The sequence below is a fragment of the Tiliqua scincoides genome, chromosome 2 (genome assembly GCF_035046505.1).
Source record: "Tiliqua scincoides isolate rTilSci1 chromosome 2, rTilSci1.hap2, whole genome shotgun sequence".
NCBI classification, from domain to species: Eukaryota; Metazoa; Chordata; class Lepidosauria; order Squamata; family Scincidae; genus Tiliqua; species Tiliqua scincoides.
The window spans coordinates 70,916,020-71,046,071 of record NC_089822.1 but is presented as its reverse complement, the minus strand read 5'-3'; the positions used below and the strand labels follow the sequence as shown (position 1 = coordinate 71,046,071).

The window sequence follows — 130,052 nt, the reverse complement described above, 5'->3', positions numbered from 1 at the left end:
AGGCGGTATATAAATACCTGTATTATTATTATTATCCTCAAAATTACCTTGCACTCTACATAGCAGCAATTTGACAATAGACAGAGACAGAAGCCTAATTACAAATTTTATCTACAGTGCATTCACAGGGCTATTCTGCTGAAACCTGTTTGACCATTGGATTACCTAGATACAGTCTTCTGCCCGACCAATTTCATTTTCATTCATAGTCACCGTTATCCCTTCCCCCCATGTGTGCACATGGTACCCTGGCACACAGTGCAGTTTTCAGCGGGTGATATACTATGCACCTGTGAAAACCATCTGCCTTGCAAAATGTGAATTACCATATAGAGGCAGCCTTTACATAACGCCCACATTTTAGGAAACAAGAACGGTTTTCTTGTAGAAGTCTAGTAGAGAATGAGCACTAGACTGGAAGTCCTAATGAAGAAACATCAATGCAGATGGAAAAGTCACCCATTAAAATCAAAGCACATGTCAAATTCACATCAAGCAGTTAAAACAAAATAAAGTACTGTATGCAAAAAAAAAAAAAAAAATCATGAAATTGGCTTAGATCCCAAAATGAACTGTAACCTTTACAGAAGACAACTCACAGGTAGTGCACATCTCCTTGCTGATGCGAGATCTCAGGCAAGAGCAGCATGGTTAAAATTTTTGCTTCATCCAGTCTCTAAAGGTCCTAGGGGGTCCATCTTTCCTATGTGTCACAGTCTATAAGACATGTATAAACTCTGGCCCGTGAGAGCCTCTAATCAAGCCCTCGAACTTGCTGCAGTGCCACCCCCCACCTCTGAATGCCTGTCTGCACATACAAGCTGCTGTCAAATCATCTGAGCAGCAAGAAGAGTGCGAAAGTTTTGTTTGCTGCTGCTGACCAATGTCAATTATCTCCCTTTAACTATGCTGGCATGGAGCACCTAGGTAGGCCTCGCAAATGTGCCTTACAGCACGTTTGCGACAGTGCGCACCAGCAACAAGCCCAGGATTGGACTCTAAGAATTTGTGCTCTATAAATACTTAAATTATCCTTTTCCAACACATAACAGTGAGTCGTACAACTACTACCCTTTGCTAAATACATAAGTAAATTATAGTAGTAATCGACAAAAGTGGCAGCTGCATTTTCACTGTAAATAACTTAGTAACAGGTGTTTTGTCATTATAATATTACTTGTTTATATCTACAGATTTGTTTGGAAACAAATATAATGAAATCCTATTCTAGTTAGAAGGATCAAGATCATTTTTCTCAATGCATAATTTAAGACCACGAGCGTAATTAGTATTTACAAAACAGGTCCCAAAATGTAGTTCACTAATTTTCAAGAACTATTTCAATGTATTTACTCTCACAGTTCAAGCTATAAGAAGCAGAAGGAAAATGTTAGCGCCTTCCTCCTTCCAAATCCATCCTCAAAGCTTTCTGTTGGTGAATCCCCAATGTAGTAGTAGCAGCAGTAGCAGCAGGACTTTTATTGTCTGTTAACCATATGAAAGCCAAGATGGTATAGCGCAATGATTCCCAAAGTCATGGGTCATGATGTAGTATTGAGAGCCAAACCTGGGCCATTCCTCCTTAAGGGAAGTGGGTCAGGAATGAGACCCTGACAGCGCTAGGAGGCTGCAGATCGCCCCCACGTATGTGGGGATGTCCCTGGGTTCCCACAGCGCCACGATCACTACGGCGCTGTCAGGGCAAACCCCATAGCTCCCACCCCACCCCTGCAACAACTTAAAGCAGTCTCAATGTCCAAGTAGGACTTTGGGAACCGCTGATGTAGTGGTTGGATATTGAACTTAGACCTCGAAGATCCAGGTTCAAATCCCTGCACAGCCATGAAGCTTACCAAGGTGACCTTTGGCCAATCAGTATCTCTCAGCCTCATTCACCTACCTAACAGGGTTCTCAGGAAAACAAAAGGAGGGAAGGAACCATGTACCCCAACCTGAGCTCCTTGGAGGAAGGGTGGCATGAAAAATAAAATAAAAATATGTCATAGCAAAAAGGAAACTGTAAAATTCCCAAAGTTAAAAATACAAATTAAATATATCAATATTGGGGTTATAACCAAAGTTTTCATTCAGTTCACAGGAGAAAAAACTTTGGATACAACCCATTCATTGCAATGCATGTCTAAGGCAACTGCACTGATTTGTTGCATGCATCTCTCCCTACTCTTGATTTCCTTAAACCTCTCCTCCCTTTTTTCTCTTCCCAGTTTCAAATTTTAGATTATGAGCTCATTGGGAAGAGATTTGCAGTTTTTCACTTAGCTGTAAAACATACTGTTGGTGCTGTAACAGTCTGAACTAATTATATTTTGTTTCTTGGCCTTGGGGCACTTGGGGCCCAATCCTATCCAACCTTCCAGCACTGGCACAGCCACAATGCAGCCCCCTGAGGCAGTGGCGTACCTGGGGGTCTCGGGGTAACCCCCAGTCTTCTGTCCCCCACCCCTTTTCCACCCCCCCACCCGTGACCCGGAAGTAATTGCAGTGACGTCATTGTCACCGCAATGACTTCCGTGCAGCTACCTCCTCCGTTCCCCCTTTGGAAAAAAGGGGGAACGAAGGAGGCAGCTAAGGCCCAACAGAAAGGACATATTTTTTCTGATCTCCCTTTCTCTCTACAGTTACCTGCATCCTCTGAATATCTGTGCGGGAACAAATTTTCAGGGGACAGGACTCCAGTGTGAAGGGGAAATGGATGTTATTCCCCCTTCCCCCATGTACGAACAGGGCTTATTCTGCTGGTAGAAGATCATCTTAGGATACAATCCACTATACAACTTTACTTCTGTTTTACAGCCTACCACTGCACTGAAGCAAAATTGTAACGCTTATGAGCCAAGGTCCCAGTAGCTTCCGGTACCCTTGAAATACAATAATGTCCTCCCTCCTAGGATGTCACTGATACAACACAGCTATGAGCAGAGCCTTAAAAGCACAAAAAAATGTGATAAATTACTTCTGGGATGTACTATTTCAGGCTGCAGATACAAAAACATTCAGATACGTTATCTAGTATATTTTTAAAAGAATATTTTTAAGGGGAAAAAATGGGGGAAATCTCCTTGACATGAAAAACTAGTTCTTCAAAGAGGAGGGTTTGAGATGGTGTGCTAACTTCCCCAAACATGACACTTTTTTAAACAACACGATTAACGTCAGTAGGCATTCAACCCTCCCCCCCAAAGTGGTACACACTAAACACATTAGAGCAGGGGTGCCCAAACCCCGGCCCTGGGGCCACTTGTGGCCCTCAAGGACTCCCAATCTGGCCCTCAGGGAGCCCCCAGTCTCCAATGAGCCTCTGGCCCTTCAGAGACTTGCTGGAGCCCGCACTGGCCTTATGTAACTGCTCGCAGTGTGACAGCCAAGTATTAGACCTCTTGCATGAGCTGCGGGACGAGGGCTCCCTCCACTACTTGCTGTTTCATATCTGTGATGCAGCAGCAGCAAAGGAAAGGCTGACCTTGCTTTGTGCAAGGCCTTTTATAGGCCTTGAGCTGTTGTACGACCATTCATTTATATAAGTTCCATCTCCAATATATTCATTTATGTAAATTTATTCAAATTTGAAATGTAAATTAATTCTCCCCCCCCCCCCGGCCCCTGACACAGTGTCAGAGAGATGATGTGGCCCTCCTGCCAAAAAGTTTGGGCACCCCTGCACTAGAGGTATGTTCCACATGCTTTCTCTGTATATTTGAACTGGCTATTATACCACTCTTTTAGAAGAAGAAGGAAATAGAAGAGAAGTGGGGTCCACTCCAGGTACACCGAGCAATGCAAACATGTGGTGTTCAAAAATAAGGAGTGTAAAGAGGGAGGAAGTATCCTAGGCATATTTCCTGGGAAATGCCCACCTTGAGCAATAGGATCTGGCTTAGCATCAATTGCACAACATATTGATTTCACTACTGAAGTGAAGGATTGAAGAAAGGACTATAAATTACTTTGAAACCACAGGTGCCTTGGCAAAACATTGCAAAAATGCATAATTTTTCAAATCCCAAAATGCACCACTGCAATCAGCAAAATGAAACCACCACCAACCACTAATTACACAGGCCTATAAAGCTGAGGGTCAGAAAAGTTTTTCCCAAACTTTATGGTGGTTTGATATGAATTTGGGGTGCCGATTCAAAAAATGGCATCTGTTTTGCCCTATCACATCTAGTTTTGGAGATATAGTATAGCCTCATTAGTGAATGGTTCAAGCAGCTTCCTCATGAGGAAACCATGGTGTAGGCTTCCTCATGAGGAAGCTGCTTGAACCATTCACTAAAGAGGCTATGCCCTGTCTCCAAAACCAAATGTGGCACCCCAAATATACCCAGGAATTGGTGTAATGTTTAAGGAAGCAAAATGTGTATTGGACTGTGTTATTCAGATGATCAAAAGATTAGTAGTAACTGATATGAAGTCATAATCATAACGACGTGATGATCATTGTAAAATTCAATTTCTCAAACAAGAGAAAAGTTATCTGTGTCAATGTTATTTTCTTAGTTAACTGCTTTCTATGGATACATTAAACCTTTTTCTGAAATATATTCTCATGTGTATAACTGTCTCATTTGTAATGTAAATAAAATCTCCTCTGTGGGCAGTGGAACATAAAAATAAAACTCTTGTTATCCATCCTATTCAGTTGTATTGAAGGGGCTCCTTGTCCAGAAGTTTAATATATCAAAATATAAATATCTTCTGCACAGGGTAATTCAACAATTCTGAAATACAAAAAGCACATTTAAAAAAAAACTGGCAAATACAACATTGGTGCAGGAAACAGGCTTAGTGGGGGAAACATTCCAATTCTTCCTCCAAATCTAATCACAGAACTCTTTTTGGCATCAAAGGGACAATGGGAAAACATTTATGACAATTGTTCTCAAACTTTTCAGGAGTAAACTCCCGAGGTAAGTCTTCGCAGGGGAGGGGGGGAGGGCAGTGATGAGATCCCCAGGATCACGTTGCTGAGAGAGGTGAAGTGGTACTCAGTGGTACTGAAACCGGTGAGTCGTGACCGACCAGCTCATGTAAAACTTCCCCTGCCCCTTTAAGGGGTGGGGGAAGGGGAGAGGCAGTGACCCAATACCCAGGAACGTGTCATTAAGGGGGGGCAAAGGGGGTGTTTGTACTTACTGAGGGCTGTTGCAAGCTGCAGGAGGTGTGGAAAGCCCCACGCAGCCCTCCATGAGGCTTCCCAAGACTTAGAATGCTAGAAAAAAATGCTATCGGAAACCACTTCCTGGAAGTGGAAGCCTTGAGGAGCCCTGCAGAGAGCAGTGCAGGGCTTCCCGCACCTCCTACAGCTTGCAGCAGCCCTTAGTAAGTACAAACACCCCCATCGCCCACCCTTAGTGACACGATCCTGGAGATCATGTCACTGCCTCTCCCTTTCCCCCGCCCCTTAAAGGGGCAGGGGAAGCTTTACATGAGCTGGTGGGTCACAACTCACCGGTTTGAGTACCACTGATTTATGTTATTCCCGTGACGCAATATGAAATAAACAATCTGGACTAAAGTAATGTTGAAGTAACAAAAATCCAAAGTATACCACTAATACTGCAGTGGACTAGTGCACTAGTCCATTAGTGCAGTGCACTAATACTGCAGAAGAGTATATCTCTTCATAAATGACCGCGAGACAGGGTTGAGCAGTGAGGTGGCAAAGTTTGCAGACAACACCAAACTTTTCCAAGTGGTGAAGACCAGAAGTGATTGTGAGGAGCTCCAGAAGGATCTCTCCAGACTGGCAGAATGGGCAGCAAAATGGCAGATGTGCTTCAATGTCAGTAAGTGTAAGGTCATGCACATTGGGGCAAAAAATCAAAACATTACATATAGGCTGATGGGTTCTGAGCTGTCTGTCATCAGGAGAGAGATCTTGGGGTGGTCGTGGACAGGTCAATGAAAGTGTCGACTCAATGTGCGGCGGCAGTAAAGAAGACCAATTCTATGCTTGGGATAATTAGAAAAGGTATTGAGAACAAAACGGCTAATATTATAATGCCGTTGTACAAATCGATGGTAAGGCCACACCTGGAGTTTTGTGTCCAGTTCTAGTCACCACATCTCAAAAAAGACATAGTGGAAATGGAAAAGGTGCAAAAGAGAGCGACTAAGATGATTACTGAGCTGGGGCACCTTCTTTATGAGGAAAGGCTACGGCATTTGGGCCTCTTCAGCCTAGAAAAGAGACGCCTGAGGGGGAACATGATTGAGACATACAAAATTATGCATGAGAAGGATAAAGTGGATAGAGAGATGCTCTTTACACTCTCACATAACACCAGAACCAGGGGACATTCACTAAAATTGAGTGTTCTGAGAGTTAGAACAGACAAAAGAAAACATTTCTTTACTCCGCGTGTGGTTGGTCTGTGGAACTCCTTGCCACAGGATGTGGTGATGGCGTTTGGCCTGGACGCCTTTAGAAGGGGATTGGACAAGTTTCTGGAGGAAAAATCCATTATGGGTTACAAGCCATGATGCATATGTGCAACCTCCTGATTTTAGAAATGGGCTATGTCAGAATGCCAGATGCAAGGGAAGGCACCAGAATGAGGTCTCTTGTTATCTGGTGTGCTCCTTGGGGCATTTGGTGGGCCGCTGTGAGATACAGGAAGCTGGACTAGATGGGCCTATGGCCTGATCCAGTGGGGCTGTTCTTATGTTCTTAATGTGCATTTTTAATATGTGGCAGCAGCAGAATATACGGAATAAAATAATAAAATAATAAAAGCTTCTTCAAATATGTTAGAAGCAGGAAACCCGCCAGAGAAGCGGTTGGCCCTCTGGATGGTGAGGGAGGGAAAGGGGAGATAAAAGGAGACTTAGAGATGGCAGAGAAATTAAATGAGTTCTTTGCATCTGTCTTCACGGCAGAAGACCTCGGGCAGATACCGCTGCCCGAACGGCCCCTCCTGACCGAGGAGTTAAGTCAGATAGAGGTTAAAAGAGAAGATGTTTCAGACCTCATTGATAAATTAAAGATCAATAAGTCACCGGGCCCTGATGGCATACACCCAAGGGTTATTAAGGAATTGAAGAATGAAGTTGCAGATCTCTTGGCTAAGGTATGCAACTTGTCCCTCAAAACGGCCACAGTGCCAGAAGATTGGAGGATAGCAAATGTCACGCCTATTTTTAAAAAGGGAAAGAGGGGGGACCCGGGAAACTATAGGCCGGTCAGCCTAACATCCATACCGGGTAAGATGGTGGAATGCCTCATCAAAAATAGGATCTCAAAACACATAGACAAACAGGCCTTGCTGAGGGAGAGTCAGCATGGCTTCTGTAAGGGTAAGTCTTGCCTCACGAACCTTATAGAATTCTTTGAAAAGGTCAACAGGCATGTGGATGCGGGAGAACCCGTGGACATTATATATCTGGACTTTCAGAAGGCGTTTGACACGGTCCCTCACCAAAGGCTACTGAAAAAACTCCACAGTCAGGGAATTAGAGGACAGGTCCTCTCGTGGATTGAGAACTGGTTGGAGGCCAGGAAGCAGAGAGTGGGTGTCAATGGGCAATTTTCACAATGGAGAGAGGTGAAAAGCGGTGTGCCCCAAGGATCTGTCCTGGGACCGGTGCTTTTCAACCTCTTCATAAATGACCTGGAGACAGGGTTGAGCAGTGAAGTGGCTAAGTTTGCAGACGACACCAAACTTTTCCGAGTGGTAAAGACCAGAAGTGATTGTGAGGAGCTCCAGAAGGATCTCTCCAGACTGGCAGAATGGGCAGCAAAATGGCAGATGCGCTTCAATGTCAGTAAGTGTAAAGTCATGCACATTGGGGCAAAAAATCAAAACTTTAGATATAGGCTGATGGGTTCTGAGCTGTCTGTGACAGATCAGGAGAGAGATCTTGGGGTGGTGGTGGACAGGTCGATGAAAGTGTCAACCCAATGTGCGGTGGCAGTGAAGAAGGCCAATTCTATGCTTGGGATCATTAGGAAGGGTATTGAGAACAAAACGGCTAGTATTATAATGCCGTTGTACAAATCGATGGTAAGGCCACACCTGGAGTATTGTGTCCAGTTCTGGTCGCCGCATCTCAAAAAAGACATAGTGGAAATGGAAAAGGTGCAAAAAAGAGCGACTAAGATGATTACGGGGCTGGGGCACCTTCCTTATGAGGAAAGGCTACGGCGTTTGGGCCTCTTCAGCCTAGAAAAGAGACGCTTGAGGGGGGACATGATTGAGACATACAAAATTATGCAGGGGATGGACAGAGTGGATAGGGAGATGCTCTTTACACTCTCACATAATACCAGAACCAGGGGACATCCACTAAAATTGAGTGTTGGGCGGGTTAGGACAGACAAAAGAAAATATTTCTTTACTCAGCGCGTGGTCGGTCTGTGGAACTCCTTGCCACAGGATGTGGTGCTGGCGTCTAGCCTAGACGCCTTTAAAAGGGGATTGGACGAGTTTCTGGAGGAAAAATCCATTATGGGGTACAAGCCATGATGTGTATGCGCAACCTCCTGATTTTAGGAATGGGTTAAGTCAGAATGCCAGATGTAGGGGAGAGCACCAGGATGAGGTCTCTTGTTATCTGGTGTGCTCCCTGGGGCATTTGGTGGGCCGCTGTGAGATACAGGAAGCTGGACTAGATGGGCCTATGGCCTGATCCAGTGGGGCTGTTCTTATGTTCTTATGTTCTTATGGAATGATTCTAACCCGTCTGCAACATAATTTAAAGTCCAAGTGAATCAGAGCCAACTGTGTAGAAAAAGTAGGGATTTTTGCATATTTAGCGACACAGTAAAATATTAGTTCATAAAATTAAAGAACACAGCATGACAAGCATTGAGCATTCCCTTCTAGAGCCATGAAATGTAGGGGACAATTGAGTGTCAGTTGTAAGGTGGAATGGGAAGGTCTTAGACTGTCTGGGACAGGGCTTTTCATTAGAAACAAAACAAATGTTCAATTACTCCATAGGAATTTACTCACCTTCCATGGTTGTTTTCCACTGAAAAGGCACACAAACATTCACAGAATGGAGCTGTTTGACTATGGAAAATTTCAGTCAAACCTCACTCCGGTCCATGTCAAACATGGCACTCCTTGTGAAAATATTGAGGTCTACTTCAGAGCACACATGTAACACATTAACATGTGAATTTCCTATCAAACATTAATGTAACCACATGGAAAAGACTGAAAACACAAGCCAAGGGGGGGGGGAAGGAACTCTGTCACCTGTGTGAGAACACAAAACAAGGGTGAAAATGTCAGTGTGGAATTCCAAGCAGGCAACCATAAAAGCCATGTGAAAACAACAAAACCATCTGATTAAAGTAACACATGTCCTGGATCTTATACTATCCTGGAAGGGGGTATTGGGGTTGTGAGGGAAGGGGATACGTGTCATCCCAGCTTTAACTCTCTTCCTGGCCTATCCAAGATACCATATAATTTTAAGGAGTTTGGCCCCTTTCAAAGCCCTGAAAGGAGCTTTGTTTACCTCAGAAGTACTATAAGGCAATTGCACTAGACCAGGGGTGTCCAAACTTTTTGCAGGAGGGCCACATCATCTCTCTGACTCTGTCTGGGGCCAGCAAAAAAATAATAATTCATTTACATTTCAAATTTGAATAAATTTACATAAATGAATATATTAGAGATGGAACTCATACGAATGAATGAAGGTCTTGCAATAGGTCAAGGCCTATAAAAGGCCTTGCGCAAAGCAAGGCCGGCCTTTCCTCTGCTGCCGCTGCTGCATCACAGAGGTGAAAGAGTAAGCAGTGGAGGAAGCCTTCATCCCACAGCTCACGCAAGAGGTCGAACAGTCGCCCTCACGCTGAGAGCAGTTGCATCAGGCCAGCACGGGCTCCAGCAAATCTCCAGAGGGCCAGAAGCTCATTGGAGACTGGGGACTCTCCATGGGTTGAATTGGGAGACCCTGAGGGCCGTGTGGCCCCCGGGCTGGGGTTTGAGCATCCCTGCACTAGACTATTAGACTGCTGAAGTTCAAGGCTACAGACGGAGGAAGTTACTGATGTAGCCCAAGTTCATCTATATTGCGCTGTTGTGTGAGAAGGAGCTCCCAATTGATTACCAACCCCTGCAACCATGTTCCTTCACAGGTCCCTAGCTTGTCAGTTTTTATGAGCAAAACACACACTCTCATTTACCACTAATTAACAACTTCATGCTTCATATTAAAAGCACAAAATATCTTGAAATATTCCTGATGTAGCAGTATCTTATCAGATTGCAATCGCAGCTCAGTCGCTACCAAGGGGCTTGTTTTTTACCTGAGGGACAGAGTTGACCTCTTGCAGGCTCCTGGAGGCTTGCAGCCCCATTCAATGTCCTCCCTGGCTGTGTAAACAGCCCTTATCTCCAATCAGCAGTTATTTCTGGTTTTTGTGGAAAAACCAGAAGTAACTACTGATCAGAGATAAGGGCTGTTTGCAAGCCAGGGAGGACACTGTAGGGGGCTTCGAGTCACAGGAGCCTGCAAGAGGCCAGCTCTGCTCCGCAGGTAAAAAAACAAGCCCCTCCCCACCCATGCAAACATTTACCAAGTTCCCAACTTCCCTGTAGGGGTTTCTGAACCACTGGTATTTCCTGGGAGCAAGCCCTATGGAACACAATGGGGCTTACTTCTGAGTAGGTATACCTAGGTTGACATACACAGATACTGCCTTCCCTTTCCTCCAGTGGAAAGAAGATCCAAGTGCTGCTGGCCTCCCCCCCCCCCCATTCTAAGTAGACAGGTCAAAAACTGCTTGACCTGCTGTCTCTCCTGCTCACCACAAGCAAAAGGAAGAGGTGGCTGCCCTTTAAAGCCAAAAACAAGAAGAGAAGAAGCTGCGGCAAGGAAAGGCTCCTCAGAAGGACAATCTAGGACTCACCCACCAAACTAATAGATGTTGAGGTCCACATGATTTGTCCCTATATGTTTAAAAAGTCACACAGAAGGCTGCAAACTCAAGAATTAGGAGGCAGACAAGAGGGAAGGACTTAGATATTCTGTTGCATAGAGCCCATGGGATGAGGGACCCACCCTGCTTCCTAACACACACTTATTCCATAGAAAATTACCACGAGTTTCTTAAGAACATAAGAACAGCCCCACTGGATCAGGCCATAGGCCCATCTACGTAGTCCAGCTTCCTGTATCTCACAGTGGCCCCACCAAATGCCCCAGGGAGCACACCTGATAACAAGAGACCTGCATCCTGGTGCCCTCCCTTGCATCTGACATAGCCCATTTCTAAAATCAGGAGGTTGCACATACACATCATGGCTTGTAACCCATAATGGAGTTTTCCTCCAGAAACTTGTCCAATCCCCTTTTAAAGGCATCCAGGCCAGATGCCGTCACCACATCCTGTGGCAAGGAGTTCCACAGACACCACACGCCAAGTAAAGAAATATTTTCTTTTGTCTGTCCTAACTCTCCGAACACTCAATTTTAGTGGTTGTCCCCTGGTTCTGGTGTTATATGAGAGTGTAAAGAGCATCTCTCTATCCACTTTATCCTTCTCATGCATAATTTTGTATGTCTCATATATGTTCATGTTTTGTGTGGGCATCATTCCCTATACACTGGCCTCCCGGGTCACAGATGTCCAAGGTGGTTGCATCAGCACTTTTGTGCAAGTGCAGGGGTACTCTGGTGGTGCTTTTGCACAGGTGCAATCATGCTTGGCTAGAAAGAACGAAGACTTAAGTACATTTCAACTTAATTATAGCCCCCTGGAACCTAACCTGTACAGTGGTCCCTCCTTATCTGTGGGCGTGCTTCTGCAGATTTGAGCATCCATGGATGCCAAGCACACACTTCAGAGGGCCTCCCACACACAATCAGAAGCCACTTGTTGTTTCACCCTGCAACTTCTCATTGTGTCCAGGTGTTCTGAGGAGGCATTAGGTGGAAAGCCAGGGTGGTGTAGTGGTTTGGGAGGTGGACATAGACCTGGATGATCCAGGTTCAAATCCCCCCTCAGCCACAAAGCTTCCTGGGTGACCTTGGGCCAGTCACTTTCTCTCAGCCTCACCTATCTCACAGGGTTGTTATGAGGACAAGAAGAAGGAGAGTAGCTGTATAAACCGCCCTGAGCTCTTTGGAGAAAGGGCAGAATAAAAATGTGAAAAATAAATAAAAATTAGTCTAATGCAGTGTTTCTCAACCAGTGGTACAGGAAACACTGGTACTTGAGGCAGCGTCTGGTGGTACTCACAAGAACCCCAGACACCCACTGCCCAGCAGTGAGACCAGCAATGCGACACAACAAATAGTGATAGAAGGCTCAGCTTGGCAGCAGAGCTCCAGTGTGCGCTTTTTGCATGCTCAGAAAACCCTCCTTTCTGACCTGAGCCTATTGCTATTGTTTGTAGTGTCACATCCGGCCTCCCAACCTGGAAGTAACTCATGATGACATCATCTCCAGTTACTTCTGGTATTACTTCCAATAGGCAGACCACGCGGAGTGGTATGGCAGGGCACAAACATTGAGAAAAGCTTGTCTAATTGTATGGTGTACTGAGCAGACATGTGTATGAGCTGAGAGAGAAGAGGAAACTAGGCTCTGTCACAGATACCACACTGGATTGACTCCAAAGTCAAGACAGTAAGCTTCTCCACGGAATAATAAAAAATGTAGTATTGCTTTTAACAATTTTCTCTCCTCATCACCTTGACAGAACACTAGCAGCTCAACAATAAAAATAGATGTGTTTTTAAACAGTGTGAACAGCGAAAAAGCATGAATTAACAGTTAACACATGAAGTGGTGGATTGAATACTCTGCATGTAATTGACTTTAGAGCTTTCTTTGAATTATTCTACTGCATATACAAATGGCCAAAGTGGCAGTGGCACTGCCAGTGGCAGTAATGATAGGGAAATAAATAATAGTCTGGATTCATTCTCTTTTGCAGAAAGGGAAAAATATGGAAAAAGCTCTGCTGAGAATCACTGCGCTCCTCCTACACGTTACAAAACTACAGAAAAAGGGAGAATTCCAGATATCCTAAGGACTCTCCACTACAAAAGTACTGTGAATTCCAGTTCTGAAATTTGAGCACTCTCCACTATCTTTCTTGCATCTGCTCAGGGGGAACACTACTTAAAGTTGATACAGATAACTGGCTGGTATCTGGCTTAAATGGGGGGAGCCCTGTTTCAATCCAGAGCAGCAGCACTTCCTTGACCTTATGGCTTTCAGCCAGCTTGTCTAGTGTCCGAATGTGACAGTTCATTCTTTTCATCATAGTTCCAGCAGAGGCTTTGAGCTTCCATGTTACTGCCTTGTTTTCGGCACAGTGTTTCATTCCCTTTTTGGACGGGGGAGGGTTTGCAGTTTCCTTTCACTTTTTGCAGTTCATCCCCCCTCCCTTTTCCTGTTTTGTCTTCAGTCTGGTTGATCTCCCCTCTTGGTTGTCTTGTCACACTGGTATCTGGTACATTGTTTTCTGCCTCTTCATAAAGGCAATTTTTTGTTCATTAATTTAAAATATTAGATTGGTTAAGCTTGCCTATTTTAATTGTAGGGTTGTAAGGGTTTCCCAATAAGTATTTAAATTGGTTTAAAGTACATGAATAGGCACCAAGAATAATTATCCGGTTTATGTTTCTTTAATGTTCAGCAACATAACGATCTATTAAAAAGACCAATTTGTCAGTGAAAAGGCAAATATTTCAAAAAACTATATAATTTTAATTACAGGTGTGTCACTTAGTGATGTTCCAATCAATGACCGACCACATATATGATGGCTGTCACCTTCCCCTCTCTAATCCCCAAGCATCTTGCAAAGTCTCCTGTGGTGGTTGTCCTTTTTCTCCTCCTGATCACTGAAGAGGAACTCCCACTTGCCTGAAGTGTACTGCTGAGCATGATCCTTCAAGCTCCAAGATATGAGGCGTGTGTGACCCCTTGATGTTGTTCTGTGCTGCTTCTGAGGAAGAAACTGACAGACTTGCAATGCTGCTCCCTTCGCTTAACAACAGATTTGTTTAGCAATGAGGATCACAGAATGCATCCCCTTTGTTAAGTGATGAACACCTGTCATTAATCAATTAATTCCTCCCTTTCACTCTCAAAATTATCCTGGTTCAGACTATAAATTATATGGTTACACGCATGCCCCCATATCCTCAGGGGATCCATTCCAGGGACTCCCCCATAGATATGGGGTACCCTGTCTGCACACTCCCCTGCAGCCCCTGCACACCCATTAACATTATTTAAATGCTTACCTGAACAAAAATGTTCTTTACAGGGTTGTTATAAGAATACAAGCATCATGCAGACTGCCTGCTGGCAGCCTGAACACTTGAAAAGACGAAGTTAACAGGAAACAGAATTTAACTGAAGACTTGAGATACTCTTTTCAAGCATTCAGGCTTGTCGTTAAACAATTTCCTTTTAATCCACCATTAAATAATCATTTAAAAAGTTATTCTCTGGAATTTTTACAAGACATTCCAAAGCAGACCACAAATAAAAATGTCTACCATGAAAAACACAAATATGTCTTTACGTCTTAAACAGTTCCTGTAAACAGTGGTTTTAAAATTATCTCAAAGTACCTGTAATTTTGCTAGCAGAACCTGATGATGCACACCCAAACTGGTATAAGAGTGATAATTTATGTCAATGTTTCATCAACAACTTTAGCACAGAAAAACTTTTCCTCTCATCTACATCTATCAAAAACCCACAATAATTAGAACTGGGCATAATAAAGGACTGTAGACAAAAATATATGTCTCTAAAATATTTGAAAAAGGAACTAAATTTCTAAGTTACCCGAAAGGCTTTTCAACTATGTTAAGACTTAGCAATTAAGAACAATATGTTGGACAAAGACCAAGTGCTGGCAGCAACACGCAAGCCGTCTGGAAAACTTATAAGATTTGTTGTATATAAACCCCATGTGTAACTGCAATCATACTGATGTTTTTCAATTGCATACAGTCACTAGCCTTATTTTCTAGATTACAGTCTGAGCTCCATGGAATGCCACTGGCTGCCCTTGGATGTGGTGGGGGCTTCCTTTTCCTGGTCCCAGCCTGCATAAGGCATGGGATTAAGCTGGGCACCTGACTGCTGCCTGAGCAAGCCAAGGGTGGGGCCAGAGATGCGCAGCTTGCATGTGGCCTCCATCCCTCTGCATTCCAAGACTGGAGCAGCTCATGATCCAGCCCACCCACCCATCACAATAGTCTGGGATTAGCTGGTTGCCATTAGGGGATGTGGAAGCATTCTTCGCTTCTGATTGGCATTTGGAGTGAATACTACTGCAGACTATATATGGTGTTTAGCCAGGACAGCCAAGACTGGCAGGTACAGTGCGGGACAGGGAGTAGGAGTAAGGATTCAGCATCTATTCTGCGGTAACGGAGAGTCAGATGGAGAACCAGAATTGGTCTCAAGAGGATGTCTGGCTTGGGGATGCAAGCTGGTGATCAGTTGAGCTTGAATCATGATATCTGTCTCAAAAGCTCGGGGTAGGCAGAATGATTCAGCTGCCTTGACCCCTTTTTCAGGGCTGACATTGAAAGCTGGGGTAGCTGAGAAGCAACCTCAGGTTAGAGTCAGGGTGTTTTGCCTAAGGGGAAAGAGACAGTTGCATCTGTAGCCTCCAGACTAAGTGCCTGCACTTAAAAGGGGGGGGGGAGAGTTTGTGTAGATAGGACCTGCTGCAGTTCTGAATTAATCAACTGTTACAGATCAATTGTTATAGATCAATAAACATGGTCCATTTCACTCCAAATCACATGGTCTCGTGCCTTTTGCAGAGGATCCCCGGACAATGAAACAGCTATATTTTTAGCAAAAAAAAAAAAAAAATTTCTGGCAACTACTTTAAAGGCTGATCAGTGCTCATTCTTATATTGTATGATTGTTAGGTCACCAAATACTCATAAAGATATTTTATTTTAAAAAAGTTTACTTATATATTATCCCATCAATCAGGACTATGAAGAACACATCTTCAGTCAGAATACAATCAGGCCTCAATGATCTTCCTTTTCATTATGGCAGTGTTTCTCAAACTGTGGGTCGGGACTGTGGGGACTCTCACAGGACTGTGGGGCTGTTCTTATGTTCTTATGTTCACTAAGTGTGTCACGAGTCAATTTCAGGAGGGTCCGCATTCATTTCAATATTTTATTTTTTATATATTAGACTTTTATATATTAGACTTATATATTAGACTATATTATATATAATCTATATATTAGATTTTTTATATATTAGACTTATCCCCTGGGGGCTGGGGATAAGAATAGGCCCTCAGTTTGGCTGTACTTGTCGTAAGAGGTGACTAAACAGCCACTGGGTAGATGGGACTCAGCCCATCAGCCTGGGACTCAGCCTGGGAAGGAAGCTCATCTGACAGAAGGAAAACTCTGATCCCAAACCTCCACTGCCTTGTGGCTACATCCAGTTATGGAAAAGGCTTCAGGAGTCAACCTCAAGGCAAAATCCGGAGCCGGAGTCCCTGAGGCATTTCATGGCTGAACACAGTCGTGTTCTGGCAACTCCTGCGACGCCGCTGGAACCAACCATACTGACCTCTGCCTTTCCATTGGACCATTTCAGCAACGTGGAGAGGGAGGATTTGCTGCATGGGTAACAGCCTATCCTCCATACCTACTTTACCCAGGCTTCGCGCACTGGAGAGGACACTCTGTTCCAGAACCACCATTCAGAGCGTGACACCATAGTCTTCCGAGACTGAAGGATGCCAACAAGGATTAGACTTGATGCTACCATAGTATGAGAATGCATTTCGGGAAATAATACAGACCAGTAATTTTAACAAGCTACTATGTCTATTTTTTTAACAATTATAGTCAATGGAACTTACTTCTGGGTAAGTGTGGGTAGGATTGAAGCCTAGGATTGTCAAAAATTTTCCTGCTTGATGATGTCACTTCCGGTCATGACATCACTTCCGGTGGGTCCTGACAGATACTTATTCTAAAAAGTGCATCCCGGTTTTAAATGTGTGAGAACCACTGCATTGTTTTCAGATATATAAATGTTCTCTGCTATGCAGTTCGTATAGAGGACAGCTTCATTCCTCTAAGAACACATCCAGGCATCTTCAGTCTCTCTTTCTACATAGTGCCTTTCACAGGCCAGTCATTGGCAGGCTTCACAAAACCCAGTTTGCCAATATCTTTGTCTAATTACTACAGAGCAAATTGGTGCTATTGCCTCCTGAACTGTACATAAAGTGCTTAGGAAAAATGGCTACATGGAAGGGATTTTTAAAATGTATTTCTAAGTTTGAAATCACTTTTAATATTTAGAATTTCAACTACATGTTTCTCATTTTCAAAATAGGCTGATTTAAAAGCATATCAGAAGGTAAGGCTGAGTGGGAACAGTCTCCACTCAGTGGAACAGCTGGGAGAGAAGGCTTTTGGCATCTCAAGTCAAGGGCAGGGCAGGGCAAGGAGAAGGACTGGAACCCCTGTGGGCTAGCTGCTGGACTCCAACTGCCTTTTCTCCTCCTCCTCCTCCTCCCCACGTTTTCAGGTACATCAGCCTCTGGCATGCCAGAGGTGCGAGCCTTTGGTGCGAGCCAAAGGGCAAAAGCCAAAGGGCTCTTTGCTCGTGGCTCTTCACCCATGGATCAAGACAGTGGATCAGCAGACTGTATGACCCTTTGCTGTGGCCCTTGTTGCTGAGTGGCTCATCATCTTGGATCCCTGATCACCAGCTCTATACCCTCCCCTTTTATGCAGTGCCTTGCTTGTTTATATTTCACTTGTTAGCTGCCTTGAGTGTTCTTTTCTAGAGTGGAAAGGTGGGATATAAACTCTACAAATAAATAAATAAATAGTACAAAACACACTATGCTAAAAATCTATTAATATTGAACATATACATGAACAAGTACCAAGAAGAGTTATTAAAATGACTGCTTATCAGGGCCCATCAACTGACAAATTGGTGTAGGTCCTCCATATCAACAGGATAACCTAATGAGTCCACTTTCATATTATATCCTTTAACTACCTAACCTCTGCAGTTTGTTCAAACAAGTCATGAATATCTATGAATTGACTAATCAAATATAAGAACATTTACTTTTCTCATGGAAAAAACATTAGTTGATCAAGTAACTTCCAGCCCTTGCTTCTACAATGTTCTGGGCAATTCTGCAAAGTAAAAAGAAAAATGGTTGGCAACCTTCAGTCTTGAAAGACTATGGTATAAGCCTACAGCACCCAGTGTTCCCAAGCGGTCTCCCATCCAAGTACTAACCAGGCCTGACCCTGCTTAGCTTCCAAGATCAGACAAGATCAGGAATGAAAATACCTTGTTCCAAAATCTTGGATACGTGCTGAAAAAGTGAAAGACAAAAAACAAAATTTTTTGGTTTGGCCCTCATTACTTGCAGAGGTTCCATTCCCGGAACCCCCACAGATACCGAAATTCACAGATGCAGATTTGGGCCACCTAGATCCTCCAAACATGACTGGAACAGGTTCTGACATGTCCTGAGTCCTTCTGCGGCCCTCAGAAGCCTTGCAAATGCTACCCGGAGGCTTTTAAAGTGAAAAGCAAAAGCCTCCCAGATATGACCTGAATAAAGCTCCAGTCACGTCTGGGAGGTCTTCAGTAGGGTCCAGCTGTGAATTCGGAACCCACTGATGATGACATCTGTGAGTTCCAAATCTGCAGATATGGAGGGCCCACTGTACGTGCTTTGACATAAAACTGCAACCGATGTGGAGTTTTGTTCAATTAACATCAAATTACCATCTTAACACAAGTCATGAACAAGAGATTATTAAATTACCGTATTTTTCGCTCCATAAGACGCACCTGACCATAAGACGCACCTAGTTTTTAGAGGAGAAAAACAAGGAAAAAAATATTCTGAACCAAATAGTGTAATAAAATATTTAATAAACTATAACAGAATAACATTTGAACCATGTAAAGTGAACAGCAGTCAACAGTGGCATTAAGAACCATTATCACTGTCATTAACAAATGGAGAGACTTAAAGGTTTGAGCACTCTAGTTTTCTGGAAACACCAAGAACTCATCATCGCTAGAGTCAGAATTTATGAAGCTCACAAAAGTAGGTGCATACAAATAGGGGATCACATTATCTTTCTACTACAATGATGTTCTGCCAAATTCCAATCCACTGGGCCTTGTGCCCGCTTAAGGCTGATCAGTCCCCCTTGTGCAATTCACCAGTGCAGCAAGCAAAAATGAGTCCAGTTCCAGTCCACAGATGCCAAGTAAATCAGTCCCATCATTCAGAGTTACCAAATCAGAGTCCAGAGCCAATAAGCCAAATTACAGTCCAAGGTCAGGTTCCAGGTAGGTCAGTTAAATCCATCAGGGTATCCAAGTCCAGTCACAATCCACAGTCAGATTCCAAATTCAATAAACCCAGTCAGTCTCCTCCCCTACCTCCAACCTGCACTTCTTCAAAACCCACAAACCCTTTCTGCCTCTGGTACTCCTTATATCCCTGAGGGCCCTATTGCCTTCCAGTGGCTGCAGCTGTGCAGCAACTCTCTGCTGGATGCCCAGGCCTTACCCTTAAAGGGGCCACTGCTGACACCACATCTACCTCCTCACCAGATCTTCCTGGATTCCAATATAAGGGGGGGGGGGAGCAGATCTCTATACAGACCAGTGCAAAAACAGGGGAAAGGTGTGGGGGAGGTAAGATCTTTGTATAGGCATCACAGCAAGACCAGTGCAAAACCCCTTGCACACAGAACCAACAGATGGAAGGGGGGGTGCAGATCTCCATACATGCCAGTGCAAAAGCAGGGGAAAAGCGTGGGGCAGGTAAGATCTCTGTATAGGCATCACAGCAAGACCATTGCAAAACCCCTTGCACACAGAACCAACAGATGGAAGTTGGGGGGGTGCAGATCTCCATACATACCAGTGCAAAAGCAGGGGAAAAGTGTGGGGCAGGTAAGATCTCTGTATAGGCATCACAGCAAGACCATTGCAAAACCCTTTGCACACAGAACCAACACATGGAAGTGGGGGGGGGGCGCAGATCTCCATACATGGCAGTGCAAAAGCAGGGGAAAAGTGTGGGGCAGGTAAGATCTCTGTATAGGCATCACAGCAAGACCAGTGCAGAACCCCTTGCACACAGAACCAACAGATGGAAGTGGGGGGGGGGGTGCAGATCTCCATACATACCAGTGCAAAAGCAGGGGAAAAGCGTGGGGCAGGTAAGATCTCTGTATAGGCATCACAGCAAGACCATTGCAAAACCCTTTGCACACAGAACCAACAGATGGAAGTGGGGGAGGCGCAGATCTCCATACATAGCAGTGCAAAAGCAGGGGAAAAGTGTGGGGCAGGTAAGATCTCTGTATAGGCATCACAGCAAGACCATTGCAAAACCCTTTGCACACAGAACCAACACATGGAAGTGGGGGGGGGGGGTGCAGATCTCCATACATACCAGTGCAAAAGCAGGGGGAAAGTGTGGGGCAGGTAAGATCTCTGTATAGGCATCACAGCAAGACCATTGCAAAACCCTTTGCACACAGAACCAACAGATGGAAGTGGGGGAGGCGCAGATCTCCATACATACCAGTGCAAAAGCAGGGGAAAAGTGTGGGGCAGGTAAGATCTCTGTATAGGCATCACAGCAAGACCATTGCAAAACCCTTTGCACACAGAACCAACACATGGAAGTGGGGGGGGGGTGCAGATCTCCATACATACCAGTGCAAAAGCAGGGGAAAAGTGTGGGGCAGGTAAGATCTCTGTATAGGCATCACAGCAAGACCATTGCAAAACCCTTTGCACACAGAACCAACAGATGGAAGTGGGGGAGGCGCAGATCTCCATACATAGCAGTGCAAAAGCAGGGGAAAAGTGTGGGGCAGGTAAGATCTCTGTATAGGCATCACAGCAAGACCAGTGCAGAACCCCTTGCACACAGAACCAACAGATGGAAGTGGGGGGGGGGTGCAGATCTCCATACATACCAGTGCAAAAGCAGGGGAAAAGCGTGGGGCAGGTAAGATCTCTGTATAGGCATCACAGCAAGACCATTGCAAAACCCTCTGCACACAGAACCAACAGATGGAAGTGGGGGGGGGGTGCAGATCTCCATACATACCAGTGCAAAAGCAGGGGAAAGGTAAGTCAGCCCCAGTAGAGCCAATGGGGCTCACTCCCAGGGATGAGTGGACGGGAGAAAAGCCTGCCAGCGCCTCCTCTCCCAGGGAGGAGCCTGTCTCAATCCCTGGGCTCCCTGGACTCACTCCCTAGGCTCGCTCCCTGGGCTCACAAGCCTGCCAGGGGCTCTCTCCTAGGGATGCGTGGACAGGAGAGAAGCCGGCGATTGACTCATTTCGCCTGGAGATGGACTGGTAGCTCGAGGATCGACATAATGAGCACCCCTGCCTGCCATCCCACCCACGCTTTCCTGGGAGTGAGCCCCAGTGACTCTAAGACTTACTTCTGAGTAGACACGCGGGCTTGCTCAGCAAGACTGCCACCCCACCCACGCTTTCCTGGGAAGCGGAGCCGAGCAGAGCGGGCAGGGGGCGGGGCCAGGGGCGGAGTTTTTTTTTTTTTCAGTATTCGCTCCATAAGACGCACACACTTTTTCCCCCACTTTTTGGGGGGGAAAAAGTGCGTCTTATAGAGCGAAAAATACGGTAGTAACATCTATTATTTTTAAAAACAGTTGTTTTTTAAAAGTTGCATGTAGTTAGAATGTACCTTCCTAGGTTTATTTAATTACAATTTAAGTTGTCTTACTTGGTATAACAAGTTCTCTTATACATTACAGTTTAGAAAATATCTGAAGTAGAAATGGAAAATTCAGTTTAACAGCTCAATCCTATATAAATCCCCACATGGCAATGCAGCGCTTGATTAGGACTATGCTGTACATCTATGATTTCATCTTTATTTAAAAACTGACTGTCGCAAAAGGTGACACACCAAAGCATGTGGGCTGACTCAAGTCGAATGACCATCAGACCAGGTAAGATCACACAGAGGGTGGACGGTTCAGCAATGGGGGCAGGGAGCAGGGTGGATCCGGACTGGGAAAGGGCAGATTTGGCAGCAGCAGCAGCATTCACTGAATCCAACCTTCCTATCCAGATGCAATCCACCTTCACAGGTCCACACGGACTTGCAATATCACTGGTCCAGATCCGAGTAGAACCAATGGGCCAGTAGGGGCTTACATTGGGGCAAGGGAACAAATGTCCCCTTGTCCGCAGGAGCCTCCATAGGCCAAAACTCACCCGTGGGATGCAGCAGGTATCACACTGGCGCCACTGCATTGCTACACACAGAGTTAAGGTGGATTGAGCTGCCTGATTAGTTTTCTCTAGGTGTAGATAACCTCTGGGCCATTGAACAATTTGACCTAAATCCTTTTTGATGTGCACTGACAGCTAATTTGAACATTAAGACCAAAAAAAAACTGCACTATTTCAAAATGTTGGTGGGAGACTGCATATTTGAATAATCTCCCAAATGAAAATCTTCATGAATATAAGACATTGAAATATCACGGAGAAGGCTGAGTTAAACAACTTCTCCCACACACTAGGTCTTCACATGGAGGTGTTTTTGACTGGGAAAGGGGAACATGTGATTGGTGGGTTGCATTTCTGAAGTGGCACTGTACCAGGAAGTCTGTATCACATAATTTTTCTAAAACTTTAAATCAGCTGTAGGTCATTGTTCCCCAATTCTCACATCTGTAGTCACTCACAGACAGGAAAAATGTACTTGTGGCAGTCTTTACTACAACAAATAATGCCCTCTCCTTTTACCAGTTTCCAGTTCAGTGATTCTGGATGTCATTGCTTAAAAGCACAGTCTCAGCTGCTATAGCTTCTGTGATGCTTTGACCACTGGCCTATTCATTACTCTAGAAATGCTAATGCACTGAATGTTTGTGGGGCATATCCCAGAGAGTGCCTAAAGAAGGCAATTAGTGAAAATATAAACAGACATAAACCACACAAGTCAGAAGAAGAAAAAGAATATTTAACAGAGGGAGTGATGTTGATGCAAAGTGTATGGAGCTCTTTTTCAAAGTGCACCAGCAGCTAACTATTTTCTTAGGCAACAAATCACAGTGCTTCGAATTTGTTTTCTTGGAAGGAATTAAAAAAATACATCAACAAGGAATGGCTGCAGTGGACTATGTTTACAATGCATCTCAACAATAATCTAAGTATTGCTTTTACTTCTGTTTGACAGTTTGGAATCTGTAAAAAAATTTTCAGTATAAGATACTAAATCTGCTAGTTATTTTGGTTGCTATACCTTTCTAACTTTTCTGCAAAACCACATATCATTACATCTTTATACCTTCCCTTCTTCATGTTATTTTCCTAGTTATTCTATGAAAAGGCCACGCCACGCCACACCACACCACACCACACCACATCTCTCTCTCTCTCTCTCTCACACACACACACACATACACACACAAACTGCAATTAGTATTTATTGTTTGCATATCACTTTCTAAATGTGCAGAGTGTTCCCCATCATCAGAGAATGAGTTTACCAGGAGGGACAGGAAATCAGCCCACCCACATCCCTGCAAGTGGAGAAGCAGGTGAGGGAAGGCTGTTGAGAAGGAGAAAGAGGCAGGAAGGGACAGGGCTAGCCAGGAGCCCCAGGGAATTTAAACATGTAAGCAAGCCTGATGAGGAAAACACTCTCCAGCTGGAGGGCAACCAAGCTGCTGAGTTTTGGGAGATTCAAAAGGCCAGCCCAGTGACAGAAGGAGTAACCTGTGGTAGAGGATAAACACCTCCTCTAGGGCAGTTTCTGAGACCCTGAAGGAAGGACCCAAGAAGAGCTGAGCAGAGGAGGACCAAGGACAGACTAACCAGTGGGGAACCCAGGAGGGCCCATGTGAACCTTGACTTACTTCAGGCACCAGATAGCAAGACGGACACACACATATATTATCTTCTTGTTATGCTTACAACAACCCTGAAAGGCAAATTATTATCCCCATATCACCACTAGGAAGTTGGCCGAGAGGGAATGTCTTGCCTAAGGACATCTAGTGAGTACATGGCAAAGTCTGGATTCAAACCAACTTTCAGCTCAGCCGCTTACCACACCAGCACTCTGTGTAGGAAGCATCGCTCAACGGCAGGTACCATTTATAGGGGCACCACCAAGAAAGAGTTTTATGTATGTTACAGTCCACTATTAGCCTGTCTTCGCAAATACAAACCTAAACACCTATTCAGGACCAGTAACTCCAGTTTCCTTGACAACCAAGTCAGATCAACCTCCATCAACATTAAGTGGCTGCGAGAGCTATCGTCAGAGCACATCCGAAAATTCTAACCCTGTTCCTCTCCATCCAAACATGTCACACTGGCGCTTTGATTTAACAAGATTCTAATGTTGCTAGTTCAACAAGCAGGCCCGTCTTTATAAGCACAGGTCCTTTTCAAGAAAGAGTTCCAGTCGCCACACGACAATGCCTTGGGGGCTGAGACAGGGAGAGAGATTTATAGACTTTTTACATTCACTGAGGGAAACTAGTGCAGTTCAGTGCAACTAACCCCATGAGAATGCTGTGTCAATGGCATCTTATTGTTGGTTCCCATCTTCCATATCAACTGTCATTAGAAACGCATTGTTTTATTTTGTTAATACATATACAGATTGTCATTGCTGGGTTCCATAGTTCATTACTTTCAAAATACTTTCATTTTTAAAACAATAAAGCAGCTAACATTGGGTCATCACCAAAAGAAAGGCAATGAGGAACTGCACAATGAAGAAAAATGGTGTTCCCAACAGCAACAGCTACAGATGGGAAAGGCTAGTTCATGTTATCCAGCTAGGAGTCAGTATCCTACAAGTAATTTCTTCAATGCTCTATAGACTCTATTATATGATTTCTTCTTTTTTAATTCTATAAGAAGATATTAGCTTTCTCCTATACCTGATGTCAGCTTTAGGAAAAGAGAAATAGCCATGTGGGAAAAAGAGACATGAGCTATTTATGTCTCATTAAATATTCAATTTTTTCCAAAAATTGTTCTGAATTATTACAGTGTTCTACATGCCTATAAAGGTTTCCCACTATAAACAAACAAAAATCCCAACAACAACAACAAAAACTTACATCATCTATTTTAAGAACAGAGAACATCATACAAGAAAAGCAGAGGACAGAACTACAGTATAACCTTCACTTGCAATGTCATCACTGATATCATGAACCAGACCACTGAGAATCATTTTCAGGATTACAAGCAGCAGAAGCTATAAAATACACTGAGATCAAGATTACTGGAAGGCTACATTATATCTTCAGGAGAAAATGCAATGATAGTTATGAAGCTATTAACTGATGCTGCCTCGTACTGAGTCAACCCACTCATTCCCTGTCCTAGCCCAAGGCTGTATGGAAGCAGGTCTCCAAGGTACGAGGCATCGGTTTTCCCAGCCCTGATACCCAAAGTCCTTCAACTGGAGATGTCAAGGACGAAGCTGGATACCTATATTATTATTATTATTATTAACAGTATTTTCAACAAAAAAAAGTTCACAAAGCGGTTTACCGGAAAAAAATCAAATAACTAATTGGCTCCCAATCCCAAAAGTGTTCACAATCTAAAAAGATGCAGAACACCAACAAACAGACATTAAAGAAGACCTTGTGCTGGGATGAAAAGGGACAGTCCCCAGGGACAAATCAAAGCATATGCTCTACCTTAAAGTATGATTCTCCTCCTTTATGGACAAGGAGGTCAGACACCTACATAGTGCTTGGAGCATGGCATAAGCTATAACAGCCATTTTCAACTACTGTGCCATGGCACATTGGTGTGCTACAAATGGGCCACAGGTGTGCCACAGGAATTTGGGGGAAGGTCATTTATTAGTAGGGCCAATGGGGATGTTAGGCCCCCACTGGCAGCATGGTGTGCCTTGGCAATTATCAAGAACCTGATGGTGTGCCTTGACAATTTTAGTGCCTTGTCAGGGTGCAGTGACATGAAAAAGGTTGAAAATCACTGAGTATAGAGTCACCACAGAGATCTCCAAGATTCTATCCCAAGAATTACCAATCCACCATCCTTTCCCATAAACTTCTGGGGGTATATCCAATAAATCTCTACTGTTTCCATTTAAGGTGCTGGACAAATTATAAGTAAATTTCATTACCTCCTTCAAAAAGAACGAACACAGCTACACCAACTCTTTTCTTCAGGATTTAGCCTCACATTTTAATTCTATTTCAGAAGACACCATGACAGCAACTGTTACCCTGCACATGCCCGATCTCATCTGATCTTGGAAGCTAAGCAGGGTCAGGCCTGGTTAGTACTTGGATGGGAGACCGCCTGGGAATACCGGGTGCTGTAGGCTTATATACCATAGTCTTTCGAGTCTGAAGGTTGCCAACCATTCAATGAAGTGTATGTTGAAATACTGGCAACAAGCAGCAAGCAAGCCGGCAAAATAATTGGTGGCTTAAATACATTGTCTGTGAAATATCTAAAATTACTTGTAGGGAAGCAACTGCTTTGGTGGTTCTTTCTCAGCACTCTAGTGGTAGTGGGTTTCCTTTGGTCGAAACCCACCATCCCTACCACTAGTTGAGCAAGAACCACCTAAGCTGTTGCTTCCCTACGTATAATTTTAGACAGTTCACACGAAATGCATTTAAGAGAAACAGACCAAATTTTGAGCCATCAAAGGGTTTTCCCAGTCAGGATGGGTAATCATCAATCTTTATAAAGGCACAAATCAAAACTGTTGGAACCACTTCAATAACCAGCAAAACACACTTACCTGGAACTAAGTCACACTGAATTATCTTAGTTTTGACTAGATATGCATGACTGCACTTTAGAAACACTATCAAAATGTCCAGACACAGACTTCTGCATATTTATCATGTAAATGTGACAATTACAAAGATAGCTATTTGCATTACATTTTAGATCAATCTTAGCGAATAGATTATTAAAACAAGTTCTCCTCTCTAAAAGAAATGTGTTTTTTTGTCTTGTCTAAAATACAACAGACTGTATTTGTTGGCAGTAAGATAAACTAAATTATCCAATGATATGTTCTTCTCCATCTTTAATTTTCATCCCAAATTAATTGGCCCCCTCCCATTAGTAAAATAGAGTTGACCAAAACCAGCTGTTGGCTTAGTTTGGAAAAATCTCTCAAATGCCCTAATTAATTTCCTTTCAAGTTGTGCCATGATATCCAGTGGTCATAGACTAGTTTAGCCAATAAGAATGTGTATGTTTTCTACTGAAATTTTATCCAATTAGTTATCAGATATTTTATTGATCAGGACTGTATCTAAATTCAAGGCTCTCAAATAACTCAACAGATATGTATCCAAATGAAAATACTTGGTTTTACTAAAACAAGATAATGATCTTCAGTATATGGACAGATGTTTTCTTTATTGTAGAATTTTGTATGAGTAGCACTGTTGAATTGTTGAAAGATTTCTATTTTGAAGTCAGTGTACACTTTTGCATGGCCCACCAGCAACACACGGCACTGAATGGAATACTGCTCTCTGGTAGCAAGGCAACCAAAGAAAAATGCCTTTGTACTGCTTTGAGCAGCTGGCTTATTATGCGGATCGATAAACTGAAACAAACCAAAAAAAATCAATCATTTGTTTTCAATCAGTACTAATATAGGGTGCATTCACATAAAATCCATACTACACTACTTTTAGATGCCAATGAGCAGACTAGTTTCATAAACCTCTTGGAAATTATGAATTCTTCAGCTGCTGTAACAGAATAAAAGTAAAAACACCCTCTGCAACAGTATGAGAGATTTTACTTGCATTCCTAATACCAAAGATGATTTGCTCCAGGATAGTACCTGAGTGCACAATGTATTTTTAATCCCTAGAACAGCATTTCTAAATGTTTTTCCCCACCATAACACTTCGTGTGGCCCATCTATTGGAAGTACCACTGGAAGTAACGGGAGATGGTTTCACTACCAGCTACTTCCGTATTGGGAGGCCAGGTACAACATGGCAAACACCAGTAAGAGGCTGAGGGGAGAAAGGAGGGCATTTTTAAGCCCACGAAAACTGCACGTTGGAGTTCTGCTCACCAAGCTGAGCCTCCTATCACTGCTTGTCGTGTTGTATTGTTGGTCTTGCTGCCAGGTGGCAGTGGTCGGGGGGGGGGTCCCACGAGTACCACTAAACACCAAGTACCAGTGGTATGAGTACCACTGGTTGAGAAACAGTGCCCTAGAACATTCACATGTCAACATTCCTTCCTTTTTAACAGATGGGCAACTGAAACTGATGGAGACCTTGCCCAAAGAAGCCCACAGTGGGTTCACAGGCTCTCTCTATCTAGGATTATCCTGTCACCCCAAAGTTCTTCTTAACCTTATCAGGATATTTTATCTGGTTCCAAAGGAAAACAGGTCAGCAGCTAAAGACAACCATAATGAATCATTCAAGATTAGATAGTATTAGTTATCTGCACAGACTTTGTTGAAGACCCCATCATTGAGAAGTTTGTGGCTCCTACTGTCAACAGTACAAACTGCAGTGTGCCCAATGATGGACAGGCAGATCAAAGTAAAATAAATTATTCAATGGCATTTGTGCTCTCAAAGTGTGAAGAAAGCTTCATTAAGGAAATGTGGAGAATCACTAAAGAGGTACAACATTTCCCTGCCCGTACCTGTGGTCCAATGTTTGCAATTGTCTTAATTGTGCCTGGAAGCAGATTCCTGAATTTGTGTGCCCTCCATTTCTTTTAAATTAGTGTTTGCCTCCCTATTTGTATATTAATTGTGTTCATATGCAGTGAAAAAATTCCCTACGGAACGTTTCCTTGAATCCTTCCAGTACAGCAAATGCCCATCCTAATCTGACAAAGGTTCGATATGACAAAGCTTATGAGTCCCTATTTTAAAGAGGTCAGAACAGATTGAAGTATGAAGAGGTTGATGCTCCCTGGCAGCCTTCAGAGGCACTAAAAGAGGAATTCTTGAGCTCTATTGTGCAGCTCGCCCAATCAAGTCATGAGACAGTCTCAGTGTCCTGGCAAAGTTCTGTCAATTAACTAGCTTTATAACCCACAAATGGGATCTAACTTAACACTGAGAATCAGAATAGGACAACACACATTCTGTTTGTCTCTAGCTTTCAGTCAGGCACAACATGTGGTTTTCAGATATCCTGAGTAAGGCTCAATCAACCTAGACCAGGAGTGTCCAAAGTTTTTGGCAGGAGGGCCACATAGTCTCTCTGACACTGTGTCAGGGGGCCGGGGAGGGGGAGAATTAATTTACATTTGAATAAATTTACATAAGTTTACATAAATGAATATATTAAAGATGAACTTATATGATTGAGTGAAGGTCTTGAAATAGCTCAAGGCCTATACAAGGCCTTGCACAAAGCAAGGCTGGCTTTTCCTTTGCTGCCGCTACTGCATCACACACATGAAACAGCAAGCACTGGAGGGAGCCCTCATCCCACAGCTCATGCGAGAGGTCAAACAGTTGCCCTCATGCTGAGAGCAGTTGCGTCGGGCCAGTGTGGGCTCCAATAAATCTCCGGAGGGCCAGAGGCTCATTGGAGACTGGGGGCTCCCTGAGGGCCGCACTGAGAGGCCGCAAGTGGCCTCAGGGCCGGGGTTTGGGCACCTCTGACCTAGACCAATTAAAATAGGGTACTGGATAAGTAAGAAGAACTTACGCATGCAGTATTACACAGGTAATCTTTTCTTTAAACTAGATTACATGCCCAGTATTAGCAGACTGGGAACCTGTAGCCTAGGTAGGCAGAGTGCTGGCACTAAACACATAGGTTAAGAGAGTGGTTTATGCAAAGCTCAACAACATCACACAGGCAACCTCCTCTTGTTCAGTAGTTATCACCGTTAAACTGGGCCAGTCACAATCAAATGTTACCATGAGCAAAAAACAAGACACTGCATATTTTCTCCCTCATTCAGTGATGTCAAATTTGATGGTAAACAAATAACTAAAAGAACATAGCACTGAATATCAAAATAAGAGAATTGCCCACACCTTTCCATCTAAATCAGCCATTTTCAACCACTGTGCTATGGCTGGTGTGCCAATTGGTGTGCCATGAATGGGCCACAGGTGTGCCACAGGAATTTGGGGGAATGTCATTTATTAGTAGGGCCAATGGGCGGGGGTGAGCTCCCTACTGGCAGCATGGTGTGCCTTGTCAACTGTCAAAAACCTCATGGTATGTCTTGACAATTTTAGTGCCTTGTCAGTGTGCCATGAGATGAAAAAAATTGAAAATCACTGGTCTGAATGAAGAAAGGAGTGTAGGGAACCACACCAGAACAAAGACAGCAGAAGCAAAATGGTATACAGTACCCCACAGAGAATGGCATGTTGGGATACTGAAGCCATCCCATGAGTCACTATTGATGAGTACTTTGAAATAAGACAAGCATTGGAGAAAGAAACGACACCTTAAACAGAGTTAAATTAGTTGAAGCAGAAGATTTTGTAGAGAAGCTGCTGAATCCTCTGGTCAGGTCTAAATTTATCTTCCAAATCTATCTTTTCACCTATGGGTAGAAAAGATGCAGTCTCCTATCATCTCTATCTCTTTTCTCCCCAAAGGCAGGGGGAGGGGATAAAAGCAATAGCTCAGGAAGGTTGTTTTTAGACTGTAAAATGAAGGGAAAGGGTAATGTACCCTCGCTCCATATGGCCTTCCTCTGCCCCAATTCACAGATTTTATTACGTATGGCCCATAATGGAGGTGGACTTGTGGTAGAAGGGAAGAATGAGGGCTGATTATATCTAAAACAGTGCTTCCCAAACTCCTGCAAGGGAGTTGGGAGCACTGTAAGTATGTGCAGGGGAGGGGCTATGGCAACAACAAAATCCCCATGATTGTGCCGATGCCAGGGAAGAGGGTTTTTTTTTAACCTTCTGACACCTCTACAGGGTCTCCAAGCTCTGTAATAGTAAAAAAATTGGCTGAAAGCCACTTCCAGTTTTTGATCAAGAATAGGAAGTGGCTTTCAATCCAGTTTTTTTTTTTCTATTACAGAGGCTTGGGGAGCCCTGTAGAGGCATCTGAAGGGTTCCCACACACACACACACCCTGATGCTGGCAGGCACTAAGGTAAGGTGAAATCCCCCCCACCTGGCAGCAGTATGATCCTGGGGATCGCGTTGCTGCCTTTCCCCCTTCCCACCCCTTAGGGGACCAAAGCTAAGTGCTTCCCAGGTTGGTGGGTTGTGACCCCCCAGTTTGGGAACCAGTGATCTAAAATATTGCAGCAGTACACTGTTGTAATTTTCAACATTATAAAATAAATTTAAATGGAAAAATAAAATCACTACAAATAAGAGCAAGCTTGTGTAGAATATTGAGAGTAAGCAAGGGCAATTTTTCTCCAATATTCTCAACTCTAGACATGCCAGCTTTCAGTCAACTCCCAATAGTTTAGTCAATGACCCCTATGCATCCTTCTTTTCTTGAAGGTCACAGGCAACAACTCTTGTTTTTGAGTCTTCTTTAAAAAAAGATACCAACCAAACGTCAGACGGGCAGCTAACGTGACTTACAAAAAAAAGACTTAAATTTACTCTGCAAAGATTTTTTCAGGTGGTAATCATTCCAAGAGGTTAAAATGTTGAGTGGTAGCCTTTTCCAGTTAGCCACTACAATTTGAGAACTGTGTTTTAACGTTTGTCACAGACTGTAGTGAATTTTATTATTTTTACCGACATTTCCATAATTGTGAACCACTAAAGAATTGCAGTATATAAGTTTAGAAATACATGAATCAGGCATACAATATAATTGCTGCTTTAGAACTATCACAGTCTGTTCATAAAAATAAAGAATTTAACCATGAATGATGGTTAGTGATGACCATCATTCTTAGTGATGACCAACCAAGCTAAGGATACAACCCATAGATGAAAAGGGGCTTACAGCACAATCATGTTTACTCAAAAGTAAGTCTCATTGTTCAATTGAGCTTATTCCCAGTTTATAACTGTGTTTAGGATTGCAGCCTAAGCTTGGGCCCAGAGAATGGAGTAAGAAGAAGTGATGGTGAAGCTAAGCTGTAATGGGCATGATCTGTAACCTTGGTGAGAGACTTGTATAGAACAGGATATCAATGATAATTTTTTTTAAAGCATGACAGAAGATTTTAATGTTAATAAGGGCAACATAAATCCAGATTTTAAATGCACCCACTTAGCTGTCCAATAGATTATTTCAGTGGATCTTATTTCAACTAAGTATATTTGGATCACAACTAATAACATTAGTTCCCCCCATCCCCAAACAGGAATATTCATTTTGAGTTAAACCACTACAAGGATAGAAGAAAAAAATGTCTGCATGTATAATATGAAAAGAAAAATCTACTTTACACAGATTTCTCTTCTGAGCCTACTTTCCCTGGCAGTCTTTCAATTTATATCCAACAGGCCAAACTATGAATATATTTACTAGCCTACTAAAATCTTAGGCTTTTAGATCTGGAAGAAGACAAAACAATGGTCAAAAGACATAAATCAAGCCAAATGCATTAGTGCAAAACAAAATGTAACTGCAAGCTAGAACAGCTACAAAAAAAAAAAAAAAGAGGGACCATGCTTCCATTAATTATAGGAGTCATATGTAGTACAGTACTATTACTTAGCAAATCAGTTCGTATCCGAACCTTAGGTCCCCTGTTAATTCAGATTACGGTAAACTATCTTCAGCCATTTGTATAGCAAAAAAAACTATATAACTATAAATACTACAGTTTTATAGTATTAGTGACTATTTTAAATCACCTTGTATTTCAACTTTATTATCTCTTGTCATAATTTATATTGTCACAAATACCATGTAAAATAGGTTAGTTAGGTCAAGAGAGATTAATTCATAGCAAAATGAGCTCCTTTGGGATTTGAAGTGGGGCTCCCCCCAACAAACCCAACTCTCTCTATGGGTACCCAGTTCTTTTTTGGCTGGATTTGTGAACCTTTTATAGCTTATTGGTGAAAAACAAGAATGAAGCAAGTGGCGCTTTTCCTTCACAGCATCACAAACCAAAAAGAACTTCACCTGCTGACTTTCTACTTCTTTCAGCTATTAAAGGTACAGCCAGAAGGAGAAATCAGACCCCTACATATTACATGTATAAGCAGAAATGCACTAGAAATAAATGAAAGACTGAATAAATGTGATATACACATACATATTACAGAAATAAAATAATGCTGTAGATATGCTCTCTACTACATTCATTTTCTGAACATCACTCGCTGGTTGCTCTGCTTTAGAACACGCTAACATCATGCCTTCCTGAAGAGAAATGCCCTGAAATAATTGTTGTTGTTGTTGTTGTTGTTGTTAGAATAAAAGCATGAACACATATCTCAAGTACTAAAAAGCAATCAAATATTGCATGTTGCAGATTCAATTGTACTTTCTTCCACATGCAGCCCTATCTTATGCATGTAAGTTACATGTCTTGCCTAGAGCGCCTTCAAAAATAGGTATGCCTATGACTGTAGGTTGAACATGTTTAAGGAGGTGCAAAGATGTCATGAAAACCTGTCCCATTCCCTCCAAGGAACTAAAAAATGCCACCAGGTACATCCTTGGTATCTGAAGTTACTGAAATGTCTTTCAGATTCAAGACAGAGGTGAAATGATTTCTATTTTTTGCTCTTGTTACAGCATAAATTAAATAATACACAAAGGCATAAAAAATTTATCAACCTCTAATGAGCATGACAATGTGTTGAGTATGTGCTTCTGGAGGTATGACAGACACAGGCTGCAAATATAGGAAAAAGACTTCTCATTTTGTCAGCAGTGCAGCAAAATGTGACTCAGATATTGCCCAGATTGTGTTACAGTCTCTGAAATACATAAACAAAGAACATCTAAATATGTCACTAACAGATATCTGCATCTATACTTTGAATCAGACCTCTAAGTCAGAAATAAGCAGCATGCCCCCATAAATTGAAATTTATGTCACGTCTGGTCTGCCCCATAATTCTTGAACCTAATATGCAGAGGGCAGGACAGGGGGAAGGAAGGTAAGCCTTTTGTTAATTCTTTACAATATAAGCTGTGGTTTTTTTTTTAAGATGATGAGCTTTATAAGAATTCTAGAAATCTTAAGTTTTCGCCCATCAAGGAGAACTGAATGCATTCTTCTCAACAGACTTTCAAGGAAGATAAGAAGGTATTGAATCCGTCTCCCATCCCAGTTACAGCCCAAGTTGCTGATTTCCCCCTTCTGCACCACAACAAAATAAACGATCAAAGCTGATTATCCTGTTGTAGCCACTATTATAGGAAATGGATTTTTTAAAAGACAACACTGGAGTAAGATTTAATTTGCTGCGCTCGGCTGAATATAGCTATAGCTTTAAGGAAACCAGGCAGGCCAAGGCACTTGTATTTCCTGAAACTGGTGTCTGCCAACAGCAGCAGGTCCTCTGTCCCCAGCTCAGCAACAGCAGAAAGAAGTGACAGAAATCCTAGGATGGCTAGCAGCAAGGCAAGGGTGGTCGTTCCCTGGAGACCCGGGGCAAGGAAGGAACTGGTAGCATCCCCTTTTAGGAGGGGATTGCTCTCAGCCCCCCTACCCATTTGCCATGTGTATGTCCCCTGTTGCCATTTGCCACTCCCCACCTCCCTCGTCCATAACCTGAAACCCAAGCAAAACAAGCATCACTTGCTCCAGCTGCATCCCACCTAATGGGTTTCATAGCAATAATCCTTCCCGATCAACACACATGTCATTAACTGCAGGCGTCCCTATCTCCATGCAGCAAGACCTGGAGAGCATCACTTAGGAGATGCCCGTCCTCGCAGCTGAGATGTGTCCCTCCATCCACCTCTGGCTTCTCAAGCGCTGTGCATGTACCCTCCAAATCCACATCCCTCCCCACCGGTGGTGCAGATGCCATGAAACACACTTGCCCCCGATCAAGCGTTCATCGCAAGTCTGTGGCGGCTGCCACTCCATCACCCCACTCACCCACCCACCCACCCACCGCAGCATCTCCTGGAGTGAGCGAGGGGAGATCCTGGGGGGTGCATCGGCAGAAGGATGCTCAGCAGCAGAGCAGACCCCGCTCCCGACGTCCGGGTCCTCGCACAGGTTGGATGCCATGCATCACCCAGCACCCAGGCCCTTCTGCGCACCTACAGGCAACCCTGGGGCTGCTCGCCCCTCCCTCCACCACCAGCCAGCCTCAACTGCCACCAGATCTGCGCCCTGCGGGATTATTTTTCCCCTCCGCCCCAGAGAGCGAGCAGCAGCCTGGCTCCTACCTTGGTGCTCGCAGCCTGTGCCCCAGCCCCACTCGCTGCACGCAGCGGCAGGGCTGACACGGATGCGGATGGCAGCGGCTGCGAGGCGGTGGGCAGGCAGCCTGGGAAGGCGCTTCTGGCACTAGCCCGGCCTCCCGCTCCACCATCTTCCTCCTCCTCTCTCCATCCTCCCGGCTCGGCTCGGCTCTGCAGGCACCCGCGGCGGCGCTTCTTCCTGCCTCCGCCTCCCGCTCCTCCCTCGACCCACCTCCGCGTGACTTCACTGGGGCGGCCTGGTGGCTTTCCGCAGCCGGGCGAGAGTGAGGCGCAGGGGACCCAGGGCGGCCGGCTGGCTCGGGGTGCTGCTGCTGCTAGGCTCCTGCGCAGGCCAAGCCTGCACCCTCTTCCAGCTTTGCACACAGCCCCAAAGCTGGCCAGCAGACTCTCACTTTTCTGCCTGCATCTTCCTTTTGCTCCCAGTGCCAGCTCTCAGTCTCATAAAGGCAAATGATTCAGAAAGGTGCATCGCCTTAGAGCCCAGGTTCCCAACCTTTAGGAGGCCGCGGACCACTGAGGCAAGAATTGGAAGCATCGCCTGGACCACATGCAACCCTCTGCACACAAAAAACACCGTGGAGAAGCGCTTGGTGTGACACTGCAAGTGCCCACTGCAGCTGCGGGCGGTCCATTCTCCGCCCTCTCTGATGGTCCATGGGGAGGCATCTTGCCAAGCAAGCACTTCCTCACAGTCTACCAGAAAGGGCAGAGAATGGACCGCCCACAGCTGCAGCTCTGCCCTCTTTGGCTCTCAATGGGGGAGCGTTCACTTGGCAAGACACTGGAAGAGCCAGCTGCAGGTGTCTGTTCTCTGCCCTCTCTGGTGGTCCATAGGGGAGCATTCCTTCAGTGAGATGCTGGAAGTGATAGAGGGGAATTACCTTTTTTTCTGAGACCTCGCGGACCATTTCTCAGGGTCACACGGATCACCTGTGGTCCACGAACCACAGGTTGGGAACCACTGCCTTAGAGTTTGCCATTTTTCTTCTGAGAAAGCAGCTGCTTGATGGGCAGGTTCACTTGTTGACTGTCTGCCAGCAGTTTACTTGTTTTGAAAAGATGCGCTTTTCCTCTAAGTTAAGGCATAAAATAAGAACATAAGAGCCCCCCGGATCAGGCCAAAGACCAGGAAAAAGTGCCGAAGAGAGTGACCAAAATGATTACTGGGCTGGGGCACCTCCCTTATAAGGGAAGGTTATAGAGTTTGGGGCTCTTCAGTCTAGAAAAAAAGGCGCCTGAGGGGGGACATCGCAGGTTACAAGCCATGATGGGTATGTGCAACCTCCTGATTTTAGATATAGGCTACCTCAGAATGCCAGATGCAAGGGAGGACACCAGGATGCACGTCTCTTGTTGTCTTGTGTGCTCTCTGAGGCATCTGATGGACCACTGTGGGCGCAATCCTAACCCCTTATGCCAGTGTTTTCCAGCACTGGCATAGCAGTGCCAATGGAACATGTGCTGCATCCTGCAGTTGGGTGGCACTCATGGAGGCCTCCTCAAAGTAAGGGAGTGTTTGTTCCCTTACCTCAGAGCTGCATTGTCCTTGTGTCAGTGCGGGAAAGCACTGACATAAGGTGTTAGGACTGTGCCCTGTGAGATACAGGAAGCTGGACTAAATAGGTCTTTGCCCTGATCCAGTGGGGCTCTTCTGATGTTCTTATGCCCATCTAATGCAGCTTGAGGGAGTACTCAAGACAACATTATACCTGAATCCTGTTGCCACTCCCTTGCACCTGGCATTCTGAGGTAGAGATCTGAGATTCATGATCAAGAAATCTCTTGCAAGCAAAATACTGAAAATTCCCCTACTTTCACAAGTGCTGTAATTTATACAAGTTTTAGATTGTGTGCCTCTTTTACCATAAAGTGACCCACACGTAGGCAGTGCTGTATCAGTGGTTCCCAACCTGCAGACCAATGAAGCAAACATTGGAATCGTCATGGATCACATGCAATCCCCCACCCTCCTGCACACAAAAAATACAATTAAATTTGTAATAATTAGAAAATATTTATTAGAGATTTGTTAGATTAATTATAGGGAAGATTTGTGGGTTGCTGCTTTTGGTGTCGGCTTTGGCTGCAGGTGTCCATTCTCCACCCTCTCTGGTGGTTTGTGGGGAAGCATCTCCCAAGCAAACCATCCTTCCCAGACTACCACAGAGGGCTGAGAATGGACTGCCAACCACCATACCCAATACTTCAGTGCCAGCTGCAGGCGGTTCATTCTCCACCCTCTATGGTGGTCTGTGGGAGAGCAGTGACCCTGGAAGTAATTGAAAGCTATTCAATCAAGTAGGAATATTATTTTAATCTAATTTTCATGACAACCCCTGCTAATTGGGTAAGAGGCACTTTTTCAAGTGGGTGCTCCTCTTTTTAGCAGGGGGAGAGTAACTGGTCCACCTCACCCCAGCACTGTCTGTTCTAGTGGCTTCTGCTGGTATTCATTTGCATCTTTTTAGATTGTGAGCCCTTTTGGGACAGGGAGCCATTTAGTTATTTGTTTTTTTCTCTGTAAACCGCTTTGTGAACTTTTAGTTGAAAAGCGGTATATAAATACTGTTGATTGATTGATTGATTGATTGATTGACAACAATCAAATTCTCTTCTTGAACATAGTACAATATATTCATTCATTACGCAGGCCTACACGCATTTTGATGTCTTAAAAGTTAGACGTAATTTTGGGTTTATTTGGGGTGCTGAATCCAAAAATGGATACCCCCAAAACTAGAGCAAAACCAAATGCCATTTTTGGATTTAGCACCCCAAAACTATCCTAAATTGAACAGTAAATTTAAATACCCTTGGCAACTAAAAAAAAGTGTGTTTTGGGGGGGTAGGCATGTGTTATCTACGTTAAGAGGCTTTTACAATATTTACGCTGCTATCTTATGCACATCTACTTAGAAGTAAGTCCCATTGTGTTCAGTGGGACTTACTCCCAGGAAAGTGTGTATAGATGCAGTGCTAGATGTTCTCTGAAGGAGATAGAAGTAAAGCATTGCTTCATGTCTTCACTGATAAATACAACTCTCCACAAGTACTTGCACTTGAACAATTAACCCAGGCTTTCAGTTTATTACAAAGCACTGCAACATAACACTTTAAAAACCTTTTGAATATGTCAGTGGTTTTGTTCCAGCAGCTATACAGAGGGAACTGAGTGGTTCTGGTCTGAAGTCTATAACTAGTTATATATATTCAGATCTTGGAACAGTGCCAGAAAAGGACTGCTACTCCAAAGAGACAAAAAAAATGACATAGTTTTTTTAAGGTCAGCAGGCTCAAAGGACTGCCAGAGATAGAAATGAATGCTTATACCATCTGAAAGCTTGGAATTCCAGCTTTCAAATGTCATCAAGCATTAATCTCTAGTTCCTAGTGGTTTGTGAAATATTTACTGTGTAGGAATCTGGTTGAAATAGTGCCTAGTGATATCCCATTCATTATTTCAGAACCAACAAAACATTTCATGTGCCCAGATTTAAGCAAGCTAAAAAAATTTTTTTTGAAGAAACCCTCATGATATAAGCCAAAATTGTGCCTTATTTTGAGGGGTTTGGAAATGGTGTTTACCTTACTCTGAAGTAAGCCCATTGTGTTGAGTAAGATTTAGGCTGTAATTCTATCTTACTGGAAACAAACACCTCTACTTACAGTATAAATTGCTTGATGGTGTACTAAATTCAATAAGAGCATTTGACTGTGGTCATATGAAAGTTAGATTAAAATCGTATTTTCTCATCACAGCTGCAAATGACAGTAATGTATGCCAAAACATATCCAAGCAAATAAGGGCAAGATTCACACCTGTTGATTGTAAAATCAAAATTTGAGCTGAAATTTTCATAAGAACAGGATTTTCCTCATCATAAACTTTATTAAATACATTTTCTGTTTCCAAAAAACAAGAAAAGCGTTTATTGCTAAAAAGAAAATATACAACAAAAACATACTCCAAAATATTAAAAAACAACAAATATAAAAATTATTGTATCACAAGAAAAGTACTTTTTAAATTAAAGTATTATCAAACAATGTCTGAAAATAAGGTTTGGTCCCTTAGGGAACAAAGAAAGGAAGAGAAGCATTGCACTAACTGCATCAGTTTAGAAATATACACATTAATGTTTTAGAGATAAATGTACTCACTGGGCATGGGGGGGAGGCAGAGCTTCTAGGTAAGATATAAAAGAGAAACAGGTTGTCAGTATATTGGTGTTCCAGAATTAGGGTTCTAGCCTGCCTAACTGGTTGAGTTAGCCTGTCATTATCATGAATTCCCAAATTCTCTCCATCTATTGATTTTTGGTGGTTTTCTTTTTTCACAGTAATATACACCTGGGTCTGCGGTTTTCAAACTCTCTGGGAGTTTGAAACCCGCAGTAAGTCTTTGCGGGGGTGGGGGAAGGCAGCAGGGGCAGGGGGAAGGCAGCAATGTGATCCCCAGGATCGCATCGCTCAGGGGGCTGCAGGGACTGGGATGCACTCACCAGTCCCTGCAGCAGCCGTCCCTGTGTGCAGGGAGCCCTGCGCGAGCGCCTGTAGGGCGCCCCAGGTCAGTGAAAGGGAGAGTGGAGCAGAGCGCGATTGCCCCACTCTCCCTTTCCCTGACCTGGGGTGCCCTGCAGGCGCTTGCTCAGGGCTCCCCACACACAGGGACGGCTGCTGCAGGGACTGGAGGGTGCACCCCAGTCCCTGCAGCCCTGTCAGAAGGGAAAGCGGAGCGATCATGCTCCGCTTCCGGTTTTGCAGAGCGGGGCACGATTGCTCCACTTTCACTTTTCCTGACCTGGGGAGCCCTGCCAAAGATTGCATAGGGCTCCCTGCACCCCCGGGAGGCTGCAGGAGGCTTGGGCAAGTGCACCCAAGCCCCTGCAGCCCCTGAGCGGTGCGATCCTGCGGATTGCGTCGCTGCCTTCCTCCTGTCTCCTGGCTGCCCCCGCCCCTTAAGGGGGCAGAGGACAGGACCCACAGGCTGGGGCATCGCGACGCCCCAGTTTGAATAACATTGATCTAGGTATATAAATAAGTATGGGATGCAGTGGTGCGGCTGAGCTGCCAAGCCTGTTGACTGCAAGATTGGCATTTCGAATCCGCACCACGAGGTGAGCTCCCTTTGTTTGTCCCAGTTCATTCCAACCTAGCAGTTCCAAAGCATGTAAAAATGCAAGTAGATAAATAGGTATCACCTTGGTGGGAAGGTAACAGGGTACTGTGCGCTTAGGCATCTAATCATGCCGGCCACATGGCCACGGAAATGGTCTATGGAAAAATGCCGGCTCTTCGGCTTAAAAACAGAGATGAGGACCGCCCCTGGAGTTGGACATGACTAGGCTTACTGCCGGGGGGGAACTTTATCTTTTTTATATAAATAAGTGCGTTCCACTACTCAGAGCGCAATCCTAAGTCAGAGATTCACCAGCGCAGCGATTCCTGAGCTTGCAGAAGGTGTCACAAACATGCACCTTGCAACATCTAGAGAGTAAGCAGCTCCGGTAAAGCAGTTTGCACCACCCTGCCAACACTGCATCCACAGGTCCAACTACTGGCAGAGGGAAGGTTTGCATCAGGTGGTAGAGGGGCATAGGGAGGGTGGTAAGGAAGCAGGGAAGAGGCATCTGGGGGCAGGGTAGGGTGGAATAGGGGACAAATCAGGCCCTGGAAGGGAGCAGGATTGGAGAAGCAGGCCTCTATCATATTCTAATACTCTCCCAGACCAGCTGGCATTACACCGGGCTGCTTGGACTTCCATCACCTAAATAGCTAGTGGAGATCCGAGTAGCCCCATGCAGCAGGCTGGGGCATTTTTGGGGGTAAGGGGAAAAATATCCCCTTACCCCGAGGAGACCGCTAACCTGCCCCAAAACTGCATTGGATGCCCAGAGGCCATATGGCCCTGCTGCACCAGCACAACTTAGGACTGGGCTGCCCTCTGAAAATAGCAGCATAATTTTTAGGAAAAAGATATGGAAGCATTGAATTGAGATAAACACTGGATCTTGTATGCAATGTTTCCTGACAGAAACAAACCATGAGGTTCAAAATTTCTGAACAGTAAGAACTTTCCAAAGATGGAGAATAGAGACTGAGCTGAAAACTGTTTTAAACACTCTGAAATTTCTTGAAATCTGAATAATAAAAAAATTCTGCAGAATTACTACCATGAGGCAAATTAAGTTCCTCCTTTGAATCTTCCTGACTGAATTCCAGATGTTCTCCTGACTCTACAAGCATCTAAATTCAGCTTGACTAGAAAGTACAGAAATTTGAGACTATGATTCCTGTGATAATAATATAGATCTCACTGTGCCATATGATTTCTGGATGAAAAGCCAAAGAGAATCTCTATACTTTTTATCAGTGTTGGGTAAATCCAACGTGGCTTGACTAGAATTGAGTTTCCGAGTCACAACGCCCCTGCAACTCGACTTGAAAAAGAGTCATAACGGGAGCACTTTCTGAGTCTCTGAGTCACCTTTTAGTGACTCTAATGGACTCGAGTTAGTCCCCCCCCTTTAAAAAGCTCACTGAAGAAAAAATGGGGCTGCTGCCAGGCTCTGTGTGTGTGTGTGTGTGTGTGTGTGTGTGTGTGTGAGAGAGAGAGAGAGAGAGAGAGAGAGAGAGAGAGAGAGAGAGTTCTCTTTGTGTAAGAAAGCCAGGAGAGAAGGATCAAGAGAAGGTCACGAGCAGCAGCTGCGAGGCTTTCCAGGACAACCTGATCCTTTTCAGCCCTACTCAGAAGTAGTCCCATTGCAGCTGGTCATTGAATGAGGCTTCCTCTGTCCAAGTAACAACAGAGCCAAGAAGCCAAGTGTTTGGAAAGCAGAATCGGGCAAAAGAGTTTTCTCCCACCTCCCTGGGCTTCTGCATTCAATTGTAGGGCAAGAAGCCCCTTGGGCTCCTCCTCTCTCTCAGCCAATAAAAATATCAGAATGTCCATAGTTTGACCAATCATTGGTTCCTTCTTCCGATCAGAGATGGGGAAAAAGAGCTCACTCCCGCCTCTCCCCCTGCCTGATTCATTAAGCTTTTTCTGCCTGACTCGAGTCTTTTTCAGAGTCTTCCACGCATGTGACTCATGACTCACCAAGTCACCGAAAAATGTGCATTTTCACGACTTGAGTCTGAGTCACCTGACTCATGTTCCCAAAACTGCTTTTTATCTTAGGGTGCTTCCAGACAGAGCTTTTGTAGCGCCAAGCAATTGTTGCTTCCCTGCTAGTGGTCACATGCAGAATTACAGCATTCCTTCCACACAGCAGTACATATAGCTGCTTAGATAGAACTTAAGCCAGACTCACGCTTGTTACAACAGCATAGCACTTAGTAGAGCTGGCAGGAAGACTAGATGCTTCCTGCCAGTGCCAGAGCAAGGAGTGGTGCCTGCCAGAGTGGGTACTGTGCTGAGCAGCGCAGGGGCAGGGGAAGGTGAGGAGGCAGGGTAACATGGTGGTGGAGGGTGGTGATGGGGCAGGCGTGGGTGAATTGAACCTGGGAGGAAGGCGGGATTGGCGCATGCCATATTCTATCCCCTTTTCCAGGCCTGACCAGGAAACATGGATCAAATAAGATATGTGCCAGCTATGTAGTTGGTGCAGGACCAAGTTGACCCATAGCAGCAGCTGGGGCTTTCCCTGGGGCAAGGGGAAGAATCTCCCCTTACCTTGAGGAGACATTCCACCTGCTAAACGTCCCTGCAGGATGCAGTGTAGCCTGTAGGCGCTGCTGCATTGGCACCAGACTTACAAATCTAGGTAGGATTGGGTTGTACACTATGTAAACCACCTTGTGAACTACTTTTTGTTGAAAAATGATATATATTCTTAAAAACAACTATGTAAACAAAACAGATCTCAGACCATCTGTATGCCCTGCTGTTATTTGCAAAAGAAAGTTTTACTTTCTTGGCAACAGTTAAATCATTGGATGATGAATAAGGTAACAATATAAGGTAACTGTTTTGCAGCTTTGGCAAGACAAAGTTGAAATCCGTCAGTTATTAATGCTGGAAATTATGCCTGAGACCACATTGGGGAAAAAAGCAAACACTGCATGCCTGTGAGGTTCATTCAGGAAGGTGCCTTATTTATGTATTTTTCACAAACCCTGCCATAGGCCTAGCCTCAATTTATTAATCCTTTTTAAAGCCATTAGTTGCTGTCATGTCTTGTGAGTCCTATAAGTTAAGCCATTTCTGCCCAACTTTGCATATATTCAAAAGGGACCAAATGTGTTCCCCCATGGACCAGGCAGAAAGTTACTGTATGTATTGTGTGAAGAAATGCATCCTTTTGGCTGTCTTGATTTTGTTTCCAATCAACCTAACCAAGGGCCCAATTCTATCCAATTTTCCAGCATCAATTCAGCCTCAGTGCAGCTCTGAGGTAAGGGAACAAACATTCCCATTTTAAGGAGGACTCTGTGACTGCCCCAGCACCACAGAATGCAGTGTGCAACCCATTGATATGGCTGCATCAGCAATGGAAAGTTAGCTAAAATTGGGCCCCAAGTCACTCTAACTTCAGAGAATCCAAGAAGAAAAACATCTATGTCTTGAATGCCTTCCACAGCATTCTTTGTTTTGTAAATCCTTTTAATGTCTCACCTTGTTCTTTATATTCAAGGAGCTTTATAAGGATTGATAATACAGCATTCTTGTCTATCTCCTAGTTTCCATTATTTCAGCGTTAAAAAAAACTGACAATGTTAAAGGTATCTCCATAACCATGAGGTCTGAAGGTTTATTTTATAATAAAAATAAAAGCAGACATTCTGTGGACAAAAAGATGCCTCAGAGGCTGAACCTTGTCTAGTGCTTTGCATCCCTTTTTGCCTACCTCCCCCCCATGTACATGAAGAAAACAGGAAGGGGGGGAGGTTATATGGTTAGCTTCAGTATTGTTTCACATTGCCTTCCAATCACTAGGAAATTATTTCTAACCTCAGCTACCATGAGTGTGATGAACAAGCTCCAGTATAACTTCAACTTTAGGTCAGTGCTACAGCAGATGAATGAGTGTGGCCAGCATGTTTTAATTTCTGTATTCATTCAAGTCAAGCACTGCTAAATTGAAACGGCTGCAAGTATAGGAATCGCGGGAAGTGAGCTGAAACCAAGAAATCTGTCAGGGCTTACCAGTCACTCCCAAGAAAACTGAGGAATAAAGAGGAAGATGTTCTATAAATGCTGATCCCACACAGAAGGAATGCACTTTCTTTTTGACAACAGCTAACCCACCTTCCCCTCCTCTTAAGAAGTACCGCGTGAAGATTTAACATAACCTCGGTATGGATAGTGTTTTCTTTTGGTAGTTGTTCAAATTTAAAATTTCTGTCAAATAATATTTTTAATAAAGTGTTTCCAATTAAAAATCTTCAGCCTTCTGAAATAGGACAAGAAAGTAGTCTCATTAAACAAAATTATAACATTAAAAATGGCCTATTCTGTTGATGTAAACAGAACACATCCATTTGCTCCTTTGCTCAAAATACGAGTCTGCCAAGGATGATCATAATAATTTTTAAAAAACGCTATCAGATCTTCATTCATGGCACATCACAACTAGTTTGTCCATTTTTTAAGAATTTAATGAGATATGCATGCAGGCCTATACTACAAATGTCTTTTGGTTCTAGAAAAAAGGGTGCGTGTGACTATTTTATATTGGCAATACTTACTATGAGTTATAAAAAGGAAAATGATGATTCACAACTGAATTACACAAACAATTTTAGATAGATACTGCTTTTTGCAATTTAATCTTGAGTAGGTTTTGGGACCTCTCTGCCACTTGTCCCACTCCCACATTTGAAACAAAGCCCCTCGCATATTGCTATAATAGGCTGATAAAAAATTAGTCACAAGTAACCTATGCAGCATTGTTTCAGATCAGATAAGTTTTTTCCTCAGGAGCAACTGTATATATTCCGAAGGTTTTGAGACAAAGGGAAAAAAGTAGACAGGTAAAATATGCCAAGGATAAGAAACTACACTAGAGGAGACAAGTAGGATTGGTTCTACATTTATTGAAGTGCCAATCAAAGACCTGATATATTTTTCATTTGCTGTTTTGACATAATGTAATTGCGGTATTTTCTGAATTGCATCCAGCATAACACTTGCATGAACAGAAGCACATGCTATGAATGCAAGCTTCTCTGAGAAGGAGCATTCCTCTTGCAACAAAGCTCCTTGTAAGTGCAGAGGCTTTGCCTGATTGGAAAGCTCCTTCTGTTCTCGAAAGGAACTTGCATTCACTGAGTGTTTCTCCATTCATGCAAGTCTTAATCTGGATGCTAACCTTTTATTTTTTTTGTGCGTCATCTTGAGAAATTTATTTGAAAGATGGTATGTAAATATCCTAAATGAACAAAGAGCAAGGTTAATTTCATTATTGACAGACAAGGCAAGACACCTTCGTCAATTAGGAAGTGAAACGGTTGCTGCCAAAATGGCTCTAATTCCCTTTTTATAAACTTCCTCTAAAACCCCCTTGCTATCTTGCCATCTACTTAATATCTTACCAATCACCTTGGCTGTACTTCAGTATTATCTGGCAGATTTCTAACGGCTGAGTAGCATACAAAATAGAAATGGACTGGACCCAACAGTAATCATTATTCCCAGAAGAGTGCTGGAAACAGCCCATAAGCCCTGTATGACAGCTGTCAGTCAGAAACATATGGAGCTTTTAACACTGAAGCCTCCTGGCGTTATAGCTTCACCACTCTCTTTAGTGACAGTTGTCATTCAGCAGATTAAAGTGAATGGATGTATGGACATACAAGGATGTCCTATAATCTAACACACATGCAAAGAGAGATTGTGCAGAACTCCAATATTATTTATCTTAGTATCTTTGGGGGATCTTTTCCCAGGACACCCATGAATTCCAAAATCCAAGGATAATCAGATCTGCAGATCACTCCACCTGTTATCCTCTGAACGTGACCAAGGCTGTGCTCCAGAAAGATTCGGAGGCCCTTCTGAGGGCAGGGGAGGCCATGCGTGGGCTCCCCAACTCTCAGGTGGCTTTCTGAGGCTTCCGGAATGCTGAAAATCAATACTTCCAGTTTTCAGCCTTGCAGATTCCTCAGACCTCCCAAGGTCTCCCTACAAAGGACCTCCAAGCACAACTGGTCAGGGTCAAAGGACAGCAGGTGGAGAGATCCGTGGGTTTGGGACCCATGGTGAGGTAAAATCACAGGTCCCAAATTCACGGATAGAGGCCCCACCTGTATTTCTGATGTACTGGTACAAACCAATTCCCATTGCATTACATACATTATATATAGGCAGAAGTTACTACAGTTTTTTTCCTAATATGCAGGTTTTGAATTAGTTGTTTAGATTATCTGGACTTTTAATGTTATCAGTTGTGTTAATATTTAGAGATAAAAAAGCATTTGAAGTCCCAACGGCTAGGACAGTGGAATCCCAACAATCTTATAAAGAAAAAAAAACTAAAATTCAGGCTATAGTAAAAATGAAAATTTCAGATTTTAGGATAAGTTTTATTTAAAAACTGCCAACATTTAGCAAAAAAAAAAGTACACTATTTTTCATTTTACACAGAAATACAATAATTTTTCACTGTGCTTAGTATATTCTATCACTATAACATTATTTAAAAACACACACACGCACACACCCTGCTACCCCACAGTGTATTGATAAATAGTGGAAAATTCACTATGCTAATTATTTTCACTCACCCTCACTAAAGTTTTACCTGTTAAGATTGGAAGACATTTGTATAGGGATGGATAGAATTCTAGCACCAGTCTGTAATATAGTTTCATACTACCAGAATACAGTTACAAAAATGTATAATTAACATGCAGTACAAAATATCTGAGAGGGGAAAAAATCAAGGTATAATTTGTGGGCAGAACTGGAAACTCTGGCAGTTTTTGTCCACTTCTGACTCGAAGGCCAGACATGTCCACATTTTAAGTAGGCGGAAGTTTCCGCTGCTCTCCAGACCAAAGCAGCATTTCATAAAAGCAGAAGCCCTGTTACCAGCTTTAACATTATCAAGCTAATGAACTAATGAAGCCGAGGAAAAGTGAGAATGAGCAGAAGAGGCCTTTGCATGGATAGGCAGTTTACAGTACAATTTATAGTCCTTTATGTAGCTACATTAAAACCCAATTCAAAGTAGCACTATCAACTGGTGAGAGACAATACAAAAGAACAATGCTTTTAGTTCATGATTTGGATTTGGAAAAAGGCAAAACCAAAGCAATTCAACACCTGTGGAAAGAGATCACTATAACGGCAGACTGTCTGTGTATTTTGCTGTGACTCTTTGGGACCATTGGAGGGTTTGTGTTAAGCCAAACTGGAGATTATGCCATGTCCTGCTCCATAGCTGCCTAACCTTTCCACTGCATTCAATTTAATTCTGCTGTGAAAGGCAGTATTATTGCAGGGATGTCAAACTCATTTCATACAGCGGGCTGAATAGCATTCATGATGCCTGCTGAGGGCCGAAGGTGATGTCATTAGGCAGGAAGTGATGTCATTAAACAGATCAAAAGCAGAAATGACTTTGTTCTCGTGTAGGAACGCATTAGCTGCAGAAGATAAAATACACAAATATTGATCATATATCAAAATATGGGAAAGCCCAATTATCATGTGTGCCACCCTTTCAGCAGTGACTCCTCTACACTGCTCAGCAGGGCCAGATAAAAAGCTACTGCATCCAGCCCCTAGGCCTTATGTTTGACACCATTGTTCTATTGCATTTTTGGCATCAAAAATGATCCTTCTGTAAAGTACGTAGTTTGAAAAAACCCGATCCCCATTTTTTCACCCAGCAAATAATGACCAAAGCTCCTAAGATTGGAGTCCAAGGTTAAGGAATAGAATGCATTGAACTCGCCTTTTGTAAACATACCCAGCATTCCTAACCTCCCATCACAATTTTCTTAACCAGTCTTCCAGGAAACAGCTACATTTTCAAAGACCAGGTGCACACACTAAGAAGGTATTTAAATAGGTTCCTCAGTGTACATGAAAGCCAATGGGTATCCAAAATTGTGGGTCAATTTTGAAAATTTTGAGTAGTGCAATTAAAAAAAATAAAAATTATGTAGCTCAGCACATTACTCAGGCCAACACACATTTTGCTTCCTTAAACGTTACACCAATTCCTGGGTATATTTGGGGTGCCGATTCCAAAAATGGCATCCGTTTTGCCCTATCACATCTAGTTTTGGAGATATAGCATAGCTTCTTTAGTGAATGGTTCAAGCAACTTCCTCATGTGGAAGCCTACACCATGGCTTCCTCATGAGGAAGCCGCTTGAACCATTCACTAATGAGGCTGTACTATATCTCCAAAACTAGATGCGATAGGGCAAAACGGATGCCATTTTTGGAATCGGCACTCCAAATTCAGATAAAACCACCATAAAGTTTGGGAAAAACTTTTCTGACCCTCGGTTTTGTAGGCATGTGTTATTTGCAGGGGTTATGGGTAAACAGATTGAAAAGGGAGCCACCGCCCATCTCTCCTTGCACTTTCTACATGGCCTCAACTGCATTGTGGACATGGTGGCCAGCTGACTGAGATTTGTTTGTTAAGAACAGAAACGACCATTCTGCATGCTGAGCCAAACTTTCTAATGTGGTTCAACTGCTGGACGGCAACATTTGCAAACTGTACTCTGGGCCAAAAACCTTTTCAGTATTTCAGTGGTCCAAACACTGAAAATTGGGTGCAGTTCCTGGCAGGAAAAAAGTGGTCAAGTATGCACAGTCACATTACTTGAGCCCAACTCCAAAAAATAATTACAAGTCTTTCTCAAATGCTTTCTTTTGCTTGTTCTTCTGGATGGAAGTTTACACTGATTTAGAAATTCTGTTCAGTCTCAAAATAGCCTCCTGGGATACTTTACATTGAGACACAACAATTTGCCCAGATCACGCAGTGAATTCATCAGGGATTTGGAACTTTGGATATGGAAAACCAAATTTCATATCAGAGGTCTAGCCCAGGGGCGTCAAACATAAGGCCCACAGGCCAGATGCTGCGCCCGGAAGCAATTTATTCAGCCCCCGTATAATTGGGCTCTCCCATATCTTGAAAATATGAACAAGATTTGCACATTTTCTCTTCTGTCATTTGCAGCTAATGAGTTTCTGTGTGAAAAGGAAGTGCTTATTTCTGGCCATTGTCTGTTTAATTATGTAACTTTCTGCTTAATGATGTCACTTCTGGCTCTCAGAAGGTGCCATGAATGCTATTCGGCCCACTATATGAAACGGGTTTGACAGCCCTAGTCTAGCCAGTAGCTGCACTTCCTCATCTTCCACTGATAGAATTTTTCATTTTACAACCACAGTTGAATAGATGGTCTACACACAATCTGCTGACCCCTGCTAACTGGGAAGAGGCACCTTTTGAAATGGTGTCCTCTTATATTCAGCAGGGGGAGAACAACTGTCTTTCTTTGGCCCAGCATGGTATTTTTTCCAGTGGCTGTTTCTGAAGCCTTTTCCATATTTTTTAAAAGATTGTGAGCCCTTTTGGGACAGGGAACCACTGATTGATTGATTTTATGTAAATTGCTTTATGTACTACTCTGTTTGAAAAGAGTTACGTAAGTATTCTTAATAATAATAATAATAATCTACAACAGGGCAGGTGCAAACTATTCATCTGTATTCATTAAATTTGTTCTTTTTCCTATCCTGCAATATTAGGACAACCTACGCTATTTAAGAAATAATTACAGAAGATGTACAAAATAGAATGCACCTTACCTGCTGAGGACAATTATTGTGGCAGAGAATTCCAAACATCTCCTATACATTTGCCAAACAGCCTGTTAGAATAAAATAACTATCACTCACCAATTGCATATAGTGGACTTCAAAGAGAAGATTTGAGCCATGGTCACCTGTACTAATGCAACTATGGGCCCAATCCAGACCTATATGTGCCGGCTCACTGCCAGGATGCACTGTCGCAAACATACCATAAGGCACATTTGTGAGCCCTTACCATGGGCCCAGTGCTTACCATGGGCCCAGCTTCTTCATATTAATGCACTATGGGTAATTTAGTTCCCATTTGCTACCACACATAGCAAAAAAAAAAAATGTAAAGCTGCAAATTCCTTGCTTGCATCCTCTGAATTGTGGAGCAACAACAATTTATCTGTTTGGACTTGGCTGGTTTTGATATTGTATGTACTATTTTATTGTATAATGAATGAGAGAACCACAAGAGAATATTTGGCTATTATTGCTCAGTGTATGAGAAATGTATTATTTAGATGGAAGTGACAGAATGTGTTTACTCACTAATACTAAAGTTGACAAGAGCTTATTTTATTCTAACCCCAGCATCTCTTGATAGAGGAGCAGCTCTTGCACTGAAATTAATGGAGGCTGTGCTGCAGCAGTGGATGGGTGGATTACACCCACTGGATTACTAAGCAAATTGGCACATGTAACCAACAAATAATTTGCTTGGAAATGTATGGTGTACGACAGGAACCAGGGGCTTTTTCAATGAAAACACGAAACACACAGGTTGGAATGTAAATAATTTTCCTGCAATGAGCCGGAAGTTGGACATGGTCTGCAAGATCCCCTCCACCTCTAAGATGCTGGAAAATATTTGTGTCATTGAGAAATGAAAGTAAATATTTAATCTTCTGGAGTTTCATGCTGCATGTTCTTCCATCTAATTTACATTACTACACAGTGAAAATAGCTATGCTTTTTTCAGAGCACATATCCATTCATGTGTTTATCACCAAATGTTTGTAGGACATGGCCACAGATACGTATATCCGTAATTTTTCCAAGTGCTGCTAGTGCACATCTTCGGCTCACGTCACTATTTTCATAATAGCCCATTTTAAATATGTCTTGTCTCATTATGACAGTATTTGACCACTGGTTCTCTTGACTATGGGCATGATTCTGTCAAACTCCAGCATATGTGAAGTTCTATTGTCAAACAGCTAGCTAAGCAAATGCTAAAATTAATAGGACAATCTGCAATTCTATGCACACTTACTTTTGAATAAACATGCATAGGTATGTGCTTTACAGTGCTTAACTCTGGCTAGCTTGTACCACATGTTAATAAGCATGTTTTAGCTATTATTGGTTGTATTATACACAGAAAAAATGCTATCTGCCCTAGGAGGTAAGCATACTATTTTAACCCATAAAAATGCATCTGTATGTGATCTTGCTGCCTGGCGTCATGTTGCAGTTTAGGTATTTTAATAGGCTAACTACAGCAGCAGAAGAACTCGTTACTTGGTGTTCTTATACAGGACATGATCCCAAGTCCCTCTCTGAGGAACACTCAGGCATGCAAAGAGGTAAATTTTTAGGCAATGGGCCCACAACTGCCTAAGAGACAGCTACTTTGAGATAAGATACAAAACGATAGTGTATGTAGAACAATAGCAAAAGGCAGATTTTTAAAAGCTGATAACCAGTTACAGTATTAGTTAGATGGCTAAACTGTTAGGAGACCATAGTTAGGCATTTAACATTTAATTATTTATACATCAACATTGACTATGTAAGGGTAAAAGAGTACTCTAACTCACTAGATATTTTATGCCCTGAGTAAAGTAGCATTACAAACTATAAGTCATAATGAAGAATCAGACATCCCCCCTCCAACATGTATATTGAAAACAAATTGACACATCTCCATTTCCTTCATTTGACAACACAGTAAGCACTTTGCAGAAATGGAAGAATGCAGTCTAGGCAATTCATAGCTTTCAGACTTTAAAAATGACTGGAAGAACTTGTTTCTTTCAGACTTTTTCTACACTCCTCTTGAAATGAAATCCGATTGGCTGACTACAATTTATTTAGACCAGTGGTTCTCAAACTTTAAGGTAGCTTTACTCTCTCAGTAAGTCTTTGTGGGGAAGGGGCAAGGACAGGGATCCCCAGGATTGTGTCCCTAAGGGGGGCAAAGGAGGGTACTTTTCACTTAATTGAGTCCCAGTGCGGGCTGCTAGAGGCTGCAGGAGGTGCAGGGAACGTAGCAGAGGCCTCCGCAGGGCTCCCCAAGGCTTGGAATCTTGAAATGGGGTGATTGCAATGCACCTCCTGCAAACAGGAAGTGCTTTGTGATTGCTCCATTTCAAGATTCCAAGCCTCTGGGAGCCCTGCAGAGGGCTGCGCTGGGCTCCCCATACCTCCTGCAGCCCACGCTGGGGCTCAAGTAAGTGAAAGTTCCCCTCTTCACCTCCCCCTTAGGGACATGATGCTGGGGATCACTTCCCTTCCTCTCTTCTTCCCCCGCCTCTTAAAGGGATGGGGGAAGCGTTACATGAACTGGTGGTTCATGACCACTGATTTAGACTATTAAATCAATGCAGTTTTTGATTTTTCAGAAACCAAGCCTGAGGTTCTAGATAAGCAGGTTCAACTGAAAGCAAGTATGGCCCTGAGCTTCAGGATAAGTGATATATACATCTTTTAAAGAAAATAAAGATATGGTCTTATTAGTTTTGGGGAGGTAGTCAACAGTTATTTGAAAAGACCACTTCCCCCCACTGTCACTCTATATTCTTCACAAAGAGATTAAGAACATCACACATCAGATGCAATGAAAGACACAAAATGTCCAATAACGCACAGCGGCTTGGTCTTCCACCTACAACTATATTTAAAATGCGTTTCAGCAGCGTATTCCTTCTCCTTTTATTTCATATCATATCAAAAGTGTCATAATTTCTACAGGAGTCCTGTCAATAGAAGAGAATGAATCTTAAGGTGCTTTTCAAAGTCACAGCTATCTTTCACTCAGTTGATCTGGAGATGTCTCAAGCAAATCTAAGCTGACAGTCTAATTTTCAGCAACACGGAAGAAGATACTGAAAAACCACAGGTTCACTTCTGTGTTCTGCAAGAAGCATTATGCTGTAGTTTGAAATGGGAATAACAACCCTTTTGTTCAAAAACATGTTCATTTTCTATGGAAACCACAAAGCACATTCAAAAAAGTGCTTGCTCGATTTGGCTTTATAGGTAAACACCAAGCTGCCCTCCAATACTAATTGACAACATTATTTACTTCAAACCATTACAAATTGCATTATTTCAGGAAGGGTAGACCAAGGAGAAGTCAATCCTATTATACAGTTCATATTCAAATTATCTAACACCATGAGCATGTGAGAAACTCTCTTCAAGTGCTCCATTAAGTCTCCATGGTTTCAGAATGCCTGGAGCATAACAGCAGACTGCCCCCACTGCGTTCCTTAGCCCCGGCACCCACCACTCTCCCTATGGATACTGTTTCTCTCCACAGGCAAACGCTATCCCTGGTGAGACTTTCTACTCGTGATTATGAGCACCGGCAATTCAGCATTTGCAATCACAAGAGAAACTCCTGGAGAACAGCATCTGCTTGGCAGATAAACAGTGTCCACGGGGAGAATTAAGGGTGGAGCTAGGGGGTGCAGCAGCAGGACTTTCTGGCACACTTCTGGGTGTTCTGGAGCTGTGGAGAGTCTCCACAGTTTCAGAACATTTGAATGGGCTAGAGAGAGAAGAGCAAAGACTGAAACAGATTTCAAGTGTAAGGGCAAGACTACAGCATATGACAGTTTTCTTCTTTTATACAAGTTGGCAATGTAAAGGAAACTAAATAATTACGTGTTGATTATTCAAGTGCTGAATACAGGTGTCCCCCCTCCTATCCGCTTATCCAGTATTTGTAGTTTCAATTTTCTGGGTTCAAAATCCCCCCCCCCATTGCACAAACCATTTATCTGCTTGTGACTGCAGCCTTCCTGTGGCTGTTCCTGGGTCTCACTGGCTCTTTGCTAACTGCAAAATGGAAGCAGGAAACACTCGTCGGAAGCAAAGCAGAGAGCCGAAAACAATACAATGCTAAACTCTTTGAACTGTATGTTAAGCTTCACATTCTTTTCAGCCCTCTGCCTCACTTCCTGACTTCCTGCTTCCATTTTGCAGTCACCCAGGAACAGCCACAGAAAGGCTACAATCACAAGTAGATAAGTGATTTGCACAATGGGAGAAATTTTTGAACCGCTTTTGGTAGGTTCCCTTTCATTCATGGTTTCTGTGTCCATGAAGGTGGTTGGACAACATATCGTCAGCTGATATTGGGGGGGACAACAACTGTATTTAACTTTTCCACTTTAACCCATTTCTGCCCAGTCCACAGGTGTACACATTTGATCCCTGTTGCGTATATGCAACTTTAGGCAGAAATGGCTTAAAACAAAATTGTAGTTAAAAAATGTAAAGTGTAAGCACTCCACCAAATTCTGTAACAAGTTGAGGAAAATAGATTAACAAGCGTTACAAACCAACCATACAAATAAATGGCGTCCAATGCTGTTGGCTGCATTTACGCGTACCACATGGGAATTCGTATTGCCACAGTTCAGTACACATCCGTGTTAAATTTCCACATTAATTACACCACCACACTACATTGCTCATAATGTTAAGATGTGCTACTCTGGTCCTTTTGCTGTTTACTTCCTAGATATGAAAAAAAGAAAAAATATATAGTCCCCCATAATGAAGTTCATTCAAAGGGTGAACAAAGCTTCTAAAGTTATGTTTCTTTCCACCAAGACAAAAAACACACAGATTTAACACACATAATCAAAACATAGTTCAACAGGATATTTGCCCTAATGCAAATATTACTATGGCAGGGGAAATGTCAGTGCTGTCTATTTTGTTAAAACGAATGTAAAAGACTAGTGCAGATTCAGCCATTTTGCAACTGAGTGTGCTGCAATAGCCATCTTGTACACACTTCCTATTTTATCCCAGTAAATACGCTATATGAGATGAAGAGTCAATTGCTGAGTCAGCACTATCCATTGTGCACATGACTGCAGATAATACAATACATTATTTAACTGTTTGCTTATGTTGATCTCATTGTTTTAATACTCTTAAACAGGCTTCTGATTCTGTTTTTCTGTATTTGTGACATCTGCAAATACATGCAATTCATGTCCAGCAGAAAGGTGCTACAATAAGACCTGAATAAATGTATAGAATAAAATAGTACTGTTCATATACTAATGCAGCAAAGAGGAGACACAATATTTCCTGAATCCTTTAACACCTAATGATCTGTGATGTCATTTTCTCTATCAACTCAAAGAACAGGAAGAATGAGCAAGTGCTTGGTGCTGAATGGATGAAGTCAAGTGTTTCCCCAGTAGTGCCCTGGTTCAATTATTAAGTTTGAGAATCTTGACCCATGACATGCTAAATGCTCAATCCAGCAATACTTAGTCCTGCAGAACTACACCAGGTGACTTTTAATGTATGGTAATCACCAGTGCCCCAAGGCACAGCTAAATAAATTTGACTGCTACTTACATAACCTTTTCCCAGTCTAGGACCCAGACAATAAAGAACCCAGACAAATAATAAGTAAACACTCATGCTTGTGAGAGTTCTCAGTTAGAAGATGCCACTGATTTTCATACCTGAAAATATATTTCTAAGGAATGGTCTCACAGAGCTTCTACTCAACGGGGGAAAAAAAAACCCTTAAATGTGTTTGTGCAACTATGTGACTTTTAAACTTTTTAGGATGCATCTTATTTGCTATGAAACTTTGTCCACCACCCCAACCAACCTTCCAGAACAGAGGTCAGAGCAATGCAGCTCCACAGTAAGGGAACAAACATTCCCTGGCCTTGAAGAGGCCTCAATGACTGCCACGCAACTGCAACATGCAGCACATGCCCCATTAGCACAGCTGTGTCAGTGCGGGAAAGTAGGTTAGGATTTGAGCCTTTGTCTAGTTTTCTTTTTGCTTGGACTAGTGTACTGTATTTCCTTTTAGGTCCCAACACTGCAGGAACTGAGCTGTTTAAAAAGTGGCTCTTATTTGCTCTTTAGTTTTCATTGGAACTGTTAAAACAATGACTAGAATATTTTTATGAAACTTGAAAGGATATTCTTCCCCAGTCATCCTGGCTAGGACTCTCTTAAGAATCTCCCATACATTTTGCAAGCTGCTACCAATGTTTGAAGCTGGAAGCCTTGGAAAGTTGCACATTTCAAAAACTGGTCTCCATGTCAATGCACCGAATTCCTACTGCTAGCGCTGCAAGGTACAAATGCATATTTGATGGCAGAGTTTGACCTTCTGTCTATGATAATGGAAGGGCTGCCAAATTTAATAAGCGAAGTTATCTTTATTTATATATAGCTCCAGGGAATCCAGCTGAGATTTCAGCTTTTTAAAAAAATCAAACAGAAAGCAAAACTAGATTTCAAGTCACGTTTCACTATTATCTTTGAAAGCTCTCATCAAATCAATCAAAAGAGAATTATCTGCCCATCATGAGCAACTTTCTTTAGTGCTTTCCCAATAAAGAAGTCTTCCCTTATCCATTTATAACTTGAGGAACAGTAAAACTGAAAGGGACTAATTCAAAAGTGAAATGGAGTACAATACACTATGTACTGGTATTGCTCATCCTCTATTAATTGAAATTGACTTTCACGGAAGCACCAAAATATCCCATTGACATGAATGGATGCACCAGTCTCACTGCTTAGTGATTTGTGCACTAAGTGATTAAGTCATCATAAAAATAAAATGTAATTATGTAAGAGGACTACATCGCCCATGTCACTTGTATATTTCTAGTAATATTATACTGTGCATTAAAAGTCCAAACATGAAAAACGTCCTTTCTGCAAATTAGAGCAGTTACAAAAAGGAATCTGTTTAGGGAACTCTAGACGTGGGCACTAAGAAATGAATACTGATCTATTCCTAGGTGGCCTTATTGCATGTTACTCTCTTCCAATCAACATCAGACTCAGGAGAGAGCAAGAGACATCTTAAATATCACACGAATCCTTTGGCAAATTAATTAGTTCCAATACTTGTGTACTTGTTAAACCGACTGTGGTACTACACCTTTTATTCACTGGAGTCAGCCTTAAGATGCTATCCACATTTCTACTATCTACTGGATTTCTACTATCCAGGTTACTTTCTTGTCTACAAAAGCAACAGTACATTCCAGAAGAGGAGCTGGGGGCAGCATTAAGTACGGCACACTCCACAATGCGCCATGCAAGCTGCCCTTCCTCTTAGTGTCAGAGCCATTCAGGGCAGTAATTGTATTTTGGCGTTGCTTCCCTGAATGGCTCTGACTCAGAGGGGGAGGGGCTGCTTACACAGCTTGTTCTGGAGTGTGCCATACTTACAACACTGCCTCTCCAGCTCCATTTCTGGTGCACCTTCTTCCTTGTACAAGAAAATGAAACATAAACATTGCGATTCGACATGTTTCACCAATACCTGGACCTTCAGTTATTAGACTGGGTGAGAAACCATAGTAAAACTATCATTTTGGTTGCCCATCTTTAAAGTGGTACATGATTTCCAAACAAAATTTATTTTTGTGACATTTAAGAGCATGTGCAAACACAGACATAAGCCTCACAGTCTTCATAGTGATGACTGCAATCCTATCCTCTTCATTCCATCCAAGGGCTCCCTAAACTCATGGGATTTCCAACTAAGCCATGGTTTGATTGACTAACTTCCAACTAAGCCATGATTAACTTTAGCATGTACTACAGTGCCAGGGGTGAATCTCCACTGAGCACATAAAGCTGTCAGTATGACTGAGCAAAGGGGAATTTTTTTAAAGTGGGGCTCTTCTAATATTTAGCAGGTAGACAAGCAAGTGTCCTTATTCACTCAACTATAGCATTTCTTCCAGAGGCTGTTTGCTAGTGTTCCCTCTGCACCTTTTAAGATTATGAGCTCTTTTGGGACAAGGGACCATTCATCTATTAATTAAGCTCTGCAAACCAATCAGTAAACTGCTTTGCTGAAAAGTGGTATATAAATATTCTTAACAACAACATGTGAGCCTATACTTGAGCTCTGTTTGTGTTTTTGGACAACAGAAGCAGCTTCAGACTGCATGTGTGCGTGTGCGTGCGTGTGTGGCATGCGCAAGTGGGTTGGACTCATGTATTTTGCATAGTATTACTACAATGGTTTAGAAATCTAAAATGTAGGTCAGTGCTAAAGAAATACCAGTACAAATCAATCATGCTTCACCTGCTGTTAAGTAAAGCAATAAGGAATAAAAGCCTGATTACAAGAAAATTAAATTGTCTCTCCACCCAGTCTGCATTTTATGGATTCATAAATGGGGAATGGCGAAAAGGAGGAAGCTGTGCAGAACAGTTCTCCTCAATGAGAGAATCAACACATCTGCAAGGCAAAGTCATAATTTTTGCTGCTATTAAAACACAAAAAAGGTCAGCCATCATCTTCATTATTTTCATTTTAAATATCTGTAGTGGTTTATCTGTGGCAAGTCATATTCACGAAGCTTCACATAATTCTGCAGTGTTCACAATACATTTTGAAAGATACATAATTAACACTGGCTTAAGTGAAAATAAATTAAAAAATGACATGTGATGAAGAACTTTACATAACCTTATAGCTGGGTTATGTGTTTGAGAAAGAGATAAGATGGTTCAATTTTTTCACAACTCTTCTGTAATTTCATATTAACGATACTCAGTTAGAACTGGCACTACAATGGAAGGATAAGTCATAGTACAGCAAGGTCCTCAGAGTAATTCAAACGTGAACTGGAAACAGGTCAACTGCAGCCTGAACTTTTACAGAAGAGCAGTGGTGCGATGAAAGTAATGCAATGATACAATGGAAGTCTCTTAATCAAAACAAACCTGGTGAAAAACCAGTCTGCACCGATATTCAAGATGATTTTCTATTGTCTTCAATGGCCAACGCCTTTGATTAGGTGCATTTGTAATGGAAGGGAGATTTAAAAGTAGGTTCATTTTCAACCAGTAGGTCATCTGTTTTCCTGGTATTCATTTTGTGAGTTGCTTTAAAACTTCTACTGATCTTAATTTGTGGGAAAAGATACATTTGTTTAAGTTTATGCTAGAATTAAAAAGTTAGGAGGGCAGGTATGATATGCAGTCACCCTACACAAAAACATTAATGCAGAAAAATCTTTTGGTGATCAACATCAGGTACCACTAAAGATTAAACTAAAGCCATCACTGGCAGAGGAAATTCAGCACTGATGACAACAACAAAGGGTGAAAAGTGCCAGATGCCATAGGAGCACCTGTGCTTGGAAAGGGAATATTGCACTCAACAAAGGACCCTGCAGTTTTTTTAAATTTCCTCTTTCACTGACCTAGAAAAGAAACCAGCCATTTTCTATATGCACCAGCAAACCTTGCCTGATCTACATTTCTGCACGTTGATAAAACCTGATCGATGAATCTACACTCCACTTCCAGGCTGACAGAGTCCTGAGTGGGAGCACGTTTCAGGCGTTTTGTTTCTTGAGTGTAGCCTTGTCTGCTGGATTCAATCAAGCCATCAATATCCATGGCCTGGGTCACATGACCAAATGCAATGCCAGGGTGAGAGTTAATCAAAGTCCCATCGCTGTTGTCTGCTGCTGTTGAAGAGGTGGTTGGAGGTGAAAGTTTGTTCTTTAAGTGGTGCTGAAGGTAGAATATGTACCGTCTTCAAAGAGAAGAAAATCAAACTTTTAGCACTTCTATTAGTACGAACATAATTGATTATAAAAAAATTCCATAGCCTCTTCCCTCCCCCAACATAGATTACTTCACATTTTATTAAGCGCTTTTTTTGAAAGGTTGACTTCCGGCTTGGCAAATTTGGCATGGAATCTAAAAACAAAATACATAAGAGCAAGTAGTTCTCACTCATTCTGCATGGGGACCCACTTTTTGGAACAAGAATCTGCCAGGACCCACCGGAAGTGGTCATGACTGGAAGTGAAATCATTAAGCAGGGAAATTTTTAACAATCCTACTCACTCTGACCCAGAAGTAAGTCCCATTTACTATCATTGTTAAAAGAATATACATAGTAGCTTGTTCAAAGTACAGGTCTGCAACATTTCCCCAAATGCAGTCACATACCATGGTAGTATCAAGTCTAATATATTAAAAATAAAATGTTGAAATGAGTGGGGACCCAACTGAAATGGGCTCACGACCCACCTAGTGGGTCCCAACCCACAGTTTGAGAAACACTGCTTAAGAGGATGCAGTCATTTTGTAGATCAAGGGTGCCCAAACCCAGGCCTGGGAGCCACTGCAGCCCTTGGGGACCCCCAATCTGGCCCACAGGGAGCTCTCAGTCTCCAATGAGCCTCTGGCCCTCTGAACATTTGCTAGAGCCCACACTGGCCCGACACAACCACTCTCACTGCTAGGGCTGACTGTTCGACCTCTTGCATGAGCTGCGGGCCAAGGGCTCTCTGCTGCTTACTGTTCCACATCTGGGAAGTGGCAGCAAAGGAAAGGCCAGCCTTGCTTTGTGCCTTCAGCTATTGCGAGAACTTCATTCATTCATTCAAGTTCAATCTCTAATATATTCATTTATGTAAATTAATGTATATTTTAAATGCAAATTATTTTTTCTGGCCCCCGACGCAGTGTCAGAGAGATAATGTGGCCCTCTTGCCAAAAAGTTTGGATAACCCCGGTTTACTGCAGTGTGTGAATATACGAGGGTGCCCTTGACAACTGTTTGAAAATTTCAGATGGAGCAGATTGGGGCTGGCACAACTCTTGAAAAGGTGAAACATTACACCTGCATCCCAGTATCAGTAGTCCCTAGGAAAATTCAAGAGCTGTTTTTGAACCATATGTAACCTTTAATAAATTGGATTCTACCCATAATCTTTGAGGCCAATCGAACGAGCCCTTTTGATTTCATAAACCACCTGTGAATCTTGAACAACAGAAAGCACATGTATAAAACTTATACAACTATTTATATAAACTATTAAAACTTTTGTTTTAATTGTTTTTATCATAGCTTAATGTTTTTAGTATTGTTTTATCATTTTATTTGTAAGCCACCTTGAGTGCCCTTAGCAGATTATGTATGTATAAATAAATACAAATATTTATCGCTTGCTCTTCTACATCTACGGCAAGTTTGCCAAACCCTAAACCCTTAGGAACAACTATAGAAACAACTATAAGACTTTAATGTGGGCAACCACTTGACCGTTGGTAACAGATAAGAGCATGCTATGGGACTGTGCATATTCTATTCTCATATTCTTAATAATGCTTAAGCATTACACAAGCATTGATATCAACCATGTAACATAAATCAGTTTGCTATTCTTTGCTTCAAATCTTGCTTGAGGGAACCGTAGTTAATATCAGCACTGATGGTTAAAGCCAGTGAGGGAATTTGCATATGAGAGGGGAAGGGGCATTAATATAATAGAAATTCCCCATTGCAGAAGATACAGAAGAGGACTCACACCTGAACTACTTCTTATTCTGGCAGGTGGTCTGAACTGTGATGATGTACACATTACCTAGAGAACTGTATCCAATGCACATCATAATGAAACCTCACTATTTCAGTTTCATTATGCTATGTCTTAAACACACTTCAGATGAAAAAGTGGTTCAGAGGTTCAACGTTTTCGGCAGTGAAATCTGCAGACTGAGAGCAAAGAATTCATTACATTTCTCTACAGTTCTGTAGTCTTCATTCAGTGCTCCTTTTGTCATTTAACAGTCCTATTGAATTGGTTCCCTATATCTGATGTTTTTAAACAGTATCTTGTTGACAACTGTGAGATTCTGTGATATTCAACCCATTCTATCAGCCTGATAGGACTGGAGATGGATTTTCATTAGGGTATTAGAGTAGAATAATGGACTACAGAATGAGGTTGTACTATGCATTAAGATGAAGACATTTTCTACGTGGGTCATGACTCCAAAACAGAGTGCAATAAATCAAAAGAAAATTGTGATTACAAAGCAGCTAGAGTTCAAGGCGCATAAAGCTGCTGCAGCATGATGACTACTTGACATTTCTCCATGTGGTTCTTGTCTCAAGACGAGAAGGGTGCTCATCATGCAGTGCTGGACATTTCCTCCACCTCATCACATACCAGTAACACTAAAATGGTTTGCACCATTTCAGAGAAATTCAGCAGACTTGAGGGATGAATATTCTCATTCAGCCCTACATTGTTGAATATGCTTCCTTACCTGTGACACCACAGAGTTTCATGCCCTGGATAAGTATTAATTAAGTCAGTGCAGAGCTCAACTTCTTCCTTCAGAAGAAGAGGATGATCAGGCTTTTTTTCTACCACACAGGCAGCTTCTGCTTCATCATTTTCTTCATCTTTCGGAAGACTGGATGCTTGTTGATTGACCAGCTGATTATGCATCTGTAGAGTACAGTCACTCACAGTTCTGCCAATCAAAGACTTTAACAAAAACTGGCGGTAGTGGAACCCACTATGATCTGAAACGTGCATGGAAACCCAGTGTTTAGTAGAAGAAAGTTCATCAAGAAGAATCTGAAAATCAAAAGTAAACAATAAAATTTTTATTTTTAAGTGTCCATAAAAACAAGATGATCATATTTTCTCTCAATTTTAGGTCATTCCTCTTTCACCAAGGCAAATTCTCCATAGTTCCTCCATATAACTAAAGCAAAAGGTGACAAAATAAACTATATGAAGAAATGGACTTTGGCAAATTCTAACTTCTAATCAAGATGTACGAGTACAGCACACCTTAAAGTGGACAGAATGAATGTTATATTATAGCCTGAAGTATGTTTGAGAAAGAGATACAGTGGGCCCTCCTTATCCATGGGCCTGGTACCTGTGGATTTAACAAACCACGGATCAACCCATCGGCCCACCTGCCTCTGGCCCCCACAGCCATTCACTGGGCTATTCTTAAATGGATCAGAGCAAAAAGACTGAGGGCGTGGAGCTGACCAGACATGGGGTGGCAGTACCACCCCAGTCCCTGCAGCTGCTGAGGTCCACTGCATGAGCAGAGCCACTGTACAGAGCAGTCCAGCTGCTTTCCTACCTCGACTCCAGAAGCTGCTGCCCTCCATAAAGAGAAAGACTGGCCAGCTGGGCTGCTCTTTGTAGTGGCTACAGCAGCAGAGGTGAGAAAGTGAAGAGCAGCCAGCTGGCCGGATCTTTGCAGCGGCTACACATGTGCAGTCGAGGGCAGCAGCTGTAGGGGCAGAGGCGGTGCTTCCACTCCCTTGCCGCCACCACTCCACTAGCAGGCAGATCTGTGCCCTCCATCTTCCTGCCTGCCTGATGGGCCTTCTCCTCCTTCTCAGGCTGGCAGTGGATGCTCTGATCCATTAAAAATAGCAGATGAGCCTTGCCCCGCGCTAACCTGCCTCTCCTTTCCCTTCCAGTCTGTCCTCTGTACTGGAGCATCCACATATTTTGTATCTGCAGGGAGTCCCAGAACCAAACCCCCATGGATATGGAAGACCCATTGTATTTGAATCCCAAAGCCATGTTTCAAAGATGGAAAATAAATATATTCCCTACTTCCCTGTACACCCCTGGCCATGAAATTCACCTTCAAATTAGAAATGTACACTTTGAGCTGTTTTGTGCATGGACTGAACCCCAAGAAAGTCAGTCATGATTACGCAACACTGAAATCAATGACACAAGTTTGTCATGACCAATTTAAGCTCCATTAATTGCAACGTAGCTTAGTCATGACTAACTTTCTTTAGATACAATACAATATTTTGGGAACCTGCTCTTTCTCCAATGAACATTCAAAGGTTCAAGATCTACCCAGGTTGCCCTGTTGTGGATGTTATCTACTTTTGTAACCATTTAGCCACCAAACCAGTTATTGCCAAATCTAGATCTTTTCATTCAAGAAATTATGTCTAGTACCAATTATAACTTTTTGCTATGTGAAGATTATGAAGGAAGGGAGCATATCTTCCATTCTGAGAAGGAACCTTCTCAGTTGCCTCAGTTCTGCCCACAGAAAAACAAGAACTATACAGGCAGATGGAGTCAATATCAAGCTCCCCCAAACAAAGAGCTACATTTCCATATATAAAGGCTTATTCTACATGAACTGGATCCATGAATTTCAAAATGTTCCCTTGAGCAGAGCTTTACCAAAGCTGTGAGCAAAACCAGTAGTCATTTCTGGCCTTTTGCCAATGTATATTCACTTTCAATTAGGTGACAATATGCCCCTTAAAAAATTATGGCCTTTTAGTGACCATGTAACCATGAACACGTTTCTCCATCTGACATTTCTAATAATACTCTTCCAATCTGTCACTCGCATCAGTTTTCTAATGATCTAGATCAGGGTTTCTCAAACAGTGGATCACGACCCACTTGGTGGGTCGCAACCTAAGGTCAGGTGGGTCGTGGAAAGATGTGGACTGCCATCTTGGAAACTGGCAAATTAGGCAGCAGGCGCCATCTTGGAAGCTGGAACTGCCCTTGCCCCAGCTTGCCTGTGTGTACTCAAAGCTCCTTCTAGGAGGAAAAGAGCAGCTTGCACAGGAGTGAGTGTGGCTGCTGAGTGTCTCAGGGAGCATTGCTGGATTATCCTGAGGTGAGCTGCAGCCTCTCCCTGCAAATGGGGGGAATGTTTCTTTTTGCTTTGCTTTCTCTTTCACCACCTCCTTCCAGTTCAAGCTCTGCCCCGTGATCCAGGCCCCCCTCTCCCCCCACTTGCATCCAGCCCAAGCCCTGCCCTGCCCATCCCCTCCAGGCACTTAAACCTCAGCAGATCCCTGATGTGGGGGCATTTTTATTCCCCCCTTTCCCCCCCACTTGCATCCAGCCCAAGCCCTGCCCTTCCCACCCCCTGCAGACACTTAAACCTCAGCAGATCCCTGAAGTGGGGGCAATTTTATTCCCCCCTCTTTTCCCCCCACTTGCATCCAGCCCAACTCACTTCCTGCTTGATGATGTCACTTCTGGCCATGACATCACTTCCAAGTTGATGACATCACTTCCGGTGGGTCCTGGACAGATTGTCATTCTGCAAAGTGGGTCCCGGTCTAAAAGTTGTGAGAACCACTGATCTAGATTGTATCCAACTAGAATGTCTCTTTCTTACTTCTGAACAGTTCTCCATTTTCCTCAGGTACACTTCTATACAACAATTGCTGGCTCAGTGCATAGGAAGAGGAGAATTTTTGGACCTCAGAGCTCAGAATAAAATATATTATCTATGGTTTGATTCAGACTACTCTTCAGTCTAGCATGGCATGACTTCCAGGAGGGTAAAGAATGATGGCAATTCGGAATGCTTGGATATGACTTAAAAAGAAAATGCTGAAGTAGCAGAAAGAATACGTGGCCTTTATTTCCTTCATAGATGACATTACTTCAAAATCAGATGTAATGGAGACCTCCTCCAGCTCTCAGGCGAGCGACCCCCCTAGACTTTAATCTGGTTTACTGTGAGAGTCAGCGTCCTGGTTGAACAATAGAGAAGATGGCAGGAATGGAGAGGTTTAAATGGTGCTTTCAAGAGAAACCTCAACAATCCTATGATCCAGCTGGCAACTGAGAACTACTATCAGAGAGAATTTGGGGAAAGGCATTTGGATAGCAGTAGAAATGGCCAGGAAACATATCTTAGAGACAAGCCCTCCCTCAAGACTGAGCACCCAACCTTTAAAAAGAAAGGGTCATCTTGACTAGACAGGAGGAAGAAAGCACTAGACAATGGCACAGAGGTAGAAAGTGACTGTTTTGCTTGGCTCAGCCTCATTTGAAACCTCAGAAGTACAGCTAAAGCCAAAACCATCAAATACAACTACACCTAAGAATAAATCCTTGAGACTTTGGATAGTGGCCTGGGCTCCTGGAAATTAAGTGACAGAGGTTGTTAGACTGCCTGTCTTTCTCTTGGAGTTTGTAACATCCTTTTTTGGGTTCTTATTGAATATCCTTATCCTTCTTGAAGGTTCTCAAGTGACAAACAGATGTGGGAAGAGTCTGTGAAATGATTTTCCTGCAAGGAGCTGAACACAGTTTACAGCTTCTGCACAGTCAGCACCCTTCCCTTGGAAACGTGCAGCAGGGCAGCAGACGATAGCGGAGAATGCAGAGTCAAGTAACACTATTGTTGAAGGTCAATGTGCCTGCATAATATAAAGGCAGCAAGCTTGCTACGCTGATGAGAAATTGCAACATGAAAGTCATTAGAAATTTTGCCCTTGTACATCATAGGATTGGGACAGGTACCAAATTCCCAACTTGCTTGTACAATCTATTTTAGAGAATGTCCCCAGAGAACCGCCCTGAAGGGGTGGAACCAACTGCTTTTCAAACAGGCATTTCTGTTCATGTTGATAAGGCATTTTTAAAGCCAGTTAGCCACATTCTGGCTGTTTGATGTCCTGCTAATTCATTAAACCATCATAAGCTGAGCTGAAGGATGTCTTTTGATATTTGAAAGACGCTTATAAATAACATGATGGTGTTTCTACATTATTTGATCTCTTTGAACCTATACCAAGACACGATTTGCATTTTAACAATGCACAGCATCTTTAGAGAAAACAGGCTGCTGAAAGCCAAAGAATCACATCATTAAACTAGCTGTTGCACAATATTGTTTCCTGTGTTCTAGCAGAAGCTCTTATGGTTTGTACATAATTTATCCTAATTACTACTCTAACTCTCAGAGTCTCATCTTCCCTTGTAAAAGGATAGATTTGAAGTATCTACTAATGTTATTGTTTAACAAGTCATGCAGCTGTCAGTTTGCTTCCTCTTTGTATGAATTCTTTCAATGGAGTTTCATACCATGAATTAAACCTTCTGATGTACTCAAAAGCTCACTAGCCATAAATGATCAAATTACACACATGCAAGTGCATGCACATGGTTCCTAAAATGTTCCAGAACCTTTGGTCACTGCCATACCATACCTTTGTACTGAGCTTTGCCAAGTGCTGTAAAACCCAGATGCGGTGGGACCAGGCATTATAATTGCTCGGATATCGCCCAGCAGCTTCACAGCACACATCCATTTCTTCTTTCACTAAGTGCTGAATTCTTTCTGTGGGCGCCGTTTCCAAATTCCCTTTAGTCACAAGAGTGGGCAAGGAGTTTTCCTGAATTAGCTGTTGCAGTACCCATCGTCTGGTTAAATGGTGTAAAAAGTTAAGAGCACAAAAGCTGACTTAAGAGAGTGAAAATATTTTTGTTTGTTTGTTAGCTACGGGGTGTCTCAAAAACAACACACACACACTGTAATGTCAATGGTGTATTAATGCCAATGGGGAGCATTTTGTGTATTTAGTCTAATTAACTAATCAACTGAGTCAAGCAACTGCTTCTGTGTACACCATATGTAACATATGTGTGAATTATAGTGTGTGTGAACTATAACATAATGAATCTGACACTATAAAGTGTGTGTATGCTTTCTTGAGATGCCCTGTTTTTTAATATACTGGTTCTCAGTACAGAACTAGAAAGGAGAAAAAAAGAAAGATCCTAACATTCAACTAATCACTGTTCAATCCTCTAAAATACATCTTACACAATTTTTGTTATAGACGAATTCTAACTAAACTCCACCACCGCCAACCCCCCTGGCCAATGCAGCCGAGCCACTGGAATGCACCACATCCTGCAAGAGAGGTAGTCCAGGAAGACTCCTCCAGATAAGGAACAACTTGTTCCCTTGCCCAGGGGTAAGCCTCTGCTGCCCTAATAGGCCTACTCAGCAATTTTCCTGAGTTTGCCACCAATGTGGCGGATAGGATTTTGGCAATGTTGCTGATACTGCTCTCTTCCTAGCCTCAACACATCCTTCCCCGTCCCAGTCTCTACCTCAATCTCCCTCCCCATTCCACCCACCTCCCATATTGATGTGGCAGGGCTTTTCCTGGGGTTGCTGGCATGCAGAAGTCCGGACATGCTGTATGTGGTGTGTCACCTTTCGCAACCACCATAAAGCATACAAGAGTACCAGAACACAAGTTCCAATGGTGCAGTTGGTCCACAGGTCCAACCCTGTGCAGTTGGTCCCTTAGTCACTTTAGCCAGTTGCCACTATTAAATGAACCCTTTAAAAACGTAAATCTAAGCTAATACGTCCTTTGGTTTGCACACACTTACTGACAAACTAAATGGGTGACAGTTTCAGTATTATGAGACATTGTCTCTGTAATAGGAGTCCCCAATCTTGTGGAGCCTGTGGGCACTATTCCAGATACAGCAGTAGCAGGCACCAACACAAAATGGCCATCAAAAGGGGGGGCAGATTATTAGAAAAATAATTCTCCACTCCTATTCCTTCTTTCATCTCAAGGCTTTAAAAGAGGATAAAACGAATTCATGAAGGAGGAATGGTCTATTAGCTACTAGTTATTATGGCAACAAGACCCTTCCATGTTCAAAGGCAGTACAGGTTTGACAGCAATATACCAGGGACTGTTATTGCCTTTACATCCTGCTTGTGGGGGTACATGGCCCCAGGCAGATAGGTGGGTGCCACTGGAACCTCTGTTGGCTCTGCTTTAGGAACCCTTGATATACATACTTTTCATGACATTGACAGTTATTTGAACCTCTCATGTTTTTTCCAAATCCAAAGTGTAAAGTTTCCCAGCCTTTCCTCAATTTTGTCCTTTTCTGTAATCTTTCAATCTCTAGCATACCCTTTTTAGGTAGAGGGACCAGAACTATATGGTCTATATGGAACTACATGGTTCCAACTAGATAGTATTCTAGAATAGGATTTTGATACTTTCCTGTTGAAACTTCAACAGAATTTTCCTCATGATTTCCAATATTTAATTTGCTTCTTTCATCATTGGTACAAAGAGTTAAAGTTTTCAGTGAGGTTTCTACTATCATCTCAACATATCTTTCCTGAGTATTCTCCACAGCCTATTTCCACAGCCACCTTTCCACAGCCTATTCTCAGATATCACAAAACACAAGTTTTTCAGTACATAGCTGTTCACTGGGAGATTATTTGCTACTATAAGGAAAAAGAACTTTACTATAGCCGATGTGGTGGGTCTCCAATGTTCCCAGATAGCACCTGTCACTCAAGTGTCACAGAGGGAAAAACAAATATTTCCATGTTCTTATTAAGAAGGGAAAAACAAAGGAGACAAACCTGTGAATCCACGTTTCTGGACTCTTTGGAAACTTAGTCAGTGCCAATTTTCCAAGATACAAGTCTTTAACTGGATTTAAAGTGCCAGATAATATTAGCTCTTTCCTGCCAAAAGAAAAATGAATTAATTGGAGAAAGTAGTAGTAGTAGTAGCAGTAACTTTATTGTCCTTGTGCTACAGCACAACGAAATTTATGCACCTTTGAGATACAAGCATAAATATGTATTACAATTCCAACAATCACACTCTACACATATTCTATACAACATGCATCGTACTATAAAAACAGTATAACAGACCATAATGCCCAGGAGATGTTAGGGGGAAAGATGTAAACTAGCACCAAATACAATTTACTTGTAAAATATATTGCACATAGCATCTATAATCATTTAAAAATTAATAAGAGCACTGTATTTATAATCAAAGCATAGTACTGAGTCACAAAACAAAACTCAATCTAGGACAGGAGTAGTTAAAACATGGAGCTCAATCAAGTAGTAAGCCTATTCCTGAGCGGCCTTGTCTTCACAGTAGGAAGAGTCATTAGTGTTGGCACACAAATTCCTCATGCCTGCTTAGGTTTCTCCTCCCACAAGCCAAACCATCACTTTGTGTAGTTCATTAAACATTACGCACATTTAAATACACGCCCTGATCAAATTCCCATGTCATGCATACATGCAACCCTGACAGATTTCAAATGAAACTTGCACAGATGTAGAATGGGCTGAAGTAGGTGGCAGAACAGAAATGAACTGCTGGTAGCTTCTGCTCAATTGTTTAACCATGCCAAGAATTAAACAGAATTTGCAATCAGTCTGCAATTATGGAAGCAAGGTTATTTGCATAGATAGTGAGTCTTCGGAGTAAAAGGAAGCATGGCAAAGTAGCCTATAATTCCCAAAAGGAGAACACAAGACTGGTGGAGATGTTTAGCAGTATAACACATCAAATTAGAATTTCCTTTTCTTGCCCTCAAATAAAATTGGCTTACTCCTCCTCATTTTATCTAAGTAATGGAAACTCAGGCATTTCCAGTCTTGCCAACTATACACAGTAATTCAGTCTTCATGAAAGCCACAAAAATGAAAAGCAGTGTAAGACAGTGCACACAAGTTGAATTAAAGTTCATTTTTTTCCACTGAACTCCCAACCGACTACATTTATTCTTCTCTGCAACCCATCATAGCTTGTGAACATAGGACTGTTTCAGACATTATTTTTCTATACGATAAGGTCTTCTATGTATGAAAATGAGCAAAAGCTGCATATAGATAATAAGCAACAATAGCACACATCTCTTTTGTGCTATATGTAAACACAGGAAAAACACACTAAGCTACAGCCATTCTGTGCATGCCTACCACATGCACACAGAGCACAAAGATACACGTGCATAGGTAGCTTCACAAAGAAGTGCTTTTGGGATCCAAAATTATCATGTATGAAGCCAACCTCAGAAATCACTCCTACTAGCTGAACAGTTCCTACCTTCTACATATTTTGTTGTTAACACACAATTGAGTTATCATGTCTTACAAAATACTTAGATATGGAGACATTAAAAAACATGAAGCAGAAATGAATAAAAAAGGAGGGCACTGATTCTTGGCAAAATATTCCATGGTTCATTAAAGCTATTTGTGTTGGTGCCTGTTTGTAGAAGCAGGAAATAAGATTAATAAGAAAGGACAGGCTTGTTAAGAAAAAGAAAAACCCAATAAAAACGTTGGTGCTACAGGCTCTTAAAGCATTTATCCCATATCACAGACTACATAGTATTTCCCTCCCTAATTTAGTTTACATTTGTATGGGGAAAAATAGAGTGTAGGAAGGCACACAAATTTATCCTGAGCACAAGCTTAAAAAAAAAGCTAATCAGAATTACTTGAGGTGAGCATGTATTCTTATTTATTATTTTAAATATTTATTTTTTTAAATTTATTTATTATATAAATATGGTTTGGGTTTCCTGGCAGGCTGCACCAGGCTTGACATTCAGTCGAGAAACTTAAGACACCTCTTAGCTAAAAGTCAGTGTTGGGAAAGCAAAGGGAAAACATTGGGGCTGCTTTGAGAATTAATGTCAGAGGTTGAGAATGCCAGCTCCAAAGCTTGAAGATTCAACATGCCACAATTTGAACATTTACTAATGGACAACACTTTTATCATAAAGCAATTTTGCAAACACAGCACCTCAATATAATATATATTAGATTACATAAGTACTTATAAGCACGTGTGGGGTTGGGACTTAGGACAACTTGAACTGTTTCACGATTGCTATTATGATGCAACCAGGATAATTTTGCATGAATCACTCCTAAGACTGGCTTCCCTCGTTATACTTTCCACTTAAGCATCTTTTACAGAATATCAAGCAAAAGTTATTCTAAAGAAGAAACAAAATCCTGTGGTTCTGTTTATAACATCAAGTGACACTGGACAATGGTACTCCAAAAGCTGTACAAAGAAAATCACATCAGTTCAACTCCAGAACACTTTATTGGCATGACAAGTGATGCAAGGGTTGCTAATGACTGCATTGGGTAAAGAAACATTTCTGTCCAGCTGCATAATTTAAGGATTCAGAATGACACTTTAAGGGACTCCTAAACTGCAGACCTTCTGAGTGAGCCAGGAAGAGTTATGAAAGTTAGTTTTTTCCAAACCTCTGGATAAACATACCATCTTACACACAATATAAACAGATGCAGTATAACAAAATTTACATAATTCTTACAACAAAAGAATACAAGTGTGCATCACTTAACAACCTTCTGCTTAGTGACAGACCGCATATACAACTGTGGTCAAAGCACAACAAAGAGGCTCTTAATGAAGCAGTCAGGTGTCCCATTGCCTGCAGCAGAGTGTCTGTTTACATAACAAAGAGGCTCTTAATGCAAAGGAAAGGCAATCTATCTCCAGTAGCATGTGCAGCCAACTAGTGTCTGGCAGGGAGTGCCTGTTTACAGAACAAAGGTACTAGATTGGACTGAATGTTTGCTGAACAACTAATCGTGTAACAAAGGGGAACAGAGTATGTATCCCCGTCATTAAGTGGCACACACCTGTATAGCCAATGATAATGTTACTACAAGGTAGAATATTCAAGAACAGATTAGCCTGTCTATGAACATCACTGGCTTACTCCTCATTGAATCTGGGAATTCATGGTGTGAACTTGCTCATAGTGTGCAATGGCCACATAACAAAAGAGACTCATGAAAATATACACATGAGTGTCGCTTAGTGATGTTTCGACCAGCGACAGTCTGCATATGTGACAGCTGTTGCTGGCCCCTGTTCACCTCCCTGTCTCCAAAGCCTCCATTTGCGTGCTGCCTCTGTGAGGCTCATAATGGTCTTTTCGGCCAAAAACACGTTTTTGTCCAAAACGGGTAGTCTGAGCCTTGTAAATGCATGCTGCCTTTGCAAGGCTCAGAAAAGCTTCTGGAGGTGAGGGAGCATGGCTCTCCTCACCTTCAGAGGTTACGCATAATATCAAGCCATACTTGGCGATGAGGTGCTGGTCTACACTGTTGCTGTTGTTGCTAAGCGACGCACGACTGTATATGTCTAGGATCATGAGGAACAAACCCAAATGATTCAACCATATACTAGAGGAGGAAGTGAAAATCCTTAATCTGAGTAAAAATCTCTTCCAAATACCCAGTGTAGTAACTGGACTCTGGAACGATGTGACCTGTTTCCTTTATGCACATAATTTCTATATCTGCTTAGTAAAAAATGAGGGTGAAAAAATGTCAGGGGGAGAGGATTTGCTCTGAATTTTGTCATATGATGATGATAATGTATTTATACAGCACTATCAGTGTGCATGGCGCTTTAAAAGACCTGTACCAAGACAACTGCATGCCCTTAGCTTAGCTGAAGTAAGGAACAGGGACTTAGGTATAGTACCAAAAGACCACCCATCTTAAATTTAGCCAAATTAGTACTCAAGTAAAGGTTTCTTCTCCCAGTCTTTTAAATCTTCAATAGAATACTGCTACACTAATATCTTACACTCAAGTATACCATCTCATGCAGATGTTTAAGGAAATGGGGATGAGTCAGAACACAGCTGGAGTGTTAAAGAAATGAGGATTTGAAGATTACAGCTCCTATTTGGGAAAAACACACAACCTGGAACCCCTTACCAATGAGCCCAGTAGTTCCCAAACTACTACAGGAGAGTTTGGAACCAGATAAGTGTTTGCGTGGGTGGGGAGGGCGACAGTGATAGTGCTGCAGAGATCACAGCACTGCCACTGTATAAGGACCTTTTTTTCTTACCTGGGGTGCAGCACTGGCCTCCTGCAGGGTCCTGGAGGCTTGCAGCCCCCTCTGATCTCCTCCACAGCTTTTTCACAAAGCCCTTATCTCCTACCTAAAGCTACTTACAGGATGTTGCTTTAGATCAGAGATAAGGGCTTGTGAACAAGCTGCACAGAGGATCAGTGGGGCTACAAGCCTCCAAGACCCTGCAGGAAGCCAGCACTGCCCCCCCAGCAAGTAAAAAAAGCCCCTTGTCATCAGCAATGCTGCAATCTCTGCAGCACTATCACTGCCATAGGAGCAGGGCCATTCCCCTTAAGGGGAAATGCTCTGTTTCCAGTACCCACAGTGGGTCGCAGCCCACCAGCTTGGGAACCACTGTACTAGCCTAATCAGGCATAAATCCAATTTTGCAAAGCAATCACTGGACCAAGCTATTGCTTGTGAATGGCTCCACCTTGCAGAACAGCAGAGCACCCCTACAAAGCACTTTTCCAGTTTTATATGCCCCATGCAGAATAGCCAGATCTGGGCTCATCTGCTGTCTCCTGTCTCAGCAAAGCAATGATGAATCACATTAACCTCAGGCTACAGTTCTCAGGAACAAACCAGGTTCCTGAGAACTGTAGCCTGAGGTTAATGTGATTCATCATGAATGTGCTTCCTGTATGGGTTGGATCCGAAAGGTTCCCTTCTGCATGCAGAAGGTGTCTTCTACTCATAGAAGGGCTGCTTGCAATCATGTACAAGACTTGCACGAGTAAAACAAAACAAAGATGCTCTTTCAGTTTTGCTTTATCTGAGTTCTGAGTTCACTCCCCTTCTGAGTTCACTCCCCATCAGTGTTTAATCACTTTTTCTCTGAAGTAGCCATTGCTTCTTATTTCAACTGAATGCTCTTAAAATAAAAGACAGAACTGTCCTTTAGGCACTGTAAGTACACAATTTCTGTATCATCCTATTAATACTCTCTCATTCAGTTTTTGTTGCATTTATGAAGAGAAGAATTTGTAGCTTCTTTAATGAGTGGAATTGGAATACAATATGTAGTTTGTTAGGGTCAGTGTTTAGCTGCCATGGGAGGAACCACTCTTAGCTGAGGCTGATGGAAATTAGATCTGATTAAGGATGAATGAGCAAATGACCTTTGTTGAACAAATGAATAGGAGAACTGATCTGAGAAAATCCACACAGAAACACCTGCACCTTTCTGACACTCATAGGAAAACAAAAGGTCCTCCTCACATCTCAAGAAGATTCTGCATACTTAGACATTGGTTATAACCAGGGCAAGTCATGCATGGCTTATTTTATTCAGTCATTCATTCAAAAAAAATCTAGTATCTCTCAGTAAATTATTCAGTTTCACAAAATAAGTATCTGCCATCTTAGCTTTTGGGGTCACTTGTAGATGAACCGTTCAGCAACACCAGGCTCAAATCTCTGCCCATTCATGGAGCTCACAACATTACTTCAAAGATTAGATTATTTTAACCCATTTTTGCCTGGCCCACAGGTGTATACATGTGGTCCCTGAGGCATAGATTCAACGTTGGACAGAAATGGTTTAAAGAATGTTGCAAGCTAAGATCAAAGAAATTATCCTTTTATTTAGGAATATTAACATGCATGTACAATTTACTGTTCAAAGGCATTCTCTCTGGCATTTATCGGTGATATCACTAAGTGATAAAAGCAAAATGCCTTTGCTCATGAGCCCCTGGTTATAAATTCACTGGATTCTACACACCTGAATAATTATACCTGCTTTTATTGCACTCATCTACATGCCTTTCTCATGAGCTTTGGCTTCTATTAACTTGATAAATGTAGTTTTAAAGAAATCACCTCAGAACACTATTGTGACAGATTATCTGCACTTCCAATTAAAAAATGATTCCTTAAGCAAAAAATATTTTTCAGAGTATTACTGCCTCTAGCAACTCTCAAGATGTTGCTAAAGATTATGTGCCTGGTACATAATTTGTGTGTTGGCTAGCTTTCAGTTTAAAACCATCTAATGAGCTAATTCTCTTAAAGCCCAGATCCATGCAAGTTTTTTCAGAAGCAATCCTCCTTGATTTAAAAAAAAAATGAACCTTACTCTGAAAAAAGTGTGCACAGTAATGCAATCTACTTCAAGGGGTTTTCAAATGTTTTTAGCACAGGTGTGTCAAACTCATTTCATACAGAGGGCCAAATACCATTCATGATGCCAGCTGAGGTCTGGAAATGATGTAATTAGGCAGGAAGTGATGTCATTAAACAGGTCATAACCAAAAATAAGCACTTCTCTCCTAGGAACTCATTAGCTGCAAATGACAGAAGAGAAAATATGCAAATATTTATTGCATTTCAAAATGTGGGAGAGCCCAGTTTTCATGTGGGCTGCCTTTTTGGCAGTAACACCTCAGCACTGCTCAGCAGCTGAGAGCCTGCGGGCTGGATAAAAAGCCACATCCAGCCCCTGGGCCTTATGTTTCACACCCCTATTCCAGCATTTTACATTCAGGTTTATAACTACATTAAATCTTTAAACAACAAAACTCGTTACTTACTTTTAACTACCATAGACACTCACCTATAGGGTGAGAAATTTCTGCCAATAAATCAAGCTTAGATAAGGTGAGGTGACCATCTCTGAGGTTGCTCAGGGTACAGAGCTTTTCAAGCAACTCCAGAGAAGTTGCTTTTCAAGTGGCACCAGAGGAGCAATGCAGAGATCATTAGAGGGCTGTCAATCTCCAAGGCAACCCCTGGAAAGCTCCAGCCAAAGTTAACCTTTTCACTGCTCCTGAGACTTCCACTGAATTGAAGCCAGCCTCCTTCTTTAATAGCAGAGCTTGCTGCAGCCTTGTTCCATTTTGCAAATGCTTGCATTTTGCAGATGTCTGTTTTTTTTTTAAACACCAGGATGTCATCCTCGTTTCCACTTGAAACAAAGTCCCAGCCTACAAGTCAGTGCACCGTTACTTAAGAATAACACCCATGGAAAGCAATGGGTCTACTTCTGAATAAATAGGGTTGCAACTATGTGCAGCTGCTCTTGCTCACATTAATTCCTTGTTGCTTGTCTCTCTGCTGTGAATTAAATTGTACATTCCCAATTATGTGTTACAAGTTATATAAGTAGAGCCTCTGACTTAACACACCAGGCACCTTAAAGAAGGATTTGATTAATGGTTCTCCTGCAGTGGTTCCTAATGTTTTTTCACTTGCATATCCCTTGGCAGCCCATTTCCATAAATTGTACCCCTCATATTAGCTAAATGTTTGTAATTAATACCAATAATATAAGCCTTCATCTCCTCCATATGAAAACCCAGACTTCATGTATTCATCTCAGTATTTTCTCTTTTTGTCTGTTTGAAGAACAGAAGACTATCCCTTTTCACTGTTTTGCACCAGAAGTGTCCTGAGAAATTCTTGATCACTTTCCATATTATATTTCAGCATTTTTAATGTGCTGGTTTTCAATCACTAATTCATACATGAACTGATCACCAAAAATGAGCTATTGGTGGGGCTTTCACAGTCAACTAGCTATCTACCTTCTTGCCTTGCTGGTTCTGCAAGGCATTCTGGAGCACTACTTGACTTTTTCTGCCATTATTGAATTCTTTTTCAAGTACACCTAACGGTCTTGTCAAGTGCCCCTGGGGGCACATGTACCCCAGTTTGGGAACCACTGTTCTACTGGTATGTTGTTTACAGTGCACTTACTCTGATAGTGTTTACAAAAAGGTTGTGAAGACCAGAATTAAAAAAGTTAATATTATGATCCTTTACTATATTTTTAATAGAGACTGTACAGTTCATACGTAACAATTGCTGATAGGTTATTTTTCAGGATCTGGTGTCAGGTCAAAATCAGACAAAACTATTGTCAGACACCTCCCCCAAGTTTAACCCCCGACTTATCCGAAAGTCATAGAAAATCCCATAATTTTGGCTCAAAAACCTGCCCTTGACTTATCTGCGAGATCAACTTATAGGCGTAGTCTGCGGTGTGTTGTGAGGTTGTGGGAATCATGTAAGGGAGTTTCACAAATCTTTGAAAACCAATTTGAGGTGTAAAGTCCAGGGCATCAATTCATAATTAAGCCTGAGAACTTCCAGGGGTCTGCTCTCTCTCCTCTGGGAATTCAACACCAGTCTCGGAACATTATGGCATCAGTTACTATTGGAAACAGGATACTAGGTTCACTGAGCTATATGTCTCATCCAATGGAGTAGTTGCTAGGCTCCACGATATCAGAAAGCTTTGAAAGCTTAACTTTGGCTCTCCTTTAAATTGCCAGAGGGCACTTCCTCTTGCAATGCATGGTGGGGGAGGGAAGAGGGAGACTGAACTCACAGATGAACATTATGCAAGGCCAATTCCTTGTCTTCCCCTACCCAGTCTTTTAAGCTGAGAGGGGACGTTCTATTGGGGAAGAACAAACTGAGCTCAGAGAATATATGCCTGCAGGTGGGCATCCTTCAAGCCTAGTTCCTTCTAGCTTTAAGCCCCAGGATGTTGTGAAGAAAGTGACTTGCCTTCAGCTTAACTCCCAGTCATGGCTAGTCGAGAGCCCATGCCCAGAGGCTGCAATTAACTGGTGACATTCAGTGCCAGCACTGCACACATACAACCCTCATACCTTGTGGTATGTGCATACCTTGTGCATACCCTCCTGCATACATTGGAAGTGCCCTCCCGCTCCCAGCACATAGACTCAATTCCTGGCTTTTCCTTTTTCCCTTTCCCTCTTACTGCATCCAAGATGAAATTTGAGGGAGGGGGCTATAGCTCTGCTGTGCATGCAGAAAATCCCAGGTTCAATGCCTGGTATCTCCAGGTAGGGCAGAGAAAAATTCTGTCTAAAACTTTGAAGAGCTGCTGCCAATCAGTACTGACAATACTGAGCAAATGTAACTGTTCACAAAAGGAGATCTGGTGGAAGTTCTAAGCCATACCACTATTTAATGCAAATTTCATTGATCACATTTTTGAAAAACTATCCACCAAGTCACAAATCTAAGCATACATTAAAGACCACTGAACTTAACATGACCACCTTTGTTAAGGAGCAAGCTACAAGAACGTTTTTTTAAAAAACCAAACTTCATACACGTATACGAATACACCCCTTTCATTTCACTGTAACCTGTCACCTTAATGATTCATCAAAACAATATACAAGAGATTCATACAATCTGAAGAACTGGTTCTGATTTCTGCACATTCATTTGCCACGTAGACAAGAACTGGATAGCAACTTGTCTTTCCATAATATGTTGCAGTTTAAAGCAATAGGTGACTATATGTTTGGTCATAACGTATCCTCTCCCTCAGGTGTCTGGGTACTCAGAAGGAGAAATTCATGGTCTGAAAATGCCATCATCAGATAGCACTATAATGAAAATGATGTTAAAAGATTTCTCAGGATACCTTATCCAAAAAGTTAGTTGGTATGCAGTTAAATACCTTTCAAAACAAAGCCTATGATTTGCTAGGAAGTTAAGCAGCTACCAGAAGTCTTTGCATCCTCATTTGATAAACCAAATGTACCTTACATTCCATGCAGTAGTGAAGTCTGGGTTGAGTAGAAGCAATGTGCAGGTGATATCTATCAGGTCTAAAAAAGAAAAAAAAAGATAAGCATCAGAAACTACTGAAGTTAATTTTTTTTACATCTTAGACAAGTCTATGATACTCGTTACCAATACATTTTTTCTAATAGCTAATAAATGTGAAAAATAATAATATAATTAATTAATTATTAAATAGACGTGAAATAGCTGGGTGTTTTTGAATTACCCCCATTAAGAATGCTATTCAGAGCACCATGAAGCTTGGCACCTCACATTCCCTTTCAGATCTTTGCTGTTAATTTTGCAACTTGATGAGTAATTAAAAAAAACAAAACAGTAGGTAGGCTATGGTCCATAACCATATCCATTTTAACTATGAAGAGCATATCCTGTAGATGTTTATCAAAATGGCATATAAAATGGCTGCCTGAAGACTGACTGTGCTATGGGACTGGTTCCAAAAGATAAGGAGGCATAGATCTAAATCAGGGAAAAGGGAGAAATACATGGTGCAGCAGACAAGAGACTTGGATATGAGAAAGCTGAGCCCACTCAGCTACTAATGCAATGGGCAAGTCACTGTCTAGCACAGTGCATTCATATGCTCACATGTGATAGAAAAACAGCAATGTGTTTATGTACGGTATGAGTATGCACACTCGCTTTTAGTCTGAAAAGGTCATATTCCCTTTCTGACAGGACAACACTGGGCAAAAGGTGGAAACATGCATCACCTTTACAGACAGACTGAACTGTGCTAAAGAGCTTTCTGCCTAAGCTATCTCATGGGGTTAATCAGAAGCTAAAGTGCTATTCTAATCTCCTGTGGCAAGACAGAGCAGGATACAAATACTGTCTGATAAATCTAGCTCCTATCCAGAGTGCTCAAGCAACAAAGGCTACTCTAGCTATAAACTGTAGGATCCGAGGACTGTACCCATATCCATCACATCTTCCCGATGCCTCAACATTCTCAGAGAGGGAGGACTGCAATTATACATCAAAACACAACAATTACACTGAAAAGCAAACAGCATTCAAAGAGACTGAGCAATTTTGGCTTGGGCTGGATGCTAGAATGTGCCAGCAGATGGTAGCTATTACAGTTTGGCTATGCAGGCAAAAGAAGAGTGAATTGCAGTAGACAATTATTTTTGTGCTACTCTACTGCAGACTTGTTCCAATGTCAGGCTTATGAACTGAGCTGCTGCAGTCCCCAGGATCAATTCTGAATACCTGATCTTTCTCACCTCTTTCTGAGATCATCTAAAAAGACTCCCTTCTGATGTTATGCTGGCAGTGGAGGCAGGGGAAGTTAATGCACTAGAACTCCTTCACATGCAGAGAAGGTAAACGAGGAGCCCCAGACTATGCTGGAGCCTATGCTATTTGTAACCCCCCCCGGGACGCCATAACTTCTACGAAGGGCAGTATAGATATGGGTTGAAGCCTCAGCAAGGGTTCTTCCATGTAGGACAGAGCTCTTTTCATTACCACAGCAACATGAGGAATACTGCTGCTATAGTACCAGTAAACTAGCACCATGGTGCTACTATAAAGTAAGAAGGGGGTCTAAGGCTTGTCCAATACTCCCCAAAAATGGAAGCAGGAATACACGTTCATAGTCAAGTCTGCATTTTTCCTCCTGTCCCTAAAGCCAAAAGTGCATGGAGATGTTAGTACCACTCTTCCATCCTGTAGATAGCCAGCCATGCTGATTGGCCAGTGTGCGCCTCCCTCAGTGCATGAATTGATGCAAGAGTTAAAAAACATCGTGCACTGCTGTTGCAATTCAGTAAAAATGTGTGTGTGTGTGTGTGTGTGTGTGTGTGTGTGTGTGTGTGTGTGTGTGTATCTCCACACAGAGACATACAGCAAAATCAAAGAGTTTACAATGGATTGAGAAGGAATTGAAAGTTGGGATTGCAGAAAGAAGGGTGAAACAGAAAAGTGGAAAACAGGAGGTAACAAATGGGGTACACAGAGAGCTGCAGTAGTTCAGAGGTGAGAGAGAGCAAAAGGGGGTAACTGATAAGGATGCTGAGAGGCATTTGAGTGGAGAAATAACAAAAGTGAGGTTCACAGAAGTGAGGTTGTAAGATATGTTGGTGCAGGAGGGAGAGAACGAGAGCAGAATAAGATGCAGAAAAAAAAGAGAAGGTACTCTGGAGAGGAAAGGGAAAGACTGGGTTAACAAAGAGGAAAATTCAAAGAGAGACTTTGCTAGAGGGCATAGAGGAAAAACACTGATGGAGAATGGGTTAGAAAACTGTTTATTCTGTTGCAAAAATGCTTTTCTACAGTTAACATATGCAATGCTGCCCTCTGCAGTTGATAAAAATGTAGAAGTGGGCTTCAGAGTGATTTGAGATACAACTTCTGTTGCAATTGACATTTGAGGAAGAAATGAACAAAACATTTACACAAAGAGAATGATGAAATACACAACAATGGTTTGGAAGCTGAGTTTACAACAGATGATTTTATCAAATGAAACAGAATTTAAATTTCAAAAGCATGGCATTCGGTTTGTTGGACCATGAACTGAGATCCAGTGAACATAATATACTAAAGAATTAGTTTTTAATTATTGTCAAAAAAATTGTATGCATATTTGTTCCCCTCCTTTAGTGTACAGATTAATGAATATATGTAATGATGCAGTAAAGCTCAAGATCTATCTGGCTGGGTGTCAAATATGAGAAATTCTATTCTGCTCTTTCCTCCTGCATTCTAACATACTACATGACTAAGCCTGAGAGCGACCAACATGAAAACAGATTAGTTTTCCCCAAAACTACAAAATGCAAGGAATGTTTGAAAATTTAAATTGTTCAGATCCCAAATTCAAGATGTCTCATGGTCACCTCCTTAATAAATTTTACAAGTCAGTACAATAAACTGTATTATAATCAGCAGTTCTGTTGCCAAGTATAGATATACATCTAGCTTCTGTCTACATTATAAATCTTTACAGTAAAGTAATACATTAATGAAGTTCTGCCTAGAAACAATGCAAATACCTTTGAATTACTTTGTATATTCATAGCAGGGAGGTTCAAACTGAAACCAATATACAGTGGTGCCTCGCATAACAAAATTAATCCGTTCCACGAATCCTTTCGTTATGCGAAATTTTCGTTGCGCGAATCACGTTTTCCCATAGGAATGCATTGAAATCTAATTAATGCGCTCCTATGAGCAAAAAAGGTCAAAACGAAGTCAAATTTGGTTTACAAAGTGTTTATTATGTGCTCTTTAAAGGCATACATACTGCACAGAGGATTTCTAAAATTTGAAGCATACACGAAATTTTTAATTTTTAAAAAATTCGTTATGCGAAGCACGGACCTAAAAAAATTTTCGTTATGCGAAGCAAGGCCAGAAATTTTTGTTATGCGAGTTACCGAACTCAATCGAAAAACTCTTTCGTTGTGCGAGTTTTTCGCTGCGCGGGGCATTCGTTATGCGAGGTACCACTGTATATAGCAATAGCAAACTAACAAAGACTCAAATGAAATAGAGGGTGCTTGCATGAAGGCAGCTCAATTATTTGAATTAACAGAAGCTAGCATCCAGGAATACAAATTGACCAGTGCTTCTCTATTCAATCACCTTCCATTTCCATGTTTGCTGCCTGATACTTATCCCACTTGATGCACTACAAACTGCATTATTACTGGAAAATGAAAAATTCATTCAGCACCAATTAATTCTAGATTCACAGATGTGTTTTCCTGGGAAGTACAGTAAATCTCATAGGATTTGCTCACTAGCAAGTATGTTTAAGACTGCAATCTATGCTAGTCTTAAATTTAAACACACACACATGCATGCACACATACCAGATCTGTCACTAGAGCAGTGTTTCTCAAACTGTGGGTCAGGACCCACTAGGTGGGTCGAGAGCCAATTTCAGGTGGGTCCCCATTCATTTCAATATTTTATTTTTAATATATTAGACTTGATGCTACCATGGTAGGTGACTGCATTTGGGGAAGTGTGACAGATCTGTATTTTGAACAGGCTACTATGTTTATGCTTTTTACTCCTATGTAAGTGTGGGTAGGATTGCAGCCTAGAATTGTTAAAACTTTCCCTGCTTGATGATGTCACTTCCTGTCATGGCATCCCTTCCAGTGGGTCCCAACAGATTCTCATTCTAAAAAGTGGATCCCAGTGTGAGAACCACTACTCTAGAGCATCAGAAATAATACATGTAAGAAATAATAACAGATGGAAGAAAAAACCGATTTACTGATCAGTAAACTATTTTTTACTATTTTCATTCTAAAATGAAACTATTGGACAGTCTATCATATTTACTCTGTATTTTCACCAGAGCATCAACTTGATACTTGTCTTAGAAATTTCATTCTAAAAAGTGGGTCCCACTGTGAGAACCACTGCTCTACAGCATCAGAAATAATACATGTAAGAAATAATAACAGATGGAAGAAAAAACTGATTTACTGATCAGTAAACTAGTTTTTCCTGTGGAAATGATGCCGTATACATTTCACTATCTAGCTTTTCTTTCGGGCACAATCTTTGAATAAATACTATCATTGCTTCATCCACACACAATTATACCACACTATACTTAATTTGTTAAAATGCCACAAAATTAAGTAGAACATCCTCATACTCGACTTATTTCGAAGGGCAAAAGGACACTACTCAATCTAATGACAAATCATGGCGTGTTGACATCAGTCTGAGATGCAGCAAACCTTTGGATTGCATACTCTCCTTTGTGTGTGACAAGAGAAGATTAGAAGCTTCCTCTTCTAGTGCAAAGCAAATTTTGCCATTTTCTCTGAATGTGGAAAATGGTTTGTACAAATCATAGTTTGCTCACAAACTGGGATCTGAAACTAGAATTAACCATGATTTGAGATTCTGGATTTTAGGCAAACTGTGTTTTGGACAAAAGTGGAAGAAATAGTTTCAAATTTCCTTCTCTCGCAAATAAAGAAAGGAGAAAGGAAATCACAAGATGAAAGCTCATTTCAACTCACTTGTAATCTTTCAAACCATGCAGCCACTGTATCAAAAGTTTATAATTGTGGTTATATGAACAATTAGCGAAATGTTTTATGAAGTATAATCCTTAAATTATACAGAATATAAAGTGAATGACTCATTACCTTGATAGTTGCTCATAACATTTAAATTGACTTGTCACACTGTATAAAACCATACAAGAAAAATCTTATGATAATTCAAAGAAAAAATAATGTAAATCCCAAACAACTTGTACTTCATTTTGCCCATTGTTCTGTATTCTATAGTAGGGGTCTTCAAACTTTTTGGCCAGAGGGCTGCATCAAATATCTGGCGTGGTGAGGAGGGCCGGAAAAGAAATTTAAATATAAAATTTAAATAAATAAATTAGAGATGGAACTTAGATGAGAGAATAAATGAATGAATGGGCTCATTCATTCAACCTCTCTGGCCCTCAGAACACCCTCCAGACACAAACAGAGCACAGTTCTGGTCATGTTCAGCTGAGTGGGCCAGAGGCTTTCAGGGAACAAGAGGTTGGCCACGGGCTGGAAAGAGGCTTGCTGCGGGACACATCTGGCCCCCGGGCTGGGGTTTGGAGACCCCTGTTCTATAGAAATGAAGACCACTCAATGGGGAAAAAGTATAGGTGGTACTGCCCTTGAACTCTATCTGGAAATTTCAACTGGTTTTGAATATAGCCAATATATTGTTGATGGGTACAAGAAGCATGTTGTTATTCCTATACTGAAACTGCTACATGAATTGTGGGTTTGTTTTGGGGCTCAGTTCAAGTGTTGTTTTTGACCTACAAAGTCCTCATACTATAGGTCTGGGTCCCGACTATCTCAGAGAACACCTTCTCCTTTGTAAATTTCTCAAGATTCTGAAATCGCCAATGAAGTCTGTGACCATCTTGAACGTACTCTAGGTTAGTAACTAGCAGAAGCAGAGTCTTTTCCATAGCAGTCACAGAACTGCAGAGTCCTCATTCAGGTTGTTTGTTTAACTCTCTGTCCTCCCAGAAATGCCACTGTGTGACCCATTTCCAGTTTGCGAAATGTATTGTTCATTATTGCTTAATGAAAACCTAGTTCAACACTTGTTCTGTGTAAGTTTTAACTAATTTTTTCCAAAGAACTTTCAAATTTGCAACTGTTGAATCGATCTACCTTTTTCCTTCTGAGATTTTTATTTTCCTTCTGAGATTTATTTCTGTCCCCAAAATAACCCTCAAGGTGGCTAGATTATATTGAGAACACAAAAAATGCAATAATCAATAAATTTACTGACCTATCTAGGAAAACTTAAAAGCAGTACAGAGGTATAAAACCTTGCATCCTAGTGATATGCTGTGTTGCTGTAATTCCTGTTCCTATCTTGTGCAGAGCGCTTCTAAAATGATCTGAGCACCTCGGCACTTGAAAGGAAAATGAAACACAAACCATTTGGGAACTATAATTTCCCAGATTGGGGGACCACACTTTGTATTTTTGATTATATATAATCAATATATCTTAAAAATCCCAAATAGGGATCCACAAAAGAGCTTTCACCAACATGCCACTGACAAGCATATTTTTTCTTTTGGTGAGATCCCCAACTGTTTTTGAGACCGGGACATCATTTGGCTGGACCAGTTCAGGAACAGCCTAGAAATCTTTCAGAACATCCAAGTTTGTGGGGCCCTCTTCTGTAATTCCAATTTACCAATCAATGAAAAACGGTATCCACCTAAGGAAGCTTCTGCTATTTTTACCAGCTTCACTATAATGAGCTATCTTTATTTCCTAAGAGCTTTGTCTAAGACATCAATTTTTTACCTTAGGGCACATTTAATGGCTCCCTCCTTTCCATGTGGACAGAACCACAGTCACCCTGAAACATTCATTAACTACAATCCTGTCTTTCAAAGAAATAATTCAATGCTCTGGTCACCTACTATGGCAGTGTATATCGGGTTCAAGCCTAGTAAAAAAAAAAGGGAGGAGGGTCAGCAGCAGAAACAAAACTTAATAGAAGAGAGACAAGTATCAAGTTGATGCTCTGGTGAAAATACAGAGTAAATATGATAGACTGTCCAATGAGTTTTAGAAGGAAATCTTTGGGGACAATTAAAACGTTGACAGATATATTAACCACCTGGTCTTCAGTTAGCCAATAGGTGCAAAATTGTTAAACACACACAGACTGATCAACACAGTTAAAAAAAAAATTAATTAAAAAAAATCTGGTTATACAAACCAACAGTAAAGAGCACCCATAATATAAAAACCTATACATACACTCAAATGTACTGAGTAAATTGCAATAAATCAACTACCCCAAGTGGTCTGAAATCCAACTATCCCACGTGATCTATGTATCACATACAACTTGCAATAATTTTACTAAACTAGATTTATGATAAGAGAGGAATTAATCTCTGTCTTATTTTCCTAACTTTCTCTTTCAGCGATTTTCCATCTCCTAGACTGGAAGCAAATTCAACATTTATCTTTTATCTTCTGTGGATAAGAAAGTTCTTGCTCACTGTGAGATTTTGCCAGATAAGTATTATTAATTACCAGACACCAAGCCAGAGTGCAGAAGTCCATGCCAGAACCATCCATTACTCCTTCTATAAATCAGTTGGTTTATGTGACTGAAAACCAGGTCAATCAATACAACCAGGATACAGCAACAAATTATTAAAAGGCCTTTATATGATGTTAATGCATTTAACACTCTCAGTAACAAAAAGCTTGGAATAGTAGCAGCAATTATTCACCCATCCATTTGAAGAACTATTAAGGATGCACAAAAATTTCACCTAGAATAAAGAACTCTAATGATTATGATCCTTGCTGTATGCAAAAATGCCACATCGCATAATTAACTAGGGTAATTTTTGTCAAATTAAAACTTTCAGAAAATCAATTAGGGCATGTAAATTTAAATGCAGACAGAGTGTGAGAACTGTGAGAGATTGCTAGAAGCAACAGAGAGACAAATTACAATAATAAGTAAGTTTAATCTTGCTGATGTTTTAAAAGTAATGTTATCCAAGGTATTTTTTAACATTTGGGTATGAAATTTTGTAACCCTCTAAGTATCCAAGATAGCATGTGTTAGAATCAAAATAAATATTGCACCAATAAGGATGTGTCATTTTTCCATCTTTGTAGCATGATTTATGCAGAGTATCAGTAAAAACATTTGCAGCTGTATAACACAAGATGAAATTATATGTTTTTCAGAAAAAAGGCTTTTTTTTTTAAAGGAAGCCCCAGTGATTGCTCAAGGAGTATTTAGAATTCTGAAACTAAGAAAGCATGGACATTATCAAGCTGAACATATCAGGGGGCAAGTATTGATCACATGATCACACTTGCCTTGTACTAGTGCAATTCACTTGGACAAGACAGACAGTGGCTGCTGGTAACCATCATGGACAACTCTCCTAGAGTGGCCTGAGTTGAACTCCTCTCTGGCGATTGCAAGAGTGCCAGGGGGATGAATACAGATCAATGAAATGTAATTGTGCCATAAGCAGGCTACTGTGTAGTGCAGTGGACCTCAAACTTTTTAGTACCAAGATTCACTTTTTATGATGACAATCTGTAAGGACCCACCAGAAGTGATGTCATTAACTTGGAAGTGATGTCATGGCCGGACATGACATCATCAAGTAGAAATTTTTTTTGCAAAATGAACAAAATGAAATTAAGTTAAAAGTTTACAATAAATATAAGTTTAAAAATTTATTTAAAATAAAGAACCCTCCTAACCCTCCCAAGGAGTTGCTAATCTGTTTAAAAAGAAATTCCCCAAATATCCCAAAGGCTGCAATCCTATCCATGCTTACCCAGGAGTAAGCTGCATTGACTATAATTGTTAAAAGCATATACATACTAGCCTGCTGAAATTACAGATCTGTCACATTTTCCCAAATGCAGTCACATACCATGGTAGCATTAAGTCTTAGTTATTAAAACTAAAATGCACATTGAAATGAATGGGGGCCCACCTGAAATAGGTTCACAACCCACCTAGTGGGTCCCAGCCCACAGTTTGAGAAACGCTGTATTATACTAGACACTACAATGACATTACAGGGAGAACCTGTTTATCTGTGGATTTTATATTTGGTTCAGTGTGGGTCCCCCAGACCCATGTTGAGCCAGACATGGCTCAACCTGAACCCTCCAAAGGCAACTGGAGTGCAGCTCAGGTTTTCTTCAGAGGGTTTAAAGGCACCAAAGGATTTTGGTTACACGTGATTTTAGTTACGTGTGTTTTTCAGTATCCTTGGGAAGAGGGTTCGAGTACGGATTCCTTGCAGATATTGAGGCACCACCTGTACTACTCTTAAGTGACAACAATGTTGTGAATAACATTGTAGTCCAGAGTTTAGCTCAGTTCATTGGTGGGTATGCTGACACAATACAGTCATAGTAAAAATGGTACATGCCAAGAAAAGCCTATTCTGCATTAGTAGCCATATTTCATGCCCATGTTGTACACATTCTATGGAACAGCAATGAGCTCTTCCCTTGCATAAGATAGTAATGTTCTGTATGTATGTGCAATCTTTTCAATTTTGATGCATACAATATAATTAAAATTAAACAACTCATGTCTACTGCATGGACTGATGTATCAAATTAGTTTTATGGCAGCCACACTGAAAAATGCACTCCTGTTCAGAGTTGGAGTTGACTCCACAAATGAGATGGTTCATAATATTGTCAGGCATACTTGCACCAAGTTTTATGTTTGCATTACACACAGAAAAATCCTGGTATAAATTGATATCATCTTCATTACTTTGGCAGCCATTTTTAAAATGAATGGACACTACTGATCATGTCTCCATGGCTGAAACTGGTCATGATGTCTAAAAGAAACTGCTGCCATTATTTATGCTTGCATCACAAGAGGAAGAATTCCTTGGAAGACAAGGAAAATTGACCATCATTACCAAGGTAAAAGTAATGTTGTACGCTAGTGCTATAAAAAATATGGATGTGTTGAGCAGGACTTAACTGACTACTAGCACAATTCTAATTTCTTCTCTAACTACATATATGAAACACTCAGGTTCCCACTGTACAGCAGAACACCTATAACATTAGTTTACAAGCAGCACAATCTTAGGCACACCTACTCAGAAGCAAACCTCATTGAGTTTAATGGACTTTCTCCCAGATAAGCCTGTACAGAACTATAGCCTTAATGTCTGCATTTGAAAGTTATGTTCCAGCTAGGTTAGTTAGCCAATTTCATAATATGGAAGGTTATATTATGCTTGACATCACAGACCCCATGAGCCAAAGCTCCAACAGCTGTATTGCTTGAGGAGCCTGCTTATTCCCAGACCCATAACATCACACTCCCCTGTCTTACACATTAGTACTAGCAACAGGCCAGCTGAAAGAAAAACATAAGAGTGCTGCCCCTTTAATTCTCTCTGCTCTACAGGTAGGAGAACGGAGTCTGGGGATAAAGTCTGCCCTTTCATGTATTCTCCTCCGGCTGTTGTACAGCAGGTACTCACTTGGTGCTCTCCAGAGCAACCCAGCTTAGATTGCTACTACTCAGATGGCACTGGAATATGGAAAAACTGATGGAATTCAAATGGAACAGTAACTCATGATTAAATCATGGCTTAGTATTACTAGAATGAGCCACAGACTTGCACATTCCCTACACACACACACACACACACACACACACACACACACACACACACAAACATACACACACACTCCAGCTGGATATCTCTGCTTGTTCACAAACTGTGGTTACAACAAACAAATGATTTAACAAATCATGAGAGGGGTAACAAATCACAATTTGTTTCAAACCAGGAATAGAAACAGCAGTTTTCTTCCCCTCAATGCAACAGCTTGAAAACGTATCAATGCATGACCCTGAAGCTCATGTTAGTAATGCCAAACCATGGTCTACCATTACATCTGGGTCCCCCCACTGCCTTTCTGCCACAGTGGCAGTCAACTTCAAAAGAAAAAAGTAGTAAATAAGCAAAGTCAAATTTCCAGCTCAGAAGTCTACATTTTGTAGAATGAGGGATTCATACAGTACATAGAAATTTGTTCTACAGACAGATAGTTTTGTGGATTGTGTAAATATACTATGGGTAAATACACTATAGTATGGTATGGTGGACTGGGTAAACATTTCCCCAGTGTAATCACATACTATGGTACCATCAAGTCTAATATAGTAAAAATAAAATACACAAAGAAATGAATGGGGACCCACCTGAAATTATTTTGAATATCTGTACACCACCTCAGACACCTTGTGCATAAGGGGAGAGACAGGATATACACCTTTTAAAAAACTGACTAATGTCCAACACTGAAAGGAAATGAGTTCATTTCACACTTCTCTGCAACTCCTAGACAATCTATTCTTCACAAAGATGGACTAGCTTGCCTAGCTAAACAGGCATTCCATTCCTCAAAGGTAATTAACACACAGTTCAGTTTCACAGACAGGAAGGTATCCAGATAAACTCCACAATAACCACAAACCCCAAACCCTGAGTTGGAGCCATAGTTTTCATTCTATGAACAGAAGACTAATTCCACTCAAGGAAAGGGTCCTTCTATAAACAGAAGCTCCTTCCACACACGGAGTGAAAATCTAGACCCAGTCCTTTGCTTTTACAAAAAATCCATTGCAAGGCAATAGAGTCAGAATGTCAATGTTATTGAAAGCACCCCCCTTTTAAAAACCAGGCCAACTCAGTAATTTCTTCTTGTTCAGGCAATATAAGAAGTAATACTTTTAAGATTTTCTTTCTCTGCTGTTTCAAAGAAAAGGAAAAAGATGCATTAATGTTATGCATTTTAAAAACTCACCTTCTTTATTTAGCCACTGCTTTCTTTGTCTGTAGTGAAGAAGTTTGTTATGGACATAGGGCAAAAGAAACTTGACACACCAACTTTCCACCCCAAGTTTGTTTTCTACCAAGACGATAGGGCTCCGGTTATATCTGGCTTCAGGACAGGGAATTAATCCAATTTCATCTCTTAAAGAGAAAAAGACAGAAGTAAAATTATAAATAAGGGAACTGTCCCCAGCTTTCACCACCTGACCACTCACAACACAAGTCTGTCAATTTCTCTCACTTGGTCCATCTTTGTCATCACCTGTCTTTGTACACTAACTTATTTCTGAATCTCTTCCCCCAGTCGTTTGCCTGGTTCTTGTTAGATTTCTGCTAGAGGCCTGAATATCTACTACCACCTGAAGATCTCTTGCTGTGCAATTAAGACTGAAATCCTTTATTTGTTTACAAATTTATACCCAAATTCAGTTCCCTGACGGGCTTGCAAAATGGCTACTATACCTACTTGCTTGAGAGTAGGGCTTACTTTTGAGTGACTTCAGATAGGATTGAGCTGTAAACTGGTATAGCAAATAAAGCATTTCTCTTTACAGTGTGTATCCTTTCTAGCTTCTGGATCAGAAATTAACATGGGAGGCAAACTTTTGCCAAGCCATCTCGCAGATCCTGTGAATGTTTGTTCAGAAGCAAGTCTCACTGAGTTCAGTGAGATTCCATTCCTGGTAAATATAATTAACAAGGCAAAAAAAGATATTTTTCATATACTGTATATGCAGGTTCAAGATACAGATGTGGATATATATGCAAATTCAAGATTGAACTCACTATTTGTTTCATTTGCTTCTCATTAAAGCTTACCAGTCTGCATGAAACAACATCTTTACACCAGTGTTTCTCAAATTGTGGATCAGGACCCACTAGGTGGGTCGCAAGCCAATTTCAGGTGAGTCCCTATTCATTTCTATGTGTATTTTATTTTTACTATATTAGCCTTGATGACACCAAAGTATGTGACTGTATTGGAGAAATGTTACAGATTTGTACTTTCACCAGGTTATTACGTATATGCTTTTAACAATCATAGTTAATGGGGCTTTCTCCCGAGCAAATGTGAATAGAACTGCAGCCTTCTGGATATTTGGTGAATTTTTTTTAAACAGATCAGCAACTGCTTGGGAGGGTTAGGAGGGTTTTGCTTTACTTTAAATTTTTATACTTATTGTAAACTTTTAATGTACTTTGGGCACAATCCTAAACAGGTCTACTCAGAACTAAGTCCTATTTTGTTCAATGGAGCTTACTATCAGGAAAGTTTGATTAGGATTGCAGCCTTACTTAATTTGATTTGATTTTGTCATATGAGGGTATAAAAAATTTTTCCTGTTTGATGTCACTTCCATTCATGACATCACTTAATGACATCACATCTGGTGGGTCCCAACATTCTAAAAAGTAGGTCCCAGTGCTTTAAAAGTTTGAGAACCGCTGCTTTACACTCATTATTTTGCTGAAAGGGGGATAACATGTTTAAAAATTGAAATTTTTTGTTGTTTGAAATTGAAAAAAGAGCAAAGCAATTTTAAGCTAACTAGGTCTTGAAGTATACGAAGTGTACTCGATGAGTAAAAAAATTTTCAGTTAACTATTTTAACTGAAGCAGTTATTGTTTATTGTTATTACATTGATCTTTATCCACCTGTTCTCTATGGCAGTGTTTCTCAAACTTTGAGGGAGCTTTACTCCCTCAGTAAGTTCTTACAGGGGAGGGGCTAGGGCAGCGACACGATCCCCAGGATCGCATTGCTAAGGAGTGGCGGGGGGGGGGGGGGCTCGTGACTTACTTTGTACAATGTAGGGTTGCGGCAAGCTGCAGGAGGTGTGGGGAGCCCTGCACAGCCCTCCACAGAGCTCCCAGACACTTGGAACCTGCAATACAAGTGGGCACAAAGCACTTCCATTTTGTAGGAGGTGCTTTATGCCTGCTTCTATTGCAGGTTCCAAGCATTGGGGAGCTCTGCGGAGGGCTGCGCAGGGCTCCCCACACCTCCTGCAGCCTGCTGCAGCCCTACATTGTACAAAGTAAGTCACAAGCACCCCTCCCCTTCCCCCGCCTCTTAAAGTGATAGGGAAAGTGTTACACAAACTGGTGGGTTGCAACCCACCAGTTTGAGAACCACTGCCCTATGGAGCTCAGACATACAGCCAGTTCTCTTTATATGCAAATTCGCTATCTGCGAATTAGCTTATCTGCGAGGGGTAGAATTGCCACTTACCTCTTGTTATCAGCAATTCTGTTCTCGTTATCCACGAATACTGTGCTAGTACTGCAACAAACAGGCATTAGTATTGGCCCATAGAGAAGTATCGGACACATTTATGTCCACTTCCAGATTTGTCCTGCCATCTTGGGCACCATTTCAGGGACTCCAGCCAAACTGTCACAACCCTGGCGATGATGAGAGGCTGACAATGAGAGGTTTCTGGAAGGCTACCCAAAGGCTTCTCTAGGACTGGGGCAAGCCAAGTGAAGGAGCCAAGAAACAGATGGATGAGGAGGAGGGTGGGTGAAACAACCCCTCCCCACTGCTGATCTGAGGCCTCACTATTGGACCAACAATGTTAAATGAGTCAAGGGATAGCCAGCAGGAAGAAATCACCATTGCAACAACCTTCAATATATTGAGGGATATCTAGTATGGAGGAAGAAGCATCAGATGTTGGAGATGTTGATGAGCCCTCACTCCATGAAGTTCAAATTAAGCCCCAGCCCCACAGACATCAATTTAAGATTCAGGTTCATAAGAGTTTATAGAGTGAATGGGGAAGAGGGTCCCCTGAAACCCCTTTAAGATGTGGGAAGTGAGAGAAGGCAGTAACACAGTCTCCAGGATTGCGCTGCTGCCGTGGGTGGGAGGGGTGTCTTGTACTTACCTGCAGCCAGTGCTGCTGTCCTGGGGGTCCAGGGATCCCTTCATGGGGCTCCCTGTGCTTGCAAAACTAAGGAAAAAAGGATACTTCCTGTTTCAGCATAAAAACCTGAAGTGCCCTTTTCCTTCTTTTTTTAAAGTTTAGCAAGCACAGGGAGCCCTGCGGAGGGCTCCCCAGGCCCCCTACCCCCTCAAGACTGCAACACTGGATGCAGGTAAATTCAAACCCCCCTCACATCCACGGCAGCAGCAGAATCTTGGGGATCACATTGCTGCCTTCCCCCCTCCAAAATCTAGTCTAGTCCAAAATCATTCAGAACGGGAATGTCATATAGTGTTGGCTTAATTATAGTGGCTTTATAGTGTTGGCTTTATAGTGGTGGCTTAATATTTGAAGCCATGAGGAAGTTCGTTTCCCAACAGAGTTTGTGTGCAAGAATTAAAGTCGTGCTATGAAAAGCACTCTGCGACGCCTTTGAACAATCTAGACAGGGCACATATTGAACTGAGGAAACTGAACATTCTGCAGTGGTCAGGCACAAAGGAGGCATTCATTTCCTCTCCAGATTAGAAAGATTGCTAGCTAGAGTGAACATCTCATTAAAAAAAATAAACAAAAAAATGCAGATCTGAGTCGCCCCATTGCCACACAAATTATCTGATGAATTGGCTTCAAAATGCCTGTGGCAGTTTTAGGGCCAAGAACATTGTACATTGAATTTGACAAATTAAGCGGATATTTAAAAATAGAACACAGTTCTGAAGGGAGGTGGTTTGTCCTACTTTAGTCAGAAAATCACAAATGAGCAAAACATGTCAAAAATATGAGCTTAATGTTTAATGTATAACTGTTTTTAAAAAGAATAGAAAAGTTACCTTCCCTTAAAGAGATTAAAGCAATCTACTTGAAAACAAGCACAAACTCAGTATGAAAGACAACTCTGCAACCTGAATGTGGTGCTTGAAAAACAGTGCCTTCTTAAGGCTGCTGGCTTTGTTTATCACAGAGATACATGTGCCAGCATTGGCTAGGGCTCTTTGTGGTGTGCATATGCAGTGATAAAAAACATCTATTTGCAACCATGCAATATATGAATTTGTCTTTCATTCACTGAATAGAAACAGTACTTAGGTTTACCCATTCTCATAAATGTCCTCCCCTTTATGAGGAGAAAACAGCTGTGTTTGATCTCAACCTACAAAGACTCTTTATTGTAAAAGTAGATTTCACCTTTTATCACTATGTTCAAAGAACAGAGGACTGTTTCTGCCACTGATGGGTGAGGAGCTGATGGGTGTGGGAACCCTGACCTTGAGTAAAACTATGGAAGCACTACTGCAGCCTTCAAACAAGTACTGTTTAAAACTTAAAACTTGACCTAATGGAAACATTTGTGGAATTTGTTTCTCCTCAAAGCAATCATGTATTCCGGTTTACAGTTCAGTTCTTACCAAAGATTCTGGCTCCATTTATTAAAATATTTTTATCATGCACTTTTTGTTGTTAAAAATGGGACCTCCAAAGTCAATATAAGTGAGAAACAAGATCGAAACAGCAAAGCAAAAGACAAGAAAAAAACCAACCACAAACCCCTACTCCTCAATTCAGGACCCAAGAGAAGAGGTACAATCAAAGAGAACTGTCCAAGAGACACCAGGAAGTCAGCAGTGATTGCGCTAAACCAACTGAACTTCCCAGGACAGGGCATTCTACAGCCTGCACACCAATTAAGCTTCTGCTGATGGAGCAGAACCTTCAAGGAGGATTCAAATGATGAGGCAGAATGGGGGGGGGGGGGAGGCAGGCCTTAAAATAACCAGGCCTTAAACCATTTTGAAAGTGTTAACAAGCACTTTAAATCCCAGGAGCCAAGTTAAGCTGAGATAGCAATGACATCACACACTCTAAAAAGGTGGACCCAACCAGGACACTTTGCATAGTTGTTTCAAATAACTTTTCAAAGGCTGCCCCATGTAGAGTGTGATGCAATAATCAAATCTGGATGTGACTAGGGCACATGCAACTGTGACCAGATCTGCCTTCTTCAGGAAAGGGTGCAGTTGGCACAGCAGCCTAATCGAAGCAAAGGCACTACTGGTTACAGCTGGCCCCTGAGAAGCCAAGGGGAAGGCCAAGAGCAGTCAAAATCCTACCCAACTTCACTTATCCATGACAAATGAATAGCACTGAACTCCACCACATCACCATCAGCTGATGTCTGATAAAGCACGACTTGATCAAGATCATGGCCTGCCAGATGGGTGGAATCCAATATTTATTGAGACAAAATTACGGTTGTATCATGGATATATAAAAATCCCAAGCTCCTTCACAGGGTGGGCTGTTGTTTGCTATCTTCACTATGGTGAATGGCTTGAAGACCTCTGGCAAGAATGGGGAGTGCAGATAGGCCCCTTGGTTTCCTTTCCCACTTCAGTGAGAGAGAGGGAAGTGTGAGGAGAGAGACAGGATCATAGGAAGCTGTCTTGTACTGAATCAGACCATTCCTCCAACTTGTATTGTCAACACAAACTGGCAGTGGCTCTCCAGGGTTTCAGGCAGGAATTTTTCTCTGCCCTACCTGGAAGTTCCAGGGATTGAAACCGGGGTTTTCTACACGCAGAGTCTGATGAAAGCCAAAGTGACATCAGTGGCACAGTGCCAGTTAGGAGCAAGTGCATTCAAGGTCTCTTTTGCTTGATGTACTACATGTTTCCCCAAGTCCTAATCTAGTAGTGCAGAAAAAAGTATTTTCTGCTTTCAAAAGAATATTCCCCCCCCCCAAATGTTGACACAATCTCAGAGTGGGATTTTCAGCAGTGTAAAATGGTAAACCCTATAAATTCAGTGACAAAGAAATTAGCAAAGGTACCAATTAACAAAGGTAACTGACATTATAGTCATATTTAATAGTTGCACACAAAAAATTAATAACAGAACTATAGTTTCCAAGATCACTTCAGATATTATGGAACAGAAGAGTTCCAATAATAATAATAGTGGTTCAGGAGTTGGTCTTAAGTGGTCCAGAAGTTCTCAGCCATGAAGCTTCCTGGATGACCTGGGGTCAGTCACTATCTCTCAACCTCACCTACCTCACAGGGTTGTTGTGAGAACAAAAGGAGGGTGAAGAACCATGTACACTGCCCTGAGCTCCTTGGAGGAAGGGCAGCATAAAACTGTGAAAAATTAAATTTAACTTGTATAGCACTTTGTAATTATTGTTTTGATGTAGTCCTTACAACTCTGTCATGTAAATAAGTAATAATAATAATAATAAAAAATAAATTATTATAAATAAAGTACTATTATCATGCTATCATACCTGGGAAGCTGAAGCTAAGAGGGAGTCTCCTGCCTAATGAGCACATGGCAGAGGTGAAATTCAAGCTGGGGAAGTCTTGATTCACACCTCACTCTCTTTGCCACTAGGATAAACCAGTTTTCTTACATCTTGTGCCTGTGCAGTAAACACCATAACACTGGACAGGAGAAATGTCTCCCAAAATAAAGTCTGCCTATCAAAACTTCCCAGCATGCATTTTTAGTACCTACTTTCAGACAAGCTGTGTCTGTCCTCCACATGCCATGGCGGTCACCATGGAGACATAGGATGGTGAAATGGACAGTCATCTTTCCTTAGTGTGTTGATGGCCCTCTGGCAACATCAAGGAATGAAACCAAAAGGTGAAGAAAAAGTCATTTCCTTGTCTTAATATTAGCATCATACTGAACATTAAGCCAATTTTGTTCACCATGCTGACCTCAGAAATGCTGATTTTTAAACCATGTATATAAACATTCCTCCTAAGAGGTTAACCAAATTAAGTCCTTCAGTCAAGACCCTAAAAAGTGCAGCTGCATGTCAATCACTGATCTTAAGCTCAGCCCTATGCAAAAAGTGTCTTGAAGCACTTTATTCCCAATTGACAACAAAACTGAATCCATGATGTTAACAATCCAGATCTTTTCTAGGATCTCTTTCTCCTAATCTCTCCATTTGGACTACTGAAATAATTGAAAATGAAACTGTGAGGATTCAAGGTGAGCAGATGAAAAGTCTTCACAAAAAAGATGATCCTACAAGATTAGGGCAGTCATTTTTTTTTTAAAGCCATGTGTGCCCAATGCTGCATATATGCAACAGGGACCAAATGTGTGCACCTGTAGGTCAGGCAAAAATGGGTTAAACCAACACTGAAAACTTAAAAAATGGGCACTTCTGTGGGATAGGACAAAAATTTCGACATAGCCTTAGGGAGAATGTTAAGAGACCTGTTATTGCACTCCTTGTTGTGGCATACAGAGCAACCTTTGTCAATAAGGAAAGGCTTTCCAGCAACTCTGTGTGGAAAGAGAGTCTTATGTTACCTCATTATTATCACACACTCATGCTGTTTCTAACAAAGGGAAACAGAAGGAAGTTTGGAAATGCAACCTTCCAACATACATTTTTAAACTTTTTTTAAAAAAAGCACACACAAGCACACAAGACTAAGACTACAATCCTATCCACACTTACCTAGGAGTAAGCCCCACTGACTATAAAGGGACTTACTCTTGAGTAGACATGCCTAGGATTGGGCTCTGGGCTGCCATCCTATCCACACTTACCTGGGAGTAAGCCCCATTGACTATAATGGAACTTCCTCCTGAGTAGACACGCCTAGAATTGGGCTCTGGGCTGCCATCCTATCCACACTTTCCTGGGAGTAAGCCCCACTGACTATAATGGAACTTACTCCTGAGTAGACACGCCTAGGATTGGACTCTGGGCTGCCATCCTATCCACACTTACCTGGGAGTAAGCTCCACTGACTATAATGGAGCTTACTCCTGAGTAGACAAGCTGCAAGTTCCTCTCTGCCCCCGAGGGAGGACGGCTGCAGTCGGCAGCAGCGCCTGGTCCAGGCAGTAACTTTGCTGCGCCCGCCGGCAACTTAGCCGAGCAGAGGAGCGCTGCCGCCCAGCCGGACCGGGGCTCGCCGCTGCTTGCGCTCCGCGGAGGAGGAGGCAACGGGGTGCGGGCGTTCCAGGACGCGCCGCCAACGCTCTTCCTCCCCAGCCCGCCCCGCCCCGCACTCACATGTGCGGGTTGCGCTTGAAGGCGTTGTTGATGTCCTTCACCACCCGCTGCACCAGCACCGCCACCTCCTCGGGGGACTCGGCCATCTTCCGTCCCCGCCGCTGCCGCAGCTGCTCCTAGCGGCGGCGCCACCGCCGTCGCCTAGCACAGGCAGGCAGGCCGGGGAAAGCAGAGCGCATCCGGGTCAGCGGCCCCCGCAGGGCGGAGCGCGGAGCCGGGGGAGCCGCAGAGGGCCAGGCTGTGGGGTGGGAGGAGGCTCCTCTGCCGGTCGGTCCGGCCCCAGCAGGGCGAGCGCTTCGGCCGGGCGCTCCTCGAAGGGAAGGGCAGGGCTCTGCCCGCCCCGACTAGCCGCCTTGGGGACCGGGGGGTCCCCCTCCTCTTGGGCACCTGCCTCGGTGGCGTAGCTGGAGGAGGGCGGCGCACTCAGCCCAGCAGGGATGTGGGCGAGCGACCCCTCCCTTGGGAGCCATTCCCGTACGGTTCCGTTTTGCCTCCCCCCCCGTAATGGATCCGAAGGGAGGGGCCGCTCGACCGCCCCCCCTCCAGCTACGCCACCGGAGTGCCTTCCTCGCGGTCTCCGGAGAGGAAATCTGAGGCTGCTGCCCTCTCCGAAACAGGTTTACTCGTGAGTAAACCCATCCGACTTCAGTGGAGTCCACTTCCACTGCACTAGCCTGGAATCGCATTCAGACTTCTAGGGGAACAGAGCCCCATTTTCAACCACTGTGCCGTGGCACACTGGTGTGCCACAGGTGGTCTGCAGGTGTGCCACGGGAGTTTGGGGGAGCATTATTTGTTAGCAGGGTCACTGGGGGATGCGAGCCCCTGCTGTCAGTGCAAAGTGCTTTGTCCCTTATCAAATACTGATGACAATTTTTAGTGCCTTGTCTCAGCCCAATCCTATGCATGTCTACTCAGAAGTAAATCTCATCAGAGTCAATGGGGCTTACTCCCAGGAAAGTGTGGATAGGATTGGGCTGTCAGTGTGCTGTGAGATGAAAAAGGTTGAAAATAACTGGCCCCAATCTGTGCAGGTTTACTCAGAAGTAAGTCCCACTATAGTCAATGGGGCATACTCATAGGTAAGTGTGGATAGGGTTGCAGCCATAATCTCCATTCAGTTCAGTGAGATATGCACATCATCTTAAGTTAGTGTTTCCCAAGCTTTTTAGCACCAGGACCCACATTTGAGGGCCCAATCCTTCCAATTTTCCAGCACTGGTGCAGCTGCAATGCAACCCCAAGATAAGAGAACAAATGTTCCCATATGTTAAGGGGACCTCTGTGACTGCTGCCCCATGACAAGATGCAGTGCAAGCCCCATTGGCACAGCAGCACTGGCACTGGAAAATTGGATAGGATTGGCCCTTAAACAGCGCTCCTTTGGAACCCATTTAGGTTTACCAGACTTTCAAAAAAAGGAGATCTAGCGAGAAATAATATATTTATTAATTTATAAGTAATAATAACCCAAAAAAAACCACAAACATTTATATTTACACATGCTTGCAAACTGCAGGAGCTGAGCTCTTTAGAGGATAATTACCAACTACAGCAGTTGTTCTCAAACTTTTTTACCACCGGGACCCACTTTTTAGAATGACAATCAGTTGGGGCCCACCAGAAGTGATGTAATTTATCTGGAAGTGATGCCATGACCAGAGGTGACATCATCAAGCAGGAAAAATTTTTTGACAGTATGAGGCTGCAAACCTATCCATACCTACCCAGGAGTAAACCCCGTTGACTATCATTGTTAAAAGCATAAAAATGACCTGTTCAAAGTACAGATCTGTCACATTTCCCCAAATGCAGTCACATACAATGGGAGTATTAAGTCTAATATATTAAAAATAAAATATTGAAGTGAATGGGGATCCACCTGAAATTGGCTTGTAACCCACCTAGTGGGTCCAACCCACTGTTTGAGAAAAATTGAGCTACAGTATCTGGTTTTTTAAATAGGCACAGGCCTTGAGGCAATTAATGATCTTTCCACCCTTTGGTGACCCACCAAAAATCAGGTTGCAACCCACAGTTTGAGAACCATGGTCTTATGTTCATGTTTATTTGAAAGCAAGTCCCATTGAGGCTGCAATCCTGTCCACACTTATCTGGGAGTAAGTCCCATTGACTATAATGAGCCTTACCAATGAGTAGACCTGCATAGGATTGGGTGTGGACAGCCCAATCCTGAGCTGCTCGTTGCACTGGGTCTGCTGTGGCACTGAAACTGCTGCCGCAGTATTGTGCATGCAACTGGGCAGCTGCTGGTGGTTTCTCAGGGGAAGGGGACCTGTGGTAAGAGCTCAGCATTGGACTCTTAAGTTCTGTAAGGTTTCTGTCCAAGTTAGCATGTATAGTATCTTGCTGTATGTGAACTCCAGATTGTCACCAGTGGAAGCAAGTGCCACTGAATTAGGGCCCAATCCTATCCAACTTTCCAGCAGAGTTTCAGCCACAATGCAGCCCCAAGGTAAGGGAGCAAATGCATTTTAGAGGGAGCAAATGCTCCCTCTAAATGCATTTTAGAGGGAGCAAATGCTCCCTTACCCTGGGGAGGCCTCTGTGACTGCAGCCTCACCACAGGATGCAGCGCATGCCCCATTGGCAGGACTGCACTGGCACTGGAAAATTGGATAGGATTGGGTTCTTATGGAGGAAATTCTAAATAAACTAGGATTGCTGGTAACATGTCAGCAAAGGGCATGGTCTTTTCAAAGCAGAATGCTTTTAAGAGCCATTGATTTCAGTGAAAGAGTGAAACATCTATTTACTGTTCATTGCAATGAATTGTTTTTCAATGTGCTTGACCTTGGCTACATTGCTCCCATACTAAAAAAAATACTAGGGTTGCAGTCCAACACATACTTATTTGTAAACAAGGCTCACTGAGTTCAATGGGAGTGAACACAAATAGGAAGAATTGAGCTGCACAGTTGTGTACACATACGTACAAGATAGTAAATTCAATGTAATCATAACAAAATCAGGTATTAAGTTACAATATTTCCGTTAAATATAATGGCACATTAATTTTTACCGCCTTATGATTTGATTTAATTTTTATGCACAATTTGAATATATTAGGATCTGCCTCCAGCCTTCTCTAGCCCCTCTTTCTTTCTTTCTTTCTTTCTTTCTTTCTTTCTTTCTTTCTTTCTTTCTTTCTTTCTTTCTTTCTTCCTTCCTTCCTTCCTTCCTTCCTTCCTTCCTTTGGGCCCAATCCTATCCTACTTTTCCACACCAATGCAGCCACAGTGCATTCCTGAGGTAAGTCAACAAACATGACCATACCTTGAGAAGACTTCCATGATTGTTTTTCCCATCACACAATGCAGCACATGCCCCAATGACATGGCTGCATCAGCACTAGAAAATTGGATAGAATTGAGCCCTTTATTCAATTGATTCTCTGTATGTGACAAAGCATCATGTCACTGATTGTATTTATTTCTTCTTTCCTCTTTCTCCCTTTGCTCATTTTCTTGCAGCATTCTTGTTTTGGGGGTGGGAGAAATCCCCCTTTTACTCTCTCTGTAAGGTGTTAACTTTATCTGTTATTTCTCTTCAAGAAATTTCACTTTCTTGAGTTCTCTTGACCTCCATTTTTTTTTCCAAAAGTGTTTTCTTTATATTCTGAGAGCTGTGCCTTGCCTATGAAGTAAGCCTTCCACCAGTATGTTTGTGACACTCTGGTCTCTGATCTTTCTCTTTGTGAGGCATGGATCTCATGATTAAAACATCACACCGTGTCTGCTCTTCAGCTTTAACTTATTTGTATAGAGGCACTCGAGTTCAGTATACAAAGAAGTGCTTTGCTTCACTCATCTGTGATTTACTTTCTTTGAAAATCAGGGTGTGAGAGTGAATTTGTTGTTGTCTTACATCAGTATCCCAAATGCATTTGTTTGAGTCTGATGCTCTCACTGTCGTAAAAGAAAAATGACTAAAAGAGAACAAATATCCTGAAAATGACTTTACCTGAAACTTTAGCATCAGAAACAGTTTGCACAAACACTTCAAATTGCAGTAAAATTAAGCATGCATGTCAATAAATATAGGACCTGGTCCATAATATGGTTGTTCTTGCAAGCTCATTCTGTGCCCCCATGTTATAAACCTATTGTAGCCTATGTGTAGCAATGATTCGGTTCCTGCAATCTTTGAGATTCTTGAAACAACAGGACGGTCCAGTTCAAACAGCTGTAAATAACATACAGGGTTAAAAAAAAAAAGGCAGCTGTATAGAAAAGTCTATATTGTTTACTCCTGGAAAGTGTCAAGATTTTTCACAAGATCTAGCATAATTAGTCTGCGGAGTTCTTTGTTACAGGATGTGGAAACAGTCACTAACTTGAATGGCTTTATAAGGGAATTGAACAAATTCATGGAGAACAAGACTATCAGTAGCTAGTTGTGATGATTGTGCACTGTCTGCACTGTGCTGGCAGGATGTCCTGAATATCAGTTACAGGGGAATAGTGGTGAGAAAAAGAAGTATACTTGTGGGTTTTCCAGAGGCAGCTGGTGGGCCACCATGGGAAACAGAATGCTGGATTAGATGGGCCTTTCACCTGATCCAGCAGGGCTTTTCTTATGTTCTAATGATGTAGAATGTACATATTAATTTAAGGAATTTTTTTAAAATTTGAATTTTGATTCCCCCCCCCAATTCCTTGCACAATATCCTATGCCATTTCAGAGAGTATCTCAATTGGAAGATCCCTTGAACTTGTGCCATTGCGAGACCATACATGTAGATCCAATAATATAACTTTTTATCTTCTCAAATCAGTATACAGTATAATTTATTGGGGAATATTGACTGGATGGGGGGGACCGAGAGAACTTTGTAAATCAGACGATGTCGAAACATAGCATTGCTCAATGCTTAGTATTCTTGAATACTATTATTGTTGTGTTATTGTTAGTTATCTTTATTAGTCATTTATTAAATTAAATAATATTAACTGAAAAGAAATAGCTGGCTAAAATAATCAAATGTGTCATTGACGTAACACAGAAAATGAGTAAGAAAAATGCACAAACTACTGTATTATAATGTCCTTAGGGAGCTTTATCTTGTAGAAGAATTTTTGGCATCCTCTCTTTATGGTCTATAAAGTCTCTTCCTTTGCACAGTGAAACTGAGTGCAATTGCAGAAATAAAACTGTATCACAGAGGTACTACACACTTGCTTTTATTAAGGGCTGGAATAGTGAGAGAATCATGTACAGCAATGGTTCTTAAACTGTGGGTTGGGACCCACTAGGTGAATCGTGAACCAATTTCAGGTAGGTCCCCATTTATTTCAATATTTTATCCTTAATATATTAGACCCTGCCATAGTGCGGGAACAACACTAGGAAGAAGAGACTTGATGCTCCCATGGTATGTGAATGCATTTGGGGAAATGTTACAGATCTATACTTTTAACAAGCTGCTCTGTATATGCTTTTAACAATGATAGTCAATGGGGCTTACTCCTGGATATGTGTGGGTAGGATTGCAGCCTAGAATTGTTAAAAATTTTCTTGCTCGATGATGTCACTTCCTGTCATGACATCACCTCTGGTGGGTCCTGACAGATTCTGATTCTAAAAAGTGGGTCCCCACGCTAAAAGTGTAAGAACCACTGATATACAGTAAATGTCACAGCAAAGCAAGGAATCATTCTAAAATTGCAGCCCTATGTATGCTTAATCCGGTAGTAAACCCCTCTGAAGATAATAGGTCTTGTTCCTGAGTAAACACAGCATAGGCTTGAGCAATAAATCTTTCAGAAATGCTGTGTTCACCATTTGCCTCCCCATCCCCCCCCATACACCTACTGTATCCTTGGCTCTGATGCATTCAGACATAGGTTGGGGGAGCTCCTGCACCGCTAACACACAGGTAACACGAGTGCATCAGAAGAAGGAAAAAGGGATCGAATGTCTGTCTCATTACTAAACTTGGCACAGAGATAACCATTATGTCTGCAGAGAGAGAGAGAGAGAGAGAGAGAGAGAGAGAGAGAGAGAGAGCATTCTGATGGGTAACTTTTATGCTTTAAAAAATCTCCTGAGCAGTGGTTCTCAAACCTTTTAGCACCAGGACCCACTTTTGAGAATGACAGTCTGTCAGGACCCACTAGAAGAGATGTCATTAATCTGGAAGTGATATCATGGCTGGAAGTGACACGATCAAGCTGGAAAATTTTTAACACCCCCCCCCCTCATACAACAAAATCAAATTAAATGAACTAATGTATTAAGTAAGTAAATTAAAAGTTTACAATCAGTTTAATCATTTATTTAAAATTAAGAAGAATCCTCCTAAACCTCCCAAGCAGTTGCTGATCTGTTTAAAAAAATGTCCCAAACATCCCAAAGACTGTAATCGTATCCAGTTACCTGAGACGAAACCCCATGAACTACCATTGTTAAAAGCGTATACATAGTAGCCCTCAAACATTTAGCTCTGGGACCCACTTTTTAGAATGATAATCTTTGGGTCCCACTGGTCTGGTGGGTTCTACTGGTCTGGTCTGGTCCCACTGGTCGAAGGCTTTCGACCTGGTCAGCAAAGATGGCCTCTTCAAGATTCTCCCCAAGATCGGATGTCCACCCAGGCTCCTCAACATCATCAGATCTTTCCATAAGGACATGAAGGGCACTGTTATCTTCGATGGCTCCACATCAGACCCCTTTGACATCCGAAGCGGAGTGAAGCAGGGCTGTGTTATTGCGCCAACCTTGTTTGGGATTTTCTTCGCTGTCTTGCTGAAGCAGGCCTTTGGAACTGCAACAGAAGGCATCTATCTCCAGACCAGATCAGATGGAAAGCTCTTCAACCTCTCCAGACTGAGAGCAAAGTCCAAAGTCCAGCTGAAATGTCTGCGTGACTTCCTCTTTGCCGACAATGCAGCTGTCACTACCCACTCTGCCAAAGATCTCCAGCAGCTCATGGATCGTTTTAGCAAGGCCTGCCCAAGATTTGGACTGACAATCAGCCTGAAGAAAACACAGGTCATGGTTCAGGATGTGGACTCACCTCCCTGCATTACAATCTCTGCACACGAACTGGAGGTTGTCCATGACTTTGTGTACCTTGGCTCAACGATCTCTGACACTCTTTCTCTCGATACCGAGCTAAACAAGTGCATCGGTAAAGCAGCTACCACGTTTTCCAGACTCAAAAAGAGAGTCTGGTCCAACAAGAAGCTGACGGAACATACCAAGATCCAGGTCTACAGAGCTTGCGTCCTGAGTACACTTCTGTACTGCAGCGAGTCATGGACTCTTCACTCACAACAGGAGAGGAAACTGAACGCTTTCCACATGCGCTGCCTCTGACGCATTCTCGGCATCACCTGGCAGGACAAAGTTCCAAACAACACAGTCCTGGAACGTGCTGGAATCCCTAGCATGTATGCACTGCTGAAGCAGAGACGCCTGCGTTGGCTCAGTCATGTCGTGAGAATGGATGATGGCTGGATCCCAAAGGATCTCCTCTATGGAGAACTCGTGCAAGGAAAGCGCCCTACAAGTAGACCACAGCTGCGATACAAGGACATCTGCAAGAGGGATCTGAAGGCCTTAGGAGTGGACCTCAACAAGTGGGAAACCCTGGCCTCTGAGCGGCCCGCTTGGAGGCAGGCTGTGCAGCATGGCCTTTCCCAGTTTGAAGAGACATTTGGCCAACAGTCTGAGGCAAAGAAGGAAGGCCCATAGCCAGGGAGACAGACCAGGAACAGACTGCACTTGCTCCCGGTGTGGAAGGGATTGTCACTCCCGAATCGGCCTTTTCAGCCACACTAGACGCTGTTCCAGAACCACCATTCAGAGTGCAATACCATAGAATTCGAGACTGAAGGTTGCCAACAACAACAACAAATCTTTGTGTCCCACTGGAAGTGATGTCATGACTGGAAGTGACATCATCAAGCAGGAAAATTTTTAACAATCCTAAACTGCAATCCTACCCACACCCAGAATTGTCCCATTTACTATCATTGTTTTTAAAGCATATATCCAATCTCTCCAGAATGCATGGATGCTGTTTAAAACTGCAGTAATAGATGCCCAGTAGAAGTGTATACTGCAAAAGAAGAAGGGAAGTCCAGAAAGTCCAGCCATGCTAAGTCCAGGAAGGTGCCTGCATGGCTAATGAGCAAATTAGAGAAGCTATAAAGGGCAAGGAAGCTTCCGTTTGTAAATGGAAGTCTTGCCCTAATGAGGAGAATAAAAAGGAACATAAACAATGGCAAAAGAAATGTAAGAAGGTGATATTTCTCAAGAGAAACTATGAGGAACACATGGCCAGCAACAGTAACGGAAACAATAAAAGCTTCATCAAATATGTTAGAAGCAGGAAAACCACCAGAGAAGTGGTTGGCCCTTTGGATGATGGAGAGAAAAGAGAGATAAAAGGATTTTTGGAGATGGCAGAGAAATTAAATGAGTTCTTTGCATCTGTCTTCAGGGCAGAAGACCTCTGATACTGCTGCCTGAATGGCCCCTCCTGACCAATGAATTAAGTCAGATAGAGCTTAAAAGAGAAGATGTTTCAGACCTAAGATCAGTAAGTCACCAGGTCCAGATGGCATCCACCCAAGAGTTATTAAGGAACTGGAGAACAAAGTAGCTAATCTCTTCAGTGGCATAGCTAGCGGGGAGCAGAGGGGCGGTCCACCCTGGGTACCACCCTTGGGGGGGTGTAACACCACAAATGCCCCAACGTCGCTAGCATCATGAAGGTTAGGAGTAACCCCATCATGCTATATACCATTGGATATGGAAGTTCCAGAGGAATGCAATGCAAAGCACAGGAAACAAAAAAATGCATTGAACCCTATAGAAAACAAAACTGAGCCATATCACGCAATTACTTGCGAGTAGGCGAACTTGCCATAGTTCATCGGAAAGGACAGGCTGAGAGGAATCCAATGACACCAGAATGGTTCCTATCCAATGAAAGCAGCCCCCCAAAAACACCCAAGAATGAAGTCCCTCCCTCCAAGCAGACGAATGTATTGAGCCCTATGGAAAGCAAAAGTAAGCCAAATGGTTGCGTTTACTCGCAAGTAAGCAAATGTGCCTTGGCTCCTTGTCAAGTCAGGCAAAGAGGAATGCAAGGCTAGCTGCATGGTCCCCATCTATGAAAGTGGAGCTCAACAAATGGTCCAGAAGGCAGCCCCCCCCCCCAAAGAATAAACGAGAGGCTTGAGCTGCTAAGGTGGGCACTGGGGAGGGCCCAGTGTGTGTGTGGGGGGGGAGTGTTATTGCAGGCAGGCTACAGAGAAAATTCACTTGGTGAAACAGGGCGGGTTTCCCCTTATTTATCTGTTTTTCTTTAATTATTTATAATTATTTTATTTTGCTTGATGATGTCACTTCCAGCCATGACATCACTTCTGGTGGTTCCTGGACAGATTGTCATTCTAAAAAGTGGGTACCAGTGTTAAAAGTTTGAGAACCACTACCTTAACTCAAAACAGGCCAATGAGACTTCGGGGGGGGGGGGTGACATCCTAGTGACCAAAATTCTGGAAATTGATTTTTCTCTGTAAACTGCTTTGTGGACGTTTAGTTGAAAAGTGGTATATAAATACTGTTAATAATAATATTAATAATAAAACAAAAGGGGAATATAACTGTGTTTCTCTTAAGGGAAAGAAGGCTGCGAGTCAATATCATGACACAATTACATTCACTGCAACCGTCCAATACTTTTATATCTGCCACACGTGCTCTGATTAGAGAAGAGGCTCTTTCCAGCCAATGCCCAACCTTAGCGAAGTGATGCATCTTGGGAGTTGTAGTTTTTATTGTGACCTTGGACTTGCAAGGACTAGCCAAAAGGAGCCTGGCTGAAAAGTAGTTCCAGCCTTGGAGCGGAATGATCCCTGAGCTTTTGTTTTGACAGCTTCTGTGGTTACCATGGAGACAAGTGTGAAGTATGAGGACTACTTGCCTGCCACTCATGCCTTCTGAGAGTTGAGATGTTAGGTAGTGAAAGCTCTGGGAAGTATCTTTATTAGTATCTCACTTGTTTTTTAAGGTATATTGGAGTTGAGTGTTGGATTATACCAAGATAACTGATGGGAAGTGCCTGGGGGAGGGGGAATATGTGGTGTTGCTTACATATGTCTATGTCATACATATGTCTGTTACATATGATATATGTCATAGACATATGTAAGCAACACCACATACCCCCCCCCCCTGCACTTCACAGTTATTAACATCTTGGTATAGTATGTGTTTGAGTGTCTCTCAAACTGTGGGTCAGTACCCATTAGGTGGATCGTGAACCAATTTCAGGTGGGTCCCCATGGTGTGTGACAGCGTTTGGGGAAATGTGACAGTTCTGTACTTTTAACAGGTTACTATGTATATACTTTTAATAATGAAAGTCAATGGGGCTTACCCCAGGAGAAGTGTGGCTAGGACTGCAGTCTTTGGGATGTTTGGGAAATGTTTTTTAAACAGATCACTAACAGCTTGGGAAGGGATGGAAGGTTCTTCTTTATTTTAAATAAAATTTTTAAACTTATGCTTATTGTAAATTTTTACTTGATTGGTTTGATTATATGTGGGGGGTGTTAAAAATTTTCCTGCTTGATGATGTCACTTCAGGCCATGACATCATTTCCAGGTTAATGGCATCACTTCTGGTGGGTCCTGACAGATTGTCATTCTAAAAAGTGGGTCTCGGAGCTAAAAAGTTTGAGCGCCACTGGTCTATGACTTACTACTGCAGGATTTCAGACATAGCTGTGGTTGTCAAAGAAACTCTTCAAGATGGAAATGGGACCTCCAGATGTGATGCAGCGCCATGGAGGGCTGACCTTGCGCTCGAACAGTGCCTATTATGGAAGACCCACCTTGGTGTACAACTGGTAAGAAGAACAAGGCATTATTGAATGACCTGTGTAAGATTAATCTTGTTGTCATAATGACAAGAAGTGCATAACTCTCACAAGTGTGCTAAACTACAACATACTTCTTTTCCTCCTTCAAACCAGATGTTATATATTTGGGTTGCTCTAGTTCTGGAGTTGTGTTCTGAATCTTTCAGCAGGCTGCAGAAGCTGGGCTGTTGTTCTGCATATTTGCAGGACAAGGCCTTAAAATTCAATTAGCGGGACTATTTGATATGTAATACTGTGTATTGGGTTTTGGTAATTGCTTTTTCCCATTTAGAGTTCTTTAAAATATTTCTTTTGTTTTGTGTCTCACCATAGACCCTGGTCAAAGTATAGTTGTTCCCTCCCCCCAAGTTTTTGCAGTATTTCAAATATCCTGGAAAATCTCCAAGTAGGCCCCAGAAATGTGACCAGTCCCACTTCAGTAGGTGCCTGTACATTTTGTTGTGATTGTCATGTGTGTCCTCTTCATTACATATTACTTATTATTAGTTCCCTTTTGTGTTATTTAAAGGCATCACCGCAGAGAGGCTGAACCTAAGGATTATGACATACATGAAATTCCTTTGGGCTCTAAAAATTTGTGTCATTCTACATACTGGCGACTCGGAACCATGGATGAGGTAAGGAACATTTCTACCACTTTCATGTAGTACTGTATGTAAATTCAGTGTTGATATTTTTATATATGCAGTACGGGTGTCCTATTCATTGTTGTGCATAGAAATATATTGTATATTGCATAGCCTGTCATATAGATAACATACATACATTATAATACATATAACAGCATAACTTTTTCAATGATTATCAAAGCCACATTCTTATTTATTCCATGTAAATTCAGCATGTGATATTTCATAGGCATTAGTCCAGGGACCTATTTGGACCTGCAAAATTACCTACAACAAAATTTTTCATTGGAGATAAATAAACATTTGCATGTCCATGGAGCACCCCGCGAACCAGGAAAGTCATGGAATGGGGCAGGGGGAGGGCAGAACAGGGGAGAACAGGGGGCATGACAGAGATGTGAGGGGCTGGCACCTGATTTGAGCGACTTGCACCAGATGCTATTCCTTCTGATAGCAACTAGTGTGCTAGTTTTGTCCTTTTTGTCCATGGACTTGTGCCAGCTAAGGAGCTGGCGCAGATCCGAGGAGAATCATTGCCCATTGAGATAAGAGAAAATGCAGGCTTCTGATCTGCCTGCCCTCCACAGGATGCAGTGCAAGGAGGCGAGATAGGTTTTGGCTGTTAGTTAGCTGGTTATATTGAATCTGCTGTTGTATCTATTAATTTTATATACAGTCAGTATCCATGGGGATCTGTTCCTGGACACACACACACACACACACACACACACACACACACACACACACACACGCACACCACAGATAAACAAATCTGCAGGTCAGGTCCATAGGACCTCCTCTTGCTCTTCAGTCATCATATGAAAGTGTTTTGAGGCCCGCAGAGGCCTCTACAGACCTCAGATCCCAGATGCAATCAGAGATAATCTCTGTTTGCGACTGGGAGCTCAGGTCTGGCCTCCATTGCAGGTTTGGAACTCGCAATTAGTTAAAACCACAGGTCCCAAAATCCACGTATATGGAGGCGTGACCTTTACCGTATTTGTTCAACAATAGAATACCAAGTTATGAACCCAGCTTTGTAGGTGGGTGTCCTTGGGTTGCTTGTAGAATTTCTAGCAAATATCTTACATTGGGTAGGGTGAATTGGAAACTAGAGTTCATGATAGTTTCATGAAGATAGAAATATCTGCCATAATAGGCACTGATAGAAAATTGCTGGTGTGAAATATCGCTTGGTATAAATATGATTACATAGGCCAACACACATTTTACTTCCTTAAACATTACACCAATTCCTGGATATATTTGGGGTGCTGATTCCAAAAATGGCATCCGTTTTGCCCTGTCACGTCTAGTTTTGGAGACATGGCATAGCCTCTTTAGTGAATGGTTCAATCAGCTTCCTCATGAGGCAGCCTACTGTCATACACTTGGGTCTCACTCCCAGGGTTTTTTGGTGCTCAGAGTTGTTGGTTCTGAACCCTAGAGCCCTCAAAGATCCCTGTTCGGTAGTACTGCCACCACCCTGTAAGAGCCAGTGCCTCAGTCCAGGGAACCGAGACCCTCTAAGCTTAACTATATCCCTTGTAGGCACTGAGCACTTTCCTTACTTAAAGTCTCAGTCCTCAAGTTTCTAGTCCACAATGAGGATTTTTGGTAGCTTGCTGAACGGCTAGGCAGGATTCTGAACCTTTGTCCCCAACAGACAATGAACCAACATGGTAAAAAGATTTTCTACTTTATTAAATACATAGGGTTACAAAAGGTTACAAAAAGGCAGCAAATGCTAGAGGCATAAAAAACTTATAGGAAACATATCAGCATAAAACAACAAAGCTAACTGGCTAACTCTATTAATCTCTGACTCTCACCTGGGTCAGCTTATTTGTAGATCCTCAGGCCAGTTACCTATAGCCACATGGTCCTGGCAGGGCAGGATGTGCACCCACCACCTCTCTCACCAAGAGACAAGGAACAAAACCTCTGTCCTCCGGAAGTGGGGCTGGAAGCTCACCCTCTCAGCTCTTCCCTCCCCCCTGGAGATCTGCAGCTGCATTCCATCCTTGATGGGCGTCTTTCTGGCTGCCTAGGTGCTACATAATCACCTTCCATTGAGTTGTAAATTCTTACAGCTAGGACTGAAAGCCCCTTGCAAGCCCCTTCTGTGTTACTGGGTTACTTGGTTCAGGCCTTGCAATGCTACTAGGCCTGAACTGTACATATTCATGACACCTACACCATGGCTTCCTCATGAGGAAGCTGCTTGAACTATTCACTAATGAGGCTATACCAGAGGTGTCCAAAGTTTTCGGCAGGAGGGCCACATCATCTCTCTGACATTGTGTTGGGGGCCGGGGAAAAAAAGAATTAGTTTACATTTGAAATTTGAATAAATTTACATAAGTTTACATAAATTAATATACTAGAGGTGGAACATATGAATGAATGAAGGTCTTAGAATAGCTCAAGGCCTATAAAAGGCCTTGCACAAAGCAAGGCTGGCCTTTCCTTTGCTGCTGCTGCTGCAGCATCACACATGTGAAACAGCAAGCAGTGGAGGGAGCCCTCATCCCACAGCTAACATGAGAGGTCAAACAGTCGCCCTCACGCTGAGAGCAGTTGTGTCGGGCCATTGTGGGCTCCAGCAAGTTTCCGGAGGGCCAGAGTCTCACTGGAGACTTGGGTCTCCCTGAGGGCCACATTGGGAATCCTTGAGGGCAGCCGGTGTTCCCAGGGTCGGGGTTTGGGCACCCCTGGGCTATACTATATCTCCAAAACTAGACATGATAGGGCAAAACGGATGCCAGTTTTGGAATTAGCACCCCAAATTCATATCAAACCACCATAAAGTTTGGGAAAAACTTTTCTGATCCTCAATTGTGTAGGCCTGTGTTATAGGTTTCTGTACAGCATTTAGTCTTGGATACTGTTTTCAGCCACAAATGGAAAGCAGCGGAGCATTTGTTTAAGTAGATACCTACTTTTATGATTAATTTATTTACTTCTTGCCAACCAAGGATTTGACTTTGTAGCAGAAAGGGCTGCACATAGTAATTTACAGCCCAATCCTGAGCTACCTGGTGTGCCACCGCATCCTGCACACTCCAGGCAGCCACTGCCCACTCCTCGGGGAAGGGGGCTCCTCAGGAGAAGAGCTCTTCGCAATGGGGCTCCTCAATTCTATGGCAATCTAAAGGTTGGCGTAGAATAAAGAGCCAAGTGTTGGGCGACCCCACCTACCTCCCATCTCCCCACCTCCCTCCTCCCCACACTCCTCCTCCCCGCCCTCCCTCCCTTCCTACCCAAAACGCTGCCTCCTCTCATACCTCCACTTATCTCTCCGCTGCTCTGCAGTCCACACTGCGGCAGTGGAGCACTGGTGCTAGGGCCCACAAATGTGCCTTATGGCACATTTGCAACAGTATGTGCCGGTGGTGAGCCAGTGCGCAAAGCTTAGGATTGGGCCCTTAATGACTTAAGTAAACCTTTTTATTGACTAAAGAGGTACCCTGATTAATCAGGCAACAAAATTATATTATTGACACAAGTGCTTATAAAAACTGCAAATGGGAAAGACTATAATAAAAAGAGGCACGTAATTTTTATGCTAACTGGTTTAAGAAAGTATTGGACAGAAAATTGCTACATTTTGTGTGTAAAATTAATGTAAAATTCCAGTAGTATTTGTATTTGGTTCATGATGGTTGAAGTCTAGGAGTTTAGTTAAAGAAATAATCATATGAGCTTTGGAGGGCAATCCTGACTTGCTCTTCAGCCGGCGCAAGTCCCTTGTACTGGCCCAAGAGTGTCATGAATGTGCCATATCATGCACGTTTGCACCTCCTTGTGAGCAGGTTAGGCTGGGGCAAGGACACGCACTGGCCTCCCCACACAGGACCAGGAAGGGGTAAGTTCACTCTGGTTCAGGCAGACTGGCATAGAGGGTTGGAGAGGATGGTGGGTGAGTGGAATGGAGGCAGGAAGGGGGTGTTTGGGCAGCAGTGGGTCGACTGGGAGGCGGATTGGGCCCAAGACAGGGTTGGGATTGGTCATGGCACCTTAGGCCTCATCCTAACTCCTTCTCCTGTTCTGATGGACCTTACATGGGCCACTTGGATTTGCGTAAGTGAATTTGCTGGTGCAAATCTGAGTAGCCCCATGGGGTAGGTGGCACACGACACAGGGTAAGGAGAAAAACATCCCCTTGCCCTGAGTTGCTCTCCAGCCAGCACCTAACGTGCTAGATACAGCCAGGCCACTCTAACTGCCTGTTTCAGTGCAAGTTAGGATTGGTCTGTTAGTGAATCATTTAAAATTCCAGTTAAATTTGCACATGTATGAAATTAGTTATGATGAAACAAGAAGCACACTTTTTTTAGATTATGCATACATGTATCACAGCAGGCATAATTTTGGAAGAGACATTCCTTACCATGTGAGAAAAAAGGGAATGCTTCTTTTATAGTGCCACTTCAGCAGCAGTTTTTGTAATTGATTTATAGTAATTATTACTTGTATTAATAATTGGAACAAACTCTGTTTAGCTGGGGTTGGGTGCATTATAGCACTTGCATCTCTCACAGGCAAGTTTCAGCCTCAGCAATGACATCAATAATGAACATACGACTTAAAAGGTGGCAAAAGAATCTAATTGCTTTGCCCTCCCATCCATGATGGAAACTGTTGTTGCAGGCAAAGGAAGGATGGGAGTAGGCTTGCACCTGCTTGTCCAGGCCTTCCTCTGGTTTAAGCTTGCCAGGGTAGAGAAACTGTAGCAATGAGTATAGTGACAAAAAGTTAGGGTGCACTCCTGAGTGCACCTTGGGACGGCACAAGTCCCTTGCGCCGGCCCAGGAGGGTCGTAAACGTGCTGTAAAGCATGTTTGCACCTCCTCAAGAGTCGGTTGGGCTGGGGCAGGGATGCGTGCTAGCCCGCGGAGGCTGAAGCCAGCCTCTGCTCCAACTTTGGTTGGGAGGGTTGCGTAGGCCGAGAAGGAGGCAGGGCTGGGACCTGCCTGTTATGCTGGATCCCAACCATTTCCTGAGTGGCGCAGAACGGCTGCAAGCCACTCTACTCTCCTCAGACTTATGCCACCTCCTGAGGAGACCCATTGGGGCGCCGGTGGCTTACCTGGAGGTAAGGGGAAGAGTTTCCCCTTACCTCCAGCTGAGCTACTTTGGGTCCCTATCTTGTGCTGATACAATACAGGCCTCCTGGCCTGCCTGTTCCAGCGCAAGATAGAATTGCACTGGGGTAAGCACTGAAGCATGAGGGAACAGAAGCAGGAAAAATATAATATAAGGGGGAAGGACTGAAAACTCTTTCCAGAAAATAGGCATGAAAATGACTTTCATCTAGGTTAACTTGATAGCTGACATGTTTCTAAAACCTTTTCCTTTTTGCCTTACATTTGTTTCCAGAAATGGATAACCACATATCAAGATTATATGGCTCAACCCTATAGACTTAAGGAATATAAGGAACTAGAGATTCGCAAGCCTCTATTGGATGAAGATACTTTTATAGCTGCTGTTATTGGCAGGTATTCTTAGATGCTTTTGAATCTATAGCTACTCAAAATTAGATATTACACATTTCTTTTCCCTTCTTTTCTTGTGTCTTCCACTGACTGAATTTAAAAATAGCATTAATGTTAATTCCAAGGATTCCTACACCTATTCCACGTTAGCTGTGGTAAAATCAGTGGAGGCTTTTCCACAGGGGCAAATGGAGCTTGGCCTCTCCCAGGAAAAAAAAGGGCAGGAAGTGTGATCTGGTAGTGGAGCTGTCATCTCTCCTGAAAAAGCTAGCTGAGGTCTCCCTTTGAATGGATGGTTGACCAGAAGCTGCTGGCTAGAGATGAAGGAATGCAGATAGGCAAGAAATGGATAACATCCTGAGGACCAGTCTGAGGCATGGAAAGCCCAAAAGTTGTATAGCCAGAACAATGGCTGCACCATGAAGGGGGACATCTGGAGAAATGGAGTATTCTATGGTTTCTCTCCTAGAATAACACTTGTAAAAAATCTCATTTGAAAAAATGGACTTAATGGTCAGCCTGCCTCTGTAGGCCTCTGTAGACCTCCTTGAGTTTATGAGACTCAAGTCTATGAGAAGGATGATATTTACTAAATAAATAAACATAAATTTAAAAAATGAAAGAAAAAATTGCATTTTAACACTTGCAGCACAATCCCTTGCATGTCTACTCAGAAGTAATGAACTGTGTTCAATGAGGCTTACTCCCAAGAAAGTGTGCATAGGATTGCAGCCTTAATTGCATTAATTATTGAAAACAATTTTGAAGATCTTAATAGTTTGATATTGTGTAAGAAATGTTTGGAGAGAGACTTCTCCAGGAATCCCTTCAGAGTTGGATACCCTGTTCTGTACTGAGGTCCTGGGTAGACTGTGTTCTGTATTGTATTTGTATTGCTGCCTCACAGTCCTCCCTGAACTCACTGTGCGGCCCGCTGCCAGCACTGAATGTTGCAATTGTGCTATAAGGCACGCCTGCAACACTCAGTGCCGAATCAGCCCTGGTGCCAGTCTGCTCTGAGCCAGTGCCACCCAGAAGCCCCCTGCGCACTCATCCCTTGCTCCAGGTGCTAGAGAGGTTAGTCAGGGCTGGGGGAGGCATTCCAGGTAGGAGGGAGGGTGCGGGAAAGGCAGGACAGGGGGAGGAGGCGGGGTAGGAGTGGGCAGCCCAACATGGGGCCTCTTAACTCTGTGCCTGCAAAATAGCCAGTGCAGATTTGAGTAGCCCCACTGTGGGGCTTGGGCCTTTCCTCAGGGGAAGGGGACCAAAGGATACCCCGGTGGCCACTGCCCTTCTAGACACCAGGCGGCTCAGAATTGGTCTGTCACACAGCCCCAATATGGAGACTGTTTATTGTACATTGCTCATACTGATCTTAGAGCACAAGAGCACAATAAATACTCCTCGTTTGGGGATATGTGAAGAAACACAAAGAAACACACTCCTCTGCACTGTTCAAATTTTTATATTAATATCATTAGTATAATAATGTGATAAAGATAAAGAAGTGACTGTCAGTTGTCATTTGCTTTTGAAAAAAGATATTACAGGGAGATGTGTCAGTGACGTGCTTTTGTTTGGCATACAGTGGTTATCCAAAAGTGTACCTACACATAAGAAAACTGTACATGCATATTGTACACATGAACCACTACAACTGTTGGAGTGATGTACGCTATATGTGAACAAAAGAAAGTCACCAATTGAATTCATTTCACTAAATACATCTTGATGAATCCATTCCAGATATTGTACAGGTTTGTTTGTGCTTTTGAGATAGAATGAAGGTAGCTTTAATCTTATCTGCTGCTAAGCAGCAACATTCAAATTAATGTTTGAACCACTCTGGCATGTTTTATCCAGTAGAGAGCAGTGGTGACCATTTACAGAAATACAGCAGCAATGTCAGCTATGTCAAAAGCAACAGCATTTTATTGTCCTATGAAAACATGATGGGAATTCAAGAAAAGTTCCCTTGCGTCTTAATTAAAACTCAATAGAATTTATAAACTATTGACCACTGATTTTTTTTTCTTACTAAGATGCCTATAGGATTTGCGTTTGTTAAAGAAAAAAAAAGATTGATAATCATTGATAAGCTTGATTGAGCTTTGATTTTGTTTGTAGTCTGAAAACTGTCCCTTAATTTGCAGGGAGACAGGTCGACCTGAAACAGGTTTTGGAGCTGTTTTGCCATCTCATTCTCCAGATCATTTTACAATGTTAGTATTTGCAAAAACCAACAGATCATAATATTTCTTAGACTAGTTTGATGATTATATTCAAACCATATGATTCATCTGCTTTATTTAAGTTTGATCAGTGATACAGATTGCAACATGAGGTAACGGCAGGAACTATGAAATTCATTTCTCAGCATAAAGAGGTATAAGATATTGAAAAACATAAGTGAGAAAAACAAGTAATGATGATCATAATTTGTACTGTGCGTTGTACATACCCAGTGCAAAATAACCAGTAGCAAACATAGCAACAATACAAAAATGAAAGGCTACAAAAGCCTTAACTCTTGTCAAAAGTTGTTTAATGAAGGGCTTATTACAATGACATTCTCTTAACATTATACAGATGGGGATCCAAAGTGCTGTGTGCAGCCTTCTCCACCTATTCACACACACCCCTTAAGCCACTGTAGCCACTCTTTGGAAGACCCTCCACAGCAGCATCTAATAAAGCACAAGGGACTGCTGCAGGAAGAAGAAATTGATCAAATCAGTGCGTTTGTGCAGAACCAATTTTTATTATTTATTAAGACTATTTATATATTGCTTTTGAACAAAAAAATTCACAAAGTAGTTTTCATAGCTAAGTAAGGGTGCAATCCTAACCAACTTTCCAGCACTGACATAGCTGTGCCAACGTGGCGTGCACTGTATCCTGCAGTGGGGAAGCAGTCAAAGAGGCCTCCTCAAGGTCAGGGCATGTTTGTTACCTTACCCTGGGCTACATTGCAGCTAAGTCAGTGCTGGTTGGTTGGTTGGTTGGTTAGGATTGTGCCCTAAGTAAGTAAGTAAGGCCCCAATCCTATCCAACTTTCCAGCATCAGGGCAGCTGCAATGCAGCCCCGAGGTAAGGGAACAAATGTCCCCATACCTTGATGAGGTCTCTGAGACTGCCTCCCCAATACAGGAAGCAGTGCATACCCCATTGGCACAGCAGCACTGGCACTGGAAAATTGGATAGGATTGGGCCCTAAGTAAGTAAATGGTTCCCTGTCCTAAAAGGGCTCATAGTGTGATCTTTACTTGCATAGACAAGGCTCTTTGGATTCCAGCCATGGTATAATTCCTGCAATGAGAATAGAATAATGTAAATGTGTTGGAAATCTCTATACTGTGTGTCAATTAATATATTTACATATATAAACCTAAATTATGATATGATTTTAAAATGTATGCATACGATATACAGTTCTTAAAATATGAGCGATGCCTCTGGATTAGGTGCCGATTGATGTTTATTCTACATTGACCGCACAATGTGTTATATCTTCAAAACACCACATTAGAAATTATCATGACATGATCTTTGAAAGTAACAGTATTAAAGGTATATCACTGTGTATTTGTATATTACATATCTTGAGTTTACTTTAAATCAAAATGTAGCTCTTAATGCTCATTTTCAAGAAAAGTACCAGTTTTTCTAAGGGTTGTCTGGATGATGGAACTAACTGAATGTAAAGATCAATACAGATTTTTTTTTTTTACAGCCTCCGTTATAAAAGACTTCACTGGGTTTGCATTTATTTCTTTCATAAAAATGTTCCACATGAATAAAAAAGTGGCACTATTAACCTCACTGGAGATTCAGGAAATTTATGGACCAAGACATAAACTTTAAAAATTCATCTTTAAAAATAAAAATAGCATTATGATTGACGCCTAGAAGGCAGACTGGCTAGCAGTAGAATTTGAGGGACACTTTGAAACTAGAAACAGCAAGGTAAATGATCCTAAGCAGAAAGGCAGTGGAGCAGTAAATCAAATCCAGAAGGCTAAAGCTACTTAAAAATCAGGTGAAACAGAGCTGGGAGCAAAGGAGGGCAAGGTTATATGCAACACCAGGCAATGGATATAGAGGTCTTAATTTTAGTGAGCAGTTAAAGATGTACTGGTATTAACGATATCAGCATTTAACCTATCATACTTATTTTCTGAGACTACAGTGTTGATAAATACCTACTAGAAAGATATAGACAGAATGTTGAACATAATAAAAGCAGCACAATTCCACATGTGGAAACTGCTGTGTTGAATATAAAATAACTCCAGCCTTTCACCATCTTCTAAAACACCATCTCGTATTTAAAAGGCAATGCATAAGAACGAACTTGCTAAATGGTCTGAAGAGAGCACGAACCGCTACAAGTAATACACAGAGTCCAAACATTAAGTCATTTCTAAAAATAGACACAATCTGTCCACAGTTAAGAACATTTAACTATTGTTGATTTAAATGGGAACAATAAGTAATTACCTCCATTGAATTCAGTAGGATTGAAAAGTGCTTTTCTTTAGCTGGGTTGTGCCCGATATTTTAATAATAATATTATGACATATATCCTTGTTTGCATAAGGAATTGCTGGTTAAAGCACCTAGCACCAATAGCATAGCACGTAGTACCTGAAGACAACATCTTGCATCCTCTAACATTGAGGTACAACATCCACGAAATTCTCACTTAAGTTTCTTTATAAAGTTTGTTACTAATTGCATATAGGCCCTTGTGATCTTTGATATTTTATTTAGCACTGGAAAGCATTTACTTTAAAAATGCAAACAGCAAAGCATTTTAAAAATAAAGGCAGATGTTAAATATCTATTTCATGCACAAACCTGGTTTAGGTATGCAAAATGGATACAAGCAAACATTGTGTGAACATACCTTGAGGGCATACCTTGAGGGACCTTAAAGGGGTTGGAAAGGTGGGGTATAAATCCCTTAAATAAATACGTTAATAAATTAGTAACACATATTTGAAGTAGGATTATTTTTTCTACAATTTACAGTGTAATCCTATGCATTCAGAAGGAAGTCCCATTGTATTTAGTGCACCTTACTCCCTAAAAGGTGTATGTTGAATGCAAACTCATAGCCTGATCCTATCCATCATTGAATTGAATGGGACTTACTCCCAGGAAAGTGTGTATAGGATTACAGTCTCTAAGATTCTTGCCTCTATGCTCAGGCAAGACAATCACCACCAAGTTTTCTAACTTTCTCATAACATAAAGAATAACATTAATGCCTCAAGTTAAGCAGATAGTAAGATGGATAAACATGCAGCATGCCACAATTGCCCAGAGGAGAAAAAATACCTTTGCCAGGCTGAAAATAGCATACAAATTGACCCTCTAAAAGTCCAAGTGGGAAATAAGCATGCTCCTCCCATCACATGTTCTCTGAGGCATCTGCCAAGTGAAATGCAGAACTCTGCAAGTCTAATGTGGAGCAGTGAGGGAATAAAGGTGTTATTGCAGCCTGGAGGCCAACCTGTTTCGGTGTTATATTTATGTATTTTACAAATTTCTGTACAGTAACCCTTCATCTGAAGATACTAAATATAGAAGCAAGGTCTATGCTAATACTGTATCTACTTTGTTAAACTTTAATTAAAAAATACTCAGAGAATAATAATAATAAAAGGGATTTTAATGCATTCCCTTGCTGATCTGAAAAAAATACTCATTTGGCAGTCTCATCTCTGCATATGTTGACCTAATTTCCTTCAACAAATAATTTCTGGGCATTGCATTCTTTCATTCCTGCATTTTTTTGGCTGTTTCCCTAAAAATGTGTTATAGTTTTATTTGCAATGTGAACAATGATTATTGCCTTGAAAGGCAAACCTAAAAATTGTTTTATGCAGCTGAGAATGAAGAGGAATAGAAAAATTTCAGGGTAGTTTGTGGAATGTAGTGGTGGGTGAGCTAGCTAGTCAGATGCCATAAAGCTGCTATTTAGCCCTCCTCTGACTCCTTCTTAAAACTAGATTTTATAATGATTATTAGAGCGGGTTCATCTGCCTTTGATGGTGACTTTGAACTTATTTGAAAAGGTTAGTCATTGGCTTATAGTCATTGCTTGTTACAGAGGTTGTTCTTTTAAAGAAAGAATGGTACAATATAATCTTGTGGCAAGATGATCAGAGCACGCTTTGTTTTATTTATTGGCTCAATCTGCTATTACTCATGTACTCGCAGTTGCCACTGATTTTGTCATAGGGCCAAACTGGACAGGATGGGGAAAGCCACATTTGTTGTTTACATGGCTGCCCCTTTCATGTATCAAGTGGGGGGGGGGGTTTGAAATCTGATTTTTACATCCAAAAGGGCTTGGGAGTGAGGGAACATGAACATTCACTCATCTTAGGGCCCAATCCTATCCAACTTTTCAGCACTGGTGCAGCTGTAATGCAACCCTGAGGTAAGAGAACAAATGTTCCCATACCTTAAGGAAGTCAATCACAATCACAATCGACCTTTATTAGGCATAAAACTTAACAGTTGCCTGAGCGGCTTACACGAGAAGTTGCATTCAAGCAGGTCATCAAAACAGAAATAGGTGTAGATTAATAGGGTGTAGCTGCCCTGGGTCTCTTTAGGGAGAAGGGCAGGATAGAAATAAAGTTTATTATTATTATTATTATTATTATTAGATTAAAAAATCCGCCATTGGTTTTACCATTTTTCCATTTGTAAGTAATATCTGTAGTTTCAAATGATCATGACAGTCAGAATGATTGGCAAAAAACAGGTCCAAATGCATAGATCTGGACTTCTTGTAAAGCGGGCAATGGAGCACTATGTGGGTCAGAGACTCCCTGTATCCCAGCTCACAGGGACACGTCAATCGCTGTTGCGTGGTTTTATTAAATTTCAGATCCAGTTCCCGAGAAGGGAACACATTATATCTGGCAAGCATGAAAACATGACGAAGTAATCTAAAACTTGTTAAATTAAAAGCATTTGGCCAATTAGGACAGAGAGGAGACGCAAAAATCAAAACAGAAGCAGGAGCTGCGACAGGCGATGTTAATGCGCAGCCATCTCTCCTCCCCCCCCCGTCCTTCGAGGAAGTCTCTGTGACTGCCTCCCTACCACAGGATGCATACATGTCCGACTGGCTCTGCTGCACCAGCACTGGAAGGTTGGATCAGATTAGGCCCTTACACCCCTACACTCTGTTGTTTCAAGTACTTTTCTCCAAACCAAGGAGAGACCCAGGTTGGGAGAAAACTGCCTGAAAGGAAGAATGTGGGGAAGTAATATGGGGGAGGGCTCAGTCACCTCCCCTCACAGCTATCTGCATTCACCCATCAATGTCATCTTCATTATTAGTTATTTATGTAATTATTTTGAACAAAAAATGTTCACAAAGTGGTTTACATTAGAAAAGATGTTCCCTGTCAGATGGGCTCATAAGACATAAGAAGAGGTGTTTATTTCTGGTAAGATAGGTTTACAGCCCAGGTCTTACTGAACACAATGGGTTTGCTTCTGAGTAAAATAAATAACACCGTTTTCAAACACATTAGGTATAAGAGAGACACGAGCAAACAGTCACTGGAAAAGATTTTATGCTGGGATGAATAGGAATAGTTGCTATCCCCCTGCTAAATGAAAGAGAGAACCACCACTTTCCAAATGTGGCTCTTTGCCCTGTTAGCAAAGGAAATATGTGAATGGGGCAGACAGATGGCTATTGAAACACTGTTGCCCTCACCACATTTAATTAAGTTTAAAGCAGAGCTGCCAGAGATGTACCCAGTCTACTCACTCATGTGATTACATCTTGTACCCTCTCAGCTGCTCCCATAACCTTGGTTGCTCTGTGTGTGGGTCTTTGTTTCAGGATTGCTTCTCACTGCCCAGCATTTTCTCCTAGCTCCACTTGTATTTTTCAGCAATCCTTTTATGTTGCAAAGGAATTTTGTTTGTAAGCAAAATGTGCATTTGTGAATGTTCCCATGGACCCTGCTTTTCTGGGGTTCTCTTTACTGCTGTACTGGAAGCACTGGAGATTTTTGAGGGCTGCTGAGGAAAGCCACACATGCACCTTTTACTTTTACACTCAGAGAGGTGGTGCTGTCTTGTTACCCCTAAGCTATAAAATTACATCCAGAGACTCTAGGCGGGGACTTGGCACCTCCAACCTCTCCATCCACCTGTGCAACCATTGCTGTTCAGCTGTCTAGACAATCTGGCACAATTCTAATCCCTCCCTGTAAATCTCGTATGCTGAGTTAGCAATTTATGTTGGCACAGACAGTGGAACTTCTTGTATGTATGTAGTGCAATACTCTTACTAAGCTGGGGAATACCCAGTACTACACTAGTGTAAGTTATTCTGGAGAACTTGGTTGTCTGTCTGAGATGTTTCCATTAAAAATAGCTTCCCTTTGGATTAGCGTCTATCTGAAGGGAGAGAAAATTCCAGCAAATTGCATCATATTAGTTGCCATGTAAAGCAGTGGTTCTCAAACTTTTAGCACCACAACCCACTTTTTAGATTTAGAATGAGAATTTGTCAGGACCTACCGGTTTGTCAGTGATATCATGACTGGAAGTGACATAATCAAGCAGGACAATTTTTAATAACCCAAGGATGCAATCCTACCAACACTTACCCAGGAGTAAGTCCCATTTATTATTGTTAGAAGCATATACACAATAGCCTGTTAAAAGTATAGATCTGTAACATTTCCCCAAATGCAGTCACATACATGGTAGTATCAAGTCTATTATATTAAAAATAAAATATTGAAATTAATGAGGACCCACCTGAAATTGGCTCGTGACCCACACAGTGGGTCCTGACCCACAGTTTGAGAAACACTACAGTGTAATGAGTACCAAATTGATGTCCTAAATTCTCTGAGTACACCTTTTGAAAATACATTTTCTAATTACTTTGGTCAGTTAACTCTTCCTTCAGCAACAAAGATATGTATTTTACTATTACAATTTTTTCCCCAGTTAGCTCTTGGAGATAAGCTGCATTAAAAGGTAACACAATCCTGCATACCTTTATGTTTTACAGGTTTCTGGATACAACATACCGAATAGACTATGTTCCACCGTATGACTATGATCCATGTGTAAGTACTGTATATGGGAGGAGAGATGGGCTTTTCTAAAATAGAGTGCTGCAGTTGCTATGCAGAGATTCTTCCAAGCTTCCAGTGGGTGATTGTAACATGAAGACCATCCCTAAACCTTTCAATTTTAGATGTATTACTTAGCAACAGTCAGACAATGAATTTTGAGAAAAGTTGTAACATAGATTTTATTTTGAAAACATGCTGTATTCAAATTAAATAGTACAGGCAAATGAGGGTAAGGGAAAAAAATAACATTCATAGAGCTTGAGATTACCCCTCCTGTGGGCTAACTGACAAATCTCTTGCAGTGTTGCCTTGTTTACTTTATCAGCAATACACAAGAGATGTATTTGCTGCTCTGAAAACAAATGGAAAGGTCTGCACTGTTCTCCTCAGAATGGGGCTTGATCCTAAATGGGATTACTGTGTAGTGTTTTTTTTTGGTATCTCCTTTTTGCCGCATTGTAAATGTTGACTTTGCCATAATGAAAATTTTTTAAATTAATGTCAAGAGAATGCTGGTGTGCATACATGTATGAGTGTGTGCACTTTGCTTTAAAAAATTGGTTATTAACTCCCAGCGCTAGGAGGAAAAAATGTATATCTTTAATGTGAATATTCTGCAACTCTATGCTCTAGGCCAGTGGTTCTCACACTTTTAGCACTGGGACCCACTTTTTAGAATGAGAATCTATCAGGACCCACCAGAAGTGGTGTCATGATTGGAAGTGACATCATTAAGCAGGAACATTTTTAACAATCCTAGGCTGTAAGCCTACCCACACTTACCCAGGAGTAAGTCCCACTGACTATCATGGTTAAAAGCATATATATAGTAGCCTGTTCATAGTACAGATCTGCAACATTTCCCCAAATGCAGTCACGCACCATGGCAGCATCAAGTCTAATATATTAAAAATAAAATATTGAAGTGAAACACTGCTCTGGGCTATAGGTATTTCTCAACTATGATGGCTTTTTTTATTAAAAAATGGTATACAGATTCTGCCTATTTATACACAGATTTTTTATCCACGGATTTGACTCAACATGAATGGCCCCTGCAAATGAGAAGGAATGTGCTGATCCCTGGAGAAGGGGAAAATGCATCCCTTTAAAATCAGTTTAAAAAACTGAACAGTCCTTTAACAATAGCCTCCTTAATGAGACAGAGGGCAGCTGGCCGACAATCCATCAATCCTTCTCTCCCCAGTGGATCCCTGTCTTCCCCCTGAGCAGTGAAAGAAAGGTGATCACTTTGCATTAGTGAAGGAAGGGGCTGAGTGAAGTGCCTTTGTAAGCGCTTGGAGGATGACTGATTGATGGATTGTCTTCTTAATGACTCTTATCTTACATCACAAAGGTCAGCAAGGCTGTTTTTAAATCACTGGAGCAAAGAAACTTTGTTTTTTAAATTGATTTGCTATCGTGCATTTTTTTGCCATCCATGTGAGTGCTTGGAACAGAACCCACGCGAATAATTAGTCTCAGCCTGTATATTCTTAATAATAGTATGAATGATCATATGGCATTTCAGGGCCTTGTTTCCTAAATCTAGTGAAAAACTGGTGTATATATTCTTATAATTTTGGCAGCCCAGTCCTATGCTCCCTTCCCCCTACAGGTTCAGCCTCACTGAAAAGGCGGGCACTGTATCACAGGGGGTGGAACAGGAGGCTTCCTTAAGCCAGAATGGGTCTCTTGTCTTGTCTGGGTGCTTGTCTGAGAAGAGAAATGGGACAGGGAGGTTGTTGCTAGAGGGGATAAGTTCCAGCATATAGCATCATCACCCTTTCCCGCACTCTCCCCACTCCCTGTTCCTACCCCCTTTCCAAACCTTTTGAAAATGTTTTGAAAAATACTTTTTAATTTGACTTCTATTTACCCCTACTGCATTTGCAGATTTTGTAACATAACCCAAATTTCACACTTCTGTAAATGACTAGACTTACAGTCCAATCTTATCAACTGGGCAATCTTTCTATGGAACATGAGTTCTGCTGGTGGAAGCAGCACCCCTCTGTACCCCTCTGGCTATGCTGCTAAATGTACACTATATTTCTTTCATCAATTACTACTCTTTAAATTGATTGACTGCAAGATTCACATGAACTCATACTATAAAATAGCAAGCGTATATCTAAAGTGACATGTTTTGATTATTTTCTTAAACTCTGTAAAAATATCAGAAAAGTTATAGTACATGCTACTAATGTACATAAGAACAGGAAAAAATGAGGAATGGATTCTGCATAGAGAAGTACAGTGGTGCCTCGCAAGACGAATGCCTTGCACACTGAAAAACTCACAAGACGAAAGCGTTTTTGCGATTTTTTCTGGTGACTCGCAAGACGAATTTTTCTATGCCGTGCTTCGCAAGACAAATTTTTAAAATTAAAAAGTTGAAGTTTTGTGCTTGAAATTTTTGAAATCCTCTGTACAGTATGTATGCCTTTAAAGAGCACTTAATAAACACTTTGTAAACCAAATTTGACTTTGTTCTGACTTTTTTTGCCCATAGGAACGCATTAATTAAATTTCAATGCATTCCTATGGGAAACCGCGCTTCGCAAGACAAAATTTTCGCAATACGAAACGACTTGTGGAACGAATTAATTTCGTCTTGCGAGGCACCACTGTAAATGAAACTTTCAAAAAGCTGTTATTTTGCCACAGAACTATAATTATTTTATATCACTTATGAGGTTATATACAATTTGGTAAATCTTTTTATACTTGTGGTTTTCCATTTAGTGGCTGTAACCCATCTCAAGCTAGGCAATAACAAAAGTTTTGCATACCATCTGAATTTGGGGCAAGTCTGTTCCTGTGACTTAATCAATCACACAAAACCTTAAAAAACAACACTTTGTTTGATTCTGCAGCCCTAGTCACTTAATTTTGGACTTCTATATCTGCTGTGGAAATAGTTGCTATTTTTCAAAGCATAATATGATGTCCTAATGTTTTTTCTTTCCATAGATTAAACCTGAAGCAGGTGGATACTCTGTGGTTCACAGAAAATGTCATTCTCAGTTTACTGACACAGTAGATTACAGAAGGCATGGTGTCAACACATGGCAAGATGAGAGTGGGATATATGGAAATTCAGATCTAAGGCAAAAAGTCTTCCCTGTCACCAACCCTATACCGACAAATGTGGAAGAAGAAAATTCTTAAGCATTTAAGTAATTCTGTACCAATTGTGTATATCTATATCAGATATTTGCCAGATCATTCTGCAAAGTAGACAGTATTTTAGCATGTAGAGTATTTGTTCCTTGAAGAAAACTGTTTCTGCATTGTCATCTGTTGCACAAAGGACATATTAAGTAAATTGAGACCCTTACCTCAGTGGTTTTCAGCCTTTTTTCATCTCACAATGACAAAGCACTCAAAATGTCAAGGCACAGGATTGGTTTTTTGACAACTGACAAGGCATATGTGCTATTGTCAGGGGGCTCACATGCTCAATGGCCCTACTAATAAATTCCTGTTCCTCCCCCTCTCTGCCCAGATTTCCCACCCACCCTCCTCCACCACCACTCCTGCCTTACTTGGTCTGGCAGGTATGGTGGGAACCAAAGATGGATAAGGAGCACCACCATCTCTTGTATCAGCACTTCCAAAATGGCCATCAGTGGAATGCTGTGTGGTTCATTGGCAGCCATTTTACAACAGTAAAAGATTCTTTCACTGTCATATTTTTATGCCTCCAACAGCCCAATCCTGGATAGTGGATAGGATTGGGCTGTCAGTTACTCATACAGATAGACCAGTTGTGTGAGTTGTATTTGTGTAAGTAAGCCGTGGAAAACACATTGACTCTTACTGGAGCTATTTTTTAATCTGTCACAATACCCTATTACTAACCAACTGGTTTGGAAATCAAAGTTCAAACAATGACAATTAACACCAAGCACCTCAAGCAAGCATCAAGAAGTTTAATCAGTTTCCTCCCCATCCCGTACCCTGGATTCTCTTTTAAATGAATGCAGAGTCTGTTAAGGAAGCATTTGCATTTATTTTTTTTAAAAACAGAATCTGAGCAGAGTGAAGTCTTCCTTAGCTGAAAGTCTTCTTCTGAATAAACTTCAGGAACTGCACTGGAGAGTATAAATGCTCTTTTATAAAGCAATAACACAGCCAAGGTATTTCTCAAATAACTCTAATGGCTAGTAAATGATGTTAATCTATCCCACACCATCTAAAATGACTGGATTACAAGAACCGGGCCAGTGAAAGAACACTTCTTAATATACACAGGATGTAGATCAAATTGATTATACAGCTGGTAATACCTTGCCTTTCTGAGAGCCTAGCAATGTTTTTTCATGAATTCCTGGTAGTGGAGAACAAGCAAGAGAAGTAAAATGGCAGAGAAGGGGATGCATCATGTTAGCATTACTGCTACATTTGCCATCAGTTTGTGGACAAGACTGTATTAAGTTGACTCAATAAAATGTTTTAAAATCTGGCCTTACATGGTAGACTGAAAAACTATCCTGGAGAACATTATTATGTTTTATTTTCCCTCCTCTCCTTTCTTACATATTCTCAACATAAATAAGGAAGGATAAAACATCACTGTCATCACTGCTCTCAAAGTCTGGCTGTTGTGATCATTTCAGAATTTTATGCACAGTTCGACTTGGCTTCTATCTTGTTTCTGAATGTTGTCAGCAGAAAGGCACAAGTAGAACAACATCGTTA

The 130,052-nt window shown here is 42.0% G+C and overlaps 2 protein-coding genes and 1 pseudogene across 3 annotated transcripts; 2 read left to right on the top strand and 1 right to left on the bottom strand.

The window, feature by feature from the left end:
- Window positions 1-26,281: 26,281 nt before the first annotated feature.
- On the top strand, window positions 26,282-26,398 carry LOC136643075 (5S ribosomal RNA; annotated as a pseudogene).
- Window positions 26,399-54,159: 27,761 nt separating this feature from the next.
- PTAR1 (protein prenyltransferase alpha subunit repeat containing 1) lies at window positions 54,160-99,299 on the bottom strand. Its single transcript, XM_066616840.1, has 7 exons — window positions 99,160-99,299; window positions 91,156-91,325; window positions 79,254-79,320; window positions 69,412-69,516; window positions 67,205-67,418; window positions 62,494-62,810; window positions 54,160-59,962 (listed from the first exon to the last, which is right to left on the bottom strand). Exons 1-7 carry the CDS (start codon window positions 99,243-99,245, stop codon window positions 59,617-59,619), a joined length of 1,305 nt encoding a protein of 434 aa, XP_066472937.1. The 5' UTR covers window positions 99,246-99,299; the 3' UTR covers window positions 54,160-59,616.
- Window positions 99,300-108,999: 9,700 nt separating this feature from the next.
- Window positions 109,000-128,693, top strand: CFAP95 (cilia and flagella associated protein 95). Of its 2 annotated transcripts, none has more exons than XM_066616864.1 (7): window positions 109,000-109,155; window positions 109,910-110,048; window positions 110,590-110,698; window positions 116,093-116,214; window positions 118,365-118,433; window positions 125,279-125,336; window positions 128,322-128,693. In XM_066616864.1, the coding sequence occupies exons 2-7, from the start codon at window positions 109,951-109,953 to the stop codon at window positions 128,517-128,519; spliced, it is 654 nt and encodes a 217-aa protein (XP_066472961.1). In that variant the 5' UTR covers window positions 109,000-109,155; window positions 109,910-109,950; the 3' UTR covers window positions 128,520-128,693. The 2 variants fall into 2 exon arrangements, with proteins under 2 accessions (XP_066472961.1, XP_066472962.1); XM_066616865.1 differs by having other exon boundaries at window positions 109,000-109,207.
- The last annotated feature ends 1,359 nt before the right edge of the window (window positions 128,694-130,052 follow it).

Coding starts and splice junctions, on each gene's coding strand:
- CFAP95 (XM_066616864.1), top strand. CDS start 109,951: ATGGAAATGGGACCTCCAGATGTGATGCAGCGCCATGGAGGGCTGACC. Junction 110,049..110,589: donor CCCACCTTGGTGTACAACTG/GTAAGAAGAACA, acceptor TGTTATTTAAAG/GCATCACCGCAGAGAGGCTG. Junction 118,434..125,278: donor TCTCCAGATCATTTTACAAT/GTTAGTATTTGC, acceptor TATGTTTTACAG/GTTTCTGGATACAACATACC.
- PTAR1 (XM_066616840.1), bottom strand. CDS start 99,245: ATGGCCGAGTCCCCCGAGGAGGTGGCGGTGCTGGTGCAGCGGGTGGTG. Junction 79,321..91,155: donor GCAGTGGCTAAATAAAGAAG/GTGAGTTTTTAA, acceptor TTTCTTTTTTAG/ACCTGATAGATATCACCTGC. Junction 59,963..62,493: donor GAAACTCTGTGGTGTCACAG/GTAAGGAAGCAT, acceptor TTCTCTTTGAAG/ACGGTACATATTCTACCTTC.